Here is a 144,179-nt window from a genome sequence, read left to right as displayed (position 1 = left end):
TTGTTTATATCTTTCACATGGATTTTGTTTGAATTTCCATTCTTCCTTAAATACATTTCTTTTAGTTTAATAACTAAACTCAAGTGCTGTGAGTATCACTGGAGCAAAGTATAAGGCACAACTGACAAACTAGTACATACTCTTCTTTTGAGAACAGAGGATCTGGTATTTCTGTGGGTATCTCGTGAGCAGGAGCTCACGAGATACCCACAGAAGATACTGTAAGGAGACCATAAAGAGACCCTTTTTGAAGGTACATCTATTGTTAAACATGCAAGTCAAAAACAGGGCTGATGTAGCCCAGAGGAGGTGAAACAAAAAACAGGACTATGCAGCACTTTAAAGACTAACAAGATGGTTTATAGGATAATGAGCTTTCGTGGTCCAGACCCACTCCCTCAGATCCAATTGTGGAAGAAAATTGGCATGACCATATATACCAAAGGGATACAATCAAAAAAAGTGAACACAGATAAAAGAGACAAATCAGATTTTAGAACAGAGGGGGAATGAAGAGGGGAAGGTTAATGTATGAGATAATTATATTAGAGGTGATAATTGGGGAAGCTATCTTTGTAATGGGTAAGATAATTAGCATCTTTGTTAAGGTGTCAAAATTAAGCCATTTGTAAAGTGTCAAATTTAAGCATGAATGACAGTTCAGAGGTTTCTCTTTGAAGTCTTGTGTAAAAATCTCTTGGAAGAAGGCTGCAGGTAATCAGGTCGTTGAGACAATGCCCATTCTGGTTGAAATGGCAAGAAACTGTTTTTTCTTTGTGAAACTGTCTGATGTTTGTTTTGTGTGCATTGATTCTTTGGCCAAGTGTCTGAGAAGTTTGTCCAATATACATAGCAGACGGACACTGTTGGCACATGATGGCATAAATTATATTTCTGGATGAGCAGGAATATGTGTTCTTGATCTTATAACTAAAATGGGTAGGTCCAATAATGGTGTCAGCAGAGTAAATATGTGGACAAAGCTGGCAACGGGATTTGTTGCAAGGGAAAGTTCCAGAGTTGGTATTAGTGTGGTATGTCCTGTGGTTGTTGGTAAGAATCATCCTGAGGTTAGGTGGTTGTCTATAGGAGGTGTCCGACTGCATGACAGGCTGGCTGTGTTAGGGTATGTTTACACTAGCCCCCTAGATCGATCTAGGCAGGCTAATGAGTGCGACCAGAATTGCAAATCAAGCCCGGGATTTAAATACAGGCAGTCCCCGAGTTACGCGGATCCGACTTATGTCGGATCCGCAGTTACGAACGGGGCCGTTCCTCTCCCTGGTCTCCAGCAGACCAGGGAGAGGAAGCAAAGCGGCGGAACACGTGGGCAGCGGACAGGGCTGTCCGCTGCCCACGCGCTCCGAGGCTTGGCTCTGCTTTGCCCTCCCCCCCCCCCCGTCCCCCTGGTCTACAGACCAGGGGGACGGGGGGGAGGGCAAAGCAGAGCCAAGCAGAGCCAAGCCGCGGAGCGTGTGGTCAGCTGACAGCTGTCTGCAGACCAGGGGGACGGGGAGCAAAGCAGAGCAAAGCCACGGAGCCCGAGGGCAGCAGGACAGCCACGGCGCGTCTGGGCTGTCCCGCTGCCCCCGTGCTCTGTGGCTTTGCTCCGGACACCTGTGGTACAGCAGCTGGGGTGCTGCCAGTTGGTCCCGTAGCGCCGCTCTGGGCGCTACTGGACCAACCCAGCAGCACCCCAGCTGCTCTGCCCCAGGCGTCCCCAAGTCAGCCGCTGCTGAAACTGACCAGTGGATGACTACAGGAAGCCCCTGCCCCGGGATTCCTGGAATCAGCCGCTGATCAGTTTCAGCAGCAGCTGACTTGGGGATGCCTGGGGTTCTTAAGTTGAATCTGTATGTAAGTCAGAACTGGCGTCCAGATTCAGCTGCTGTTGAAACTGATCAGTTTCAGCAGCGGCTGAATCTGGACACCAGTTCCGACTTACATACAGATTCAACTTAAGAACAAACCTACAGTCCCTATCTTGTACGTAACACATTTCAAGAAAGATGTGGAGATATTGGAAAGGGTACAGAGAAGAGCGACAAGAATGATTAAAGGTTTAGAGAACATGACCTATGAAGCCAGGCTTCATGAACTGGGCTTGTTTAGTTTGGAAAAAAGAAGATTAAGGGGGGACATGATAGTGGTTTTCAAATATCTAAAAGGGTGTCACAAGGAGGAAGGAGAAAATTTGTTCCTCTTGGTTTCTGAGGACAGGACAAGGAGTAATGGGCTTAAAGTGCAGCAGGGGAGGTTTAGATTGGACATTAGGAAAAAATTCCTAACTGTCAGGGTGGTCAAATATTGGAATAAATTGCCAAGGGAGGTGGTGGAATCTCCCTCTCTGGAGATATTTAAGAACAGGTTAGATAGACATCTGTCAGGGATGGTGTAGGTGGAGCTTGGTCCTGCCTTGAGGGCGGGGGGCTGGACTCGATGACCTCTCGAGGTCCCTTCCAGTCCTATGATTCTATGATTCTATGAACCCGGGGACTGCCTGTATCCCGTGCTTGATTTGCATGTTCCCGGCCGGTTGCCATTTTAGAAATTGACTAGCCCGAGAAACGTGATGATAAAGTGACTCATGATTGTGAGTACTTCTAAAGGTAGTAACACTTGAAACTTGCCCCCCACCCTGCTAACACACACTACTCCATCATGCTCCCTTTAGGGAACTGAGAGCTGTCACTTCTAAACAACCATCCTTTGTATCTAGGGAGCACAAGCAAGCATCTTGAAGCTGTTCCCTCTGCAGCAGGCTAAGTGAAATGGGATCTGGGGGTGTTCCTGTCCCCATCCTCAGTGAATCTCCCCAACCATGAGCTGGCCTCGCAAGCTCCTCAGCACTGGGATTTTGCTTTCTTCTCTTTTCTTCTCTTCAGCATACTGTCTGCACTCAGTAAATAATAAATAATAGCTATTCTGCCCTCTCTCTTTAATGAGCTGACCCCTTAGTCCTAACACAGTTCAGTTGTGTATGCCTGTTTTCATAGGCACTGTTAATAGCTTGCATTATACAACAGTGTGATTTTTTTTTGGAGGAATGAGTCAATGGCATTTTGGCTATGTAAGGAGGGAAGAAATACAGACTTCAGGATTTGACCTTGGATGGATATAAGTAAATTGATATATAATGGATCTGTCATTTTTCCTTGGCTCGTAAATTTGCTCAGTCATTAATAACCAGAGACAGAATTCAGGTAACATGTGTCATGCTCCTTTTTTTATAACGCATTTTCTTGTTCACTACTTAAACATGAGCCGAAGGCAAACAACCTTTACTGTGTTTAATACAATCAAATGCTATTCTAAAAAAGCCCAGAATGACAGGGTCTCAATGTGAGCTTCCACTCCCAGCCAGAACAGTACTAGCAATACAGCACAGAACAGGGCAACTGCTTGTATGCACATCACTGGATTCTCCCTACCCCAGCTAACATCGGGAGCCAAAAGGTACCGTGCACTTCTGGGAACCAGACTGTGGAGGCTTTACCCATCCACTGGAATTTGTTTTTCTGATGTTGCTTGGCAGTGACTGGGTGACTAATTTATTCAGTGCTATGCCTTTCACATCCTTTAGTCCCTAACTCAGCAAGAAGTATGCAGAATTGGAGTACAGGATGTAGGCAGATCATAAAGGAAAAGAACCAGCGGACATGTTTCTTTTTCTTATTAATGCTCTAAACTGGAGAGGGTGCAAAGACAGATCTGAGAAACATGGAAGAGTGAGAGAGGAGGTAAGGTGCAGGGAGAGATACATGGAGAAGCAGAATAAGGCAAAAGAGAGAACACGGTTTTGTGGCACAATGGATAGTGCTTTGGCCATCTATCAGGTGAAGGGATTCACAAGTTCCAGGTTTGAGTCCTGATAGAGTCATGATTTTTTCCAGAGGATGTTGTGAAGACCATGACTTTAACAGGGTTCAAAAAAGAACTAGATACATTCATGGAGGTTAGGGTTATCAATACTTATTAGCCAGGATATGTAGGAATGGTGTCCCTAGCCTCTGTTTGTCAGAGGCTGGAAATGGATGACAGGAGAGGGATCATTTGATGGTTCCCTGTTCTGTTCACTCCCTTTGGGGCATCTGGCATTGGCCACTGTTGGAAAACAGGATACTGGACTAGATGGGTCTTTGGTCTGACCCATATGGCCATTCTTATGTTTTTATGGGAAGAACAAAAGAGAATTGATGCATAGGATAATGGGGGATGGAGGGAAGCAACAAAACATGGGAGAAAGCAAGGGAGGAAAGAAAGGAACACAAGACAACAATGGGGAATGAGACAATGAGGCTATGTCTACACTCGCAGCTTCTTGCACAAGTAATATGCAAATGAAGCTAAGCGTGGAATATCGCTGAGCCTCATTTGCATACCTGATGAGCCACCATTTTTTTCAGAAGAGGCTCTTGAGCAAGAAGAAGCGTCTACACTGCCCCTTCTTGCGCAAGAAAAACCATCTTGCGTAACGCTGTTACACCTATTACTTTTCAGGAAGAACGGCGTTGCGCAAGAGGGTTTTTCTTGCACAAGAAGGGGCAGTGTAGACGCTTCTTCTTGTGCAAGAGCCTCTTCTGAAAAAAATGGTGGCTCAATAGGTATGCAAATGAGGCTTGGCGATATTCCATGCTTAGCCTCATTTGCATATCACTTGCGCAAGAAGCCCCGAGTGTAGACATAGCCTGAGTGAGCAAAGAAGAGCAAGAGGCACAAGGAGAACTATAGAAGGTGATGATAGGAGGTTAAAAAAGGATAATGAAAACAACAGGGACAGGAGACAATGGAAAAAGAGGAGAGTAAACAGTCTGAAAGACCAATGCCAGGTGTGTGTGTGGGAGAGATAAAAAGAGAAATGAGAATGAAGATATATTTTCAAGGCAGATTCCCTGAGCCCTTTTTAGTACAAGCCTGTGCTGCATATGAGCGAGTTTTAATTCCTAGCCTTCCTGCCACAAATCCTGACTATTATTTGGTTGTATCCTTTGAGTTCTTTTTAAGGTAAGGAAGGATGGCATTTCTTTTTCTGGTAGTTCTCAATAGCTGTTTTGCATCTGACCTTCCCCTCTTCAGGAAGCTCCTATAAACCCGGACAGGCCAGAAAAGTTGGAAGATGGACCCTGTTCAGAGTCAGCAAAAATTGGGCTTGACCCATCAAGAGGCATAGCAACTGCAACTTCCAAGGAAATGAATGGGAGATACTGAGCATCTTATAAGTTCAGATTGTATTTTGTCAGACTCAAGTGCTTAAGCATGGAATTTTAGCAAAGTGTTTAAGCATGGAATTTAAGTCCACCGCTATTTAGAAAAGCACTTATGTATGCACTAAACTTTAAGCATGTGCTGAAATTGCATTGCTATCAATAGGACTATAATACAGGGTTATGTGATTTGCTGAACAGAGATGGATTACTAGGACTGCTCAGAACACAGACTTGTAAAGATTTAACTAAATTGATTGTAGATGTAAATAGACACGATCTTATTCTGGAATAAACATGGCTGCATTAAATTTAGCACAGGCCAGTAACAAGCCAACCTTACTGAAGTAAACTTGAATCAATTTTATTCCAGAATTCACATCTACACACTGAGTGCACTGAAATAATGAAATAAGATATCATTCACACTTTTTATTATTTTGTCATATGTAAACCAGTTTGCATTCAGTCTGGTGCAAGCAAACAGTTCTTTCCAATGTCAATATTTCCACTAAGTTCTCAGAATATATCAGGGCAACTTTTTGTTCCAGAAAGTGAAGAAATAAGCAGGCAGACAACCATTTTTTATACTTGATTCTGACCAACTAGGAAGAATTGAAAGTGAATAAAAAGGTGAAAGGCAGTTTGGGTGACAGTGATCAGGAAGGAGTCATGAATCTCAAGAAAAGAAGGCATGATAGCAGCAGTATAAAGATAATGGATTTTTAAAAAGAATACTTTACACTCAGAACTGCTAGACAACGTCCTATGGGAACGAAAATCTAAGGCTTTGTCTACACTATGGTTTTTTCCGGAAAAGGCGATGCAAATGAAGCGTTGATTAGCATATTGTTGCACTTTATTTGCATAATCTATTCCGAGTCTTTTTTGCTCAAGGGGTTTTTGCAAGAGAGGGATCTTGGGCAAAAAGGAAACGTCTACATTGCTTGTCTCTGCGCAAAAACCCCTTGCACAAAAATGGCTCGGAATGGATTATGCTAATAAAGTGAGACAAAATGCTAATCAGCACTTCATTTGCATTGCGTCTTCCGGCAAAGTGCGTAGTGTAGACAAAGCCTAAGGCTATGTCTACACTGCAAGGCTTTTGTGCAAGAAGTCTTTTGTGGAAAAGTTCTTGCACAAAAACACGTCCACACCTCAACGCGCATTGCAAAAGTGATGTGCTTTTGCACAAGAGAGCATCCACACTGCATGAATGCTCTTGCGCAAGAAAGCTGTGATAGCCATTCACAGAACATCCATCAGAGCACCTGTGCTTTTTCCTCCATGCACAAGAAACCTCTCTGGAGCATCCACACTTGCCTTTTTGGTCAATAGCTTTAGCGCAAAAGGGAGTTAGGTCTCATAGAAGGAGGTTTATCTACACCAGCAAAAGCCCTCTGTTCTGCCGTTTTACTGCTGATTTACTTGTGCAAAAGTGCATTTGAGGTGTGGACGCTCCACAGATTTTTGGGCAAAAATTGTCATTTTTGCACAAAAACCTTGCGGTGTAGATGTAGCCTAAGGTAAAAAGGAGTTCAGGAGAGCCTGCAGTTCCTCAAGGAGACAAGATTAAAGACACAACTACAACCTATTCTGATGCAAAGGGAAGTTAGGAAGAATAGTAAAAGACCAATAGGTCTCCATCAGGAGCTCTTTAATGACCTGAAAATAAAAAAGGAATCCTACAAAAAGTGGAAATATGGTCAGATTGGTAAAGAGGAATAGAACAAACCACAAGTGTGTAAGGACAAAATCAGAAAGGTTAAGGCACAAAATGAGTTACAATTTTCAAAGGACATTAAAGGCAATACAAAGAGGCTCTAAATACACTTGGAGTGAGAGAAAGATGAAGGAAGTGGCAGGGAATGCAAGCCAAAATAAGGCAACAACAGGTTAAAGTCTGTATAGGTAAGTTAGAGATATTCAAGTTGACAGATCCTGATGAGATTCATGCTACACTATTTAAGGAGCTACCTTAAGCAATCTCAGGGAGATTAGGAATTGCCTTAAGGACAGGAGAGGTCCCATAAAACTGAAGAAGGACAAATATAGTACCTATCTTAAAAAGAGGAAAAAGAAGTACCCAGAGAATGATAGACCAGTTAGTGTAACTTCAATACTAGAAAGATACTGGAACAAATTATTAAACAATCAGTTTAGCACCTGGAAACTAATAGAGTTATAAGAAATAGCCAGCATGGATTTGTCAAGAACAAATCATGCCAAACCAACTTAATGTTCTTCTTTGATAAGGTTATTAACCTACTGAATGGAGGTGGGAAGCAGATGTGATATTACCTGAGGTTTTTGACACAGTTCCACATGTCATTCTCCTGAGCAAACTAGGGAAATGTGGTCTAGATGAAATTACCATTAGATGGTTAAAATAATTTTCTGAAATGGGGTCCCACAAGGGTGGGGGAGTCCTGGGTCCATTACTATTCAATGTTTTCATTAATAAATAGGATAATGGAGTAGAGAATATGCTTATGCATTTTGTGGGTGACACCAAACTGGAAAGTGTTGCAAGCTCCTTGGAGGACAGATTTAAAAGGACCTTGACAAATGGGAGATTTGGTCTGAGTTGAGCAAGATGAAATTTAATAAATACAAGTGCAAAGTACTTCAGATTGGATGGAAAAAATCAAATTCATTACTATAAAATGGGCAATAACTGTCTAGGTAGTTATACTGCTGAAAAGAATCTGGAGGTGATAGTAGATCACAAACTGAATATAAGCCATCAGTGTGCGCAACTGCAAAAAAGGCTAATACGATTCTGTAGTGTACTGTACAGTAAATTTCTTCCTCCTTACTCAGCACTAGTAGGGCTCTGGTTGGAGTGCTGTGAACAATTCTGGGCACCACAATTTAGAAAAGATGTGGACAAATTGAAAGGAGTCCAGAGGAGAGCCATAAAATTATAAAAAGCCTTTTATAATTTAACCTCTGAGGAAAGGTTAAAAAAACTGGGCATGGGTAGTGTCAGGGAAAGCAGGCTGATGTGGGTGGAGGAATCTGATAACAGTCTCCCAGTATGTTAAGGACTGTTACAAAGAGGACCATGTTCTGTGTGTGTCCACTGAAGGTAGGACAAGAAGTAATCGGATTAATCTGTACTCAGGGAGGATTAGGTTAGAGATTAGAAAAATCTTTCTAACTATAAAAGTAGCTAAACTCTGGATTAGGCTTCCAAGGGAAGTCATGGAGTTATCATGATTGAAAGCTTTTAAAAACAGGTTGAACAAACACCTGTCAAGAATGGTCGAGATTCACTTGGTCCTGCATGGTGCAGAACGCTGGACTCAATGACTTCCCAAAGTCCCATCTAACCTTAGATTTCTATGATTCTAAGCTTCTTTAATTCTTCCTGGATGCACACAATGTGCTTTACTTCCTTCACAGGAGAACATGATTTCAAACAGCAGGCATCAGACTCGGAGAAGCTACGCAGTTTTACCATGTTTCATATTAGTCGAGGTAAGGAAAAATTTAAGATAAATTGAAAAGTTACCTGCGATATTTTCCAAAGGAAGAGCTCTCACCAGAGGAACATACTTACATTTATCAAAGTACTCTGCCAGCTAATACAGGATATTCAATAATGTGTATCAGTAACATTTAGCACCATCACTGCGATTTTTTGTTTCATTTTTAGAATGAAAGTGAAACAATGGTGTCCTGCACATTGGCACTTTCCATTTGAAGTTGATCACATATCTTGGAAACTAAAATACCTCTCAATAAGACCAGCACACCACTGATGATGGAAGCTTCCCCTGGCTAATGTAATAATACCCAGTACTTCTATAGCTCTCTTCATCCATTGATCTCAAAGCACCGTACAAATGGAATGGTAGATATCATCCCCACTTTAAAGATGGGAAACTGAGGTGCTGAAAGGTTAAGTTGACTTGTTCAAAATCATACAGTGTATCAGTGGCAGAGATAGGAATTAGGGCCATCACAGAATAAATTCATAATGAATCCATTTGTTCTAGAACTCCTCCTAAACACTAAGGCTGTGTCTACATTGGCATCCCTTTCCGGAAAAGGGATGTTAATGAGACACTTCGGAATTACAAATCCGCGGGGGATTTAAATATCCCCTGCGGCATTTGCATTTACATGGCTGCCGCTTTTTTCCGGCTTGGGGATAAGCCGGAGAAAAGCACCAGTCTAGACGCGATTCTCCGGAAAATAAGCCCTTGAAAGTAGGAATAAGAAATCCTCCAGAAAAGGGCTTATTTTCCAGAGAATCGCGTCTAGACTGGCACTTTTCTCCAGCTTATCCCCAAGCCAGAAAAAAGCGGCAGCCATGTAAATGCAAATGCCGCGGGGGATATTTAAATCCCCCGGGGATTTGCAATTCCGAAGTGTCTCATTAGCATCCCTTTTCCGGAAAGGGATGCCAATGTAGACACAGTCTAAGGCTACGTCTAGACTGCAGGCTTCTTTTGGAAGAAGTTCTTCGGCGATCTCTTCCGAAAGAGAGCGTCCACACTGCAAAAGTGCATTGAAAAAGTGATCTGCTTTTTCGAAAGAGAGCGTCCAGACTGAATGGATGCTCTCTCACATGTAAGCTGTGATTGCTATGGACGAAGTGGCCACCAGGGCACCTGTGCTTTTTTTCCGAAAGAAATCCCTCTTTCCCATCCATACACACCTTTTTGGAAAAGAGCTCTTTCGCAAAAAGGCTTCTTCCTCATAGAATGAGGATTATTACCAGTGCCAGAAAAACCCCTTTCTTTCGATTTTCTTGTGGAAGAATGCAATTGCAGTGTGGATGTTCCTCAAGTTTTGTCAGAAAAATGGCCTTTTTTCCGACAAAACTCTGTAGTGTAGATATACCTTAAGAGCTAAGGAGTTGGTATGCAACTTCCTCTTATCCTAATGTAAAGCAAGGTCAGGGTTTGTTGTGCCAGGAAAATGGGATGTGTCTGGAATTCAATTATTTTCCATAATATAGAAAAGGACGGGGCTGATAGGAGGGACAGTTATGCTGCAGAGTGACCACAGGGGTTGGTTGCACCAAGAAGAGAGTGTCCAGCTGGGGCCAGGGCTCTCCATGTTTCCAGCCACTAGCTCAGGTGCCCCAAACCCCTCCCCCTCCCAACCTTCAGAAACAGCACTGAACAGGGGTGGGGAAAAGAGGACTCCACCAGCCAGCAGCCCTGCTGCCCGAGAGGAATTGCAAACCAGGGCCAAGCAATGGAGTCATTCCCCCATGAGAAGCTGCAGGCCAGGGACAAGTAGGGGAGCCCCATCTCCCTCCTCCCCCAAAGCTGGAGGCTGACTTCGGCCAGCACCACCCTGGCCTGCCACCCTCCCCTGAGAAGCACTGACGGGGCACTGTAGCCCTAGTTCCCCTCGAGGAGCCAGTGGCTGGGGCTGGGCACCACAGTCTCCTCCCCCCATCCCCAGGAGAATCCACCATGGCTGGCCCTGTGGAGACACTCCAGATTTCCCAGCCCTTTACCCCATCCTGAATCCTGTATCCCCTTGCCCTGGGCCCCCCACACCTTCCAACCCCCTGGCCGGAGCCCCTCACCCACTGTGCCCTGACTCCTGCACTCCTACCACCTGCCCTGATCCTCCTCACACCCGACCTCCTGACCTGAGCCCCCCCCATACCTCCTAGCCTCCTGCCCTGTCTCCTGCAACCCTGTTCCCTGTCCTGAACCCCCCACTACCCAACCCTCTGACCTGACTCCTGCACCATCCACACCAACAGCCTCCTGCTCTGAAGAACCTGAACCATGTCAGGTAAGTCTTCTAATATATATGTAATAATTATGTCAATATTTAAGGCATTTCACATTTATTCTCCTGGGCAGTCAGAGACTGTCTTCACAGCAAATCATGCAATGTTGGAGCACCAGATTACTACAAAGTAACACCTCATCCATTTTGAAATGTTGGCTTAGTCTCACCTCTATGGTCTAGCCCATCTTATATGACTTATATTTATAATATGGAAATCAGAAAATGTTGCTGTTTAGAAGATCCCAAAGTCTTTAGGGGACAAATTACCTGCTAGTAGAAATGATTAAAGCTATATCAAGACCACCTGAGCTATGTCCATTTACACTAGCAGAGAATTTGCTCCCATATTTTTTACAGAGTCCTTTTTAAGCCCATGCCATAGCTAAATCTCCTTAACAAGGACATGGCAAGAAAATGTTTTTTCTTTTGTTTTCTCTCTTCTGTTTCCCTTATTAAATCAAGTTGTCCTATTGAAATTCACAATTTCTCTCCATGTTTCTCTGAAGAGCAAATGAGCAGGGCTGCTCATTCCTAGTGCAGTTCCATGCCTGTAGAGCAATGATCTGGTGTACTTTGAATAGTACACTCTGTCTCTGCTCATGCACCCTGCAATTTCATCTCTGTGTCATTAGCTAGAGATGGCTTTTAGTCTGTTTGTCCCTCAGAGTGTACTTATGTAAGCATCACCATCAGCCAAGCATTTCAGTTGGGAAAAATCTTTACCTGCTCGGATGCTATAATGTCTGTGAGAGCTATGACAGGGTAAAACAGCAAACACTGGTATAAAAAGACAAAATTCTAGCCTGATTAACATATACACACTGCAATCATTGGGGCTCAGGAAATGTAAATTGAGATAGAATGTGTTCTGATTAATATGAATATTGTTACAATGAATATTGTACATTCTTACATCCAAGAGAGGGCCACAGGCTAAGGTCCTTGTTTGGGATTCAGCCACTTGGGTTCAATTCCCTGGTCCATTGCAAACTTCTCATGTGATCTTGGGCAAGTCACCTAGTTTCTCTGTGACTCAGTTTCCCATCTGCAAAAGGGGGATAATACTACCTCCCTCCCTCACAGTGGTGTTGTGAGGATGAATGCATGGATGATTGCCAGGTGCTCTGATAGGCCCATAGAAGTACCACAGATAAATAGTGCACAACATCATCTGTTGGAGGGAGACTGTAGCAATACACCAAACATATAAGTATTTCTGAAATGAAAGCTCTAATTTAAACAGCCTTCCCTGTACAAGTTTCTAAGTCCCTCTTTTCTTCTCCCAGCTATATTCCTTTTCTCTTTTATCAGCACATTTTATGTTACTTCTGTTTGGACAGGAAATGACTTCATTGTTTGTATCATTTCTGTCATAATTTCAATGAGTTTTGTAACCTGGCAATTTACATACACTGCTTTCAGGTACTATTTATGCTCTGCGGTGACACACATCCTTACAGATCCATTGGCTTTCCTTTGTTGTGTTATGTTGCAAGACTTCCAGACTGTCCAATCTCAAAGGCTATGTCTACACTGCAGGCTTCTTGCACAAGAATGACCATTCTTGCACGAAAACTTGTGGAGCGTCCACACTACAAGCCCATTCTTGCGCAAGAAAGTTTACAGTAAATCATCAGAAGAGAGGGCTTTTTGTGCAAGAGTATTCCTCTCCCCACGAGGAATAAGCCTTTTTTGCTCAGGAGCTCTTGCACAGAAAGGCCAGTGTGGATGGGAAGAGAGGTTTCTTGCGCAAGAACCCCTATGGCTAAAATGGCCATCAGAACTTTCTTGTGCAAGAGAGCGTCCACACTGCCATAGACAATCTTGTGCAAAGCACATCTTTTACTCAAAAGCACATGGCAATGTGGACGCACTCTTGCGCAAGAACTTTTGCACAAGAATATTTGCATAAAAAGTTCTTGAGCAAGAAGCCTGCAGTGTAGACATAGCCAAAGTGTTTGGAGATCCAAAAACTGGGTTAATATCCTGATACTATTTGTTCAGTTTGCAATCTAGAATCTACAACATGGAATCAGCATGGTCCAGTAGTTAGAGCTGTAGAAAAAGGGTCAGGAGACCTTGAGCTTGTTTTAGATTCTCTGTGTGGGAAATGGGAGGAAAGCACCTAATCTTTCTGTCTCGCCTCTGTCTCCTCATATGTAAAATGTGGCTACTGCAGATGACCTACTTTTGCTATGGTCTTTGAGATGCTTGAATAAAAAGCACTATTATAAATATCTATACTGTATAAATACTGTTTTATTATTGTTATTACTATTAATTATCAAAGGCCTATGCACATGTTGAACAGATGCAACTTTTTCTTAAGTAACAGATAGGAGAAATATGTAATCTTTGAGTTCCTAATGTAGAACTGAGTGGGCTGATGAAAAGGTTTGCTAACTGCTTCAACCTTCATTCTGAAACCCCATTTTGCTTGCCTCATTTTTACAGGGGAGGAAATTTATTCAATCACAGTCACAGAAGACATGATAGGGCATAATGATATATTTACTCAGACTGCAGAGGTGCTTAGGAAACTAGTGGTTGCAGATCAACCAGCCAAACTCCAGCAAAGCAGGAGGGCAGAGAAATCATGGGGGCTGCTACATGAAGCTTTTCACAAAATAGCACCTTGTTCCTCTGATCTCTGAAGTCCTAACTCTGTGCAAAGCTCATTTGCCTGGGATGCATAGTAAGGGGAAGTTTTGTCCCCAAGAGCACACTAACAACTAATTGACTTGGATGAAGCTTCATCCAGTTTTATTTCAACAGTTTATTCTGCAATGAACCTAATCAGTGTATAAATCTGTCAGAAAATCTCCTTCCCTGAAAGGTGATGAGCCAGTGATTTCTTGGCTGCTAAAATACACATATCATTAGAGACAAATATACATCACCTTATGTGATTACATGTCTTTTAGTGCCCCCTGTGAGAGCTGGGAAACCTAATGCCCTGCCACATTCCATCCCAGGAATTTCCTACAAGCAAATCTTACTCATTTCATCAGTATCTGAGGTTTGCAGGGTTAATTCACAGCTAGAGGACACAAGCAGGGGATAGAGTCTCTCCCAGCTGGTTTTCAAGTAGGTTCAGCTGAGCCTGTTTAAGTCCAGCTGAGCTTATATAAAGACCTGCTTCCTAAAGCCAGAGAAGAAAAAGCTGCAGGATCAGTCATATCAGGATGTTCTGGAGATTAATAATCACTACTCTATTTAGTTTCTATTGAGTTGACTCTAGGTAAAGTTGCCTGGAAGGAAAGGAGCTAGCACTCTTGTCACCATTTCACTAACCTGTGATTTTTTTTTTCATGGGGAGCAGCTAGAATCAGGAAGAAAAGAAAGACAGGTGCTTATAAAGCTTTAAATTTAAGGCATAACTTGAGAGAGTTGCAGGTGGTGCTACAAAATGGAGTAAGATCTCTCTTTCTGAAAGTCTGATCCCAAACCAAACTTTCTGATAGGGCAACACTCCACTCTGTCTTTCTAGTATTTTATATACTTGGTTATTTGCAAACTAAGAGGGAAAAATTTAAAAAATGCCTGAAGGTTCTCTGGAAAGGGATACTAAATCATGTCTAGTCAATACTTGCAGTTTACAAATAAAATATCAACAGTATTTAATACTCTCTCCTCTGGAAGACAAGCAGGGTTATGGTCTATTCTTCTACCAGAAAAAATGTTAATGCAAGTATGAATCTGAGAACTCAAACATAGACCTGCAATTCCAAGAAGTTAAGGTTTCTCCTGCAATGCTAACTCAATCATTTTCATCATAGGGCTATTGATGTCTTAATAATCCAAGTAAGAACCCTTCTCAAGGAAAACATGAAAAGGAAATTCTGAATTAAGACTCTGCTGAATTTGTGGAAAAAAAATAACTTAAGGATCTTCCTGTGCCTGGTTATCCTCCAGACAAACAGGTGTAAATCAGGAAATTAGTGGGGTTGCAAAGCTAACAAATCAGAGCAGTCAGAGGAGAATCAGGCATTGACTTTGAGGTGCTTGATTTCTCAATATTAAGGTTATATTGATAAATTATTCAGTATAACTTTCCTGGGGCCTGTTGTTTTTTTTCCCCCCTTAGGGAAAAATCCCAAACTGCATGTCTTTTGGAGCTTACAGGCTCTTCTGACTTTGCTGATAAAGTTCAAAAATACTTTGGACCAGAACGGTTAGGGTTATAGAATATACAAGCTCCACTAATTTAACAAATAGAACTCAACAGTTCCCTGAATGGCCCTGAAGCTGCAGTATTTTTGATAGCTTAGATGCTCTGCAGAATCGGCAACAATCCTACAGAATTTATGGGAGCTCTGACCCTATTTGACTTTTGGAGGTAACAAATGCATCTTTATGAGTTTGTAAGTGAAGCTTGCTTATCTCTGTCATTGTCACTGGAGTCTGCTTTAACTTAGCATTTAATGAAGTATGCATCCTTACAACACATATCCTTAAATTAACAGTCCATATCTGAGAGATCCTTAAATATTCCTCCTTAATCTAAATGTCCTTAAATAGGGTCTTGTGCCACAGCTGTCCAAAGTGCCTTCTGGAAACACTATTCTAACTATTCCAAAGCACGTGCATAAAATTACCAGATTTAAAGCCCTAATACTTTCAGAGATTTGGGGCTTATGTGTTCATGCCATTAAAAATACTGAACAGGTACCAAACAAGCCAAATGTGAGGTTTCTAGCTTTCATCTGTTTTTGAGAGGTAACAGTGCAAAATATCTGGAGATAGATAAATTACTTTTCCACCTTGCACTCATACCTTCAAAAGTTGCTAAACTTTTTTTCTTTAATGTATATAATCTAGTCTAGAATCTACATTCTGTAACTTCCTATCCAAATTTCATTAAAATCTTATTTTCTGTGCACTTCAAAAATAGATTTCTCAGAATAGAACCCTATGCTCTATTTCATCATGTTGATGGGATTACTCATTTGATCTTCTGGATATTGTTGTGTAGCCAGAAAGTCTTTTTTTAATGTTCTTCAAGACACCTTGACATGATATATATTTGTTCATTGGTTCTGTACTCTGCAGAGCTCTTTATGCAATCATTTCCCAAGGAATCATAAGTTTCCTCAAAGATGAGCAACAAAATGGCTAGAATAAGTTACAGCTGACTCAACAGTATAAAGTCAATCTTATTCTTTACCCTTTGGACTTTTCAATATTTATTTTCTGTCTAGGAAAGGTATTTAAAATTTACTGCTCAAAAACTCTCTCAAGTTTCTTTCCCCCCCCCCCCATGAGTACCTACATAGCTGCTATCAGTATCCCATCACAGTGAGTGAGGAGCAGCACTTTATTAGTGACATTGGTAAACAAAGAAGCTTATTAGTATGAAGCTCTTTTATAAATACACATCACTGACATGCACTGGTTGCCTTTAGACAAATTACAACATTACTGAGCAGGACTGGGAAAAATGAGGATTAGTTTATCTGCTTGAAAATACAGGAATTAGAATTTAGGGGAAATCTTACTTATTACACAGACACAGATAGACAAACACAATTTTTAACTGATGAGCGTCTTCATTTCATATGAACGGTAACACCTCTAATGCCCCTTATCACCGTGCTGGATTATTGAATCTCCAACAACGCTTTCTGTAGCAGCTGAGTATTTCTTAAACATCTTTGCATCCAAATACTAACTTGACCCAACCTTATCTGGCTGATGAGTTCTGATGGGATCACAGAAGCAATGATGAACAGCTCAGGCAGATCACATGACTGATCTAATTGAAAAACTGTTCACCAAAGGAATTTTATTACTGGGCCTTCAAACATCCTATTTGCAACTGCTATGTGGAACATTTAATAAGGACAACTCAGAGAAATGCATTTTTAGGAATTGACTATTGCTCCTACATGGTAATAATTCCTCCTTTCTTGAGATGAAAGCAATAGCCCATAGCCAGTTTTATTTTAACCCAAGTCTTTTGTACAACAGTGCCATATGCTGATGCTGCACTAATTGCCTAGATTGATTTGCAATCTGCATTATTTAAAGTTATTGCTGGATAGTGTTTGTTTAAAAGGGAAGAGGGGAAAGTAAAATGATTCACTATGAATTTCAATAAATTATTTCAGTACAGATTCTGCATTTAAAAAGTTGTAGAAGGCAATAAATCTTCTGTTTGTATTGTTCTTATCCAACTATGACTTTATTAGAAAACATAGCCATATATAATGACGTTTTAGGTTTCAATGTTAGAAGTATCAACAAATTATTTTTGGCAATGAACTGAAAAATTAAGCTTCCAAATGCATCTAATATGGAGATAAATATCCAAAAATTTCAGCACTAATTATTTAATGAGAACAATGCACCTGAAACAGGAAAAGAACTGATGCTGATGAAAAATGGCAGTTGTGCTAATCACTTTTCTAATGTCTTTGGATAAGAAAAGCACTGGGATGCTGCCATTGGTTTGAAAATGGAAAAGAGCAATAAAGCAAAATCATTCCATAAATGTGTTTTTATTTTTAGAGCAATTGTCCTAAGTAACTCTCCTGTTTGTGTTTAAAATTAATTAATTTTAATTAATTGCTTTAAAAATAAGGATTTGACAGAGAACATGCTATGTATAACTGATGAGACTTAGGAGAAGGGCAGTCATCTCTCAAACATGGCCAGCAGTGAGCTAACTGCCATTGGATTTCTTCTGAACTACTGGTGGATGTCCAAGAGGAAAACAATTCTTAATACTAATGGAACCAGCATTTGGTCTCCCCTCCCCCCACCTTTTCCCAAGGTACTTGGGCATATTAAAAGGAGAAACCAATAAGAGTATGACCAATAAGAGTAAGTCTCCCTTGGTGGCTGTATTTCTGGGGAAGCAGAAATCCAGGGGTCAACTCCTTCTTAATGCCCCTGAGTTCTAGAGGGTAGAGCCAGTTTTCCAGGTTTTGAACCTTCCCAACCCTTCCCCCCACTATTACTTTTCAAACATTTTGCACTGAGAGGAACTTAATGAAGAAACTTCATGATAAAGAGAACCTGAGTAGTAGTTTACTTTAACTCAGCTGGTCGTTCTCCCTGGAGGGAGAAAGAACTCCAACTTTCCTCTCTGTGAGCTACACACTCTTGAAGTAACTTCTTAATATTTCTAGTCAAGTAAAGATGGAAGATTTTATCCTGGAAACTGTAGGAGTGGCATATAAATCTGGTTACTTTGTATTTCTTTAAAATACCCCTGTTGTCAATATTTCTCTTGAACACAAAGAAACCATTTGACAGGTTTAGCTGGAAGCACCTATTCAAGACATTATATAAATCTGGCATTCAATAGAAACTAGTGACAGTGGTTTAAATTGATATATAGGAACAATCATAAACATTTATCATTCTAAGCCTCTCTTTGCCTTTAAGGGAATGGTATATGACAAGAGTTTCCCAATGTCCCCATTATCATTACTGTTGTCCCTGGAGCTGTAAGCTGCAAAGTCAAAGGTGCAAAGTTATTAAGTGTAAGTGCATGAATAGGATGAGATCTCACACACAGATGTATGCATTTATTAGAGATCCACAGCTAATACCAGACGGCTCATGTCTGTTTCTCCTGGTATCACTCTTTACTAACCGAAATTTTAAATATTGCTGTATATAAATTCATTCCTCAATAGATCAAATTAACAAAGCTTTATCAGTAATGCAAAATACCCAGTTACTCACAAGTGGGAAGCATATTTTGTAAGAGTCTGGTGTCATCCCAGGCAGTTCACAGCTTCCCCAATTTTTTGTTCTAGTGGCTATATATAACTTTTTGTGTTCTTTTTTATGCATATGTATTAGCCTTTAATTTCCTTATAAAATCTCTTTTCCTGTCAGTACAGGTTTTCTGCTAGCTCAAACCAGTCTTTTCTAGCCTTCTGGTTACATTATCTTCTGTTTTCCTCACAAACAGGATTATTCTGCATTTTCTTCCATATGCACAATTCTGCTTATGCTAAGCTGATAGACCATTAGATCAGAGAGCATGCTGTGTCAGACCTGAATGTGCCTTTCCAGTGAAATTAAATAACTGGCCATTAGGATATCTAACAAGCTAAATAATTTGGTTAAATCCAATTTGGTTCTTTCCTACTTGATATCAAGAAACTCCTCAGCATGCTGAAAACCAACACTGACTTTATGAAATAAGGTTAACACCATGACAATATACGGCCTCCCAAGACACTCATATCTTTTAGCAACTGCTAAACTTTATTTTCCAAAGGTCATTTCATGAGGGCTTAATAAGGAGAATATGGTTCTGTAGTCTTTATGTATGATAGTCAGCTCTCCCATTTTATTTTCATGTGTAAGTAGTTAACAGAGTTCTTATGGGACAAACCCCCCAAAATAAGCATGTTGTATTTTAAAATGCTTCTACCTGTGAGAGTATATGTATTTAAGATGTACAAGTCTCCTATACCACATTCATTTTGACATAAGCAATTCATTGGGTAGAAGGTTAAAAATGATATTTGTTGTTGGGTTAATGTAGGCAAAATAGTGCTTGGTGCTACTGTTCCTTCCAAAGTCAACAGAAGACCATACGAGCAAGTTGTATCAGTACCTTTTGGGCACACTGGCAAAAAAGTTTTGGCTGTGACTGTCAAAAATAAATAGCCATAGTTCCTTTCATCACCAAAGTGCTATATCTCTATGATATATTAGTGTTTAGTAAGGAAAAATAAGCATTCTCTAGTTCAATACTTTAAGATAAGAATATAAGAAAAGAAAGCACAAGAATGGCCATACTGGAACAGACCAGTCATCCACCTAGCCAAGTATTCTGTCTTCCAACTATGGCCAATGCCAGGTGCTTCAGAGGGAATGAACAGAACAGGTAATCATCAATTGATCCTCCTCTGTCATCCACTTCCAGTTTCTGTCAAAAAGAGATTGTTCAATCCCACCACATCTCAGCTAATAGCCATTGATGGACCTATCCTGCATGAACTTTTTTTAGTTCTTTTTTTAACTCTGTCAGATTTTTGGATTTCACAATATTCCCTGTCAAGGATTTGCACATGTTACTTGTCCTTTGTGTGAAGAAATGCTTCCTTTTCTTTGTTTAAACCTGCTGCTTATTAATTTTATTGGGTGACCTCTAGTTCTTGTTGTGTGAAAAAGTAAATAACATTTCCCTACTCACATTCTTCACACCATCAAGATTTTATAGACTGCTATTGTATCCGTTAGTCATCTCTTTTGCAAGATTAGAAGTCCCAGTCTTTTTAATTTCTCTCCACGTGGAAGCTGTTCCATATCCCCTAATCATGTTGTCCTTTTCTGTACCTTTCCCAATTCCAATGTCTCTCTTTTGAGATGTGCAACCAGATCTGTGTGCAGTATTCAAGATGCGGGTATACCATGAGATTATGATATTTTCTGTGATATTATCTTTCCCTTTCCTGATGCTTTCTAGCATTCCGATAGGGGTTTTGTTTTAGTTTGTTTTGTTTTGACTGCTGCTGCATAATGAGTGGACGTTTTCAGAAAACTGTCCAAAATGACTCCAAGATCTATTTCTTAAATTGTAACAGGTTGAATTGTAACAGCTGTAACCATCATGTGTTATGTATATTTGGGATTGTTTTTCCAATTTGCATTACTCTGCATTTATCAGTATTGAATTTCACCTATCATTTTGTTGCCCAGTCAGCCAGTTTTTAGATCTCTCTGGGACTCTTCTCATTCTACAGTAACTAGCCAATTAGCCCGTCATAAGATGGGATTTTCAGGTCTCTCCTCCACGTCGGTCTTCTCTCCAGAGCCTCTGGTCTCTCGCTCCTCTCTCTCTCTCTCTCTCTCTCTTCTTCCTACTGCCTCCCCCTCTCTCTTTCAGCTCTCCTCCACCTCCTGCCTCTCTCTCTGTCTCTCTCTTTCTCTTCTCCTCCCCCTCCTGCCTCTCAATCAGGGGACCGTGGAGCCCAAATGGCCGTTTGGGTGCCGCACTCCCCGTGCTGCGTGAGGGGTGTGGAGCCCAAACGGTCACTTGCGCCACTTGCCCCCACGCGGCGGCCTGGCTGAGGAGCGCAGAATTCAGCCGAGCGCCACGGCAGGAGGTGAAGGGGGGCGGGGCGGTGACATTCACAGCCAGGGGGCAGGGCCTGGAGACGCTGTCATGCCGCACGTCACTGCCTCTCCCCCCTTCGCCTCCCACTGTGGCACTCGGCTGACTTCTGCACCGCTCAGCTGGGCCGCCGCAGGGGAGCAAGTGGCACAAGCGGCCGTTTGGCCTCCGCACTTCCCATGCAGCACGGACCACCTAGAAGGAACAGCCAGCATTTCAGCAACACCGCCCCGCAGCGGGAACAGCCAGCATTTTGGCGTTACAGACTCACAGACATTGGGCTACTATATATATGATTTTGTGTAATCTACAGATACCAGGATTCCCCTTCAATTGTCTTTCTGCACTTCCCCATCAACCAACCATCATCATTTCAACTTCTAACCTTTTTCTTCATTCTGTAACCTCAACTAATTCAAGGTTTTATATCACACACACACATGCAAGTACAATTTCTTGTGAGAGCATTTACACAAATGGGTTAATAGTTATTTCTTTTGACATTAAATTTAACTTCAGGTAACAAAATTGGGTACCATCATGCAGAGGGCATTCCAAGGGAAGTAGCCATTCAGAACGGAGAGATTTATAATAACCAAGCAAAGGCACATTTCTGTATATAATCATTTGAAAATGGGGACTATTAATTCAATTATTATGACATCCTAATCTAATAAACTCCTTTCCCTTCAGCATCAGAATTTATTTAGCACAGAATTTGGTTAAATGAAAAACACTCTCTAATATAGGTTGATCATATGGCATTGGAGGCCGTGAAAATTAGTAGTAGTTCAAGATACCTGTTATACTGAGTTACCATGAAGTATCCTCAAGTTATTAATATTTATTCATTTTATCATATTATCATCTGTCTCTTACTGCTTTCTTATCCCATGCTGAATTTAACTTCCAGCTTCTCCTTATGCTTGTCTTGAAAAGAGTGGAGCATTTGGTTCTGAAAGTGTGATCATTCAAAAATTCTTTCCCCTGCACTGATAGTTTTAGCCTGGATTTCCTTATAATGCATTCTCTCCTTAGTTACAGCACACTGGGCCAAAGTTGTTTATTTTCATCTCTCTTTTCACAAGACTAGAGATTACAAAATCTTAGACCCAAGAGTTCATCAGGGCTGTGTCTACATTGGCACTCTTTTCCGGAAAAGGGATGCTAATGAGACAAGTTGGAATTGCAAATGCTGCAGGGGATTTAAATATCTCCCGTGGCATTTGCATGAACATGGCTGCTGCTTTTTTCTGGCTCAGGGCTTTGCCCGAGAAAAGCGCCAGTCTAGACGGGATCTTTCGGAAAATAAAGCCTTTTCCGTAAGATCCCTTATTCCTGATTTTAAGAGGAAAAATTGTGAAGCATGTAGAAGAACATAATTTGTTGGACAAAAGTCAACATGGTTTCTGTAAAGGGAAATCCTGTCTTACTAATCTGTTAGAGTTCTTTGAAGGGGTTAACAAACATGCGGACAAGGAGGATCCAGTAGATATAGTATACTTGGATTTTCAGAAAGCCTTTGACAAGGTCCCTTACCAAAGGCTCTTGTGTAAATTACATGGCCATGGGATAAAAGGGAAGGTCCTTTCTTGGATTGAGAACTGATTAAAAGACAGGAAACAAAGGGTAGGAATAAATGGTAAATTTTCAGATTGGAGAGGGGTAACTAGTGGTGTACCCCAAGGGTCAGTCCTGGGACCAATCCTTTTCAACTTATTCATAAATGATCTGGAGAAAGGGGTAAGCAGTGAGGTAGTAAAGTTTGCAGATGATACCAAACTGTTTAGGATAGTCAAGACAGAAGCAGACTGTGAGGGACTCCAAGAAGATCTCACCAAACTGAGTGATTGGGCAACAAAGTGGCAAATGAAATTTAATGTGGATAAGTGTAAAGTAATGCACATGGGGAAAAATAACCCCAACTATACATACAGTATGATGGGGGCTAATTTGGCTACGACAAATCAGGAAAGAGATCTTGGAGTTATCGTGGACAGTTCTCTGAAAACTTCCACACAGAGTGCAGCGGCGGTCAAAAAGGCAAATAGGATGCTAGGAATTATTAGGAAAGGGATAGAAAATAAGACCCAGAATATCTTACTGCCCCTGTATAAAACTATGGTACGCCCACATCTTGAATACTGTGTACAGATGTGGTCTCCTCACCTCAAAAAAGATATTTTGGCCTTGGAAAGGGTTCAGAAAAGGGCAACTAAAATGATTAGGGGTTTGGAACGGGTCTCATATGAGGAGAGGTTAAAGCGACTGGGACTTTTCAGTTTAGAAAAGAGGAGACTGAGGGGGGATATGATAGAGGTCTATAAAATCATGAATGTTGTGGAGAGGGCTGATAAAGAAAAGTTATTTATTAGTTCCCATAATAGAAGAACTAGAGGACACCAAATGAAATTAATGGGTAGCAGGTTTAAAACTAATAAAAGAAAGTTCTTCTTCACACAGCGTGTTGTCAACCTGTGGAACTCCTTGCCAGAGGATGCTGTGAAGGCTAGGACTATAATAGAGTTTAAAGAGAAGCTGGATAAATTCATGGAGGTTAGGTCCATAAAAGGCTATTAGCCAGGGGATAAAGTGTCTCATTAGTATCCCTTTTCCAGAAAAGGGTGCCAATGTAGACACAGCCCATATGTACAGAGGTGCTGGGAACTGAGTTAATAAGTTCCTACGATTGACTAACCACTAAGGGTATGTCTACACTACTAAGTTAGTTCAAACTAACGGACGTTAGTTCGAACTAACTTTCATAGGCGCTACACTAGCGCTCCGTTAGTTCGAATTTAATTCGAACTAACGGAGCGCTTAGTTCGAACTAGGTAATCCTCATTCCACGAGGATTAAGCCTAGTTCGAACTAGCTAGTTCGAATTAAGGGGTGTGTAGACCCTTAATTCGAACTAGTGGGAGGCTAGCCCTCCCCAGGTTTCCCTGGTGGCCACTCTGGCCAACACCAGGGAAACTCTAATGCCCCCCTCCCGGCCCCGGACCCCTTAAAGGGGCACAGGATGGCTACGGTGCCCGTGCCAGGTGCAAGCCTGCCAGCACCCAGCCAGCAGACCCTGCACCTGGCACGGATCGAGCCACCCACCCGATGCCCCCCAGCCCTCCCCCTCTTCCCGGGACCAGGCTGGCGGCTCCCGGGAGCTTGCCCGGGACCACAAGAGGCGGGCACCCACCTGGGCTAGTGCAGACATCATGGACCTCGTCCACGATCTCCGCACTAGGCACAGGAAAGTGGACGGCTTGGGTAGGAGAGCTGCCAGCCTGGCCACTCAGGAGCAGGTGTGCATGAAAATCAAGGGGGTCCACTGAGACTCCCGACCCTGAGCCCTGAGCTTACAATGGCCGTCCTGGGTCAGACCAAAGGTCCATCTAGCCCAGTAGCCTGTCTGCTGACAGCGGCCAACCCTAGGGACCCTGGAGGGGATGGACCGAAGACAGTGACCAAGCCATTTGTCTCGTGCCATCCTTCTCCAGCCTTCCACAAACCTTGGGCAGGGACACCACTCCTACCCCCTAGCTAATACCACTCCATGGACCCAACCTCCATGACTTGATCTCACTTCCCTTTAAACTCTGTTCTAGTTCTAGCCTTCACAGCCTCCTGCAGCAAGGAGTTGCACAGGTTGACTCTTTGAGAAGAACAACTTTCTGTTACTAGTTTGAAGCCTGCTACCTATTCCTTTCCTTTGGTGTCCTCTAGTCCTTCTTTATGGGAACCAATGAAGAACTTTTCTGTATGCACCCTCTCCACCCAACTCCTGCTTTTAGAGACCTCTATCCTGTCCCCCTTTCGTCTCCTCTTTTCTAAGCTGAAAATTTCCAGTCTCTTTAGCCTCTCTTCATATGGGACCTGTTCCCAACCCCTGATCATTGTAGTTGCCCTCCCCTCTCCCAGCCTCTCTCTTCCCCTCTCCCACCTCCTTTTCCCAGTCTCCCCCAGTTTTGTTCAATAAAGACAGAGTCCATTTTTCTACACAATTGTCCTTTATTTTGTACATCAAGAAGAGGGGCTAGGGAAGGGTAAGTGGAAGGAGGTGAGGGAGGAATGGGGTACGCGCCCCCGATGGGGAGGACTGGGCTGGCTCTGCGGGCTTCTGGGGGTGGAAGCTCTCCTGCAGCCCCCCAATTGCCCCCTCTCCCCAGATGACAGCCTGCGGCAAGTGCAGCTGGTCTGATGGCCGAGTGTTGTGATGTGCCCTGTGTGAGTACTCCGGGCAATCCAAGCCAGGACTGCTTTGCAAGCGGGACACCCCTGAGAACTGTCTGTCCGGGGTGGGGGTTGGGACCCTTTAAGCACAGCCCTCGGCTAGCCTGAGACAGCATCTCCACGCTCTAAGTCCTCCTCTGATGCCCTACCGGCACTGCTTCCGGCCATCCTTAACCCCGCTTCAGGGTCCACTTAATATGGACGCTCTAGTTTGAATTAGCAAAACGCTAATTCGAACTAGTTTTTAGTTCTAGATGCGTTAGTTCGAATTAGCTTAGTTCGAATTAACTAATTCGAACAAAGTTAGTTCAAATTAACGCTGTAGTGTAGACATACCCTAAGTAAAAAGATAATCATCACATTGAGGTGACTAGATGAATTGAATACTTACTCCATTAACATCAGCATAGATTTTCAATTTGATAAAAATCTAAGCTTATAACCTTGATGTTATGACAGATACAGTAAATTTATGATCACTGTTATAATAAAAGATGCTTAAATAGTCAGTGTATTATTATTATTATCACTATTTATTATGAATGATCTGCAAATAAAACTCTTTAGGAGTCTTTAGATAAATATCAACATTACCAGATCCAAATTGGTATACTGTAATTGGAGTTTCATGGATTTGAACATATGACCATTATACATTCTGCAAATGTCTGAACTAATTCAGGAATGTGTTATAAATCCTAAGCATTTAGGCATTTAGACATATATCATGTAATATATATATAGTGCAGTTCAGAGTAATTTTTCAGTTACATGTTGCACTATTAATAAAGCAGAACTCTGATGGTATTAGCTATTGATTCAGCAGTGTTCAGTGCTACTACTAATGTTCCCTGGCCATTTGTTCCTTTGCTTAAGGAAATGCTATTTCAGGGAAATTACCATATATTCTAGGGTGATGAGACTTGGAAGCTTGTTCTTAATTATTGAGGTTGCACATGTAATTTTTATCTAAATAGTTGTGCCAAAAAGTGAGCTAAAGTTTGCCAAATACAATGTAATTTGCAATCTTAAACTCAGTTACATTTTTGTGATAGTAATAGAATGCCAATCCGCCAATGATGACAATGATTTTACAGAGTGGCAATAATTTTCTAATTAATTTTCTAATTTATAGTTCTTACATCAGATAACATTACCATTATGACACTCAAATATCCAAGATATATAACTACAGTATTCTGATTTCTGGGAAGTAGCTTAAACTGTTAGACATAATGCTGGCTTACACATTGACTAATAGAATCCTGTTTTTTATTTTTATGGTAGGAGTTTAAGAGTGGGTATGCAAGTACGGGCTGTAATTTTTTGGAATATGTATAGCCCCTATTTTATAAAGGTCTTTCTGCTTTTCCAAATGTATTATTCCATCCTACTGTGAACTTGCACACACTAATACTTTTCACTTCCACTTCCATCTGAGGATAGCAAATCGTTTTACAAAAATTAATCACTTTTGCCATGTGCACCATGGCTAAGTACTTGATGTGCTGTGACTGCTACACGTTATATCAAACTCAAGCACTTCTCTGTTACCCTGTCCTCCCTCCCATTTGTTTTACTTCCAACTGCTGTCTGTCCTCATATGCTTAGATTATAAAACCCCTTAAGCTTTTTAGGGCAGAGTGTATCTTGTTAAGTCTAGCACAATGGGACCTCTAAGAGCTAATGCAATACCAATTATTATTAGCCTCATAATCACTAAGGGTATGTCTACACAGCAAAGTTATTTTGAAATAACTTTGCTAGTGTCTACACAACCAAACTCCTATTTTGAAATTATTTTGAAATAGTGGAGGGATTATTTCTAAATACGTAAACATCATTCAATGAGGAACAGCGCCTATTCTGAAATAGCTATTTCATAATAGGCACTGCGTAGACGGGGAATAGGGGCTATTTCAAAATAGGGGGCCTCCAACCCTTCCCAGGGTGCCCTGCTGGCCACTCTGGCATACACCAGGAAAACTCTTCTCTCTCCCCCCCAGAGCTCTTAAAGGTCTAGAGTCTGCCCAGAGCTTTTGCAGCTAGCACCAGGCCTGCCTGTCCTAAGCCATTCTGTTGCTGCGCTGACACAGTGGCCCCAAAATGCGTCGGCCAGCCGGTACCCGCCAGCCCTCCACCACTCCCTGGGAGCAGTCCTCCAGCTCCCAAGAGCCTGCCATGGGCTGGAAGAGACGGGCACCTTCCTGGTGTAGTGCGGAGGTCATGGACCTTATTGAGGTTTGGGGGGATGACACCAACCTCCAAGATCTCCACATTAGACACAGGAATGTACTTGTCTATGGCCGTATGGCTGCCAGCATGGCTGAAAGAAGCCACATCCGCACCCAGGAACAGGTGCAGATGAAACTTAAAGAACTGTGACAGGCCTATGCCAGAGGGCAGCTCCTGACCCGGGGCAGAATCAGACAGCTGCCCCTACTTCGATGCCCTGGACCACATCATGGGGACTGGGACAGTCTGTTCCCCCATGTGGCCATCGACTCCGGGGCAGAGCCAGATGATGTTGTCCTCGGTGGGGGCCTTGATGACAGCACGGAGAAGAAGGAGGGCCAGGAGCCAGAGGAGGCCAGCATCATCCCTATGGCTTGTCCCAGGTGTCATCCAAAGCCAGGAAGGGAACATTATGTGAGTGCCATCACTGTCCCCTTATGCAGGGGGGTGGATGGAGGGTGGGGGACCAGAGACTGCGCACCTGGGCCTTGCTGGCCACGCAGCAACTTATGCACATGCAAGCATGTGCTGTGCCACTCCTGGGCACATGGCCCCAGCTGGCTGCCACACAGGGGCCTTGGCCTGTTAGCCACAAGGCTGTGTGGAGAGACACGACATACTCCTGACCCTGGGGTGGGACACAGCAGGATGGCCTCCCTCCACAAGCCCCCTCTACAAAGAGGCAGAGGATATCTCCCCTTCACACACACCCACACTGATATACAGCACAGGAGCATGGGTGCAGTTTCGGGGCAGCTCCCGCTCCTGGGGATAGCAGGATATCCCATGGCCTCTGTTCAAGCACATTGGCTCTGATCATAGAATCATAGAGCTGGAAGAGACCTCAGGAGGTCATCAAGTTCAGCCCTCTGCCCAAGGCAGGACCAATCCCAACTAAATCAACCCAGCCAGGGCTTTGTCAAGCCAAGACTTAAACACCTCTAGAGATGGAGATTCCACCACCTCCCTAGGTAACCCATTCCAGTGCTTCACCACCCTCCTAGTAAAATAGCTTTTCCTAATATCCAATCTAGACCTCTCCCACTGTAACTTGAGACCATTGCTCCTTGTTCTGCCATCTGTCACTACTGTGAACAGCCTCTCTCCATTCTCTTTGGAATCTCCCTTCAGGAAGTTGAAGGCTGCTATCAAATCCCCCCTCATTCTTCTCTTTTGCAGACTAAACAAACCCAAATCCCTCAGTCTTGATAGGTCATGCGCTCCAGCCCCTTAACCATTTTGGTCACCCTCTGCTAGACACTCTCTAATGCGTCCACATCCTTTCTATAGCGGGGGGGGGGGGGGGGGGGGGCAGAAATGGACACAATATTCTCGATGTGGCCTCACCAGAGCCGAGGAATAATCACTTCTCTGGATCTGCTGGCAATGCTCCTCCTAATGCACCCTAATATTCCATTAGCCTTCTTTGCTGCAAGGGCACACTGTTGACTCATATCCAGCTACTGTAATCCCCAGGTCCTTTTCTGCAGAACTGCTACTTAGCCATTCGGTCCCCAGCTTGTAACAATGCTTGGGATTCTTCTGTCCCAAGTTCAGGACTCTACACTTGTCCTTGTTGGGAACCTCATTAGATTTCTTTTGGCCCAATCCTCTAATCTGTCCGGATCACTCTGGATCCTATCCCTGATGGTGCGGAGAACTGTCATCCTTGCCTTGCAGAAGGAGGCTGGGCTTCACGCACTGTGTCCCCAGGGATAACTGACCACTTCTCTTGGTTCTCCACAGCCATACCAGCTGTGAGTGGAGGGTGCACCACACTGGCTGGGACATCCTCCCGCACCTGAGGGCTCTGCAGGCATGCCTGTCCTCTGGAGGAATACCAGTGGCAGCACCTCGGGGCACTACGAGCCCTGCACCGCACCCTTGACCACTGGGTGGAGGAAGACCTGCAGCTCAGTGGGAGACCTGGCAGGAGCAGCTTGCCCAGGGCCATGCCATCTGTGCCCATCTGCAGACTCTGGTGCAGAGCTTGCTTCCTCCTCCCACTCCAGCTTCCGCTGCCTCCCCAGTGATCACTCCTCCTCCCACTCCTTCCCCTCCTGCTTCTCCCTCCACATCCTCCACCCTTTCCCCACCCCCCACCCAGGGATGCCGAGGCCCCTGGGTCACAATGCCAGTGGGACCAGCACCACTCCAACCCTGAGCCCTGAGCCTCTCCTCACCCTTCCAGCTCCCTTCTCCCATGTTTCTCCCTCCCCTCTCCCACCTTCTTTCCCCAGTCTCCCCCCAAGTTTCATTCCCCCCGGCCCGCAGTTTTGTTGAATAAACAGAGTTTGGTTTAATCAAAACACGTCTTTATTTTCCATCAGGAAGCGAGGTTAGGAAGAGGTAAGCGGAGGGACGCGAGGGAGGAATGAGGCGCAAGCCCCCACCGGGGCAGATCAGGGAGCACTGTTAGGGCTCCTTCGGGTAGAAGCTCTCCTGAGGGCCTCCCGGATGTGGACAGCTCCCTGATGGGCCTCCCGGATGGCAGCTGTGTGGGGCTGTGCGTACAGGCTGGCCATGCACTCTGCCTCCACCACCCAGCCTGTCAGGAAGGCCTCTCCCTTCCGCTCACACACATTGTGCAGCACACAGCATGCTGCCACCACATGCGGAACAGTCCATTGTGCAAGGTCCAGGCAGGTGAGGAGGCACCTAAACCTTACCTTCAGCTGCCAGAAGGCACCCTCAACCATGATGTGGACCCTGCTGAGCCTGGCATGAAGGCATATCAGGAAGGGTTGAGGTGTCCTGTGTAGAGCTTCATGAGCCAGGGCTGGAGAAGATAGGCTGCATCCCCCACCAGGCAGGCTGGCATGGTCACATCCCTGACCCTGCAGTGGTGGTTGGGAAAGAAGGTCCCATGTGCAGCCTCAGGCACATGGAGGAGTTGCGGTACACACGTGCGTCATGTGCTTTGCCTGACCAGCCAAAATTAATGTCCCCAAAGTGGCCCTGGTGGTTAGTCACAGCCTGTAGGATGACCAAGAAGTATCCCTTATGGTTTATAAACATGGAGGCCTGGTGGTCTGGGGCATGGATCGTGTGTCCCGTCGATGGCTCCCCTCGCAGTTGGGGAAGCCCATGGTACCAAACCCCTTGATGACTGCGTCGACATCAGTGAGGTGGATGATTCTGTGGAGCAGGACTCTGTTGATGGCCCTGACCATCTGCACAGGGACACATAAAACTGAGAGTCACTGGGGTGCCAGGGCACCTGAGAGTGTCCCCTCCCTGCCACTGCCCCACTCCCCAGGAGCAACTCCCCCTGCAATCCTGGCCACCACAGGCAGTCCTTAGTGTAGGCAGTACAGAACAAAACCTCCCGGGGAAGGACTTGAACCACTGAGGACTTGAACCCCCCTTTCCCTAGGGCATCCCATTCCCTCCTTCCACCCCCGCCCCTCCTGGCACAGGCGCCGGATATTGCCATACCTGCATGAGCATGGCACCGATAGTGGATCTCCCCACGCCGAACTGGTTCCCCACAGATCAGTAGCTGTTCGGCATGGAGAGCTTCCAGAGGGCAATGGCAACATGCTTGTGGAGGGGGAATGGCAGGCCTCATATGCGTGTCTTGTCGCCTCAGAGTCAGGGTGAGCCATTCCAGTGCTCCAGGACTATGTGGTCCCACCAGTTGGTACTGGTGTCCAGATGCCAGATGCGACGGGGCACGCCAGTGTCCAGGTCCTGCAGCCGCTCCGCCACATACCACAGGAGGATCTGGAAGATGGCCTCGGGGTTGGGATGTTGCAGAGCCTATGAGGAAGCCTGCAGAAAGTGCTGCAAGACTGGCAGCAACATGTCCATGAGCTGCAGAGTGCCCAGGGGTAGCTTCGGCTCCATGTTGGAGAGTGCTTTTGAGTGAGGGCAACCAGAGCACGCAGAGAAAAAACACTTTGCTGTCCTTCAGCAAGGTAGGCAGGCAAGCAGGGAAACCTGAGAACCGGCTGTCCAGGGAGGTCCCTTTAAGCACGAGCCTCAGATAGCCTCAGGCAGCAGCCACACAAGCTAACTCCTGACCTGATGCCCTGCCAGAACCTGTTCTGGCTGGCCTTAAATGGAATTCAACGTCCAATCAGTGTGGACGTGCTATTTCAAAATAGCAAAACACTATTTCGAAATGCATTTTGTGTGTAGACGCATTATTTCGAAATATTTTATTCTCCTTCGAGAAGCATCCCTGGGGGTGCTCTACATCAGGTGTAGAGCGCCTCTGGATGAAGTTTCTTCAGCAGTGCCTCAGCAGGGGTTGTGCATGCGCAAAGCGCACAGGCTCCCTCACTAGCTATGTGCAGGCGTGGCCCCCATCTCCCTTCAGTTCCTTTCTACCGGCCCCGGCTGTGGCTGGAACACAGCAGTGCTCTCCTCTCCTCAGCATACCTTGTTCGTTAAAATAGTTAGTTTTAGTCATAGTTAGTAGTTCTTGTTAAGGTTTTTACTGTTTGTTAGTTAGAATACAATAGTAGTAGTATTTAAAAAAAACAACGCGGGGTTTGAACTGCCACTACAGCCTACAAGTTGGTATGAGCTCTCATGGCTTCAAACACTGTGCGCTCTGCAAGGGCGCGATGTCTGCCTCAGATGGGCATGACTCCTGCCTGAAATGTTTGGGGAGCTGTCACGCTCACAAAGCTTACCCCCACTGTGTCAAAATTAAACCCAGGTCTCACAGAGAGAAGGAGCTTAATCTGAAAATGCTCCACAATGATAACAGCAAACGAAATGCCTCTGGGCAGAGCTCAAAACCTAACAAGGATAATTCTAAGCCCTCTAAAAGAAGGGCAAGCTTACTACCTCGGCAACCCACCAAGAGGCATTCTGAGGTAAAAAAGTCAGACCACTCAGACAAGAACCATCTGAGCACATTTGACCGCCCAGGTACTTTGGGCGAACAGCATAATAAGCCTGAAAGCGCTTCAAACACTGCACATACAGAGGCAAGGTGCCATTGTGTGCCAGCCTCAGCAAATCCGGTAACTCTGACACAATGACAGATACACCGGTACCTCAGCCTCTCATGATGGCACCCAAAGAGGGGATAGAGCATTCTGTGAATACTGCCCCCTCCTTTCAACAATAAGGGGCTACAGCTCTCCCTCTCACCTCTGAGGTAAATACGGGATCCTCTCAGTTAGCGCAGCCCTCCACCTCAGAAACTCCCGTGACCACTTACAGGGACAGTAAAGACTCAACTCTTCACTCCCCTATATTGAGTGAAAATAGATATATTCAGTCACTACTCTCTGACAACTCACATCCGCAATCCCCCCCTCTCAAACAAAGAGGGGGATGAATTTGAAGTGTTCTCACCACAGCTGTCCCCTCAATCACAAGGGGCACTGGGGACACACAGTTACATGCAACCAGACATTCTCATAGCACAAATGGCCCCATGGGCATACGCCCCACAGTGGCACATGTGGAACCATCCACCACATCAGCACAGAAAGAGATTATGCAAGATTAAACATATAGGCTGTGTCTACACTGCACCCCTTTTCTGGAAAAGGGATGCAGATTAGACCAGTCGGAATTGCAAATCCACGAGGGGTTTAAATATCCCCCGCGGCATTTGCATTTACATGGCTGCCGCTTTTTTCCGGCTTGGGGATAAGCCGGAGAAAAGCGCCAGTCTAGACGCGATTCTCCAGAAAATAAGCCCTTTTCCGGAGGATTTCTTATTCCTACTTTCAAAGTAAGAAAGAATAAGAAATCCTCCGGAAAAGGGCTTATTTTCCGGAGAATCGCGTCTAGACTGGCTCTTTTCTCCAGCTTATCCCCAAGCCGGAAAAAAGCGGCAGCCATGTAAATGCAAATGCCGCGGGGGATATTTAAACCCCCCGCAGATTTGCAATTCTGACTGGTCTAATCTGCATCCCTTTTCCGGAAAAGGGGTGCAGTGTAGACACAGCTATAGAGAAGCCTCTCTCACGCTCCACTGAATCTCCTCACAGAGAAACGAGGAGTGATAATGACAGCCAATACTCCCCCAGGTCAGCCACGGCTCACATATCATCACTAGCGGATATAGGAGAAGCAATGTTACCTCCCTCCAGTAATAATTCAGAGGACGTCTCCTCTTTTCAAGATTTATTCAAATGGGTAGCACAAGACCTAAACATTCCTGTGGAGGAGGTACAAGATGCTCCCCATGAGCTCACAAACATCTTACAGTCCAGTTCATTCTCTAAAATTGCTCTCCCTATCAACCCAGCCATTCTCCAACCTGCAAAAACCTTATGGCAAACACCTGCGTCGATTCCCCCTACTAGCAGGAAGGCAGACCGGAAGTATTTTGTGCCACCCAAAGGATATGACTTTCTCTTCACATATTCTCCCCCCCCCCCAATTCCCTTGTGGTGGATGCTGCACAGAAGAGAAACAAGCAACAAAATCGCTCAACCCCATCTGACAAGGAGAACAAAAGATTAGATGCATTTGGCAAAAGAGTATACGCTTCAGCCACACTCCAGCTGAGGGTAGCAAACTATTCAGCCCTACTTAGTAAATACAACTACAACAATTGTATGAAAATGAACACATTTATTGATGATCTGCCAGAGAGCAAAAACGGACATGTTAAGGCCATTGTCTCTGAAGGACAGACAATTTCACGTATAGTGCTACAAGCGGCGCTCGACGCAGCAGACACAGCCACAAGATCGATGGCTACAGCTGTTACTATGCGGTGGGCCTCTTGGTGCAACTCCTCAGCCTCTTGGTTTACTCCCCTTCCTTCACCAATGGGAATTAATTACCTCAGATAAATGGATTATTTAAACTATCTCCCAGGGGTACATCATCCCCTTTCTTCCCCCCCCCCCCAACCTCCTATCCCATCCCTCTTTTGGGGCCCATATCACAAGATCATCTTACAAGAGATAGATCACCTGTTACAACTAGGAGCCATAGAACCTGTTCCACCACAATTCCACAGAACAGGATTATATTCTCATTATTTTCTAATAGAAAAGAAGACTAGCTGGTGGAGACCTATCCTAGACCTCAGATACCTAAATAGCTTCATAAAGATGCAGAGGTTTCAGATGGTTACCCTAAATATAATCATTCCAGCTCTGGAGACAGGTGATTAGTTTTCCTCTCTCGACTTACAAAATGCCTTTTTTCATATTTCTATCAGACCATCTCATAGTCGTTTTCTCTGTTTTACTTCAGATTCAAACCATTTTCAATACACGGTCCTACCCTTCAGATTCTCTACAGCTCTGAAAGTATTTTCCAAAATCCTAGCGGCAGTCACTGCTGACCTAAGGAGACAAGGAATTACCATACACCCCTACCTGGATGACAGCCTAGTAAAAGCAAGGTCCAGACGAGTGCCACCAGCATACTCACATGGTGCTAGACTGTTTTCACTCTCTAGGACTTCTAGTGAACCACCCCAAATCAATGCTTACACCCTTGCAGACCATCCAATTTATTGGGGCACACCTCAACTCTGAGACAGCCAAAGCCTCCCTCCCTCCTGACAGAGCTACTCACATCAGGCACCTGGCATTATCCCTCCAGGACATGCCTACAGCCACCGCACTCGCCTGCCTCCAACTTCTAGGCCATATGGCTTTCTGCAACCCGGTGGTACCCAACACAAGACTATTTATGAGGTGTCTCCAAGGCTGGTTCCTAACCCAATACAAAACAAACATTCATTCACTGACAAAGAGGCTAACTATGCCTCCATCAGTCAAGTCATCATTAAAATGGTGGACAGAGATGTCCAACCTAACTATAGGCATGCCCTCCCAATCCACAGAGCCCATAGTGGTCATCACCACGGATTCCTCACTCACAGGCTGGGACGCTCACATGGAAGGAAGAACAGTTCAAGGACTGCGGTCTTCTGTGGAGCAAGATCTGCATATAAATATCTTAGAACTCATAGCTGTCCACCTAGTGTGTCAAAAACTGCTCCCTCAAGCGAAAGGGATACACATGTGTATCTTCACTGAAAACACAGCATGCATGTTCTATGTAAACTGACAAGGCGGAGCACGGTCACAGCCCCAGTGCAAGAAGCCATAGCCCTTTGGAACTGGGCAAGAGTATGGAATATCCAATTATCTGCATGCCATATACCTGGGGCTCTCAATACAACAGCTGATGCCCTAAGCAGAGCCCTCCCTCAGGAACACAAATGGGAGATGGACCATACAATCTTACGAGAAATATTCAGCCAATGGGGCCACACCTGAATAGATCTGTTTGCCACCAGATCCAACAGAAAATGCACCATGTATTGCTCCAGAGCGGGCATGGGCAAACACTCCCTAGGAGATGCTCTGATTCTGACATGGAATGCACCCCTGCTATATGCATTCCCTCCCTTTCCCCTCAACAGAGTCATCATAAAGATACGGAGGGACAAAGCAAAGATCATCTTCATAGCTCCACGACAACCTTGGTTTCCCCTACTACTCAGATGACACAGAATCATCCAATCACATTACCGCAAGTACCTCACATCCTCTATCACTTGCAAATCAGGTCATCTCACCCTCAACTCCTGATGCTCTATCTAAAAGCGTGGCACCTCAATAGTTCACTGGCATAGAACTCCAATGCTCCCAACAAGTCCGGGAAGTTCTCTTTCACAGCAGAGCTCCTGCAATAAGGAAAACATATATTAGTAAATGGATGCGTTTTACACACTGGGCCAGTGAGCGCAACATACTGCCGCAAATAGCCCCACTCCTGGTAATTCTGGAATACTTTCTGCACCTAAAGCTGTCTCATCTCTCCTTAGCCTCAGTCAGAGTGCACCTAGCAGCTATGCGCCACTGGATGATACCACTTTATTTGCACACCTCACAATTAAATGGTTTCTGAAGGGTCTGCAAGCTCTATACCTTGACATGTCACCCCCCACAAGAACCATGGGATCTCCACCTGGTCCTGATAACATTAACAAAACCACCCTTTGAACCTGTGGCCACATGCTCCTTACTCCACTTAAAAGAGCATTCCTAGTGGCTATCACCTCAGCATGCAGAGTAAGCAAACTGGCTGCTCTCATGTCCGGTCCACCATTCACTATTTTTCTTAAAGACAGAGTGTCCGTGGGGCCACACCCCAAATTTTTACCTAAGGGCCGCACAGCCTTTCATATCAATCAAACAATACACCTGCCTGTGTTTTTCCCAAAGCCCCATTTCAACACCTTTGAAGCACAGATGCACACTCTCGACGTCAAAAGAGCTCTCTCTTTCTATATTGACAGAACAAAATCATTCAGATTCTCCCCACACCTGTTTGTTCCTATCGCAAACCATAACATGGGGACAAAATATCATCTCAAAGACTATCCCATTGGATCGCAGAGTGCATTAATACCTGCTACTCACTTGTTGACTTACTTCCACCTGCTACAATCTGAGCACACTCTACGAGGGCAGTGGAAATCTTGATCACATACCCCAGGAAAGTTCCACTGGAGGACATTTGTGCAGCAGCAACGTGGTCCACTAATCACACTTTTGCAAAACACTACTCTCTTGCCTTGGGCCCCTTTTGCCACACTAAATTAGCAAAAGCTGTCCTGCAGACAGCATACTTACCTGATCCAAAGTCCCTAGCTCCATAGGTTAGACTGCTTGTAGTCACCTGATGCTGAGCACCCCTAGAGATGCCTCTTGAAGGAGAAAAGGAGGTAACTCACCTCCTGTAACTGATGTTCTTCCAGATGAGCGTCCCTGGGGGTGCTCCACTACCCTTTGCATGCTGCGCACGTGCAGCCCTTGCTGAGGCACTGCTGAAGAAACTCCGTCCAGAGGCACTGGGATGCTCTACACCTGATGTGGAGCACCTCCAGGGACACTCATCTCGAAGAACGTCAGTTACAGGAGGTGAGTAACCTCCTCTTTTGAAATAATGCAGTAGTGTAGACATACCCTAAGGGAGCAGGGCTTATCTCAAAATAAGCTATGCAAATTAAGCTACTTCAATTGCATAGCTTATTTTGAAAAAGCTTATTTCAAGTTTTGGTGCTGTCTACCCAGCACTTATTTTGAAATGAAGCACTCTTCTTCTGACTTCCCTTACTCCTCATCAAATTAGGTTTACAGGAGTCTGAGTAAGAAGTCCTCCAGCTTGACAGTATTTTGACCTTATGTCTAAATAACTGCTGGCTGTGTAGATGCGGACTATGTTATTATAAAATAATATATGGAATATATTAAACATATGAAATAACTAGCATTAGTTTGAAATAATATTGCTTTATAGCCTGTGTGATTCATAAATTCTGTTATTCCCATTTCACAGATGAACTGATGGAGGGTGGGAAATGTAGTGATTTGTCTAAAACTATACATTGCTCTGGGAACTGAACCACAAACAGTTGATCCCATCATATGTTCCAATTCTTAAAAAATATTCTTCCTTATATCTTCCTCATTAAGAATATGATTTCTCAAGTACATGATTTCATAACTAAGAGCCAATCCAGCTCCCAATGAAAACAGCAATAATTTTTGGGGTGTTTTTTTTCATGGACATAAACAAGGTTTAAATTAAACTGGAGCTGTCCTAAGGTAAATATTTTCAGACCTTGACTCCAGCCTCTGGTGAGCCACAAGCCAGTTTCAGGGAGCCTATGGGGCCAATTACTGAAGTCCTGAGCTCCTGGCACCCCTTCAGGAGGCCAAAGTCTTGAGCTCCAATATGGAGATGAAACCCTGAGAACTGGTGCCACCTGGGGATGGGCGGGGGCATGGTAGGTTTCAGGAAATATTCTATGAGAATTTGACTCCTGGATATAAGTGGGAGTTGATTTGGGTTGTAGGTCAATGGAACTACTCATGTGAGTGTATTTATTCATCTTGTGTTTACTGGACCAACACTTAAATCAGGCCTGGATCAGATCTACCAACTTACCTCATTGAACAATTCAAATTACTCTGTTGGTTAACAGTTAAAGGTATCTCTTATCAAACACTATGAACTTCTTGGTGAGTAGAGACAGGAGATTGGGCTGTGTGAGGGAAATGCTTGCACAATGTTTGCCTGCATAATGCCAGGGTTTCTGTCAAAGCTACTTCTTCCTCAATTTGATTTACATCAAATTCACTCACCACGTTTAAAAGAAAATAACAGGACCCAGAATCATTATTTTCTTCTTATTCCACTACAGCTAAAATAGTTGTACATCATGATTCAAACAGGATAGAGCCTTTGTTTTCAGATGACTGTCAGGATTGTTCCTCCTTAATTTCTAATGTAATCCCCATGAGAATCACACCGTGACCCAAGGCCCATCAAGATTTGTCTAAAAATAAACATTAATTCTGCTTATTTGCAGGAATTCCTGACTCAATAACACTGGATAAATTATGAGCTTTTATCAGGTTTTTTTTTCATCTCCTGCCAAAGGAAAGGAGCCTCTGCAGTTTGTGTGCTTTGCCTTCTTTCCTGTACTGTACTCCAAGAAATGTTCCCTAGAAAAGGATTGGCTTAGCATAGAATGGAAATATGGCACTGGAACAGGAATAAGGTTGGCAGGTTCTGTCTCTCTGGCATATAAAGTGCTAAACAGGAGTATATATTTAGAATGAGGGGAAATTATTCTTTCATGCACGCATGCATAGTTCTAATAGCAGTTGAGGGAGCCTGTGAGCAAAATTAACCCCTCTGCATGGGTCCTGAGAGGCCTATTCCAACTCAAGGCTTAAGCAGTATGTGGATTTGAAAATCCTCTGTACAAGGGTGTAAACCACCTTGTGTGAGCATCACTATGTTTAAAATTGGGCCCTGAAATTTATTTTTAGCAGAAATGGGGTGGAAGACAAAAAAATCGCCTACAGCAAGATATTTTGATATCAATTCCCACTATCCTCCCCATCCTGATCAGGTCCCTACACTCTGCCCTGAATATTTTTAGTACCGATGTCAGTGGAGTGAGTTCAAATGTACATTTCTGAGGAAGGAATTTGGACTAGTGGATTTATTTACAACTAGCCAATTAGCCCATCATAAGACAGGATTTTCAGGTCTCTCCTCCACGCTGGTCTCCTCTCCTGAGCCTCTGGTCTCTCGCTCCGTGTCTCTCTCTCTTTCCTCCTCCTACTGCCTCCCCCCACATCTCTCTCAGCTCTCCTCTGCCTCCTGCCTCTCTTTCTGTCTCTCTCTTTCCCTTCTCCTCCCCCTCCTGCCTCTCACTCAGGGGACCGCAGAATCCAAATGGCTATTTGGGCTCTGTGCTCCCCATGCTGCATAGGGAGTGCAGATCCCAAACCATTGCTTGCGCCACTTGCTCCCCCACGGCGGCCCGGCTGAGTGGCGCAGGAGTCAGCCAAGTGCCATGGCGGGAGATGAAGGAGGGTGGGGTGGTGATGTTCACGGACAGGGGGCGGGGCCTGGAGCCACTGTCACGCCACATGTCACCGCCCCACCCCTGTTTGCCTCCCACTGTGGGGCTTGGCTGACTTCTGCACTGCTCAGCCGGGCCGCCACAGGGCAACAAGTGGAGCAAGTGGCCATTTGAGCTCCCCCATGGCAGCCCGGCTGAGCGGCGCAGAAGTCAGCCGAGTGCCATGGTGGGAGGTGAAGGGGGGTCAGGGTGGTGACGTACACGGCCAGTCCCCACCCCCTGGCCATATACATCACTGCCCCGCCCCCTTCCCCTCCTGCCATAGCATTTGGCTGACTTCTGCGCCACTCAGCCATGCTGCCGTGGGGCAGCAAGCAGCACAAACAGCCGTTTGGGCCCCATGCTCCCCATGCAGCACCCTCATGCTACATGGGGACTGCAGTGCCCAAATGGTCGCTTGCGCCACTTGCTCCCCCACGGCGGCCCCACTGAGTGGCGCAGAAGTCAGCCGAGCACCATGGCGGGAGGCGGAGGACATGACTCAGGCAACAGCACTGCCCAGAGGGAACAGCCAGGGAGGCAACAGCGCCGCTCAGAGGGAATAGCCAGCATTTCAGCATTACAGAGTCACAGACATTGGGCTACTATATATATGATGTAGCAGTAAATATGAGTAAGGACACCACTCAATGTCCTATCAGGGATACTAGGGTGGATGTAGTTACAATAGCTTGTTCATCCTTTCTGACTCACCACAGTTCATGTTAATAAGTTATTGGCTTTATTTCTTTACCATCTTTTGTAGCATTAATGGCAGTTAGGAAACATTTTGCAGTTAGGAAACATTTTCAGAAGCTTTGAGGCACTGAATGAATTTAAGTCTTCAATTGAAGCAATATCCCAGTCTGATGATCACTATTTCAAAATATTACAAGACTGTGCAGCTTCAGTTCTATTTATGGAAACAAACAAGAATCAATAAGGCTCTTTAATTGAACTACTATATTTCATTTAAATTAATGAGACTATTCTTGAATAAGATATTATCTGACACAGGTTTTGACACCCACATTTTATCTATAGTTAGATGGGCAATTGGACCAATTTACTTTTTATGCCATTTGCAGCACTTGGTGAAACTATTGATCCTTTCTCTGCCAACTTGCCACTGCATATTACTAGTATAAATCAAAGGAATGCTGTAAGTGAAGAATATAGCAGATTGCATTAATCATTGGGGATTGTGTTTGATTGTGTTTGTTTGATTTAATAAATGTTTGCATATTTAATGGCCTACCCAATAATGTTACACCCATAATTTAATGCGTAGCTGTGGTTTTATTTGATAAGTCAACAGAATAAAACTACTGCTGTATGAGATTTGTGTGTACAGTATGCATGCATAAATGGAAGTGTGTGAATGAATATGAAAAACCAAACATTTGGCATTATTTGATTCTTGTGGAGCCTGACATTCATTCCAAAAATAATCCCCAAGCATTTTTTAACTTTATTGCTGTATCTGTTTCAAGCTACATTGTAACATCCCTAGTTCTAGAGGTAAATCATAGCTAATACTCTTTTAGAATTGTGGGTTAAATTTCAGATATTACCGTATTTTCCGGCGTATAGGGCGACTGGGCGTATAAGACGACCCCCTATCTTTAATTAAAAGATAGGGTTTCATCTTATACCCCAGCACCCCTCCGCCTCCTTTGCTCCCGGTGTCCCTGGTCTGCTGGAGATGGTCCCCAGCAGACCAGAGGCACCGGGAGCAAAGCCGCAGCAGCTTTGAAAGCCTCGGGGGAAGCCGGCGGGGGGGCATCCCAGGCGCGCCTGGGCTACTCCCCCGCCGGAGCCCCTCTGCGGTTTGAAAGCCTCGGGGGAAGCCGGCGGCTGGGCATCCCAGGCGCGCCTGGGATGCCCCCCCGCTGGCTTCCCCCGAGGCTTTCAAAGCCGCGGAGGGGCTCCGGCGGCGGGGCATCCCAGGCGCGCCTGGGATGTATACCCGGCGTACAAGACGACCCCCGATTTTTGGGGGATGTTTTTTAACATCAGAGGTCGTCTTGTACGCCGGAATATACGGTACATTAAATCATTGGGCCTTTACTCATGTAAGCAATCCTTGCTTCTTCAGGTAATTTAATTGACAACACTATAACTTCCATGTGGACTAAGGTGGCACTGTGCCTGGGTTTACAACAACTGAAAGAGCATACAAGTAACCTGTACCATACAGGGTCTAATGAGAGGAAGAGACAGCAATTAATGGGAGATCTTATTACACTAAGATTCTAGAATCCTTTCTTGAATTTAATTGAAAAAAAAGTCATTATATATTTGTGTCTAAGTACAACACTAGATTTGTTAATTAAACTCAAAGATATTTAAAAATATACCTAATACCTTGGACTGTCCAAGCAATCATTTCACAATATGCAAATAAATCAACATGCTTCTTAAAAAAAGTAGCTTGTACAATATCTTTTGAAACAATGGAATTGTGGAGTCCAAACATCAAACGTAAAAATCCCCAACTCCAGTATGATTTCAATGGAAATTGAGTACTTATTCAGCCAGAGGAATATCCCTGTATATTGATATTGAACTCCTGTACTCTTCCAGAAACATGCAGCAGTAGCCACGCCACTGCTGGGGTATTCTGCTTTTCCAGATTATGCTGAATGATAAGAAGCAAGACTTTTGACATTAAAATAAGTAGCCTGAGTGATTTTAATCAGAAATGTATTTCACTCATTTTTAAGATGCTTCCGGTTTAGCAGGAGAACACACTCAACAAGCATGAGTATCTATAGTTCTGCACACTTGCTGTGGCGTTTTCATTATGTTTGTTCTGCCATAGTTTAGGTTGTTTGTCACCATTTCTATTATAAATCATGTTTTCAGAATTTTATAACAGTGATAAATATTCATTCAGGTCTGAAATTTTGCTTTCAGAATCTTTGCCTAGAAGTTATTTTATGTTTTACACTTTTGTGCATAAAATATTTTAAAGGTGGCTATTTTTAAATTAGGTTCTGGATGCTTGCTTATCCTCTTGTAATTTAAAAAATTCATGCCTTTGAAATTGATTTGGGGCTTGTCAAAGAGGTTGGATTGATAATCCCACAGAACCAAATTCTCTATGAATCCTTAAAATAGCTATAGCAAGGGCAGCAGTAACACAAACCTTGTTACACTTTTTGCAAAATATTATTCTATAAAGGATCTCATCCTACATGAGGATTTCAATATTAAGATCTACAGGCATATGTGGTTATTACTATTCCATTTAAACATTTATGATTTTCTACTGGCATTGATTTAATTAATAAAACTTTCTTAGATCACAAACAATTATTCTCAATTAAAAAATCTAGATTTTTCTACATAATTTCTTCATTTTTTAGAATCACAACCCCCATAGAAGAGTTATCATAGTGACAATTATGTTAAACTCCAGTTTGACTTTTTAAGGGTACAGGATCAGACCCTTGCTCTGTAAACCTATTAATACATTACTAATTCATTTGATAAGATTTCCATTAAAATCCAGGTTTGCTTGATTGGGTCAGATAGATCATTCTCCATTTCCATAGGGGCAAGTTTGGACCTGGTTTTTCTGGTGAGCTAACCAATATGACACTAATTATGTAATGATGTTTTTGTGTGCGTGATGTACTGGGGACTAGATTGAGACAACCAAACTCAAATGAAAAAAATTATAGGATTTAATATGGTGAATCAGATATATTTCAGTCTGCTGTACAATATATTTAAATATGCCTGGAAACCTCCTACTTTAGAGTGCCCAGCTAAGTTTTGACTGCATTATAGAGCGAAAGAGAAACAGTAAAGTCTCTTCACTATAAGTTTTTCTTTAAATGGTCCTATGTTGCACTTAAAAACAGCAGATCTCTCATATCAACAATGAAGACACAGCAACTGCTTGGTGTTTAAACATGCATCACTCTTTTGCTATTGATGACTACCTTCAAACAGCATTTATTTTATCAGCACAAGAAAGACCATTTCCTGCTCCTTAATGAATATGTATAATGGCACTTCTTTTTGCACAGGAAAAGAATTTGCTGCACAGCAAGTATTCCAGAATGTAGGATGTTCACCGATGCTGTAATAACTAGAAACCACAAAATAAAATTTTCTTTAACAATAGTAGATTTGTAAAGAAACATTTTATATTAGTAAAAGCCCAAACTCTTTTTACAGAGAACTACATTATATGCTCATACATTAAACATCAAATGTTGCCACCTTTCTTATGGCACTCCCAGTGAAATACAGGTATCAGATGGGTAGCCATGTGAGTTGGCATCTGCAAAAACATTCCTGTGGCATCTTAAAGACTAACAGATTTATTTGGGCATAAGCTTTTTCAGGCAAAGACCCACAGTGGCCTTAGCCCACAAGAGTTTATGCCCAAATGAATCTGTTAGTCTTTAAGATGCCATAGGACTCCTCGTTGTTTTTTGAGTGAAATATAGTGGAAACTAGGGGCTGGAGGCAATGTCTATCAATCAGCAGGAGTCTTTCCACTGATTTTAAAGGGCATTGATCAGGCCCTGTTACAATAGTTATGTATATTTTTAGTGAACTAACACCACCCTTAACATTGAGAGATTTTGATACAGATAGGTCACTTTTAGTGACTGCTAGCAGAAGCACTAAGGAAAGTAAAACTATCTGGGCAGAGCAGAGTTGACCACTAGATGTCTCATTACATATTAACATGAGTTTTCGTGGGCACAGCCCACTTCTTCAGATGACCGGAGTTTTGAGTTTAGAATGTGCAGATCCTAAACTCAAAACTCTAGTCATCCTAAACTCAAAACTCCTGTCATCTGAATAAGTGTGCCCATGAAAGCTCATGATACCATCTGTATGTTTTGTTAGTCTATAAAGTACTACCAGACCATTTGTTGTTTTTTAAATTTATCCTGTACAGACTAACTTGCCTACCCCCTGAAGCTTCTGTACACATTAACGGTTTATCTAGCAAGCTAATAAAATCTGTAACAACATATGAATTATTTTAAGGCGTCTTTTGGAGAATAAGTTCAAAATGAACAAAAACAGATTTCGTTTCATCTACAGAGATAAAAGAAAATATTTCATGCAGTGGTTAAAAATGAGTGCATATAGACCAATATCATCTTGCAAGGCCATGATAACACTAAGTAAATGCTCCTGAACCCAGGAAGTAAATCAATTTTTCAAGACTCAAGTACAGCGAGCAGGAAAAGATCAATAAGCCCAAGTTAACAGAGAAATGAAATAAGTGAGTCCAGACTACAGGGTTTTGTCGACAGAAGTTTTGTTGACAGATACTGTCGACAAAGCTTCTGTCAACAAAGAGCGTCTAGACTACATTCAGTTCTGTCGACAAAGCAAGCTGCTTTGTCGACATAACAGTGTGGATGCAAAGGACAGTTTAGATGCAATAATGCATCTGTCGACAGAACTGTCGACAAAAGGCGTTATTCCTCGTAAAATTAGGTTTACCAGCGTCAACAAAACTGCTGAGTTCTGTCGATGTTATGTCGACAGAACTCAGCGGTAGTGTAGACGCAGGTTTAGTTTTGTCGACAAAAGTCCACTTTTGTCGACAAAATGCTGTAGTCTAGACACACCCTAATTGATTGCAGTAGCAAAGCCAAGTAGAGTTTAAAATGAATTTAAAGTAAACCATATGGGCTTGTAAAAGACCATTTTAGCTTTTTGACTACAGTCTTTGGCTTTTATCCTTTTGTGGCTCAACCTTAAAGCTACTTCTCTGTATTTATTTTTGGGGGGTTTTAATATCAAAGCATAAATTTTTGAAGAATATATTGAAGCATAAAAGTATTCACCATTTGTTGTTTAATCTTGCATTTTTAATTAGAAGACTCCTTTTTCCATTTTTATCTTAGAAGTGATTTCTCAAAAGGATGAATTATTTGTTTTTTTCTTCAGTTTATCAAATTAAATACACATTGTCCTCTTTCAGCTAAGATCCTATTTGCATACTCAAGCAAGTTATATGAAGTAAACATATAAAGCATTTAAAGAACAGAAGAAAATCATTTCACCACTGCTCTGCTGTAAAATAATATTATTATTGTAGGGTTGCCAAATATATTGTAGTTGTCTGAGAATTTATAAAAAAAACAAATTCTTAATGCTCACCTCACTAAATATTTATCCTAGGAATTAAATTTTCACATAGAAAGGAGAGTAATAAAAGTGTGAGCTTAGGATGTGACCAGAGTCTCACTAAACACAATTGAAAGAGGATGCTGACTTCAGTGGATTTGGGATCAGCCTTGTAGGGCATGTCTACACAGCAGGGCAAAAGTTGAATTAAGATATGTAACTTCAGCTGCATCAATTACTTAGCTGAAGTCGAAATAGCTTAATTTGGCTTTTGGTGCTGTCCACACAGTGGGAAGTGGAAAGAAGAGCATTCTTCCTTCCACTTTCCTTACTCTTTGTGAAATGAGGGTTATAGGAGTTGGAGTAAAAAGTCCTCCATCTGGACATTATCTTGAAATAACAGCTTGCTGTGTAGCTGTGCACTATATTATTTTGAAGTAACTGCTGTGTAGACTACCCTTAGAATCCAACCTTGTTAACTAAATTAAAATTCGATGAGCCTAGTGGTGAAAATAAGCTCTTTGGGGAACTTTGGGTCCGTTCTGCCTTTCTCATTACCCCCTGGAGTGCTGCAGGTGGGGCTGCCTGGAGGGAGCTCTAGGGAGGTGCCCACTGCCTGCTTATCGCGAGCTGCACCCACTGCGTTGGCACAGGGGAGACAGCATCAGTGTGTCCGAGGCGCAAACAACCTGCAGTAGGGCAAAGTTTGGGGCAGGGGCTTGGGGGGGCGCCGCTGGTTGCTCAAGTCCTCGGAACCCTCGCGCAGCATTTTGGAAAGCGAGGTGGAAGCAGCCGCCGAGCAAGAGGAGTCTGGCAGCGCGCGCGTTTCCACTGGCTGGCAAGGCTGGCTTGGAGGAGAGCTCCGCACCGCCAAGTCTAGCAAGCAGCTAGCGTGGAGGCGGCGGAGGCGGCACGGGCTGTGCACGAGGCAGCTCAGCAGCGGGAATTATGGCTCCAGCTGTTTGGACAAAGAACCCGAATCCTAAAGCTGGGGGAGTTGCGCTGGCGGATTTGGCAGCCCGGAACCGGGCTCGTGCGGACTGAGCTCAGAGTGACTGTGGGATTCCCGCCCCCCTGGCGGGGGAGGCTGGCGCTGGGCAGAGGCGTCAGGCACCTGCCCGGGGGCGGGCTTGGCTCCGACGCTGCGGCCCTCCCGCCACTGGAGAGGGGGGACTCTCGGATCCGCTTCCCAGCCGGGCTTCCCCCGCTTCGGCGGCCGGGGCTGCTCCCGGGAGGAGCCCCGCCGCCCCCCCTGCACGTTCCCGAGCGGAGCTGGCGCTGCTGCCCGGGCGTCGCTGCCGCCTGCTCCCGCGGCGCACGAGCCTGTGTCCGGACTGAGCCGCCTGGCAGCGGCAGCCCCTGGGCATGGGCTTGTGCCCGGGCCGGGCTGGTGCAGCTGCCCGGCTCTAGCCGCCGCCGCCTGCCCATGGGCCGAGCCGGTGCCCGGAACTAACCAACCTGCGCCCGGGCGCCGCCGCTGGCTGGGACTAGCCGCCTCCTCCCCCGGTGGATGCCGCCGGGGAGCGGGCGGAGCGCGCAGCCGGGGAAGGGGGGCTGCCGCGGCCGCCGGAGCCGGAGCGCCTGCCAGTGCCCTGCGCGCTCACCAGCATGCTTTACTTCCAGATGGTGATCATGGCAGGGACCGTGATGCTGGCGTATTACTTCGAGTACACGGACACCTTCTCGGTCAACGTGCAGGGCTTCTTCTGCTACGAGGGCGCCTACCGCAAGCCCTACCCGGGCCCGGAGGACAGCAGCGCCGTGCCCCCGGCGCTCCTCTACGCGCTGGCCGCGGGGGTCCCGGTGCTGGTGGTAAGCACGAGCCGCTTCTCCCCGCGCTCCGGCGCCCGGCCCTGGGGCTGCGCTGCCCAGCCGGAGCTCGCCAGTGAATGAACTTCGTGGCAGGGCATCCCCGAGGGCACCGCTGAGGGACGGCTGCGGGCTTGGCGCAGCTCGGGGGCTTTACCGAGATCAGGGTAACGGGGCATTTCCTTGGCTGGAAGGGATCCGCGGCCACCATTTCCCGCGGCTGGGCGCCGGAGAGAGCCGATTTCTTGGGGAGGAGCGACCGGGGATCTTTACCTTTTGCTCCCTTCTAGGAAGGAGCCTGCTGCTTCCCGAATGCCCGTGTGTTGGGGCTGCAAGTCTCCCCAGCAGGCCCTCTAAACCCGGGGCCCCCGAGCCCCAGCGCCCCGGGGCCATTTCCCAATGTCTGCCTCCGAAGTTCATTGATGCACGGGTTTCTTAACCTGCCTCTTTCTCCCCTGAAGGCTTAAATCCATTTATTAGCTAGTGTATGTGCTTAGTTATTTTCCCAAAGCCTGTGGGTTAGTCACCCATCCCTGGGATGCATCCTGACGGCCAATGCTGCTAACGTCCACATGCTAATCTACTAGTAATAAAAAGATGTATTTCTATGTATTTTATTTTCTGAAAGTTGACATGCAAACTAGGCTAGATGGTTTTCCCTTTACTGAAAAATAAACCCAAGCACTTGTTACTTTGGTGTGGTTTTCTCAATATAAGATTATTTTCTCAATATAAGATTATTTTCAGGGGTGTTCTTTGTTTAGAAGCATATAAATGAACACATAATAAAACACCGGCCTTTAAGTGGCTGAAGGTACAAGCTGCACACTGTCAGATGATAGGGACATTGGCATCATTTTAATAATCCCTGATCATATTGAGCAGGGAAGATTGAGAGGATCAGCCAGGGGAGTATTTAACCATTTGCGATTGTGGGGCACGCTGGCACTTGCTGCTGTTGTTTCCACAACACGAGCTGAAGAAGCTTGTCAAACAAGAAAAAGAGCTCTGGAGATTAAAATTGTTTATTTTACAAATGTATTCCCCTTCAGCAAATTATCTTTAAAACACATTTGAGAATAAATTGCTTTCTCATCTAGAAGTTCTGTCAGTAATCCCTAAAATCTAATTTCATTTTACCACCGTATCACCATGATGCTTCTGTTTCTGTCAAATCCTCCAATTCAAACCCTTTGGGACAAATTCTGCTCTCATATTGAAGTCAATGGGGTTGGATGAGTGTCATTCTGATGTATCTGGTCCTTTGTTTTCTAGGGATTGAAATGCATCCTGTGGTAAAATATATTGCATAGGTTTTTGTTCCAGAATTAATTTTGATTTTAACAACTGTTACTAAAGGAACCAATTATATTATTTTTAAGTTGGGGGGGAGGGGAGTTTTGTATGTTTGGATTATTCTTTTGCTGTTTTCAATGCCCAAATGTGTGTGTTGTTGTGTTATGTTTTAAACTCTAACTTTCACAGCAGTTTGATGGTTCCAAAGTTTGTACAGTAGTAGGATTGGCTATTGTCCAAGGTGGTAGTGAGCAAAAATTATTAAGGTCTGACAGCCTAGGTGGTTTCCATTTTCTAATTGTTATATGTCTACATCACGCACACAAAAATCATCACAATTTTTATCAGTTGGCACCCATGTCAATGACTGTCTCAGCACAGTAAGTTTCGGATTTAATTGGTAGAGTTTTGGAGGTTAAACACATAAATAGAGTTTACCCACTTCTCATTTGGGTAATATGGAGTTTAATTTATGTTGATTTAGACACTTCTTTATTTAGCACTACAGGCTGAACCTCTCTAGTGCAGCACCCTCAGGACCTGGTCAGTGACAAACCAGAGAATTTTCAGGTCAATATTGCCTAGCAGCATTACCAGCACTTCCACTGCTTACTGGGCTCTTAGAAGACATTTGGGATAAATTAGATGTGAACACCAAGAGCCAGGATTGGTGGCTGTAAACAAACTTTTTCACCGTGGAAAACTTGGCTACACCCATTATAAGTGGACATTTGGCTAACTAAAATCATGCTGAACCACAGCTGTTGCCTGACCAGAGAGTGCCAGGCTAGAGAGGTTCAACCTATTCACCACTACACTCTTTCTCTCCCCTCTCCCTCCCCATCCCGCGCCCCAGTACAGTCACTGCTAGAAAAGGGTTGAGACATGTTGGCAGGTTAGGGCAAGGAAGCTTGCATTGCAGTTGCCTATGCTGTACCCTTTCCCTTGGATAAACAGAAGACTTCAGCCTTTAGGGATGCCATGATGGCATCTTCAGCAAACACTAAATGAATTTAATAAAGAAAATATATTGGGCAAGCCATTGGTTAAATTCTGCTTTGCTACAGCTTGCATGATCCTATTGAACTCACTGGATTTTCGTGGGATGTGTTTTAGTACACACTACCAGCCTCATTGTGCATATTATTGATGAAGCTCTTTAATTTACTTGGTTGATGTAACTTGTTTCTTTGTGGTGGAAGAAGTAAAGCTGTTTATTCTTTCCAAATCCAAACCTGTTGACCAGAGTCAAAAGTGGAACTCCACTGACTGAATTCTCCTAAGGATGAGTTTGAGTCTGCTACTATACTAAGCATTGCTTTCTGCCTTTGTCGTTCATCTGCATACTGATGTGCAAACAAACTAGTCTGTCTTTAAAAATGAAATGCAGGGAAGATCTAAAAAATCTGTCGCTTGGCTAAGTCTCTTCATACCTAGCTGAAAATGTAGGCTGAAGAGCAAGATCTATTTCCACAAACAAAGATATTAACTTTTTAAAAATGTTTGTTTGATATGAAAAAATGATTTGCATAGGGAAGTGTTTTTTAAAAAAAATCTTGTTACTTGCAAAGTTATAAATGGGAAACAAAATCCAAACAATATTCTCATTCATGCTAAATATTGGAGCTGGTTAGAAACTTGACAAAAACAGTAATTTGATGAAAATTGTGTGTGTGTGCAGGAGGGGAAAGGGTACCAATCCTTGCAATGTTTTTGCTCCCATTTTCCAATCAGCTTTGATAAGCATATTTTTCCTCCTTAAATTTTCATTATTTTTACTCAAGCTGATCAAGAATTATAGCCTAGACTGATGGAAGTACATCAGGAAAAGCTCTCTGACCCACTGTGGTACCAGATGAGCTGGAGAACTCTGTGGAACCAACAGAGGGAAAATTAAGGTATTTCTGGGTAGAAGGTTGTTCTTGTTATGGGAGAACATTTCAGACTGAAGTCAGGGAAGTGCACTTTAAGGAGTGTTGGGGAGGAGCTACTGTGTCTCTGATTTAGTGGGCAGGATGGCTGCTTTTGACGGAGGAGGCCTTAGGCTTTTGTGTGTTAGGCTGGCAGAGCTTCTCTTAATAGATGAGGGTGAAAGTCTCTGTGTATCAAACTTGGGGCAATTGCACTAAGTGGAGATTCAGTGAGCTTCCCTGGGATTTTTCTCTTTCCAAATTCCTGCAGACTCTGTGTAGTGGAAAGAGACAGTTCAGGGAGGAGCATGTAATGTATATTTGTTTTGAACCGGATGAGTTGTGATGCAAACGATCATAGTAGATACTGTAATTTGCATAATATTTTATACAGACCACGTTGCTGCTGATGAGAACTTCCACGAAAGACCAGTTAAATTAAATAAAAAGCTATTAATCACCCACCTGTACACACATCAAGTGACTAGAAAGCTCTATGGAGAGAAAGGGGTTGTGACTGCTATTGCTTCCCATTGAACAGAGCAGCACTCGTGTAGGACCTGGGGTATAGTTTAACACCCTGATTGTGGGTTAGAGAAAATAGCATTGCCAGTGAGACTTCCATACTATGCCTGTTTCATGTGGATTTCTTGCAGGGAGGCATGAATTTCATCTTCTCAGGATATATTATAAGAAAGCAAAGTGTGTGAGGTGCTATATTGAGATCAGGATCCATTCTATTAATTGTAGATTGCAATATTATTTGTGAGCTTTTCCCACTTCTGGTTTTTCCTTATAGATATAAAGTCATGACCTATACAAGAAAACCTTGTACAAGCAGGTATACTGTTTATACTGGGAAATATTAAGGCATTTCTTTTTAGAACACACTAACACATTTCAGCAGAAGAATTTAAATGGCTTTGATGACATGTCAAGTTCAAAGGATCTGCGACTCCAATATGCTGTCAGTAGAATTCATAGGTTTGGCTTATCCTCCTGACCTTTAATGTGAGTTGAGTATGAAGTAGCAGCTTTAGCTGAGACTCCTTATTTTTGCTGGTTTAAGAAAATAACATCCAGAATGATACTTCTGTCCTAAGGAATTATTAAATCCTTCTTTATAACTTGAAGTCAAAAGTAAAGTGAAAATAAATATGGTCTCAATTGAGTCTATTTAATAGTATGAAAAAAGAAGCATAGAAATGATAAGTTTTGTGTTCAGTGCTATTTAAACCTTTTCCCAAATTGCCATTTTTTGCTCAGCAGGCTGGTGACTTTTTTAGACTTGTTATGACAGATGCCGTTTGAGAAATATACGTCAGTCTACTCCTTTAGCTTCCAGTGGAAATGATTTGTAGAATTCTCTGCTAGTTGCTCATGTGTTTTCAAAAGCTACAAAATGATCTGTTCTGCTCCATTTCTTTCCGGTAGACCTTAATAGTAGTTTGCAAAGGTCAAAATGATGAAATGAACAAAAGTATGATTTTAGTGGAGCCACATACTAGTGTGTATGATTGAACTTGACAAAATTATTTAAGCATATAATCAGTGTAAAGGAATGGATGATCAGGACTATAATGTATACTGACTGCTTTACATAAGACAGAAGGAGATGACACATTTTCATTAATACATTGTGTAAACACTAAGTTACATCATGCTAATATTGGTTGTTTTTATATCCAAGTAATAAGGAGATGATTATAGTACTTAAAACATTCACGGTTTTGTTTGTTTAGGCAGATTCATAGCATATTCATATTTTCTCTGTAAATCAATTAGTTAGTAATTTGTATTTTAGCATTATCCTCTTAATATCATTGAAAAATGCGATCCATTTAGAGATAATTTATTGTTGGTTTTTGTTTTGGTAGCCTGCATGAACTTTTTCATTGGTGCAATCTAAAGAAGTAACTGATGTCCAAGTCAGATAGTTTTAAGGCTAATCTATAGATGCACGAACTCCCATCTCACTGCTATTTTGGAGCAAGGACTTCTGCATCATATGTACTGCATATTAGAAACCATAATCCCAAGCATATATACAAAAAGATGCTCTCTAAATTAACTGTTAGCCCTCAAGAAAGAGAGAGTTCTTTGTGGATAGTTCTCTGAATATATACACTCAGCATACAGCATCAGTCAAAACATGCTAACAGAAGGGCAAAAAAGGCAATTGAGGTGAAAGGTGAAGTATCCATATAAGGTTATTTAGATGGGACAAGAGATGACAAGGGGGAGACATGATAGAGATCTATAAAATCATGAATGGTGTGGAGAAAGTTAATAAGAAATTGTTACTCCTTCAAATAATACAAGAACACTGGGTCACCCAATGGCATTAATAGGCAGCAGATTTAAAACAAAACAAAAAAAATCCCAAGTACTTCATAAAATGCTCAGTCAACCTGTGGAATTCCTTGTTAGGGGATGTTGTGAAGTTAAAAAAAATACAGCCTATAACAAGGTTCAAAAAAAGAACTAGATCACTTCATGAAGGATAGGTCCATTAATGACTATTAGCTAAGATTGTCAGGGTTGCATCTCTATGTCCTTGGTTTGTCTAACCTCTGACTACCCGAAGCTTGGAATGAATGATGGGGGAGTGTAGCCAGCCAGAGTAAGTCTCAGGTCCAACACTGGGTTCCCAAGGTACAAAATATGCCACACAGGTATCTGTCAAACACAAGTAGTTTATTATTTCTTGACAGCTAACAGCTATGCCTCATGAATGGAAGAACAATATAACAAAGAAGCGGCATAGCTTATGTCCCTTCCTGCAAGCCTGGAACCTCGGGTAGGCTGCAGACGAAGTGGGAGGTTGTCTCAGCTTGCGAGGCACTGGTACCCAAAGCCCATCGGTGAGGTTTGATTTGCTAGGCTCTGAGGGAGCCTTAAATACAGTTTTCCTGCCTTGTTTGGCAGTTTGGAAATTTCCAGGGGTTACTCATTATGTGCTGATGTAGGGCTTAGCTGTTAGTTATCAATCTGGTTCTGATCTGGATCTACTTGTTCTTTGGTCCTGTTTACATGATCAGTACGTTAGGGTAAACAGAATTGTTTTGTTCCCGCCCTTATCTACAATTCATTCTTGCTACAATGGCGTATGTACCTAAAGGCTTGCTTCTGGCTCATCAGTAGTAGGGAAAAGGGGGGGGAAATGGGAAAAGGGGGAAAGAATGCAGGCCTCACCACCCCTAAACTAGTACGTACAAAGTTCTTCCGCAACTGACCAATGTTAGAATATAAAAACAGCCATTCTGGGTCAGACCAAAGGTCCATCTAGCCCAGTATCCACAGAGACCAGTGCCACATGCCCTAGAGGGAGAGAACAGAACAGGGAATCATCAAGCAATCCCTCTCCCATCACCCAGTCCCAGCCTCTTACAGAGGGTAGGAACACCATTCCTACCCTTCCTGGCTAATGTCCTTTGATGGACCTAACCTCCATGAATTTATCTGGTTCTTTCTTGAACCCTGTTAATGTCATGGTCTTCACAACCTCCTGTGGCTAGGAGTTCCATGGGCCATTTGTCCGCCATGTGAGGAAAAACTTCCTTTTGTTTGTTTTTAACCTTGCTATCTATTAATTTCATTTGGTGACTCCTAGTTCTTATGTTATGGGAATAAGTAAATAATTTTTCCTTATTCACTCTTTCACACCAGGCGTGATTTTATAGACCTCATATCCCCCCTTAGTCACCTCTTTTCTAAGCTGAAAAGTCCTAGTCTTTTTAAGCTCTCTTCATATGGGGCCTGTTCCAAACTCCTAATCATTTTTGTTGCGCTTTTCTGAACCTTTTCCAATGCCAATCTATCTTTTTTGAGATGAGGCGACCACATCTGTAGGCAGTATTCAAGATGTGGGCATAACATGGTTTTTTATAGAGGTAATAAGATATTTTCTGTCTTATTCTGTATCCTTTTTTAATTATTCCTAACACTCTGTTGGCTTTTTTGACTGCCGCTACACACTGAGTGGATATTTTCAGAGAATTATCCACAATGACTCCAGGATCTCTTTCTTGAGTAGTTGTAGCTAAATTAGTCCCCATCATATTGTACGTATAGTTGGGATTATTTTTTTCAATGTGCATTACTTTACATTTGTCAACATTAAATTTCATTTGCCATTTTGTTTCCCAATTACTTAATTTTGTGAGATCTTTTTGAAGCTCTTCACAGTCTGCTTTGGTCTTAACTGTTTTGAGCAGCTTAGTATCATCTGCAAATTTTGCCACCTCACTCTTTATGCCTTTCTCCAGACCATTTATAAATAGGTTGAATAGGATCGGTCCCTTGGGGGACAACACTAGTTACCTCTTTCCATTTTGAAAATTTACCATTTATTCCTACTTTTTATTTCCTGTCTTTTAACCAGTTATCAGTCCATGAGAGGACCTTCCCTCTTATCCCATGAAAACTTACTTTACTTAAGAGCCTTTGGTGAGGGACCTCATCAAAGGCTTTCTGGAAATCTAAGTACGCTATATCTATCGGATCCCCCTTGTCCACATGTGTGTTGACTCCCTCAATGTGTCTGACAATTTTATTCTTTACTATAGTTTTAAACTAATTTGCTTAGTACTGATGTTACACTTACTGGTCTGTAATTGCCAGGATTACCTCTAGAGCCCTTTTTAAATATTGGCATCACATTAGCTATCTTCCAGTCATTAGATACAGAAGCTAAAGAATAGATTACAAACCACAGTTAATAATTCTACAATTTCACATTTCAGTTCTTTCAGAACTCTTGAGTGAATGCCATCTGGTCCCGGTAACTTGTTACTCTTAAGTTCATCAATTTGTTTCAGAACCACCTCTAATGATACCTCAATCTGGTACAATTTCTCAGATTTGTCACCTAAAAAGAATGGGCCAGGTTTGGAAATCTCCCTGGCATTCTCAGCTGTGAAGACCGAAGCAAAGAATTCATTTAGCTTTTCTGCAATGACTTTATCATCTTTGAGTGCTCTTTTAGCATCTCAATCATACAGGGGCCCCACTGATTGTTTAGCAGGCTTTGTGCTTCTGATGAACTTTTAAAAAACCTTTTGCTATTACTTTTTAAATTTTTAGCTAGCTGCTCTTTAAACTCCTTTTTGGCTTTTCTTATTATATTTTTACACTTAATTTTACAGAATTTATGTTCCTTTCTATTTTCCTCACTAGGATTTAACTTCCTCTTTTTAAACTATGCCTTTTTATCTCTCACTGCTTCTTTTTCTTGATTAAACCACAGTGGCACTTTTTTTGTTCTCTTACTGTGTTTTTTATTTGGGGTATACACTGAAGTTGTGTCTCTATTATGGTGTCTTTGAAAAGTTTCCGTACAGCTTGCAGGGATTTTACTTTTGTCACAGTACCTTTTAATTCCTGTTTAACTAAACTCATCTTTTTTGTGTTTCCCCTTTCTGAAATTAATGCCATTGTGTTGGGCTGTTGATGTGTTTTTCCCATGATAGAGTTGTTAAATTTTATTTACATTATGATCACTATTTCTAAGCCGTCCAATTATATCTGCCCCGGGACCAGATCCTGTGCTCCACTTAGGACTAAATCAAGAATTGCCTCTCCCCTTGTGGGTTCCAGAACCAGCTGCTCCAAGAAGCAGTCATTTAAGGAATTAAGAAATTTTATCTCTACAACCTGTACTGAGGTGACATGTACTCAGTCAATAGGGGGATAGTTGAAATCACCCATTATTATTGGGTTTTTTATTTTGATAGACTCTCTAATTTCCCTTAGCATTTCATATTCACTATCACTAACCTGGTCAGGTTGTCAATAATATATCCCTACTGCTATATTATTATTATTAGGGCATGAATTTACTACCATATAGATTCTATGGAAAATTTTGCTTTATTTAAAATTTTTACTTCATCAGATTCTATATTTTCTTTCACATATAGTGCCACTCCCCCACCAGCACGACTTATTCTGTCCTTCTGATGTATTTTGTACCATGGTATGACTGTGTCCCATTGATTGTCCTCATTCCACCAAGTTTCTGTGATGCCTATTATATCAATATCCTTCTTTAATACAAGGCACTCTAGTTCACCCATCTTATTATTTAGACTTCTGTCATTTGTGTATAAACACTTTAAAAATTTCTCACTATTTATCTGTCTGCCATGTCCTGAAGTGTTATACTCTATTTCATTTGATTGTTTCACATCTGATCTTAGCCATACTTTATCATCTTCTATCTTCTCCTCTTTACTTGATCATAGAGTATCTCTATTAATAGACCTTTCCCTAAAAGATGTCTCTGCCTGATCCTTGTGTTCCTCCGCACCCGTTGGCTTTCCTCCAGCCCTTCGTTTAAAACTTCTCTACCACCTTTTTAATATTTAGTGCCAGCAATCTTGTTCCATTTTGGTCTAGGTGGAGCCCATCCTTCCTGTATATGCTCTCTCTTTCCCAAAAGTTTCCCTAATTGTTTGCCTATGTGGGGAAGTTAATATATGCTTGTGGTTTACCAAGGCCTGAACTGAGAACACGTTCTCAAGGAGAGAGAGAAAGGAGAACAATGTGTTCTTGGTTCAGGTCTTGGTAAACCAATAAGTGTATATTAACTTTCCTGCATGGGAAGGATGTATCACCACAGCTTTCATAGATCTCTGGTCTTTCCGTGGCACATTTGCCCCTAGAGTTTGCCTGAGTTGATCAGACCTGTGACTACGAATTTAGTTAAGATGGGTTGAAAGCTATGGGTCAATGCATGGGCGCTGTACAGTGCTAAGACTGTTTCTGTAAAAAGCCATATGCGCATCTGTGATTCCAGAGGCACAACTACTGTGTGGATATGAGAGTCATACGCATACAGTTGTACTCATCCTGTTGATGCCTCTTTTGAAACTGCTCCAGTCTCCTACAGTCTCCTCCTTACACTTAAGATTGATTCCTCAGGCTATTGCTCTTGGGACTGCTCTTGTGTCACCTGCAAGTGTTCAACATATTCTTGTTACTTTAGTACGCTAGTCACCTAATTGTTGGTTTAGTTCCCCTGTCCAGCGGGGGGTCTGAGCTCCTGGACCCAGCATGAACTGGAACTGAGCTGGGCTGCCTGCCTACCTGACTCTTAATACACTTTAAATGCAGAGCCACAGCAGAGGTATGTCTCAGACCCAGTGCAAGCTGGGACTGAGCCAGGCTGCTGGCCAGCCTACAAAAAAATTATTGGCAGGCAGTGAGGGGGAAATGAGAGTAGTCTGATGCCTTAACTGATAAGCTTTCACTTATTGGGTAATCAGATAATCGACTACACTATTACATCCCTATCCAGCTATCCACCTTAGTATTCAATAAGTTGGTCAGAATGGAGAGAATCAGATCTTTTTCAATTCTTGAAAACATACAGAAGCCTCATTTGATGTCATCTTTTTGTGCAGACACAGTGACCTTCTATTAGGATTCATATTCACCATTCTGTTATGTATGTAGTTGCCTCCTTTGAGTCTTTCTGCTATATAAGTGCTACCTGCTTCATTCTGAGGTGCAATTAATCTTCCTTGGATCCTTTCCAGGATTAGACTTGACCCATGTGAACTTCCTCCTCCATAGATCTTTTTAAAAGCACTGGTGAAATATTCTTCAGACCTGCTTCACCATGATTCCAAAGCAGATGTCTAAGGGTATGCTGCACTGCAACTAGATACCCCCAGTTGACCCATGCCCGCTGATTCAGGCTCACGGAGCTTGGGTTGCAATATTAATTAATTACCATGTAGTCTAGTGAGCTTTAGCTGGAGCCCAAGCTCTTGGATCCTCCCATCACAAGATCCTAGGACTAAGGTGTCAGTCCCATCCCAGGAGTCTACACAGCAATGAAACATCCCACAATTCGATCCCCATAAGCCTGAGTTGTTTGACATAGGGCAGTGCCAGATGTCAAGTTGCTGTGTAACATACCTTTAATGATTCCTATGCGGTCCCAATACTTCTTTCATTTGATCTCTCCTGACAAGAAATCAAGGAAATTGGATAATTGAAGCAGGAAGGCATAGATCCTTCTAGCAGGGTGAGAAGTTACCAATTTCTGATGCCCTGAAAGGATAATCTTTTGTGTGGCAAGATGTTCATTACTGAGAGTCCTCCAAATAGTCTTTTGAAGGTATCATGCCAGAAAGTTTGGAAAAATCTGACTGTTCTGTTGAATGGATTTTACACTTGGCAGTCATCACCCATCACTATAATATGTGAACACATCTGAGTGCTGTTCCACAAATAAATAGTCATATAACACATTGGAGTTGGATACCCAGTTCCTAAATAAACCCTGAATTTGAAATCTCCACTTTCATATCAAATGGAAATGTATTTTCACACGTACAATGAGCAAAATCAACTTTCCTGATGTGTGACCTATCTAGCAGTTTTTAAACATCTTTTATTGGCTAAAGCTGATTTACAGGTATGACTTAGATGGTACTTTTGACAGTTGTTAATAATACTTGATATGAAAAGCTAGCCAATAAAGCTCTCTTTTCTCACCAGCTAATCGAATCACTCCCGAAAGGCCCCAGCATCTTTATACCCTGTTTAATACCAAAATCTAATCTTGGGATATGAATTTAATTTCCATATGCTAAATTTAATACTTAAACAAATGCAATGAATGACTGCTCTATTTAATTTGCTGAAATTGTCTTTTCTATTTACAAATGTTTCATCCAGTCATCGCCAAACCCTTATGTTTCCACAGTACTTTCACCTTTATAGTGTTCTGTAAGGGAAAAACATGTTTCCATTTTCACACTAATTTTCTCCAAAGTGCTTTCAGGATTCCATTTGAACCAGCCATCTTGGTTTTAATTTCTTTTGTGTAATTTTTCCCCCTTCATCATTCTTTCCCTTTCACAAGAAGCTAATTTCCACAAATTATACATATAACATGTTATCTCACTATTTGTGCGAAAAGTAGCTTTAGAAAGTCTCTTTTTTTTCTTTTTGGCACCTGATGATAAAGCAAAGAGGAAACGTATACCACATCAGTTTGTGTGAAGGAAAAGTTGCATTACAAATTTGTTTTTGTTTGTTTACAATTCTGTAGCATAAAGTCTTTCTAACTAGATCTAAGTTAAGTTGGTACTTATTTATTAACCAGACAGTGTTATACCTTTTGGACTGTCAGCACAGATACCAGGGCAAATACATTGTTTTAGAGTCTCATTCTGCTCTCACATAGTAAAACAAAAGGCCAGTGGCATTGTAATCTGTACATCCAGGATACAAATGTGAACCTTAACCTTTCTTGTTGGGAGCCATTCAGTGGTATTTGTTTTCTCCTCCTGTTGCCATTTTGTTGGAATGTAAATCACCATTACACCACAAAAGATAAGTAAGTATATCAAAATGGAATTCACAATACCTACTATGCTTACTGAATGCAGCACTAAGGCACGTGAGCCACCTTTGGGTCATGTATTTTAATCCATGCATTGGCTCCAGAATCTGTTTTCAACAGCTGAATGCTTGTTTGTCCTTAAATGATTCACTTATGGTTAAGAGACAATGTTGTGAGTTCAAATAATCCTGTGTATAAATCCCTAAATCACATGGCACATTATTTTAAATCTATAATGGAGAATGAAAACTACTTACCATGCTAAATAACTGTTATTCATTGCACATAATACAGGATTGAGGATTTATATGGCCATATGATATGCAATAAATGACAGCCAAAACTAATAGCAAAAGCTACTTATAATTCTGTTTTTTTGCACTGAAAACTATGATATGTTTGAAATTTTGACATATGTCGCCGACGTTGATTTCATAGGAATATCTGTTTAGGATGTATATAAAGTGTAGCTGAGGCTAATAGGCCATTTCCCCAGAAGTTCCATGGGATATCTTGTTCTAAAAATGAATAAACTCTGTGAACATTTTTTGTAACCCAGCCTTTAATATTTAGTTATGTAGATGCAGCCTGGTCTGGTATGTAAGACGTCAGATGGGGAGTCAGTAGATCAGAACTCTGTTCCTGGCTATCAGTAACTCTCTGCGTTACTTTAAAAAAGTCACTTCATCCTTTTTGTGGCTGAGTTTCCATGTCTGTAACACAGGAATAAGACTGATTTTCCTTTGAAAAGTACTCTGAGATCTACAGTTGAAAATGACTATGAAATTTGATTATTTTAATTTCATTTAGTCTATTTATCTGATAAGTGAGTACATTTAAAAATGTAGGTCCTGGTCCCATATATACATGCTGTTTCATATGATTTCATGGTCATATGAATTTCACTTGCCATAAGCAATGTATAGTATAATTTTAAATTGGTTCTATTTTGAGCGTCTTCCTCCATTATAAATTACAGTAGTTGATCTTTATTAGTGTCTTGGGATTTTTTGTTGTTTGGGGAGTTTGGTTGATTGAAAGTAAACCTTGTTAACAAAGGTTTAATTCGGAGTTTTGATAGAGATTATAACATACTAGCTTTCAAAAACTGAAACCAGTCCATTAATGTGCTTTGCTGATTATTTTTCCTTCTCTATGTAACATTCTCAAACACCATTTTGGTGGTGTTAGGCATGTGGGTGGCATGCAGTTACTAAAGGAATCTGACTCATGATTTCATTGTCACTCAAACTCTGAATAATATTCTGAACATTTTCTTTAATCAGCTAGTTGCCTGTCACTTTTTATTCAAGAATGATGTTGGAATCAATACGTGGAACTTCATTTCCATATATAGTTGTCTTGTATTGTAATAAGGATTTGTATTACACATCTATAGCAACTAAGGCCCCGGTACAGGAAAATACACAGGCGTGTATGCTTATTACTCTCTTTATTACTTAATTATGTGCAATTAAAGAGCTGTTTCTTTGTATATATAATTAAAAATAAAACCATCAAAGTTTTTGATCTTTAGTGCCATCGTTTGGATGATATTGAAGTCTTTCACATTCTGAATAAGACAGGATTATCTCTTGTGGAATCAATTCCTCAAACCATCTTCTTGGAGGTGAGAGGAAAATAACTATATTTATGTGAAACCATAACAAATAAATAGAATGCAGTAAATGCCATTGATGGATTGTATGCTGTGTTGTAGTTGTGTTGATCCCAGGATACTAGAGAGACAAGGTGGGTGAGGTAATATCATGTATTGGGCCAGCTGCTGTTGGCAAGAAAGATGAGCTTTCTAGCTTACACAGAGCTCAAAGACCAAAAGCTCTGTGTTAACTTGAAAAATTGTCTCTCACCAGCTGAAGTTGGTCCAATAATTTATGGATTGCAATATCATAGGATAAGTCTTAGGAACTAGGAAAATGAGTATATATTCTAATTTTCAAAACAGCATTTTTGTATAGAAATATATAGGTTGTGTCATTTCCTTGACAGCAAGCAGCACCCTCCTGTGCTTATAGCATGGAAATATTTGGTTCATTTATCTCCTCTGTAGCTTCACTCAAGTCAGAAGAAATGGAGCAGGGAGGAATTTGGATGGTTTTGCAATTAGAATAATATTTCACATATCTCCCTAAAAGGTAAAATGTGGTTTTGTTTGAGCCCTAACCTAGGAAAAAAAGAGTAATGGTGGCTTTTCCTTGAGCTCAAAATAAAGGGCATCTAGTAGCTTTGCTCTTCTTGGAGCTAACCAGATTGAGAGTCACAATTTGGTTGCTGGTTCCCTGTTCCCATCTGGCACAGATACTTCCTCTGATGCATTGGCTCAGCTGTGTTGATTAGGGATTTGTGTGGGAAGGAAGCGGGGAGCCAAGACTCTGTCCACTTTCCTGCCCTCCTACATCTTATATTTGCAGAAAGGAAAGAAGTGGGCTTGTGGATGCTTTCCCTTCCATACCCCTCTTTCTCAATTCCCTGGGCAGCTGCATAGTTCGTCACAGTTTGCTAAATATGTTTATAATTCTAGCTAAATGTATTTGTAATTCTTTGAGAGGGTGAGGGAAGTTTTCTCATCTCTTGTTTGTAATATTAGACTGTGATGCACAAGATGACTAGAAGAGGAGAAGATTCAGGTTGTGCATCAGGAAATGTAGCAAAAAAACTCGAGAAACAGGTAGAACGTGATAGAATCTGTCCTGTGGAAACAGTGAAAACCAAGGACAATGAAAGAGCCATATAGTCACCCAGATGGAAAAGACTGACAAAGCTTTAATACCAACAAAGAAGTAAATCTTTGGTAATTTGTGCTATTCAAAGTGTCAGGCATATGACAATACCACTCCTGAACAGCTAAGCATCTGAAAAAATCCTAATACAGGTTCACCTCCCTAGTCTGGCACCTTTGGGACCTGGCCAGTCCTGAACCAGAGAATTTGCTGGACCAGGGGAGGTCAATGCAGCCCTACTCCCAGCTGCTGGGCTCCCCTGCTGGCCACTGGACCTAGTCATCAGTCTCTGCTCCTGGCCCAAGCCAAGTTCCCTACCACCAGGCTCCTGGCTGCCGGCCCAGCCTCACTTCTGGCCCCAGCCAGTCCCACTGTTGTTGGGCTCCCTGCTGCCATAGCTCTCTGCTCTGGCAACATGCATGGTACTGCCGCCATGGTTTTTCCCCTGAGTGCTCCAACCCTGAAGCACCCACAGGGTCCCTGAGGATGCCGGACCACGGATGTTGCCAGACCAGAAAGTCCTGGACTAGAGAAGTTCAAACAGCATTGCTAAACTTGTATAAATACCCAGCACCACAACTCTGCATTCCCACCACACCTGGAACTCCTGTTTCCAAAGAGAGCTCTGGCTGACTAAAGTATGAGATATTGGCCCAAATACTGATTTTAAATTTAATGAGTGTAAACTCACATAGCAATTACATATTTTAACTACATACTGTTTATTATCTTCACAGAGAGGAATAACAAAAAGCCACAGTAAAGTCGGCATTGAAGCCTATCAGTTTCACAATTTTTCAATCCCTAATATTTTAATACAGATATAGTCCGGTCTTCATTAAAATATGTGCCTCAGTTCAACTCTTGTTTTTCCCAAGACATGTGACACATCCAATTATGTCTAGTTACATTAGGCATTTAGTTATAAAATAATGGTATGTTCCTTGTAAAAGAAATGCCACGTTCATCTGGAGCCCAGTCTAATCTACCTTTCTTGCCATTCCTACCATCCAGTACAGCTAACAACACTATAATTTTGGGGGTGGGAGGGGGGAAGGGTTGGCTAAAAAAAGCCTAGTGTAGATACACCATTTTGGTTTCTTGGTTCTATGAACAAAAAATCCTATGTTGAGCCATGCTGTTTTCATGTACTCCTAAATACCAAAGGAATTTATGCTGCTGGCATGTACTATACTATGAAAAGACTTGTATGGATTAGTTAACTACATAGTAGCCATTAAAACCTCTAATGATTAAGTTATATAAATAACTATTTGCTCCCATTTCTAAACCTTCATTAAAATTTTATCTCTAATAAACATCACTTCAGTAAACTCATTTATTGTAGCAACATTCTCAGTGAGAAGTAATTGGACACAGTGAAATTAGAGCCCTTCAAGTGTGGAGGGGAGTAAAGGACTTCAGGACATAGTCTTACACTGTTGTCTCTGTGCTTATCAATAGCTACCACTACTACTTAATCTGTTATTTTTGGGCTGCCTAAATAAGGGGAACCCTCCTGAACCAAAGAATTTTCTGGATCACAGGAAGTCAATATTGTATAGCAGCATTACCAACACTTCCACTATTTGCTGGGTTGTTAGTGTACATTAGGCTATCTCTGCACTTCATAATTCCAAACAATTTTGGAAAAGCAGACGCGTTTTATTGGCATCCCTATAAACCTCATTCTATGAGGAAGAAGGGATGTTCTGAAAGAGAGGAGTTTTTTTTTCTGACTTTTGGCCCTGAGTAGATGGGCCAAATGTCGGAAAAGCCTATTTCGGAAGAAAAGCAGCTATTTGCGTATCTTTTTCTGACTTTTCTTTGTAATGTAGACATATGCTTAGAGATAAATTAGAGCTAAATAACAGCATAGAACACTGAGAGCCAGGAATGGTGGTTGTAAACAAACTTTATGGGACCACAGAAAACTTGGCCACATCCATGAAAAGTGGACACCTGGCTAACTAAAACAATTACAGATTACGGATGTTTCTAGACCAGAGAATTCTGGATGAGAGAGGTTCAACCTGTAGTTTGTTGTTTTCTAGCTCTGTCCCTGCTTATTAATACATACTTATAGCATCTCTTCTAGGCCTCAGATTTGGTTACTGATGATTTCTAAGGTAAAATCTTAACCTAATTTAAGTCAATGAAAGATCTGCTCTTGACTTCTGTGTGGCCAGGATTTTTACCTCGGCTCCTTCTATATGTGTCAAACATTCAATAAAGATTGATATCTCATTCCCTCATCAGGATACTCTTCTGTCTTTTGCACACATTAGAAATAATAAAAGTAATCTGTATTTCAGTGTTTGGTTATTCAGAATTTTACTGTTGGTTTTGTGCTCGAGATATAATCTTAAATTGGGTCAGGATTTTACTTCTGAAATCATCAGTAACCAAATCGGAGGCCCAGAAGACATGCTATACGTATGCTCAAAGTACAGAAGATAAAATTAAGTTGAATTTAGTTTAATAATTCCATGCCATCGGGTATTTCTCCATTAGGGAAATTAGTGTGTCTTTAATTCATCTCTAGCTATATTTCATCCTTATACAGTAATTACTTAGAATTTTGAGGGCCATAAGTAAATACTGTAAGATAATTACAATGATAATGAGCAAATCTCTCATTTTTGTCAGGTCTCTTCTATTTGATTTATGTGAACATTGTACTCCTTCCCCGTAAGTTGACACTTAGCCCTTTATCAACTTTACTGGCGTTAGTTCAGGTAGTTCTAGGGCAGCATTCACTTTTAGAGTTCATGGTTCAACCCCACATTTATTTGATCTCATTCCTAATTGCAAAAGGATTTAGGTGCCAATCCTCCTCCAGTTGAACTCATTGGGAGCTTTATCACTAACTTAAACAGGAAAAAGTTAGAGCGATTGGGCTGGTAGTTAGTAGTCTAAAGATACATGTGAAGGGGTAGAGTTTTGTACAGGGTCCCTAATAATTAGTCTAGTGCTACAGGTGTGGCATCAAAGGAAGCAGTTACATTGTTTAGAAGATAAAGAAAAAGTTTTGCAAAATGGAGACTATTTGTTGTTGTTAGTTTTATTTCAGTTTCTTTGGAATCATGGCTCAAATAATGATTAATGGTGACCGATAGGAGCCAAGAGGAAGTACTAATATTGACTTCTCAAATCCATTTGTCTGGCATGAAAAGCCAAAGCAACGTTAGTGACAAACATCAGTTTCTTGAGCAGTAGCATTTAATTCCAATACTAGACCACCGTGTGTTGATAATGATACATGGTACAGGATGTGATCCTTTAATCTCAATGGCTTGAATAAAAACTATATGATTAGCCCAAAATCTGGGAAATGTATACAAGTTCAGGCAGCAATTCCATCCAGAGATGATCACACCAGAGACTTGCCAGTTCCCACGTAAATCACTAGTGGCACAAGACCCGCTCTATTAAACACTCTAGTGATTGACAATCATGCACACTATAATGATACTCAGAATAAGAGCAACGTCTCCAAACATGAGGGAAATGTTTGGGAATGGGTGTAGAGGGAGAGGATCATCTCTATTTTTTACAATATATTTTAAAGTATGGCAGGTCAGGGGTTTTCAGGAATCTCAGAAATGCTTTTGTTTTTCCTCTGTTCTTGAGAAAATTGGAGGATTAGAAAGAGTGGAAGATAGCCTAAGTCCAAACTTCTGCAGAGTTATTGAAATTAGTTTCTGACATGCTGCAAATCAAGGCACTATGAAGCAGGAAGTACCATTATCCAAAACATTGCACAGAGATTGATTGCACAGAGAGGTACATTTAGGGAGAGGGAAAGTTGTCAATCTACAATTTCTGTTCAGTGTCAGTTGGACTACGGAGAACCTAATTTGAATGAGGACAGGTTGAAAGGTAGGAGAGTCAGACTTTTATCTTCCACCAAACCATAAACACAAAGAGCAGGGTGCAGCAGTCAAGCCACAAACTCCCTAGTTAATTTATGATCAGGACTTTCAGAGACATAGTTATTCTATGTCTTTGTATGATAAGATTGCTTAGGCACAGTGTATACTGAATGTTACCATTTCAGTTTAATTATAAATATGGGGTTACAGATGTGTAGCTCAACTGAGGCTTATGGAAATACAAAGGAATACAGCTATTAGAAATAGCTATGGGGGAAAATAACCTAAATCATATGCTTTATGATTAATACATCATGTGCAAGAGACATAAGGAGACAAACTATTGTCATGTGATACAAAAGCTGATGGCTGTTCTGCACAGCCAAATCAGCATAAAGGGGGTGTATCAGGGGCCAAGATCTGGCCCAATAGGTAAAGGGGAAGATCCTGCATCAGTTACTTTACTGAATGCTTTGCCGTTGACTTCAGTGGGCTGAGGATAAGACCCAAAGTGTGCTCCAGCAATGCTGCATGGCATTTACCTTCTCCTGAGAAAAATAATGGTGGGACCTTACACAAACTGACCTTGCTTTACAAATATTAGGAACCTTTTTAAAAGCCTAAGCTACTAATCCAATGTATTTACTGATATTTTACATCCAGGATGAGGTGTGTTCACACTTGATTGAATGTGGACAACTCTGAGACATCTGTGAGCCCGGAGGAGAAATTAGCCCTTCAGTTGCCAATTGCTAAACAGCGTTTTAGCCTGCAGCTTGCTAATATTACATGGCTGATCGGTTTGCATAGTTAAGCATGTCTAGAACAATGTCACCAATGCACTTTATTAGGCACAAACAACTGTTTGCTTCTGCTTTCAATCACCATGTTTCCCAATGTCCTCATGTTAACTTGGTGTAGCAATATATTTCATGCCTTTCTCTGAGTCCCACTTGCACTAAGTGGTAATGACCACTGGCCATCATTGCCACTGTTCACCTTCTTCACCAGCTATTTATAGAGAGAATTGTGTTTGAAATCTACTGCCTCTTCTGTCTGTAATGTGACATTCCAGAATGTTCCCCTTGTCCCAGCAACATGCAATGGTACCAGTGACATAATTTTAAAGGAGCAGCCTGTTGGGTCCCCAAAATAGCAATGCTAAGAGCATCTCCATAGTGATTCCAGTGTTTTATCCATTTCCTATTCATCCAAGGAGTTTCCATGTATAACAGACTGTTGGATGCTGCCTTTCTGTGACACAACAATCCAGAGGACTAGACTTTGCCTTTTAACTCAGAGCCTTGAGTAGGGGGGATAGTGCAAAACTATAGAGTTGGAGGAGGTGGCGCTAAGAGATTATTGTGCACCTCCCCCTATGCATGATCACCTCAAAATCTGTGTACATAGCTGGTCAAGACTGGAGGTACCCTTATGAAAGGAGTTTCTCGTAACTGCTTTAGAAATAGCCTAAATCTAAATTCCTATAATCATATCCAAAACCAGTCTTTTATTTGTCTGAGTGCTGGTCGCAGATGATGCATTTCCTATGTTCGCAACATAGTATGTTATATGGAGAACTCACCTCTGGGGCCATGTAAACATTCAAGAGAGGGTAGAAGGGTTCTCACAGATAAGTACAAAAGCTCAGTACAAGAAAGCTTTTAGCCACAATGCACCTCAAAAAATTCTGTTTTGTACCACTGAAATGTAACAGTATACCAAATTATTGTAATTCAGAGGCTGAGGGATGAGTGACAAAGCTAGTCACTCGTATTCTATAAAGTGCTTTCTCATAGCATTCCCTTGAAGACCTCTGTTTCTAAAGTGTCTGATTAATATGCACTTTTCACCTATGAGCCAGAGTAACATTTATGGAGAGTGAATAACTTTTACTGTTTTTATATAATGATTAACCATACCATATATCAGAAAGTGAAATAAAGAACATTTCTAACCATTAGAAATAGCTAATTTACTGACTGATATACAACCTACATTTTTCTACATTATAAAACTTGTGCTAAAGCTGCTAATATTTATAAATCGAATTGCATATACTAATATTTTTCCCATGGTAACTTTAAGTCCATTGAACTGACACACACACACACACCCTTTCCTAAATCTGGATAAGGAACCACATTGAAAATTAAGGATATTTTCTGAGTTTTTCTTGCTGCTCATTTACGGTGTGTCTACACAGCAATTCCATTATTTTGAAATGAATTTGAAATAATGGATGACTTATTTTGAAATCAGTAAACCTCTCTGCATGAGGAATAACACCTCTTTTGAAATAGCTATTTCAAAATCGTGGTAAGGTGGACGCTCCACTGCTGCTATTTTGAAATAGCTCCTTCCCGGGGCCATTGAAAGTAATACTCCCCAGTGCTTCCTGGGGAGTAATCAAGATAGTGCATCCACATTAGGGCAGCCTGCCTCAGACTAATTTTGAGGCTTCCCTGTAGTGTGCATTTGCTATTTTGAATTAAGCTATTTCTAAACAATTCAAAATAGCTTATTTCAACGTAACTGTGCTGTGCAGACACACTCTTACTGTTAAATTGTTGTCTTTTTTTTTTTTTTTTTGCATCTTCTCACAACTGAGTGGTTACTCGGCGTGATAGCATTTCTACATGCTGAAAGGCAGGAGGGTTATTCTCTGTGTAATGGACAACAGATAACGTTTCCTTCAGAAGAATTTTTTGTTGTTGTTTTCCTCAAAACTTTTGGTCATATTTACAATAGGAAATGTGCTTAGGTGAAACAAACAATGGCTTTCTGAGTCAGTTTAAACAAGCAATAAGAATGAGGAAACCACAAAGAAAATGGCCTAGAGGAAAAGCTCTGCATAATGAACTTGAAATTGCTACTGTTGGTAATATTGCCACTTTTTCTGCCAGGGCTGTCACCTCATAAGCCAATTTTATTTTAAAGGAGATTGTGGAGCTGGTCTGCAAAATCAGTCAGCACCACCGTTTGTGCTGCTAGATTTTGCATGATCTTTAGGATGCTGCTGTCACTTAAAGGTGAATATCGATATCACTGGAAGGTGAATGCTGGCCAAAAATGCAGTGCTATCTTGTTTTTATTTTAAGCTAAAGAAAGAAAAGCAACAGCAAGACAAAACCCCTCAACCCTGCAGCCCTTTCTGAGAGAGAACTCTTATTGAAACCAACAGGGAGAGCCTGCTGGATGAAACCCACATTTTACAGAAGTTTCTTCCACAAAATCTTGCTATAGTGAACATTCCTCTCCATCTTCACTAAGATTTTTTCAACTCACAAATTAATTTCTTCTGGAAGAAAAGCAGGACTTGTTGACTCAGGGCTGTGATTCTTCCGCAGTGGCCTACGGACCATACCAATTTGGGGAACGCGTTCTGTTGGGCAGCTAGCTCTTCACAGACCGTGTGGTGCTGTCTGTCATTAGGTGTGGTCCTATTGAAGTTAATGGAAAGGCTCCTAGTAACTTTAGTATGTTTTGAATCAGGCACATTGTTTCCAGCTGACACAAACAGGACTGGTAGGAGAGAGGAATGAAAAGAGGAGCAAAAGTAGACCGTATCATTGATATGTTCAAGACGGACAAAACATTTATCGAATTAAAGAATGTGTCACTTATATAAATATTTTTCTAGAATTATTTTTTCACATGAGCAATTGCTGTAATTGAAACATCATATATATAGTAGACCAGTGTCTGAGAGTCTGTAACGCCGAAATGCTGGCTGTTCCCTCTGGGCGGTGCTGTTGCCTGAAATGCTGGCTGTTCCCTCTGGGCGGCGCTGTTGCCTGAGTCACGTTCTTCACCTCCTACCTTGGTGCTTGGCTGACTTCTGCGCTGCTCAGCAGGGCTGCCACGGGGGAGCAAGCAGCGCAAGTGGATGTTTGGGTGCTGTGGTCCCCATGCAGCACCCCCATGCTTCGTGGGGAGCGTGGGGCCCAAATGGCCACTTGCGCTGCTTGCTCCCCTGCGGCGGCCCGGCTGAGAGGCACAGGAGTCATGGCGGGAGGGGAAGGGGGCGGGGCCTGGGCGTCTATGTCACCACCCTGCCCCCCCCCCATTCACATCCCCCTTCGCCTCCTGCCATGGCGCTCGGCTGACTTCTGCGCCGTCCAGCTGGGCCACCGTGGGGGAGCCCAAACGGTCGCTTGCTCTGCTTGCTCCCCTGCAAAAGCCTGGCTGAGCGGCGTAAAAGTCAGCCGAGTGCTAAGGCGGGAGGTGAAGGGGGACGGGGTGGTGACGTACACGGCCAGGGGGCGGGGCCTGGACGAGTGTGCATCCCCGACGAAGACAGAGGAGAGCGGAGAGAGAGTGAGAGCAGAAGGGGGAGAAGAGAAAGAGAGAGACGGAGAGATAGGCAGAAGGCGGAGAAGAGCTGAGAGAGAGGGGGGAGGCAGGAGGAGGAGAGAGAGAGAAAGAGACACGGAGCGAGAGACTGGAGGCTCAGGAGAAAAGACTGACATGGAGGAGAGACCTGAAAATCCCATCTTATGACAGGCTAATTGTCTAGTAAACATAAGAAATGACATAGTGAATTGAAACAGTGGTCAGTATAGTCTAGTATCCTCTCACATACAGTGGCTACTATCTGATACTTTATCGAAAGGTTCAGTAAATTCTAAAGTGGGCAGTAACAGGAGAATCTGTTCTTAAAATGGTTTCCTTCTGATCTCTTAGTATTGTAATTAGATATTCTTATCTGCATAAATGTCTTGACACACCCTCAGATAAAAAAGATTAGACAACAGGTTTTTTTTTTTTGAAAAAAGCAGCCTTTTTTGAAAAAAAAATTCCCTTGCGTCTAGCTGCCGCTGCGTTCTTTCAAAATTAAATCGAAAGAACTCGGCGTTTTTTTTGACAGTGATAAACCTCATTTTACAAGGAAGAATGCCTTTTTTCGAAAGTGCTTTTTTGAAAAAAAGCATTCTTGATGCAATCAGGGCTTTTTCGAAAGAGCATCCAGACTGCCTGGGCGCTCTCTTTCAAAAAAGCGGCTTGCTTTTTCGAAAGAAGTGATTGCATCTAGACGCTCTCTTTTGAAAGAATCTTTCAAAAATCCTCTTTCGAAAGAGGCTTGTAGTCTAGACTTACCCTGAAATACTATTAAATCGTGAATGAAAGAACCAACTGTGAATAAGAGGTGAGGTCCATGAAAAATCTTTTCTAGAATACATGGATCTAACCTATATGGATATTTTCAGCTTCCAACTGTTCACAGCAGACAAAGGGTGCATGTTTATGTAATTAGAAGAAGGGTACTTCTTTATCCTGTACTTTGACAAACTACTGAGGTCACAGCTATTCTAGATCAAAGGTGTATAGTGATATTTCAAATTGGAAAAGGGTTCAGACTTTAGGGTGTCTGTTGTTTGGAATATACCATATAAATGGTTAGGTGATATACAAAATAGATCTCTAAGGTTACATCTAGACTACATCCCGCTGTCGGCAGAGGGATGTAAAATAAGCACTTTGAAAGTGCAAATGAAGCTGGGATTTAAATATCCTGTGCTTCATTTGCATAATCACGTAATGGTGCTTTTTCGAAAAAATGTGAATTCAAAATGGAAACCGCAGTCTAGATGCGGTTCTTTCGAAAACAGGGTTCTTTTTTGAATGATCCTGAGGTTTAGAGGATCTTTTAAAAAAGTGCCCCATTTTTGAAAGACCCACGTCTAGACTACGGTTTCAATTTTGAAATCGTGTTTTTTTTGAAAGAGTGCCATTACGTGATTATGCAAATGAAGCACGGGATATTTCAAAGTGCTTCATTTATATCCCTCTGCCGACAGAGGGATGTAGTCTAGACATAACCAAAATGTATACATGATGCTAAAACTGAAAGAAGATAAGCACTAGTGCAACCCTATTAGAGAAGATTTGGATTGTTCAGGAGGTAGTATCATACGATGACTAATGCAGAAAAAACTGAAATGATTTTGGCAATGAGAGCCAATCTAGGAAATATGTGCTAAATGCTACAGTCACCCTGAAAAATTAACAGAAAAAGGGCTTACATTGTAAAATGCTGTTGAATCTGTGGAACCAGTGCATAATAGCCATGAAAACAAACAAGGTATTAAGGTATATTTTTAGAATAGTAATACTGTTAGACTTCCCTCCTCTCAATTTTAAGAACTGGGTGTAGCATGGATCAAACTATAGGAAAGATATTTGCCATGGAGAGGGTTAAGTGTAGGGCAGACAACTTTGCCTATAGTTTAGCATTTTGTGCTCTATTTTGTGTGTGTCTGATTCTGTATGTCTGACTCTGCTTCTCTGTGGAGATTTTAGTACTCATAATGAAGTTTGCAACGTAAAATGTAATGTGCATATCCTCTGCATTCTATCTTAATGACTGTCATGATAGTATCTGAGCATGTCACAATCCTTTAATTACAGTACTCCTGTGAGGAAGGAAGTGATCACAATCCCAGTTTTACAAATAGGAAACTAAGGCACAGAGTCCAGGTGACTTGCCCAAGATCATAGAGAGAGGCTGTGATAGAGAAGTGGCTGACACATGGGTGCCACAAGTTCTAGACTTGTTCCCTAACCACTTACACCATCTTTCTCCTGCTAACCTTACTATAAATCACATGGTAAATTACAACTTAAAGATTTTTAAAGACCTATATATAGTCAGTATTTTATTTAATGTGAGGAATGTTAGAAAGGTAGTAATTCATTTTCTTCAAATAAGAAAGTTACTGCAACTCATACAGTGTAAAATTACTTCTGTTTGGAAAATTCATATCTTGCTTTCCTGAGACCTTATATATTGTAATTCCATCTCAACAGTCTCTTAAATCTGGCATTCATTCTCAACAAAACTATAATAATTGCAGACTCCATCCATGCCCTTTGAATTCTTGTGTGTGCTCTTTACTTTAGTGGTCCCAGCTAACAAGCATAGTGCACACTAATGAATACTGCTCCTATCTGTCATTTTTTCATGATTATCAGTATGTTTGTATTCCTATAAGTGTATCAATGCTACCATGGATAACCGATTAATTGTTTACTAATTTATCTAACGGAATTTTTCATTTTGGGCTTTGAATAATATTAAGGAAAATAATTGTTTGGGGATTTATTGAAATAAGTGCAGAGGAAATCACATTTAATTCAATAAATTTGAAATAAAATTTCCCTCCCATTGCAACATCTCCCAAATGCAAACCTGGTTACTGTAGCAGCCTCTGTTCTGGACAGATTGCAGTGGTTGCTCCTGCTTAGTCCATACTGGGTGGTCAAACCATAGCAAAGGGGCAGGGTAGAGGAGAGGTGATGGGCCCTATGCCCTGTAGAGATGACTATCCATGGAGGTGTAGGGGTGAGGGATATGTGCTGGAATAGGAAACAGAATCTGGCTCAGGATCTGCTGTGAGACTCAGGGGTAATTCACCTTCTAGCAACAATGGAGGCTGAATTCTGAGCAGAGTTGTGCCCATGAAAAAGGCTGTGGGGAGAGAAGAACAATTTATCAGAGCTGACTGAAGAGCTAAATCATCAAACTCTGGGAGAAATGCATCAACACTCGAGTCTTGCAGGAATACTAATGATTGCATGTTGTGCACAATGCCTTATTCCACTCATTGTTCATTATAGCTAAGGCACATCAACAGCTCTGCTTACAGCAGCATTCCCAAACATCCTGGCCATTCAACACCAGCATAACTTATTTCACCTCAGAGGCAGAACACTATTGTATAAATATACTGTGAGTGGCACTTGTGTTTGCCTGGCCTACTACAGAGCTAGGAGGTGCAGAAGACCTGTCACTGCTGCCTGTCAGGACTCTGATACAACCATTGCAGATGAGCTGAAAAGTCATGGACAAGGGCTCCTCTCCTACCTGGAAATGGGAGTTACTTGGAAAGCCTGATTGTCCCATTGAAAGCCCCAGCTTCTCTGTAAACCAAGAAGGGAAACTCATAGGAGAGAGAAATATGGATCAGCAGATTCAGAGATGCTAAGCTGCTTTGAGTTTGCAAGCACCAGCGCTCTGTATTATGGCATGTACATGTACGGAATTCATATTAAGGGGGCCAGATTCTTCTTTTAATTACAATGTGGATATTTTGAGAAATTCCACTGAGACACTTTAGAGTGGTATAGGTGTAATGGGAAGAATCTGGTCCAAAATGTCTAATATTAAATCCTAATTTTTTTTATTCTCCATGTGGGTGGGGAGAAATCTGTGAAGCATATAACAAATCTTAAGAGGTTTCAGCCGTTGCATCACATATTTAAAGCTTTTTATCATGAAAGCTGTAGGAGTTGTTAAGCTGAGCTCTTGTTACCGTTACCATTGTTTTGATGAACTCAGATTCAAGGTTGAGTTAAACTTCACACATGTACTTAACTGTTTCTGAATCATAACTTGATAAAAGGAGTATAGAAAGAGGAAAGAAAGTGGAGAGGAAGGAAGTTTGGTAGTTTGTGTACTGGATTTGCTGTGTTTAATTTTAAAAGTATGCAGTTAGACTGGCTTATGACTACAGTCAGAGAAATCAACGTTCCGTGTCTCTGAGCCCTCCATTCCAACCAGATAACCTCCCTGAGTTTTTGTTGTTTGTTATTTGGACTACACTATTACTGACAAGCCATTTTCTCCACAGTGTGGGTGAGTAGTCCATCTCCCAATGTAGCAAAACATTTTCTGCTGGAATCTAAATAATAACTGAGTCAGATAACATGACCTTTAGTCTGATGTCTGCAACTTGCTCATTGCATTTACCTGCCGTTTCTTATGTATCGTGGTATGATGCCGTTGTGAAAATTATAGCTCATAAAGCACACACACTTTGTGGTTTTAAAAAGGTTAATTATTTCCTGTTATGTGAATATTTTACAACATTTGGGACACAATACAGCATTGTTTATTTGCATAAGATTTGCTCTCTGGCCAGAATTTAATAGCAAGGTACTCAGTATACCACTTTACATCTAGAGTTCTCAAAGTGCTGTGTAAATGGGCATGATAGTCTCTTCATGTAGATGGGTTAACTGAGGGCAAACAGGCAAAATGGTTTGTCTAAGATCACATAGTGAACTGAACCCTGGCAAGTTAATATACAGTGCCTTAACCCTATACTTCATTCACTAGATCACCTTTACCACACAACACTGTACATGCTGTTAAACTTCAGTACTCTGTATACAAAAATTCAGTTCTGTATACACATTTGTTTTAGCTGAGCTTTATACTATGTGACAGGGTCAGGCCGGAGGGCTACAGGAGAGCAATATAAGGGAACTATATCAGCCTTAAATTAAATAGCTTCCTGCTCCCAGGGTAAACTAACAGGGGCTGATCCAGAACCAGCAGGAAGCTGTCTTGGGGAATAGTAGATCCATTTCTTAATAAGTGGGGGAGGCAGCTTGCAGGCCTTGATCAGTTCCAGGAAGACTCTCACAGGGAATCCCACATTCCCATGAGGGTTCAGTTCAGGCAACCACTTCAAGTCTGCTTCCCCCACTTACTAAGAAACTGCAGATACGATTCCCCAAGACAGGTTACTTCAGGTTCTGGATCAGCCCTTGTTAGTTTACCCTGGGAACAAGGACCTATTTAATCTAGGGCTAATATATTTCCCTTCTATCATTCTCTGGTAGCCCTCTGGCCTGACCCTGTCACAACTATCATGCATTGGCACATGCAATTCAAGGGCAGTGTGTAACCATATGTTAAAATGATGTACACTCTAACGGTTACTTGAAATTTCAGATTGGCATTTGCTTAGTGTTTCCAAATGATTCCATTCTTACAGAGCTGAAAAGCGCGAGGTCTAAAAGCATTTCAAATATGAATCCACTTTGATGTAAAGAATGTACAGTGTGAAACAGAATCCAGCGAGTGTTCAGATCTCAGCAAGGGCATTTTGTTGAAGTGTGATGAACAAAGCTAATATTGAACTTGACAATCTCACTTAGCAATATATGCTAGCGTAGTCCCAGAAGTACCTATGGTGGCCAAACAGTCCCTGATGTGGACAGAAGTTTTAGAGTGAGTATCTCCTCTGTGATCAAATGGTTTAGGGCCCACTGCTGTAAGGTGCTGAGTGCCCTTTGCAATCAATAGGATTTGAGCATTCTGCACCTCACAGCATCAGCCCTTCACCCCTGATGCTTTTATGCACCTTTCAGGTATTATGTAGTCAATGACTTTTGACTAAACATATTTTTCCCCTGCAAAGTGGGTTGTGGGTATAAGTTCCAAGTCTTATAAAAAGTTATCCTCTTTTTATGCAAATAAACTTAAGCGAGCTATACAATCTATTTCCTTCACAAGCGATGAACTGTGCAGGACTTGACTCACTTATGTGGGTTTCTGTTGTTTGTCTTGACCTGTCTGAACTCTCCCTCCAAACAAACAATCATCTCCACATCATTAGTATTTATATTTGCTGAACTCTGATGTGCCATGCCTTTCCCTTTTGTTTCCCTCCTTAGATAATCGTTGGAGAAACTGCAGTGTTTTGCCTACAGTTAGCAACAAGGGATTTTGAAAACCAGGAAAAAACCATATTAACTGGAGACTGTTGTTATATAAATCCGCTGGTGCGCAGAACCATCCGATTCCTTGGTATGAGCAAAGTTAATGCTTTCATGGTTTAATGAATGCAAATAGTATCATAAGTTTTCAAAGGAGGAAAAACTTTATGTAACATCAAATGTTTCACATATAGCACTTACATATATCTTGGGTTTCTTCCCTGTGTATGGACTCCTCTGTAGGCTTAGCACTGCTCTTTTGTGCAGTAAGTGGGAGTGTTGGGTGATTAGCCATTATTAGCAGCAGCACAGATAGCAAGAATTGGGTGCAGGCTGTCCTTGATTTATGCTGAGCTCTGTCACTTCGAGGGTTGGCAGTTCATAGCGCCAGCACCTCTGGGCTTGCTGCATCAGTTATGAATATAAAAAAAATTGCTTGAGCCCTGGCACCTCCTTAATTAAAAATTACACTCTGGCCTAGTGAAAGTAGAGACATGGTCAGCAGACCTGCAGCAGGGTAGATTGGCTGACCAGGCCCACTACCAACAGGGAATACAGAGGTAGCTTGGCTCTTAGGGTCTTTGGCTTGGCTACCAGCACATCATGTACATGTGTCCAACTTGACATCACTGAGACTTAATTATATTGTTTAAAGCGAAGCACGTGCTTAGGAGCTTTGCTGAGTCAAAGCCTGTATTGCCATTGTACACATGTACGCTGGAGCTCTGGCTTCACTGATGTCAATGCCAGCTCTCCCACAGACTTCAGTAGGGCCAGGTCTCACTGTTACCACTCTGTGCAGCATAAACTTTCACTGGGGAAAATACCACTTACAACATCCATAAAATCGTTTCCAAACGTCACTTCTTGTAACCTTTGGATAAATGCGGCGATGCCATAGCAAGGCTCAGTGGAGACTCTCAGACGCAGTCCAGAGCAGGAGGTGAAGCCTTAGGGATGCTCAAGCCCTCCCTTATGGCTCTATTGTGTAAGAGGAGCACATAGCTGTGCCATACTTTACAGCCTGAACATTTCTGTGGCATTGCTATCTTTCATTAGAGACTCATTCCAGCCAGTTCACAGGTTTGGACTGTAGGTTGGACCTCCCTAGTCCGGCACCCTTGGCCCCTGACTGGCCTCTGCCATCGCACCTCCCTGCCTTGGGGCTGCTGCTGGCTCCAGCCCCACTGCCATCAGCCCTGCAGGGCTCCCCCCTGTCATTGAGCTCCTGACCCGGGAGCTGTCTGGTCCTAGTTTATGCAGGTGCAACCTGCAGCAATACTATTGGGCTTGTGGAAATCATTAAGGACAAAACTATGCTGGGGCTTTGTGTGGATCTAGGAGGATGAGAAGAGATAGGGCAAGGAGCTACCACCACTTGGTTACTTTGTGTAGGGATGTGTGTAGCCTGTGAGTGCACTCCTGCTCATTCAATGAACCCTCAAGTGTGCAGAAGCAAGGAGCAATAAGACAGAGAAGGAAGGAGAAAACTGTTCTTTGGTCCCACCCTCTCACTGGCCCTAAAGCCATGTGTCCTTTCTGCCCATTTGGGAGCTGTGTGCTTCTGGGGCCTGAGGGAGTCTTCCCATGCAGACCCAGGAATAATCTACATTTCAGTGATTTCTAGAAATCCAAATGAATGTTATATGTGTTCAGTAACAGCCACCTCATAAATCATTTTGGTTCTAAGCTTTGCTGCAATGTCTAAAAGAAGAGCAACTGTTAGTAGTGTAGGTACTTCTGCAGCTCCCTCCATCCAGGTGCTCACCGTCATTAACACATTTATTGTCAAAACACTCTGACAGATTAAGAGGTAATATTGTCCCCATCTGTACATGGGGAACAAATGGGGCATAGAGTGGTTTAGACTTGCTTAGGAAATCTGTGGCTGGGCTAGAAATGGAACCTACATATGCTACGTCTTTGGCTGGTGTTCTAGTTTCTAGACTGTCCTTGCTAGTGCTAGCTACTGTTCCCAGCAGGAATGGTAAGAAATGTAACATGTATGTTAAATAGTAGCAAATCTGCTTTTCCTTTGAATAATCAGATACATGTATTTCCACACTAATAAAACAAGGCTGATACTTTCCTGATGTCTGTTTCATGTTAAATCCTTCAGCATAAATAATTTCTTAAATATAGATCTTTACCATACTAAGCTGATGTTCTGGTAAACATGCCACACACAGAAATGATAGATAGCAAAGCTGGCTTGTGCACAGTTATATCAAATAATTCACCATTTCAGCTAGTTTAAGCAGTTGAGGGGGGAAAGGAAAAGCTTGTTCAAAATATGTGTGGCTAGAAAGCTGAAAGCACCTGTCCACAGTCCCTTGCACTGCTGCTTATGGACCAGACAAATTACAGACCTTGTGCTTGAGGCGCAAGTCCTGCTAGTTACCCCACTACATGCTTTATGCCACCATTTGACACTTAATAGGGGTGAGGTGCTTTGAGGTGTATTGAATGGCAGGAGCTATTAAGGATATGCAACAGCTACCATGTGAGCAGAGATTCAAAAGACTGTGGAATTGTTAAGCTCAGAAACGAGCTAATGGTGGGGGATGGGGGAGGGGGTTGATAGAGCTCTATAAAATCATGAAGAATATGGAAAAAGTGATTAAGAAAATGTTATTTTACCCTTCACGTGACATCAGAATCTAATGAAATTAATAGGCAGGAAGTTTAAAACAAACAGAAGTACTTCTTCACACTGCACAAAACTGTCCCATGGAATTAATTTCTAGGGGATGTGGTAAAGGCCAAAAATCTGAGTGGATCTGAAAAAGAATTAGATAAGTTCATGAACGATAGGCCCAGCCATGGCTATTAGCTAAAATGGTCCAGATGGAACTTCATGCTTTGGGTGTCCATAAGCTCATGGCTTCCTAATTCTGGGACTGCCTGATAGGATGGATCACTTGATAATTGCCCTGTTTTGTTCACTCCCTCAGGGTATGTCTACACTACCCCCCTAGTTCGAACTAGGGGGGGTAATGTAGTCATACGGAGTTGCAAATGAAGCCCAGGATTTGAATTTCCCGGGCTTCATTTGCATAAAGCCGGCCGGCGCCATTTTTAAATGCCGGCTAGGTCGGACCCTGTGCTAATCCGAACTAGCTGTACACCTCGTTCCCCATGTACGTTCCACGAGGCGTACAGCTAGTTCGGATAGGAAGCCTAATCCGAACTAGCTAGTCCGTGCTGCGTGTAGCCGCGCAGCACGGGGTCCGACCTAGCCGGCATTTAAAAATGGCGCCGGCTGGCTTTATGCAAATGAAGCCCGGGAAATTCAAATCCCGGGCTTCATTTGCAACTCCGTATGACTACATTACCCCCCCCCCCCCAGTTCAAACTAGGGGGGTAGTGTAGACATACCCTCAGAAACATCTGATGAAATATTACTCCAGATGGACCACTGGTCTGATCCTGTATGGCCATTCTTATGTTAAATATAATAATAAATAATAGAGCTACAATATATTGTACTGGAGCAGGAAATTAACTTTGTTTTCCTGTTTAGGAATCTATGCATTTGGACTGTTTGCTACAGATATCTTTGTAAATGCTGGACAAGTAGTAACGGGGAATCTTGCACCACATTTTCTTGCACTTTGTAAACCCAATTATACAGCACTTGGATGTCAGCAGTTCACACAGTTCGTCAGTGGTGCACATGCCTGTACTGGAAATCCAGATCTTATTATGAAAGCCAGAAAAACGTTTCCATCCAAAGAAGCAGCTCTAAGTGTATATGCAGCTACATATCTCGCCGTAAGTACATTGTGCCATTTAATTTCATTGTATCTTGAATACAGTCTGTATATAAGCAGTCTGAGATATTTTATTACTTTTTTGAATGTAAAATAAATAATAACAAGTAATATATCTGAGACTTTTCATCCATTAAAATTTAGACTTGAAATATTTTGTAAAGTATTGAGATTCCTTTGAGAACTTGAATAATTACATGAGGCCAAATTCTGCTGTCAGTTACATGAATACTACTTTTGTGGGCTCTAGATGTAGGGATAATATGAGGGAAAATTGAGGAGAGATCAGGTTTATGAGTGTGTTTGTTTTAAAAAGGCATTTCTGTTCACCCTTAAGTAATGGATTAGAACAAAAGTCATCAAAGAGAACCTCATTGGCCCAAAATTTGCATTCGTATTGATGTAAATCATGACTAACTCCTTTGAATTCAGTGGACACACTATGGATTTGTGTGTGCACATCTAATCTAGTGATGGCCAGCCTGAAGGCCAGATATCTTTCAGAAAGACAAAGCAGCCATAGTCATCACTTTGGAGTATATTTAATCTCCTGTCCTGCTCCTTTTATGCCACACAGGTGGTAATGCAAAGGGAAGGCATCTGTAAATTCCTTGCTGGGGATTCCCATGGAATCACCATAGCCATCTCCTGTGCCTCCTCCCGACACCCCCCTGGCTGCAGGGGTGCATTGGGAGGGTGAGAGTGGGATGGCAGCTCATTGTGCTCTGGCTGTCCCTCTCTGGTTAGCAGCCTATTGGAGACACATGTCAGCTAGTGGAAATTAGAGCAGCCAATGGCTCTTCTCACCTGTCCAGGGGATGGCGTAGCATGTCAGGTATTTGCAAATGCTGCTTTCTCATCTCATCTTTTCCTCTTTACACCTCTCCTGAGCCTCCCTGGGTGGCTGACTGAGGGTGAGGAGACATCCTTTGCCAGGAGTTCCACTAGCTTCAGGAGAAGCCAGATGAGTCCTTCTCTTCCTCTCTTGGCCAGGGAAGCAGGGAATGAAAGAGCCAGAACTATTCTTTCCTCCCTTTCCTGTGACAGCAGGGGAACTGGGACAGGAGCTGCTCCCAGTCAATCTGGATCACACCAGAGCTGCTCCAGGGGCTGTAGAAGTGGTGGCAGAAGGGGAGTGGAGGAGGAAGTAGCAATGGGGCTGATTCCAACATTGCAGTTTAAAATTATAGGGAGCAGCGTACAGAGCACACTTCCCATTCAGAGCCAAATCCACAGTTTTCTTCTTAATATAGTCACCCTCAGGGCCTTAATTTACAACCTCCTGGTCTCATCTAAGTTGAGAACCAAGGCAAATGTATAGATAGCTCTGTGGTCCTCATCATTTGATAAACTATTACCTTCAAATGAAGCAATTTTTGCTTCAGAGATGTTTGTTTTTCAAGCTTATTTATATTTAGAAAACCTTGAGTGAGTTGACAATTGATATTTATCAACTAAATTCCTACTGGCTGGCAGTCCTTTATGTCCACTGATCCCAGAACACTGAAAACATTGTTCCTAGAGTACCTTCTTGTATTCCTAGAAACTGTTAGGGGCCTACAGACAACACATTTGTGTTTCTGGCACTAAATGAGCATTTACAGAAAGTTCCTTCCTTGAGTATTCTAGGAGCATTGATCAGCATCCCCACAAAGAGAGTGCTATCTGCAAATAAGTAGGGAGGCAAATAATAAAACAGCCTCCATCATGCCTGTGGGTAAGAGCAACACTCCTCTTCAGCTCTCTCTCCTGTTTTGGGGATGTACTTGAAGCATCTTTTCATTCTTTGAAACTTATTTCTGTATTTGCTTCAAGATATTTTATAAAATAATTGGACTTTTTCATTTTAATTGCTCTGATATGTCTTAGCCATCTGTAAAACTGGATTTCCACTTTAACCATGAGTCATGGCAACTAAAGAAAACTAGCTGCTACAGCCACTGCAGAGCAAAAGGAAAAAATAACACTAATGTATTTAAAAGCCAAACAATTCTAAACCGTTTTCTTAAAAGTCAAGATTTCAAGGTCCAATATCTAGTGAGTCATCAGAAGAAAGTACAAATACCTTATTCCATTTATTATAATGCTTTCAGATTTCTAAGTGTATAGATCATTTTGTTGTTGCTCTGAGAGTTTGCAAACCCTCAGTGGCCATGACATGAATAATTCAAGTCTTGGTCCTTAGACCTATGTCATTTTCAATTCCTATGCTTTTGATTGGAGAAAGAAGAAAACATTTGTTGTTGTAGGGTTTATTAAGAAGAAAAACTGGTGGTTGTGAAGGAAAACTGATTAACGATTGGAGTGCTTCAGATATTTCTAGTACAGTTGGTGTGCAAGGGTGCATGTGACAAGGTCAGAAAACTAAATAAATGGGGGTTTATTTCATGTTGTGAGTTCTCTCTATAGCTGCAGAAATGAATGCATCCCATAGGTATCATGTACTTTGCATAATACAGTGTTTCTCAACTTTTTAAAATAAAGTACAGGCAGTCCCCGGGTTACATGGATCTGACTTACATCGGATCCCTACTTACAAACGGGGTGAGGCAACCCCGCACTAGCTGCTTCCCCCCAGCAGACTAGGGAGACGCGAAGCTAGCGCCCCCGCCCCCCCCAGCAGACCAGGGAGACGTGGAGCGGCTTTTCTCAGCAGACACCTCAGCTTGAGAATAAAGGACTGAGGGAAGTGAGGTGTGGGAGAATAAAACTGAGCTCTGGAGAAATGTTTGGCTAGAGTTTCCCCTACAATATGAACCAGTTCCGACTTACATACAAATTCAACTTAAGAACAAACCTACAGTCCCTATCTTGTACGTAACCCGGGGACTGCCTGTACTCCTTTTTTAAAAGAAGTACCCCCTTTTAAAAAAAATTGAGTACTCCCAGTACCTAGTTTTCAGACACCCACAATTTTTTTCTACCATTGTAACACATTTGTTTAAACAACTTAATCATAGCCTGGTGGGCGATGAAATTTTTGGGTGTAAAAAGTACAAAAATAATAAAGCATTTGTTGCCGGCAAGAGTAATTCTCAGGTACGACATTGGGTTCTTTAAGTACAAAACACGCTGCACAAGTATCTGTCAAACACCAGCAGTTTATTTCCTGATAGATTTCAACTGTACCCCTTAACTAAGGGTATGTCTAGAAAGCCTTTTTCGACAGATCCTGTAAACCTCCTTGCAGGAGGCAGAAGGGATCTGGCGAAAAAGGCTTTTTCAACAGATTCCCTTCTAGACTGCTGCTTTTTGCCGACAAAGTGCTGATTCAGCAAAATGTGGTGGCCATTTTTATGCAAATTAGACATGGGATATTTAAATCTGCTGACAGAGGGATGCAGTCTAGATATACCCTAAAAGAACAACATGATAGGAAAAATGGCATCTTATGTCCCTTCTGCAAGCTGGGGACCCCGTTTCAGCTGTGGACGAGTGGGAAGTCATCTAGGCTTCCGAGGCACCGGTACCAGAGTCCATCAGTGAAGTCCAAATTGCTATACTGTGGTGCAGCTTTACATACAATGTCTCTACCTTATTTTGCAGTTTGGAAATTTACAGGGGTTTCATATTACTTGTTAATGTATGTTCAGCTGTTAACTATCGATCTGGTACTACTTGTCCTTTGACCTTGTTTACATGATCAGTACATCTGGGTAAACAAGATTGTGATGTGTTCCTGCTCTTTTCCCTACCCTTATCTATAACTTGTTTTTGCTACAATGGCACCACCGCTTATCTTAAATGTATGTGTTTCTAGAGGCTTGCTTCTGGCTCATCAGATATAGCGGAAGGGGGGAAATACATGCCTCACCACCCCTATTTGTCACATGTACAAAGTTCTTCCACAATTACTGTAAAACTTAAAACAAAAATTCAGTTTTCTCCCAATTTCAGTTGTGTTGATGAAACTCCCCCTCCCACCCCACTCCACCCCACCCCACCCCACCCCACCCCAGACTTCTCTCAAGTACCACTGAGGGTACTCATACCACTGGTTGAGAAACACTGACATAGTATACATCAATATAGTTAAGTATACATCAATATAGTTAATTATACTACAATGCTATAAAATAATGACATGAATTGAATTCTGAATTAGTATCCACTGAATGATCATGATGCAGTTCACTCCCTAAGTCATGGGTGGGCATTCATTTTCATGGGGTGGGCATTTCATGAATTTTGGTATGTGGTCACATGCCAGCTTCAGCCCCCCCCCCCCCAGAAGGGGCGGAGCTTCAGGCAAAAGTGGTGGATCTGGAAGCTACAGAGAGAGAGAAAGTGTGTGTGTGTGTGTGTGTGTGAGAGAGAGAGAGAGAGAGAGAGAGAGAGAGACAGACTTTGTGACACAGCTTGAGTGTACGTGGCACAGAGACTGGAAGAGTGTGTGTGGCTGTGTGTGTGTGTGTGGCTGTGTGTGTGTGTGTGTGTGTGTGTGTGTGACAGTGACTGTGTGTTTGTGCCACAGGGACAATGTGGCACAAAGTGGGTGTGTATCACAGTGCCACAGAGAATGTGTGTACTTGCTGCTGCTGGGTAAGCTGTCCTGCTCTGTTATCTCCACTCTCCTGCACCCTGCAGAGATGGAGTATTGGGGGGAAATGTGTGTATGAGAGAGCAGGAGTACTGAAATCTTAGAAAAAATACACTACGTCTTAAGACAGGAACTCCTCTGAATCACGTACTTCATTTTTTGAGTCACCATGCTTCAGACTGGAGCAGCTCTGCTGTGTGTCTCCCTCTCCCCAACCTCTACTGTGCACAGATAGGGTACAGGGACGGGGAACACCTTGACTTCCACACTTCCCTTTCCCCTCCCCTCTGCACAGCTAACAGGAGAATCCTGGGAGCAACTGGGCTGCAGGACTGAGCAAGATAGTGAAGGGGCAGCTAAACGTACACTGCTAGCTGTAAGTGTGCATGCCCTGCTAATCAGCTGGGCTGGCCAGAGAGAAATGCTTGGTGGGTTGGACCCGGCTTGATTTTACCCACTTCTGCTCTAATTCATGACACATTTATAAGTACATTGTACAGAATAGGGAGAAAGTTGTCCCTTAAAATGTATATTTCCTGCTTTCATCATTCATTTTCTACAAGTTTTGTGGTGTGCACTGGTACCGCTAGAAAGCCCAGTTTAGTACATGTAAAGGTAAGAAGTGCAGTGTCCCATTATTTCGGATGCCTGTTCCTCAGATTTATATGTACCCACTCAGCTGACCTTCCACAGAATTATTCAACAGGGAAGAAGTTTTAATTTGTCTGGGACTCCATTAGAACTTGGGTACCAGGGTGAGTCCAAGGATGCACAGACTGCAGGCCTCACCCAGGCTGACGTGCGCATTAGCATTACTGGAGTACTGAGTGCAACTCTTCCCTTTCTGGGGCAAACATGCTCCTTGACTGTTACAGGACGTATTGTTTGGAAGTTGTTGCAGAATCCCAGTTGTCACTCCCTTTGCATGTCAGCCTACTATGCACTAAATACATTTTAGGAAATAAGCAGGGAAGGAACTATGCCAGTGATTTCACCTTAAGCAGGATTGGTGTGATTTTTACCACGCAGTGTTTTTACACCTGAACTCAGGAGCCCTGTTTGTGCTATCTTCTGTATTGGTCTATTGACAAACATCTATGGCCTCTGTCACCATAATATCTGAGCAGATTGGCTTGTTAACAATAGGTTCTTTTTTTGGCTAACTCCTTTGCAGTGTGGGGCTTTTTTTGTTTTGTTTTTGCATGTGGGTGGATGCTATGGCAACTCTGAATTTCCCTTCTGCTGAAAGCTCAGCCTTCTCAAACTATTTTGTTTCTGATATTTGAACCTTTTCTTTACTAGGGACTTCTCCAGAAGGCCTTAGCAACTGAAATGTTGGTGACTAGCAACATGAACTGTCTTCCTCACACTACTCCAAGCACAGATGACTGCAGTGATTCAGCTTACCTTTTCCTAGCATTTTCCCCTCCCCCATACCAAAACCCTAAATGAACACAAAATCCAGTCCAAACCTTTTACCCATGCATGGTTACTCCTGGGGACTCCTCTTTAAAGATTGCTCAGCCCACAGTCTTCTCCAGAGTCATTCCCCAACCTTAATAGCCAGTTGTGATGAGTCATCTGGCTCAGTAGAGTAGAACTTCAGAGTTGTGAAGACCAGAGTTATGAACTGAGCAGTCAATCACACACCACATTTACAATCGGAAGTATGCAATCAGGCAGCACCAGAGGGAAGGGGGGCAAAGGCAAATACAATACTCTGTTAAATATAACCTCTAAAAATAAAGGAAAAGAAGCATTTTCCTTCCTCATAGTAAAGTTCCATTACTGAGATGTTTGTAATACTGAGGTTCTACTGAAAATCATTAGAACCAATTCCGAACAGGAAATGTTCCCTACTAACACAATGGGATGTGTCAGGTAACCATTGTCTGCTTGTTAAACAGAATAAAGTATCAACAGAATTTTGACATGCAAACAAATACAACATAGTAGAATAAGCTAAAACTTAACCTGGTCTCATTAAGTTGGGAGTATATTAAAATACATCAGTTATGAAAAAAACATGAATATATTGATAACTGAATACACAAAAAAGAATCCATGAGTCTTTTGGGTACAAATTCAAAGCAGTAGATTAGGATCATTCTTAGGCTTTCATGAGTATTGTGGCTAACAATTGTTACTCTACTTTGAAAATGTGGGCACTGATCTTTGCAAGTTATACCTTGAAAGAGATTTTAATTCCATTTGTGAGATTAAAAGATTTTGGATTTACATGTCTGAAAAATATTCAGATCATTTTTGGTTTTGTTCTGTTTATTATTATTAATGAATAAATGCAGGTTGGGATTACAGTGCAGTAAATCTGGCAATATCAAGAGTGCTAAAGATCTCCTAGATCCATTTCTAACTGGATATGGTAAGGAGCCATCTATGGACATTTTATTTGCCTTCCAAATGCTAGACAAAACTTTTTGATCTGTTGATTGCATTTGATACCATTGAGTATGAAATTTAGGCATGGCTGTGATCTAGGCAAGGATAGAATTTGGTATAATGAAGGAACTCCATTTTTTTTCTCTGGAACCCTAATGTTGGGCATTTTATGCTCTGTCCTGTGAGATTATCATCCTTGCATGTAATACGCCATAGGAGGAGACCATGGGACAGTTTGGGTTCTATTGCCATCAGGATGATGATGATGACACTCACCTCAGTATATCTCTTAAGAGATCCAGAGGGCATAGTCTCTTAGTGTTCCCTCTGTCTACTTAATGGTATCTGGATAATAGCTACTTGGCTGAAACTCAGTCCAGACAAGACAGAGCAATGATGATAGTCTGTGGGAAATATGTGATGGTATTCCCAGTACATAGCGAAAGAGAGATGGGGCTGCCCATCTTTTGTTAGTAAGGTGTACAACACAAGGGGCCTTTGGAATCATTGTCTTTGGCTGCTCTTAGAAGTCAAGGAGCAGCAATATTCACCCACGGAATTTATTTCCAACAATGAGCATTGATTAAAATCTTTCCCCTTTAATACTGATCTTGTCTCATCTATTAGATGCCTCTGTCACCTTCAGGCTGAATGACTTCAATGGTACTTCAGCTGAGGTTCAGACTGTACCTGAAGACCACTTGGTGTCTTTATTGAATGCACAATGTGTCTGCCAACTAAACTATTGGTGTGTCTCCCACTGAATAGATATCACCTGTGCTCCATTGTCTGAATTACCTTTCAGTTTCTTTTGGGTGGACTTCAAGTTGTTAGTTTTAATATACAAAGGCAGTGTTCCTGGTTATATTAGGGATGTCCCTCTCCTTGTGTTATTACCCTCCTGTTGAGAACAGATGAGGCGCACCAGCCCTCAGATTTACATGTCTCAGGGCTCATAGCAGAGCATTTCTGTCAAGGACCCACTGCTCTGGAACTCACTCTCCTCTATGGCCAAGAGCCCAGTTTGTTGGGTATTTAAAGAATGTGGGAAGGCCCACCTCCTAGCACTGTGATCACCAACCCATTGATCGCGATCGACTGGTCGATGGCAAGGCCTTGACCAGTCAATCACGAGGCATTCGGGCATCTCCACCCCCCATTTTGCCCCCACCCCCGAGAAACCCCACTACCTACCTCTAATGTACTGCCGGCTTCCCCCGGGGTGGACAGAAGGCCTGTCTGAAGCCCGCGTCACTTCCGCAGGTTCCGGAAGTGCGCAGGCTACTCCCCTCCCACGGCTCTATTGCGTGCTGGGGGAGGAGGCATCAGCCCTGGAGGAGGAGTGCGGCGGCTTCCCTGCGCTGCCGGCGCTGGAGGGGTGAGTTGAGCGCAGGGATTTCCCTGCGCCGTGGGAGCGGGGGTCAGCCTTGGGGTTTAGCCTGGGGCAGGCGCCTGCAAGGGTTGGCTGCGCTGTCAGGGGAGGAGGTGGGGTTGGCCAAGCCAGGACACAGGAGGGGTGTGTGGCCCTGGGGCAGGCGCCCGGGGGGGTTGACCATGCTGCAGTGGGGGGGGGGGACTGACTGTGCCACACTGTGCTGCAGGAGAGGGGGTTTGGCCCCGGGGCAGGTGCCCGCGGGGATTTCGCCCCGCCGCAGGGGGGTGGGATTGGCCACGCCGCGCCGTAGGAGAGAGGGTTTGGCCCTGCCAGGAGCGGATGAAAGTTTTGCGGGGCCCAGGGCAGCACAATTTTGCAGGGCCCCCCTTTGGAGAAAAAATAGAAAAAAGACGTCAAATGCTCAAATTGACGGCTATTTTCATATTAAATGTGAATTGGGTAAATTCGATAGAAACTTAATTTAGTTGGAAAATTTTTATTTGAATTATATTATAAGTCATTCTTAAACAAAATTCTGCATTAATAATTAAATATTTTCATTTGTATTTTAGTCTATTATAGCTGTCTAGCTCTTTTGGCAGTGCATGCTTCAATTATGTCATTAAAGTCCATTTCTTTACACAGGTCGTTTTCAATCGATATAATCAAAAGACCTACAAAACACTCCTGGCTCATAGTAGATCTTAAGTAATTCTTTATTAGTTTCAATTTAGAGAAACTTCTCTCTGCCGAAGCTACTGTCACTGGACTAGTTAGAAGTATCCTAAGAGTGATATAAATATTAGGATATATGTCTTCCATATTGTTCGAACAAATTATTTTCAAACAATCATGAACTGTAATACAACTGTCTGGAATAATTCTACAAAAGTTCTGCAACTCTTCATAAAGATCTAAACCTTCAATGTCACAGGAGTCACCATCTTGTAGATTGACATGAAGATCCATACAATGTTTTTTAGTGTGTCCTTATCCATTTCTTTGATGCTTTTCATATCATGTAGAAAACCAAATACATTTTTGTGATTTTCGTACCACTCGAATTATTTCTTCATAGAAACAAGAGCAGAATCAACAATTATCAAAAAGTAGTTTATTTGGTATGATTCCTCTGCATTTTCAATAGGTTCATCATTTCCCTTGTATGAAAACTATTCGTTTTATTTTTTAGACGTTTTTCCTGAAATGTTGGATTGATGTTCAATTCATCACACATCTCTTTGGCTGTAGTTAATGCACTTTGGAATTCTGAAGATCTGCATTCCTCCAAATATGATACAAAATACTTCAAATGATTTAAAGCAATATCCATTTCTATATTTGTTTTCTGCAGAATTTTTCTGGTAGTATTTACTTTAAGTAATACATCATACCAAATAACAAGGCTGGTTAAAAATTCATATGTTCTTAGATGCTTTCTGACAGCAAGTACTTCACATTTAAGTTTGTGATCCATTACCGTATTTAAAAGTGCACTTAAAGCATTGTCCAATCAAGTTGTTTGAAATCGAATTGCTTTAATGCTTCCAATACGGCACTCCCATCTAGTTTCTGAAAGTGGTTTTGGTGAAAGTAGAGGAGCATGTCTTTTAAATACATCCCATCTTGCTGTTGACACCGCAAAAATTGTGTAAATCCTTTGTAGTATCTCGAAAAATGTCACCACTTGCGTGGACGATTTTGCAATATCTCCCAACACTAAATTCAAATTGTGACAAGCATAGGGTACATAGAAGGCTCTTCGATTTTCTTATAAAATTAAAGCCTGCACTCCTACATTTTTACCCTTCATATTAGCCCCGTTGTCATAAACTTGTCCTCGACAGTCCTTTAAATCTAATCCTAGATCTTGGAGTTCATTTTTTAATCTTTCTGCTAACCCTCTTCTTGTTGTATCATCAACAACTAAAAAATTGATAAACTTTTCATCTATTTTAAAATCTTGATTTTCTATATTCACAAATCTGATTATCATCGATAATTGTTCTTGGTGACTGACTTCAGGAGTACAATCTAATATTATAGAATAACATTTTGCCCGTTTTACTTCATCAATTACGTGTTTCTTAACTTTTTCAGATATTGATATAATTAATTCATTTTGAATTAAGTGACTCAAAAAATGGTTTCAAGTATCCTTTTCTGTTAAATGGTATACATGTTCTGCCATCACTGGGTCAAATTTAGCTAATAATTCAATTATTCCCCAAAAATTTCCATTATGGGATTGAAAAAGTTTTTTGGTTTTTCCTCTGAATGATACATTTCGACTCGCCATAAATATAATTATTTCAACTATACGTTTGAAAACTGCAATAAGTCTTTGTTTCTCTTTTTCTATCATGTTTTGCGTCATCTTATCGATAGTTACTTTATTCTTCAAACGTTTTTGTAGATCTGTCCATTTAATCATTCCTTCACGATGATTCTATGAATTTTCATGTTCTTTTAATCTTTCAGCCAAATGTTTCCAGTCATTGAAACCGCCAGTAACAAGGGCAATTGGAATTGGCGCAAACAATTTTCAGCTAAAGCAGTACACAGTATCTTGAAGTAAAGAATAAACTAACCACATTCTTTCCATCATTTCTCCATTGTTTAATAATCTGGAGTAATGATTTGCTGAAAAAGATCTGTTTTGTTCATCTCTAGGAAATTTAAAACTTTTTATTTACGGTTCCTTGCTCAGCAATCAACAACCTGACTTTATCAGTTAGAATAGTTGGCCATTTTGCAGGGTCGGTTAAACTTCTTTTCGGGGCATATTCTAACTCACCATTATCATCTTCTGATGAAAGCTCTTCTGAATACTTGGAATCAATTTCGGCAAGATCTTTGCTACTAATGTTGACTTCAGCTATTGCGGATTCTTCTAAAAAAAGCAGATGATTTTGCTTTAGTTTGTCTAATAACCTTGATGTTATTGCAGTTAATGGGTCATCTGGCAGATCTGGTGCCATTGAAGACGAAGTGAATGTTGATGTTAATGGCAGATTTTGTTCTGTTGTCGCAATTGAAGTTGGAGTAAGTGGATAATTCCACAGAATCTACTTCTACTGCATCTGAATGTGATGACAGTGACAATGATTAGGACTGTTGTGGTTCTTCATCTAATTTTTTTGTCTTTTGAACAAATTTTTGCATAGTACTTTTAGACTGAGATTACATTCTTCAAGTTTTCTTTTCTTCTTTAATTTTTGGCTTCCTGACAAATATTTTCTACCTGCGTCTCTCGCTCTGCTAGTCATTTTATAATTTGGGGTTGTTGGCAAATTTACCCTTATAAAATTTTTATTTATCTGTAAAAAATGGAGTTTTTTTACTAACAGGTAGTAGCACGTGCGCAAATCAGTTTCAATCTGTCACCCATTGCGTATTCACATTACTTCATTACACGTTTCACATATCAATGTTAAGTGTTCATTATTTAAAAAACTAGCGAATAGTGCTTTTCAGGTCTCTCCTCCACATCTGTCTCTCTCTCTCCTCCTCCTCCTGCCTCACTCTCCTTTTTGTCTTCTCCTCCTCCTGCCTCACTTTCTCTCTTCTTCTCCTCCTCCTGCCTCACTCTCCTTTTCTCTTCTTCTTCTCCTCCTGCCTCTCACTGACGGAGCCCAAATGGCGGTTTGCACCGGCTGAGCGGTGCAGAGCCGAGTGCCATGGCGGGAGGCGAAGGGGGCGGGGCAGTGACTTACACAGCTAGGGGGCAGGACCTGGGGCTTCTATCACGCCCTTTGCCTCCCACCATGGCCCTCAGCTGTGTTCTGTGCTGCACAGCTGGGACGTCGTGCGGGAGCAAGCGGTGCCAGTGCAAACCGCTGTTTGGGCTCCGCTGGAGCAAGTGGCTCTAGCGGCCGTTGCGGCCCCACGCAGCAGCTCGGCGAGGGTACGTCTAGACTGCAGGAGTTTTTCAGGATTCCGGAGATACCGCAGAAAAACTTTTCTGCATCCAGGGATGCATTTGTTCTTCCACTTCTTTTAGTGGAAGAGCAAGCATGATCTTTCGGTCACCCCTATATTCCTCTTTCCGCGAGGAATAAGGGGGCTTCCAAAAGAAGGTTTTTTTCTGACATTTGGTCAAGTCTAGACAGGCCAAATGTTGGAAAAACTTCTTCCTACAGAAGAATTGGGGGGAGGGAAACAGCAGTGTAAGGATGGGAGGTAGCAAATGATGGAGAGGAGGAGAACAGAGGGGGGGGGGGCTTCAAAGAAGGGGCGGGGCGGTAGATCTTGGCTTGTTCTGTCATTTAAAAAGTGATCTTGGGTGTAAAAAGGTTGGAGACCGCTATCCTAGCACAAGTTTTTGCCTGAATGGAGGATTAGAGGAAGCTCCGGTGGTTTGTTGGGACTGTGAAGTTAGAGTCATGTCAAGGTTGGTGTATTTATCTAATGGATTTCAGCATTGCTTGTATTCTTAGAGAAGTCATGATTCAGTAATTAAAACATAGGAGACTAAATTGAGAATTGAGAATTTAGTACTGCTGTATGTGTCAGAAAGTCCTGAGCTCTGAATAATTGATTAGTACAAGTTCTAGGAAATTGTACTTTGTATTATGCAGCACCTTCCACAGAAAAGTGCCCAGAATTCTCTCTTTACTCTGAGCACTAGTAATGTGGAGAAATAACATTTCTACTAAAACTAGGGACGTTAAATTTTGAATAATCAACTAATCGACTAGTCAGTAAGGAGGGTGCTCGCTATCCCACTGCACCTCTGCCTTTGAAATGTACACTAGCTGCCTGCGGTTCTTGTACATTTCAAAGGAAGAGGTGCAGTGGGGAACCCGCGCACGGGGGACCGAAGCAGTCCCAGCTCATGCAGGTTCTTATCTGCTGCACCTCTCCCTTTGAAATGTACAAGAGCCACCTGCGCAGCTGAGAGGATGCAGTTGTTGGGACGGCATGAGCGAGGACTGCTTCATTCCCTGCTCATGCCGTTTCCCCGCTGTGCCTCTGCCACCACTGCCCCCCGCCATGGAGATAGTGTTGAGGGGAACCAGCTTTTAAGCCAGTTCCCCCCAGCACTGGCTCCTTCCCCCTCCTTTCTGCCTCTCTCTGATAGAGGCAGTAGGAGAGGAGAGGGGAGGAGGAAGCGACTAGTTGAGTCCCTATGGCTGTGTCCAGACTCAGGGTTTTTTTCGAAAAAAGTAGCCTTTTTTCGGAAAAACTTCACCTGCATCTAGACTACTGCCGCGTTCTTTCGAAATTAAATCGAAAGAATGCAGCTTTTCTTTCGACGGCGGTAAACCTCATTTCACGAGAAAGAATGCCTTTTTTCGAAAGTGCTCTTTCGAAAAAAGGCGTTCTTGAATGCCAACAGGGCTTTTTAGAAAGCGAGCATCCAGACTCACTCGCTGCTTTCTTTCGAAAAAGCGGCTTGCTTTTTCGAAAGTATCTTTTGAAAAAGCCTCTTTCGAAAGAGGCTTGCAGTCTAGACATAGCCTATTTGACTACCTGATAAGCATATGCTTATCAGCTAGTAGTCAATAGTTCATTGGTCATTTACATCCCTAACTAAAATCTGGTATTTGCAATGCTATGGAAGAAGTATAAGATTGGGTGTGGTAACAGAAGAACCGAGGAATTTTCTATAGGTCTCACGTAAGAACGGCCATACTGAGTCAGACTAAAAGGTCCATCTAGCTCAGTCTTTCAACAGTGGCCCCAGAGGGAATGAACAGAACAGGTAATCATCAAGTGATCCCTATCCTGTCACCCATTCCCAGCTTCTGACAAACAAAGGCCAGGGATACCGTCCCTACCCATCCTGTCTAATAGTCATTGATGGATCTAACTTCCATTAATTTATCTAGTTCTTTTTTGCAATTCTTTCTTGAAATTCTTTTGTTTATGGTAAGGCTCAGTAGAGTGGAAAACAGATATATTTTCTATTTTCCCTAAGGACACAGTTACGGTATGTCTACACTATTCCTATTTCGGAATAGGAATGCTAATGTAGGCATTCAGAATTGCAAATCAAGCCCAGGATTTAAATATCCCGCGCTTGATTTGCATCTTCCTGGCCGGTCGCCATTTTTGAAATTTACAAGTCCGGACTAACTGCCCGCGTCTACACGCAGCAGGGACCCGATATTTCGAATTAAAGCCCTATTCCGAACTACCAGTTATTCCTCCTGCAAGGAGGTTTACCAGGTAGTTCAGAATAGGGCTGTAATTCGAAATACCAGGTCCCTGCCGCGTGTAAACGCGGGCAGTTAGTCTGGATTTGTAAATTTCAAAAATGGTGACTGGCTGGGAAGATTCAAATCAAGCGTGGGATATTTAAATCCCAGGCCTGATTTGCAATTCCGAATGCCTACATTAGCTTTCCTATTCCAAAACAGGGGGCTAGTGTATATCCTTAGATTTACTCCAGGATTGAATTTGGCCCAATGACTATTGGATAGACCAGTGTTTCTCAAAATGATCCATGGATCCACATGTTTTTTAAAATTTATTCATATGTTTCTAGATTGTTTCATTTACCCCATCATGTGTATGTACAGAATATATAAAACCTATATTTTGTTTCATCTTGGATAGTGTTGTCACACTCTTACCTGGAAATTTTCCTGTTAAAATCTTAACCAATATGTGTGGTCATTTTTCTGCTTAAGTCTTTAAAGACATAGTCGTAAAGAGGATTCCATTTAATAGTTTTCTTTGTGTAAGGCATAGCAAAGAAGATGATGATCATTCTGACCTCTAGTGGCAGTAGGTATGAATTGTGGTATGGATGGTTACAATCAATTTTTGAACATATCAAATGTATAATATGTTTGGGGAAAAATAATATATACAAAGGTCTTTTCTTTTAAAAAAGATGCATATTAATCACAATTTGGCTACAGAAAGGCATTATGGTTTTGTAAGAGGTAGGTTATCTTTTTATAACTTGCCACAGTGTCTCAAAACCATCACACCATGTGAGAAGTCACCTTCTTACTGATCTTATGCCCCTATGTGCATAACAGCTTCTTATCCCAACACTGGTAGCTACATGTCCAGGAAAACAAGATTAGCAATAGCAAGAGTACTACTGATCAGGATTTAACAAGGAACTGATTCAGCGAGAGAGAGAGAGAGAGAGAGAGAGAACAGTGCTATCTATAATAGTTCTCTGATGGATCATTACAGGACACGTACCTTGATATTACATGCATAATCTGATTTGGTTATTGGCCTTTTTGCTATGTTAATTACTTTACAAATTATTTTTGATTTCTGCACATTTTTGTCCTTGAAATAAAATTAAATACTTTTTCAGTAAGCAACTTTATTCATCCAACATCCTTCAGCCTCACTAATAAAAGCACAGGTTTAATACACTGAGCTGTTTTTCCTTTGTGGAGATGAATTTAATATTTATTAAAATTAACATTTTTATAAACCATAGCAAAAAAAATCTGTACTCTTTCAGTGTGTATTGTTTTGTTTAACTTATTTGTTTAATGTCACTTTGCTTCAGGAAAAAGAATAGAAAGTGTATTTTATTATGTTGTGTATGTACACTGCCAGGCTAATCTTTGATTGAGTTAAATATTAAAACGTATTCCTCCAAAAGTTCAGGAAATCCGTGTTAGAGATGGATGGCTGTAATTCTTTGTTTCTAGTGTCTACTGAGAACACTATACATTTGAAATGCCCCACTGCAGAGGAGAGAGTCTAGAGACAGGGCCCATTTCCCCTGATTCATTATCTGTAAAATCAGCCTGTGTGATAAAGACAAGGTCAAATGGGGACCATATTGGGAGAACTCTTAAGTTACCCTTGTGAAGAATGTGAGGGTGCATTACCATTTTGATTGAGGCTCTCAGTAGGCTCAGTAGCGGGAACTTATTGTTAATTAGCCAAGGAGGACAAGGACATATACAGAGCCTGATCCTGCAGTGCTTTCTGACTCAAGCCACACTCCTATTTTGTTCAAGAGGGTGTTCTGCCTGACTAAAGAGTTGAGGAGTTCTAAGCACCACTGAATGCCGCTCACAGAGTGCTCAATCTGGAATGGATTTAAGGGGACTTGGCTGAATTGTCTCCTTAGACTATAATATTTTGGCTCCTGAGTTAGAGTTAAGATTATGTACTGAAGCAATAAGCATAGATCACAGGCAGTTGGTATGCATCACCATCACGTGCCTTTGGAAAAGCCATTTATTTAGTTCATATTTGCTTAGTAGTCATTTTGACGTGATACCCTATGGTGCAGAGTTGAATCAGGGTAGCCTCCTTCCATTCTTGTCAAATCTGTCTAAGCTAACGATGGGCAACCAGATTAGTGGTGGGCTGCATATGTGGCCTTCCTTCATCTCAGTGGGTCACAGCAGTCTGCAGCCACCTGCAGCCCAGAGACTTTCTGTCTGCTCTCTTCCCCCATGCACCTTTTGTGCACTGGGACACTGGAGCCCTGCACTTTCTACTTCTTCCCCTCCCTCTCAGACCTGTTAGAATGCCGCAAATCACCTGATTCGCACTCCATGCCCACTCCTCCTCTGCCCTCCCTCCCAGAGCTTGAACAGCCACAAACAGCTGATTCATGGCATTCCAGCTCTGGGAGGGAGGGGAAGGAGCAGAGACAGAGCACAAATCAGTGGATTTGGTGTGCTCCAGAAGTGCAGGGATGGAGAGGGAGGAGTAGGAAGTGTGGGGCTCCAGTTCCCCAGTGCACAAGAGGCATATGGGGGAGGGGAGCCAGACAGAGGGTTCGTGGGCTCCAGGTGCAGTTCCAGTGGGCTGAGTTGCCTACCACTGGTCTAAGCTATGCTTGAATTCTTGTTGCACTTAAGATATTGCTCTCTTCCTTGATCCCAGGGGGAAGGCGACCTGTGTTACATGGTATGAATTGCAATGATTGCACAGTGCTAAAATACCCAGTAAGTCTAAAAGAGAGAGTCACTGGATAACTCAAACCACATTGTGTTTGAATCAGGTTTGCAACACAATGCTTGCAAATAGCAGCTTCCGCAGCAAGGCAAGTGTCTGCATTTGCAAAGGGTGACCACAGTGGCATGGCAGCAGGGCAGGGAGGGGCTCCCAGAGTGACTGTGTGTTCGTCACCTCCTCTTCCCCATTTGTCAGGAGAGTGCAATGTTCCCTTCCCAGAGGACTCTGTGGGCAGGAAAGGGCATGGGAGCATTGGAAGGGCAGGGTTTCATGCAGACACTGAGGAACCTGCAGGTGGGAGGGGAAGGGATTCTGAGCATGGCAGCAGAGCAGGGGCTCAAACTATCTTTCATTGGGAATGAGCAAATGGAGGCATGCTGCCAGTGGTATCAGTTACATATTTCACTTCCCCTGCTTCATCCAGGTTGCCATATGTGCTACCAGTCTTCTCTGAATCACACACAGTGACAGGGAGCAAACACTGAGTTAATGTGGCCATACACCTGGAACTTATGCTACAATGCTTTGTGTTGCAATGATGTCAGACCACTTGCTGCTGGCTTGGCACAAGGGTGCCATTTTGGGAGTGCAGGAGGGAGGCAGAAGCTGTGCATAGAGGGCCATGGCTTGCTTTCCTTCCCATTCCCCTATCTAGGAGCAAGGAGAAAGTACATGGATTTTGTGAATTACTCCTCTCTTCACTAGCCAGGAGTGATAGGCATGCCCAGAAGCCGTGGATTATCCCCTCGCTCCCTGATAGTCAGGGGAATAAGGAGAAAAGCAAACAGCATCCCGGTACTCATGACTTCTGCCTCTCCTTGCCTCCTGAAATGATGCCCTTAGCTTGGCGTGGAAAGGTATCCTACTAAGGAGAACAGAATAAGGCAGGCCTCCCCGGAAACTCTCTAAGAAGGATGAAAGAATACCTCTGTGAGAGAATTCCCACTCTGCCTCTGCCTTAACCCACTTGTAGCATGATTAAAAATGTGAACTCACCAGAAGTGTCCTCCCCATCATCAGGGCCCAGCAGCGAGACATCCTGGGAGCAGGCAATTGGTTGCAAAGTTATAAAAAGGTCCTGGCTGTTGGTGTGATCAGATGCTCTGCTCGCTTGCTGACCAGTCTCGTACTCCTCATCCACACTGTCCTCCCCGCTGTTGCCCGAGGCTACTACCTGAAGAGTCTCTTGGGGGGAATCAACAGACTGGGCTGGGAAACTGGTCAGTTCCCCCCTAGAATCCCGTACAGCTGCTCGTAGAAGCGACATATTTGCAGCACTGACCCTGATCATCCGTTTGCCTCCTTCGTCTTCTGGTATGGCTGACTGAGCTCCTTTATTTTTGTGTGGCACTGCTGGGCATCCCTTGCGTATCTTTTTTCTACCATGCTCTGTGCGACCTTGTCGGGAATATCAGCGAGTTTTTTGGGTTTTTTTTTTTTACTGATTCATAGATCTGCCTAAACAGTTTCCTCTCCCTACACAGCAATGAGGTCTAGGATCTCCTGCACACTCAATGCTGGAGCTCTTTGTACCCAGGCCATTCATGGCTAGGTGTCATTAGCCACTGGCCTAGACTGGCTGTATCCTAACAATCACCGTTCATACCATTGCAGTGTGACTCTGTAATCCGTATATCTGCTGGATGTGGTATACTGTCCCATGTAGAGGCACTTGACTACTTAGCAAGAGAAAGAATGAATATACTCTACAGCCTTAGCTGAGAGCCAACTGGCTTTTAGCTCGTCCACTAAGCTCCACAGGTCCCAGGCTTGGTTCCAGCTGTTGGCATTACAACTGCACTTGGTGTGTACACTGACAATGTCACTTAGGGTATGTCTACACTACAAAGTTAGTTCAAACTAACGTCCATTAGTTCGAACTAACTTTCATAGGTGCTACACTAGTGCTCCGTTAGTTCGAATTTAATTTGAACTAACGGAGTGCTTAGTTCGAACTAGGTAATCCTCATTCCATCAGGATTAAGCTTAGTTCGAATTTACTAATTCGAATTAAGGGCTGTGTAGACCCTTAATTCAAACTAGTGGGAGGCTAGCCCTCCCCAGGTTTCCCTGGTGGCCACTCTGGCCAACACCAGGGAAACTTGTATGCCCCCCTCCCAGCCCCGGAGACCTTAAAGAGGCACGGGCTGGCTACGGTGCCCATGCCAGGTGCAAGCCTGCCAGCACCCAGCCAGGAGACCCTGCACCTGACACGGATCGAGCCACCCACCCGATGCCCCCCAGCCCTCCCCCTCTTCCTGGGACCAGGCTGGCGGCTCCCGGGACTTTTCCCGGGACCCCAAGAGGCAGGCACCCGCCTGGGCTAGTGCAGACATCGTGGACCTCGTCCACGATCTCCGCACTAGGCACAGGAAAGTGGCCAGCTAGGGCAGGAGAGCTGCCAGCCTGGCCACCCAGGAGCAAGTGTGCATGAAAATCAAGGGGGTCCATTGAGACCCCTGACCCTGAGCTCTGAGCTTACAATGGCCGTCTTGGGTCAGACCAAAGGTCCATCTAGCCCAGTAGCCTGTCTGCCGACAGCGGCCAACCCTAGGGACCCTGGAGGGGATGGACCGAAGACAGTGACCAAGCCATTTGTCTTGTGCCATCCCTCTCCAGCCTTCCACAAACCTTGGCCAGGGACAACACTCCTACCCCCTGGCTAATACCACTCCATGGACCCAGCCTCCTTGACTTGATCTCACTTCCCTTTAAACTCTGTTCTAGTTCTAGCCTTCACAGCCTCCTGCAGCAAGGAGTTCCACAGGTTGACTCTTTGCTTTGTGAAGAACAACTTTCTGTTACTAGTTTGAAGCCTGCTACCCATTCCTTTCCTTTGGTGTCCTCTAGTCCTTCTTTATGGGAACCAATGAAGAACTTTTCTGTATGCACCCTCTCCACCCAACTCCTGCTTTTAGAGACCTCTATCCTGTCCCCCCTCCATCTCCTCTTTTCTAAGCTGAAAAGTCCCAGTTTCTTTAGCCTCTCTTCATATGGGACCTGTTCCCAACCTCTGATCATTTTAGTTGCCCTCCCCACTCCCAGCCTCTCTCTTCCCCTCTCCCACCTCCTTTTCCCAGTCTCCCCCAGTTTTGTTCAATAAAGACAGATTCCATTTTTGAACACAATTGTCCTTTATTTTGTACATCAAGAAAAGGGGCTAGGGAAGGGTAAGTGGAAGGAGGTGAGGGAGGAATGGGGTACGCGCCCCCGATGGGGAGGACTGGGCTGGCTCTGTGGGCTTCTGGGGGTGGAAGCTCTCCTGCAGCCCCCCAATTGCCCCCTCTCCACAGATGGCAGCCTGCGGCAAGTGCAGCTGGGCTGATGGCCAAGTGCTGTGATGTGCCCAGTGTGGGTACTCCGGGCACTCCAAGCCAGGACTGCTTTGCAAGCGGGGCACCCCTGAGAACTGTCTGTCCGGGGTGGGGGTCGTGACCCTTTAAGCGCAGCCCTCGGCTAGCCTGAGACAGCATCTCCACGCTCTAAGTCCTCCTCTGATGCCCTGCCGGCACTACTTCCGGCCATCCTTAAGCCCGGTTCAGGGTCCACTTAATGTGGACATGCTAGTTCGAATTAGCAAAATGCTAATTCGAACTAGTTTTTAGTTCTAGACGCGTTAGTTCGAATTAGCTTAGTTCGAATTAGTGCTGTAGTGTAGACATACCCTTAGAGATAAGTAGGTGATGGGAGGTGTTTGGCATGCAAAGTTGCTGTTGAATATAAATGCTTCAACTTTCAGATGGTCTAGTCACACTATAGGATTTATTGTCACTAATTGTCCGCAGTCTGCTTCTAAGAAGTGTAGGTAAACTATCCATCCAGGATTACAGAAACTTCCTGCTGTCTTTTTATTTTCAAAAATTAGTCCTCACTGTAGTGGTGGTGATTGTGATATGGTATAAATCTCAATGTTATGGGTAAATCCCCATGGACCTTCAGATTATGCAATGAGCAAATGGACAAATCTCCCTCTTTAAAATTGCTAACAGGTATGTGAGATACAGGCAATTGCATTGAGAGGTCAGGAACTTACAGGACAAGCATCCTCCCGGTATTGGGAGCACCAGGCATTCAAATATCATGAGTCAGCTACTTAAAATATGAGATGATCTTAAAAAATGTGAGATTTTAAAAATGATACACTTGGGGTTTTTTCCTATTTGCCTCCTGTTTTTTGAGTGTTTAAATATTCATATTTTCAAGATTGTTTTCACCATCATGAGGGGTAAATACTTTCCATTATTTTTAATGGATGTTGAGAATCTATCCTAATCCCATGACTCCACAAATACCAAGTATCACATGATTTGCAATAAAATTACATGATTTGGGGTATGTCTACACTACCACCCTAGTTCGAACTAGGGTGGTTAATGTAGGCAACCGAAGTTGCAAATGAAGCCCGGGATTTAAATATCCCGGGCTTCATTTGCATCTTGCTGGGCGCTGCCATTTTTAAAGCCCCGGTAGTTCGGACTCCGTGCCCGCGGCTACACGTGGCACGGAGTAGGTAGTTCGAATTAGGCTTTCTAATTCGAACTACCGTTACTCCTCCACGGTAAGAGAGCCTAATTCAAACTACCTACTCCGTGCCGCGTGTAGCCGCGGGCACGGAGTCCGAACTACAGGGGCTTTAAAAATGGCGGCGCCCGGCAAGATGCAAATGAAGCCCGGGATATTTAAATCCCAGGCTTCATTTGCAACTTCGGTTGCCTACATTAACCACCCTAGTTCGAACTAGGGTGGTAGTGTAGACATACCCTCGGCTACCTTGACACCTAACATGTTTGAGAGACTGGTTTTCCTCTGCATGCCTTGGAAATTTCACTAGAATAAGGCTAGAGCTATCTCAGGGGCAGTGTTCCTCTAAGATTTCCCATCCCTGAGCAGAGTGAGTTTTGTCTTGTGCACCCACATTGACATCATGTGCACTTATTTGGACCTGCACCACTGAGGCACCGGCCAGGTACTAACATACACACAAAATTGTTATACAAGGAAAAATATTAAACCAAGGGATAATTAACAAGGTGCATGAACCTGTGGTACAGGAATCAGGGCAGGAGGTGGGAGATAAGGGGTTGGGCTCAGGACAGGGGTTGCAGGATTCAGGGGCAAGGAGGAGCACAGGATGGGGGCTTGGGGAGGTGGATCCAGCCCCAGCCAAGGCTGCCCAAGCAACTGCCCCCAGCCACACGGCCCCACCAGCAAGGCCATAGCGTCCTGCCTGCCATAGATGGAACCGTAGCCGGTGAGGAACAGCCTCAACGCACCCTGACTCCAACCACAGCAAACAGGAGCAGGGCAGCCTGCCCACCATCAAGTGGCCCTGCCAGAGAGCCACTGCCACCACTCACCTTCCCTCCAGCAGGAAAGTGAGTGGTGGTGAGTGCTGCTGTGTGGTTCTGCAGGTGAGGAGCGCAGGCCTAAAATGTGGTGTGCATGGCCGCACAGGTGCACAGATTAGAGGGAAACCTGCTCTGGGGGTGAGTCAGCCAGGTCCTCCTTGTATGGTACTGGAGCACAGCATGGAGATGTGAGTGACCTGTGAAATCCCTTAAATCTCATTTGCTCAGCTTTAGTTTTAACAGCCTTGCAGTCAGAAATTCATTCCCAGGCCAGATTTATAGAAGACTCTCTCTTCCTCCTCACTATTGTTATGCACAGAGTTGAGCCAGTTGATGCCAGCAGTTAGAAGAGGATTTCTTTTCTGTGCTAGGCCAAACTGTGAACAGCAGGTGTCTTGTGGGTAGGATTTTGTATTCATTCTGGGACTTCAGTCATAATCCTGGGAAGGAGGGGGGAGGTCGCTTTATTGTAGAGATAATATGCTGTATTGTATGGAAAGGGACCTTGCTTATTGTTAAAATGCTGCCGCCCTATTTCACAATGTGAAATCTGAAGATTATGTTATAACACTGCAAGAATTTTCTTTTTGGTTTTTAAATTAACTGGAGATTAATTTGTTTCCATTTAACTTTATTTTTAGAGTTAGCAACAAAAAAAGAGAGAGAGAGAGAGAATGTAAAGCAAAACAGGCAAACTAAAAAGGGAAATGAACATTTGACTGCATTATATAAGGTTTTTAATAAGCATGTCTTGTGCCACTCTTATTTTTAATTTCTGTAGTTCTGAATCCCAAGTAAAGGTTGTACCCATCTAATCCCTGGAAAAGAAGAATATGAAATTGGTTTGTACTGCATAATGAGCCCTCGGTTTTTTTCTATACAAAAAACAAAGTATGCATAGTTGTCTTTTTCAAACCAAATTAAAGATTTCCCTTTGAGGTTATAGTCTTATGTTTCATTTTTTCTAATTTTCAGATGTACATTACCAACACAATAAAAGCCAGAGGAACAAGGCTTGCAAAACCTGTTCTGTGCTTAGGCTTAATGTGTTTGGCATTTCTTACTGGTATCAACAGAGTAGCCGAGTATCGAAATCACTGGTCAGATGTGATAGCAGGATTTATAATTGGAATATCAATAGCAGTGTTTTTGGTAAGTGCACATAATATGTGTGTGTGTGTGTTTGGATGTTGGTGACAGAGACACAAAAGGTAAAATGTTAACCCCATTAAGTCAATGTCAAAATTCTCCTCTACCTCGCTGCATCCTAGATTTCTTAGTTTAGTGATGTAGCAGTTTAGGTGTCTATTTTGTATATTGCATAGAACAAAATGCCTTTTTTCTTCTGAAATTGTATGCCCCTATGTTTTGACACCAAGATCTGTAGCCTCAGGATACGTCTAGACTACAGGCTTTTGTCGACAGAAGTTTTGTCGACAGTATCTGTCGACAAAACTTCTGTCGACAAAGAGCGTCTACAGTACATTCAGTTCTGTCGACAAAGCAAGCTGCTTTGTCGACATGGTAGTGTAGACGCAAAGGACAGTTTACATGCAATAACACCTTCTGCCGACAGAAACTCTGTTGACAGAAGGCGTTATGCCTCGTAAAATGAGGTTTACCAGCGTCCACAAAACTGCTGAGTTCTGTTGACATTATGTCGACAGAACTCAGCGGTAGTGTAGACGCAGGTATAGTTTTGTCGACAAAAGTCCACTTTTGTCGACAAAACTCTGTAGTCTAGACACACCCTCAGTTCATGTGGACAAATGTCTACATCAGATTAAATAATTCCATGTGTAATTTTATGTTAATTGGAGTACCAATACTTCAGATTCTTTTACAGGAAACTAAAATGCCAGACTTTTGAGGCAGGCCTCAGCTTTATAATTAAAATATCAGTTTTCCTAGATGGATAGAATTTTTAGAACAGAGAGCATAGAATTTCATGCCATAGTTCATATATCAAGCCCCTAACTTGTTGAACTAAGATATTTCTTTTAGAAAGACATCCAATTTTCATTTTCACTGTGTAATATTAAAGTTCTGCATTAGTATAATATATCAGTTGCTCTTTGTGGTAAAATGAAACCAAACAACCTGGTAAATTTACATTGTACTCATATTTAATTGAAATTTATGTGATTTACAAGAATAAATAAATTCATTTAACTTTAAATCCTATAGAAACCAACAAAGGATGATTTAGTGTACAGTTTTCTGACATTGCAAGTATAGCCATTAGTGATGCTGCAAATGGTACCTGGTTTGTTTACTTCATGTAAAAAGGTTCATTTTTGCTTTTGGAGAGAATTTTGGAATTGATGCAACTTTATTATGGTATCCAGATCTGCAGTCTCAGTTCATGTGGACCTGTGTCGACATCATAAAACCTCCACCATCCTTTAACACTTTTATTGACAATCTCGAGAGAGTTGAAAGTTGTGAAAAGACACAGGTGCTGATCAATATTGAAACTCCCTATAGCTCTGTCTCTCTGACACCATTCACTAATACTTAATTCACAATCCCAAAAGTTTATATTTATTTTCCCCTAAGAAATATTTTGGGTATGATCCTTGGGATTCTGGGGAGGCACATTTGAGAGCATCCTTAAGGCTTCTTTAAATTATGCTCTCTCCCCACTCAAATCCTTCCAGGTTTGGTCCTGTTGCTCACAACAAAGGGAGGGAATGTTAGATACTTAGCCACATAGACCTCCTACCCGATAGAGCTAGGAACAGGTGGGTTTTGCACTAAACAGTTTACTGTAGGAGAATTCCTCACATGCTGTTTAAGCTAGCTTTCTATCCTGCTGACACCTCAAGAGTTTTACAAAGAAACAAGTACTAGCTTCTCATACTTCCAGGAGTTGATATAAAATTGGTAGGGACATCATATTTAATTAGATTTTGGAGACGGTACATTGGTAAACCCCCCAGTTCTATAATGAGTTCTTAGTAGAAACAATCAAAATCATGGTGTTTAAATATGTGATTATTCATTAGCTGTTTCTGGGGAAGGGAAAATGAGGCATGCAGACTTCTGTAAGTATCATTCTTATATTCGGATATTAATTGTAGAAATACCTCAATTTGACTAAGTATTTGTTTAAAGAAATTATATTCTGCCATAAATGTTATGTGAAAAAAATGCATGGCATTACATAAATAAATTGTTATCAAGACATTTAATTTAAACTCAAGTAACTTGAAGAAACATTATTTAACATTTTGAAAAATGTATTTCAAACGAGTCAGTTGTCACTAAAATCAGTTTCTACTCTGTACAAGTCCAGCAATACATTTTGAAAAGCCAAGTGAATAAACATGTTGAGAATAAGCTATACAAGCAATTAATAAAATAAAACTCAACTAATTTGTATAGTCATTGCTTGAGAAAGTGTTTGTGAATGTTCATGGTGGTGCTTGATAGTGCCAGATGATAAGCATTTAAATTATGCTCTGTTAGAAACACTATCATGATCTTCAGTATTTGCTAATTGTTATAGTTCAGTGTTATTGCTGTACTTTTTGTGCATTTATTTGATAAAACTTGATTTGAACATGTACTTAGTTTGAAATTTAAATTACTATAATTGACTATTTATTATTCCACATCATGGAATAATAGTTGTACTTGTACTATGATCATGTATGTAACAATATATTGTTTAAAACTATATCATCTTGGAAATATTAAGGATTTCGTATTAGCATAAGTTTGACTAACACACTCCCATGATTCTTTCAGTCAGTCTGGTTAATTTAGTCAAATTTGTAATGTAAACTTTGCTAGAGTTACTATGCCATTGCTTCTGGTGTAAAGGGCCCACTCCTGACTTTTATTACTTCAGTAAAATGTCCATTAAACTCAGGCTAGTTTGCAAATAATTAGTATTTAGAGGGTGAGATATGGTAGGACAAACTGGGTATCTTTAGTAACAGCTTATGGTAGGAACACAGAAACATCTGTGAACTAAATTAAAGTCAGTAGGAATGTTGTCTGAGTAAGGAGTTCAATCTCAGTCTCATATAAGTAAAATGTTTGTTCATTATTCTAACTACCTTCTGACCTTTTTAGGTTGTATGTGTGGTAAATAATTTTAGAGGAAGACAACCAGAACATGACAATTCTCATATGGATAATCTGGCCCAGATGCCAATGATCAGCATCCCACGAGTAGAAAGTCCGTTAGAAAAGGTAATGTCCATCCAGGTGGTTTTATTTTAAAAACCGAAATGTGGTGGTGACTTGACTAACTTTTCTAGATTGGCTGAACATTGATGCTTGTATCCTGTACCTCAGACTGCCTCAATAGAGTGCGAGGCAGGAAATGCTGTTATTAAGGTGTGTTTATGTTCTGGAAGAAGGGGAAAGACATATTATGAGACACATGAGGCTTCCCTGTGAGGCCCTTCTAGCAATTGTGTTTTGGGAAATGTGTGAAGTCAGCCAAGCTCTAGACTGGATTATGGCCATTTGCCCTTCTTGCAGCCATGACTAGTGGTGCTGCAGACACATCAGGTCATGTACAATGTGACTATGAAATGACCTGGAGTAAATGGGAAGAGGGGAAGCATGTGCTACTTTCATCTACCATTTATGTCCTTTATGGTTTGACTACATTGGAAACTAGTCCACTTCTCAGGTTCCATCCCACAGATTTAGGGCTGAGTGCTGGTGTTAGGGTGCTGGCAGTGAAGAGCTTTGAGATGAGGATCTTTTAATTGACTGGGTATTCAGTCTGAGAGTGGGTAGAAGGAGGAGCAGTTGGAGCAGAGTGCGTACAGAGTTGCTATGCAGCTGCATCAAGGGCTTACATACACAAAAGCAGTTCAACCAATGGGTTGATACCTGTGTAGAGCTAAAGAGGTTCCCGGGTGTAGTGCTGGTCTTGTATTCCCATACAACTTTTACCATATGTACAGAATCTCCATTTAAGTAAATGAAAATTCTGGGTATGTTACCTTTGCAAGACCAGGTTAAAAAATAATATCTTTGCTTCTGTAAAGACTGGAAGATCAGATCTAACTTCTGAATGAGAGTGATGATCACGTAGGATAAAATGGTTCAAACACCAGTGGTACAGTAACTGGAAAAAAGTTGTGATCTCTTGCCAAAATAAATAAGCCTTTAGATTGGCATTAATTAATGACAAAATCCTGGGATAAATCAAAAAGCTTGGCATGAGTAACTATTGTATTGTATTTAAAGTTCATTTAATCTTGCACTTTTTAAAGTTCTAAAAATCTCTTTAATTTTTAAAGTTCTAAAATTTTTGCAAATATGCTGTTATATAAATGTTAGGCTCGGCTATATCAGAGCAGTAACTAAGTTCATTAATACTTCAGACCTTTTACCTAAAGGAAAGTTTGAACTACTAATGCAAATTTTAAAGTAAATCTAATTTTTAGAATGAGCTTTCCTGTCATTACTTATTAAAATCTCTTCTCATTTGAAGATGGTAAACAAGTTCACTTTAGTACAAACTAGTATTATGTGCTTTGTATTAAGGCATAAGAAAAAGATGCGTTTTTAATCAATTCATATCCTATGCCCATTATTTGAGAATGGGATTTTTCCACCACTAAAGATTATTGCATGAGACTTCAGTTTCTTGTTCATTTCCTTGGAAGAGAAAGCAGATTGCTTCTCAGAATTATGTAATATGCCTTTTATAACCACATGTGTCTAAGTCAGTTACGTTGAGCTTTTGTCATAAGGAGGTCACAGTCTCATTTGCCTTAACAAGCATTTTAGTTGATGAATGGATCATTTTGATTGTATTTATTCAGTAAACAAAATAAGATATTGGCTGGCCTAGAACAGACTGTATTATTAAAAGAAAACATCCCTTATTTATGTGCTCTCCTGGGCTGAAAGCCAGAGAGACAGGGCAGGAGCCTTCATAGGTCATGCATTTTGAATCTGTGCAGAGCTGACCTATTGACTAGAAATCCAGCTTAGCAACTGAAGCCTTTCTCTCCATCCCACCCATTCTGGAGTGAAGATTTCATGGAAGCAAGCGAGTATTTTCTTCTTCATTCCCTCCCATCTCCTGAAGGATAATAATATCTGTCTGAGTCTTAATGCAGACAAGATTGATTTGATGATGATAGATTGAGTGAAGTCAGTGGATATGTCTGCCTGCATAGTGGCTTCGTCCTGCCTGATAGAATGTGTCCACTATTTGTGAGTGATTTGGGATGGACCCTGTAACATGAGAGACTGCCTTTGGCTCCTACTTATACTCTCTCAACTGAGATCAATGATTCACTCTGAGTTTAATCAGGGGGGATACCAGCAGGTGTTTTCCATTAGTCTTCTCAGCACTTAGGCATATTAGGTGTCCCAAGGTAGAGAGGCTGATGACTGAAAGATGATTTTGGCAGTGGGAAAAGCATTTATCTTTTTTTCAGAAGATTTGTAATTAGAAAATAATTGATGAACTAAAGTCTTGTATTTGCACTGTTTGGATTTTCAGTGGTGTGATAAAGATTTTTTGAGCAACCCACACTTCTGGATAGGATCCAGAGAAACAATCAAATAGTAATTCACAATTAATTATAAATAGTAGGGATATGTGTAAAATTAATTTAGTTTAAACCCCAGTCTCTAGCTATTTATTTTTATCATTCTTTGTTTTCTACCTAACCTCTTATAATATTGTCTTCTCTGGAGACAAGGGCAAGCTCGAAAGCTGGCATGAATGATGCTTTTTTTCTTCCCTGTGCTATTGATGAGCATATACCAAATTTGACTATCATGAATCTAAATCCTGACTTTGCATTTATTGGAATGTGGCTTATTTAAATCTCTTTTCCTTATTATCAGTTTATATGCTTCTATTGAAATAGTTAGGATAACTTAATGATAGCAAATCACTACTTGCCTGACTAGAACTCTGAGAGGATCATGTTTCCATGGACCAAGGCATTTCAACTATTCTGTTTCTCTTAAATTAAAAAACAAACAAACTAAAATGCAGTCACTCTTTTGCTGAAACCTGACTTCATTTTTTGCCCCAGCAGAATGGGTGTTTACTTATCCATCCTAGAATTGTATCTTAATCTCTTTCCATAAATGAAGAAAATATACTGTCACTGCCTATGCCTGGGAGTGCCCCGATCAGTACTTATAGCTGTGATGCAATACTCTTTGCATACAGTTAGATGGCACCAAGGACATTGCTGGGTGGCCAAAGGAGGTGGACACTCAGGTCCTTCTCCACTGCAACCACTTCTGCTAGGACAAGTACAGTTCTAGCTCATGCACTCATGTGCACGGTGAATGCTCCTTGTTATCACCAACATGGGCACAAAAAGGGGAATGGGAGAAAGGACTGACATATTTCATCCTCTCCCCATGAGCTCCCATAGGGCTGTGTTGCATTCCATCGTCTCCCAATGGGGGCCAAATACTAGAGAACATAAGGTGCACTTAAATCTGGACTGCATTGGAGACAACTTTCTGTTTCAGAAGGTTGAAAAAGCTACCAGAGGAGAAGCTGTTCTGGGTTTGATTTTAACAAATAGGGAGGAACTAGTTGAGAACTTGAAAGTGGAAGACAGTATGGGGGACAGTGATCATGAAATAATAGAGTTCATGATCTTAAGGAAAGGTAGAAGGGAGACCAGCACAATTGAGGTAATGGATTTCAGGAAGGCAGATTTTGATAAGCTCAGAGAACTTGTAGGTAAGGTCCCATGGGAAGCAAGACTGAAGGGAAAAACAACTGAGGAGAGTTGGGAGTATTTCAAAGGGACGTTGTTAAGGGCCCAAAAGCAAACAATTCCGCTGTGTAGGAAAGATAGAAAATATGGCAAAAGACCAGCTTGGCTTAACAAGGAGATCTTGCATGATCTCAAAATAAAAAAGGAGTCATATAAAAAATGGAAACTAGGACAAATAACAAAGGATGAATATAGGCAAGCAACACGGGAATGCAGGGGCAAGATTAGAAAGGCAAAGGCACAAAATGAGATCAAACTAGCTACAGGCATAAAGGCAAACAAGAATACCTTTGATAAATACATTAAAAGCAAGAGGAAGACCAAGGACAGGGCAGGCCCACTGCTCAGTGAGGAGGGAGAAGCAGTAACAGGAAACTTGGAAATGACGGAGATGCTCAATGACTTCTTTGTTTCGGTCTTCACCGAGAAGTCTGGAGGTGTGCCTAACGTAGTGAATACAAGCAGAGAGAGGGTAAGTTTAGAAGATAGCATACACAAAGAACAAGTTAAAGGAAAGTTAGATGTCAGCAAGTCACCAGGTCCTGATGAAATGCATCCCAGGATACTCAAGGAGCTGATAGAGGAGGTATCTGAGCCTTTAGCTATGATCTTTGAAAAATCATGGAAGACAGGGGAGATACCAAAAGACTGGAAAAGGGCAAATATTGTGCCCATCTATAAAAAGGGGAATAAGAACAACCCAGGAAACTACAGACCGGTCAGTTTAACGTCTGTCCCAGGGAAGATAATGGAGCAGGTAATTAAGGAAATCATATGCAAACACTTAGAAGGTAATAAAGTGATAGGGAATAGCCAGCATGGGTTTGTGAAGAACAAGTTATGCCAAACTAATCTGATAGCTTTCTTTGATAGGATAACGAGCCTTGTGGATAAGGGAGAAGCAGTGGATGTCATATACCTAGACTTTAGTAAGGCATTTGATACGGTCTCGCATGATATTCTTATTGATAAACTAGGCAAATATAACTTAGATAGGGCCATGATAAGGTGGGTGCATAATTGGCTGGATAACCGTAGTCGGAGAGTTGTTGTTAACGGTGCTAAATCCTGCTGGAAAGGGATAACAAGTGGAGTTCCACAAGGGTCTGTTTTGGGACCCGTACTGTTCAATATCTTCAGCAATGATGTAGATATTGGGATAGAGAGTACGCTTATTAAGTTTGCAGATGATACCAAACTGGGTGGGGTTGCGACTTCTTTGGAGGATAGGGACATAATTCAAAATGACCTTAGCAAGTTAGAGAAATGGTCAGAGGTAAACAGGATGAAGTTTAATAAAGAGAAATGCAAAGTGCTCCACTTAGGAAGGAACAATCAGTTCCATACATACAAGATGGGAAGCGACTGTCTAGGAAGGAGCATGGTGGAAAGGGATCTGGGGGTCATAGTGGACCACAAATTGAATATGAGTCAACAGTGTGATGCTGTTGCAAAAAAAGCAAATATGATTCTAGGTTGTATCAACAGGTGTGTTGTAAGCAAAAATCATGAAGTCATTCTGCCGCTCTACTCTGCACTAGTTAGGCCTCAGCTGCAGTACTGTGTCCAGTTCTGGGTGCCACATTTCAAGAAAGATGTGGAGAAATTGGAAAGGGTACAGAGAAAAGCAACAAGAATGATTAAAGGTCTAGAGAACATTACCTATGAAGCCAGGCTTCATGAACTGGGCTTGTTTAGTTTGGAAAAAAGAAGATTAAGGGGGGACATGATAGCGGTTTTCAAATATCTAAAAGGGTGTCACAAGGAGGAAGGAGAAAATTTGTTCCTCTTGGTTTCTGAGGACAGGACAAGGAGTAATGGGCTTAAAGTGCAGCAAGGGAGGTTTAGATTGGACATTAGGAAAAAATTCCTAACTGTCAGGGTGGTCAAATATTGGAATAAATTGCCAAGGGAGGTGGTGGAATCTCCCTCTCTGGAGATATTTAAGAACAGGTTAGATAGACATCTGTCAGGGATGGTGTAGACGGAGCTTGGTCCTGCCTTGAGGGCGGGGGGCTGGACTCGATGACCTCTCGAGGTCCCTTCCAGTCCTATGATTCTATGATTCTATACACTTAACTGGAATATTTCTTAGCAAGCTGAATTGAGTCTAATGCCACTTAATGGTAAGGACTGGCTATTAATGGTCTGGCAAGTCTGTGGATGCATGGAGGTAACTGTAGTACTGAAATAAAGATATCTGGTCTTTTTGATGCTCAGATGCTATGGGTACTGTCTCCCCTGGAAGGGTCATTGCATTCCTGCTCCAGCACGGGCAACACAGCTGTTTTAACATTAGGGCAGAACACATTGCTCCTTAGAATGCTAGTGTGAAGTGTTTATATTATTTAATTGGAAGATGCTCAAATGCTGTGGCGATGAGGTCCATGTGGGTAGCCATACATGCAATGCGTATTTGAACACATGGACAGATCTGTGCTCACTTGCGTGCTATCCAAACAGAATGCATGGGTTTACTTTTTGTATGAGAAATTTTGCTGATTTGTTGTAGCCATCTGGCTATATCTTAAACACTCAGTATGTCAACAATATGTATAGTAAACGCAGAAGAGAGTGCTCAAAAAAACAGTTAAGCTCCCAATTTTACTGAAATCAAGTATCTGGATAGCTGGTCCCAACAGACCTTTTCTCCTATTAAATAAACATCTATTTCCAGGCAATGTCAATGTATATAAAATAGTTTTATTTCAAATGCAAACTATATTATCAGAGTATTCAAGTTTTAGTAAGTAGTACAAGTGAGAGAGCAGTTGAACAAAAGAAATGTGAAAATATGTTTAATGTGATTTCTGTAAAAATACATATTGTAGGTATTACAGAATTCTGCTATTGATAACAGTCAAGAAGACCCTTTACAACAAAACTCCTTCAAAGCACACCTCGTTAGGTTCTTCTCCTGGATAACACGAATGAACCGCTTCGAACATCTTCACATAAGGCAATAAACGTATGGGTGCAAAAGCGCGCTAGTGTTATGGAGTGTCTAGTTAAGGCAAAAGCAGATCTAACGTATGCTAGCCTTCTGTGCAGGTTTAGAACTTTGGAAAAAATAGCATTTCATTAAAGGAACACTTCCTTCATTCTCTAAAAATGTCTCTCTTTCCTATAGAACCAGGAGACATTCTTTTGTGTTGGAACTTAAATATAGAAGAACTAAATTTCTGCAACTACAGAATTTTTTCTGAATCACTCCTTAAATTTTTCTGTTAGCTTTAATCTAAACTTCACCCTGCTAGCAATATATGAATGATTTTTAAAATGTCTTGGACAAAAAGTTGTTGCATAAATGGCTATGGTTATGGTTCACAGGCACAGCTATAGTAATAATTGTTTTTATACAACAGGGAAGATTATATCCTACTCTAAAATGTGAAATCTGTAAAGGAAAGTACAAAATATAAGTAAGAGGATACTAAATTTTTCATGTACAACATGCACTTTATACATCAAAATTAAATAAATACAAACATGTTACAAAACATGGACTTTTTCCCCAAAAAAAACCTGCACTCAAGGTGTAGCTTTTAGCATTTCACTTCTCTAATTTTTATTGATTTGAAGGAATTACTACAAAGCACAACGTGTTTGTAGAAGCAGAAAGAAACGATTTTAAACTTCATACTGTCAATTAAAAATACCAGAAAACAGTGTACTGAAAGCTGCTGAAATTTAACAGAACCCAACTGTATTCTAGTTCTTTTGAGCACTGAATGGTATAACTGTTTAATGGAGTTTGAGATTTGAGCTTTCATGCATGGATTTTTGCTTGTCTACTGCATCCGTGTGCCTTTATTGGCTGGCATTGTTGCAAATTTCATACCCTGAATTATGTCTTTCTCTATATAAAAAGTTTTTCCTGTCAGGTGACAGAATGATGTCATCACACTCTCACACGCTCTGGCTGTGAAAGCTGCCAGAGAGAGGGGGACTGGTGAGCATAGAGCGCAATGGGCTCAGTCCTCTAGTCTTTAATAATAAAACTAAACTGAAGTACAGGGGCATAGTAAAGCAACTGAAGAGTCACTTACTTTAGAGGGAGATTGTTCTTTCTCTAAATACCATCCTTCCTCAGAATCTGTCTGAGAAGACTATATGGAACCATGAACTGTGCCACACTTATATGCATCAGTTCCAATCAGGCACTGCATAGCAAATGATTAATTTTAATCCATTTAAAATGTCATCTTGTGAACTCCACTGAAAATAACTGGGCATGTTTTAAGGATGTTCACAAGGTCAACCTTTCCCTAATTGGAGGGAATCCTAAGTTAGCAGACCTTGCTGAGGATCTTGTGCAGGAATTCCTCTGTAGTAGGATACCCTTTTGCCATAAGACCACACAGATTCTCCTCAGGGAATGATCTAAGAATTTGGTGACCTGCTGGATTTTAGAGGTAGGAGGATGAAACCACTGTCAATGGCATTCTCTCTTTCTTACGTAGTAGGTTTCCATTCAGAACTACTACCATTGAAACAGTATTAAACCTGGACTCCGCATTCTCTATCTTGCTCTCTCATGCACACACATCCCTCAGAAAGGGGGATTATGCACAGTATCCAAACTAGCAGAGGAGTGGTAAAGGTGGATCAGTTATCTACAGGACTGTGTGTTCCCTTTCTTGGAGATCCCAAGTATCTATGGCTTTGGAAAGCCATAACTTCTGCTTCCTCCATTACCCCCAGGAAAAACTCCATGTTGACTACCAATCTGGATCCACTAATCCCTTCACTGGATACTTCTGTGGACAAGCACTGAGACAATAAATCCAATTTCAAAACAATGATCTTAGCTCTTTCCCTGCAGTGCCTCTGCCAGAATGTGTTCTTTACAATGTTTCCTTTTCTCTGTTGCTTTTTGAAAAATCCATATAAACAACAGGAGAAACTGAATATTAAAGGGTCAAGTACACTAACAGTAAAATGTTTAAACGTTCCTATGTCCCATTTTCTCGAAATGTTACCTAATGTAAAAAGAGCAAATATTTCTTTCTCTAAGCTCTTTCAATTAAGTGTTTTGTATAACAATAGATAAACAATTTTTAGACAGCAATCAGATTTACATTGACAGTATCATTTTTCAGGTCCTAATAGGTGTCAAATACAAATGCAGTGGGCAAAATTTCATAATCCCCTGGAACTGCTTTGGGTTCAGTGCGGTGCCACAAACATAATTGAAAGCAGAATTTGGCTAAGTAAATAATTCCCTTTGCTTCATCTGAATATGTTATTCTCCATTTAGGAAATCTAATTTTATATTGCTTTTGTTGAATACAGTGTAGAAATCTCTCTGAAGTATTAATTCTGTTAAACTCTGAAAACCTCTTCACTTCAAGTTCTGAAATAATCAAAATGATCATTAGAGAAAGTAGTTTGCTAGCAGACATTTAATCAATTTTCATTTTTAAAGCCCTTGTGTTATGTTTTGGAGACTTTATAGAAACCCACAGTTGTGCTAATACAAAAGCTTTTTTTTAATTCCAATATGTTTTTAAATCGATACTAGGTAAAACTCTCTCTCTCCGCTCCCTCCCCCCCCAAATAAAAAATAGTTATGTCCCTTTGCTGTGCTCTGGGGCCAGGAACAAACATACCAGAATGATTAGGGTTAAAGACATAGGGGAATAGGGTGTAATGGGGTAGGATGTTCCATCTCTCCATCCCTGATGGGTAACTACTGCATTCTCTTCTGTAAAATACTCTTATTCCCATAGGAGAGTTGTCTAAAGGAAGAGCTAAGAAATCTGCACTTTAAGTAGCACCTTTCCTCTCCTGCACTGATTAAATTCCTTGTAATAAATAATGATGGCATGGTCCAATATGAATTACCTGAATGTAAGCTCTGAACGTATCATATGAGTCACAAAACTACCTTACAACCAGAGAGCAATTGGGAAGACAGGAATGTTACTGGCAAAGGGAGATGACACTTGAAGGAGCACTGAGAAAAGTGAGACTAAGTGGCAGAAGGGCAAGGACTATACAGAGTCATTCATATCCTTTACCTATTTTCCTTACCTTGGCCTGACTCCACATTACATGTGGTCCTATGGCTGGGGATTTGAGCAAGTGGCAAAGGAGAGATGTGATCCTACAGCAATACACCAAAATCTGCAGTGCTTCTACATTAATTTTTTCTTGGTGTATTTTCACATGGGAGGAGATACATAGGGCCCTTTATCAACAGGACTACTTCATTTTGTGTGTTTAAAACATATTTCACAGGGGTGGCTTTAAAAATTCCATAGAAAAGAGATTGTTTATTGAATACAATAGGAGTTGAGAACACTTGGTACTACAGAGAGAGATTTCAATGCTTTGCAGAATCCCACCACTCAGGCCAAATGCACACACTTTAGAAGGTGTGTGAATGAGGATATGTCTAGACTGCAGGCTTCTTTCAGAATAAGTCTTTCCAGAAGAGATCTTCCAAAAAACCTTATTCTGAAAGAGAGCATCCACACTGCCAAAAAGCATCAGAAAAGAGATCTGCTTTTTCGAAAGATAGCGTCCACACTGAATGGAAACTATCTCGCATTTACACTGTGATTACTATGAACGGAGTGGGCACCTGTGCTTTTTCCTCTTTCCTCTTCTTTCAAAAGAACTCCTTCTTCCCCGTCCACACACTCCTTTTTCTGAAAGAGCTCTTTCAGAAAAAGGCTTCTTCCTCGTAGAAAGAGGTTTACCAGTATCAGAACCCTCGCGTCCCCCCCCCCCCCCCGCCCCTCCCCCTCCCCCGTTCTTTTGATTGTTTTTGGAGAGAACGCAATTGCAGTGTGGACGTAAGTGAAGATGTTTTGGAAGAATGGCTGTTTTTCTGAAAAAAACTCTGTAGTGTAGACATATAGCCTGAGACTCACATGTATCAAGTTGTCCACCTGCATAAGTATTTGACTGAACAGTCTCCAACTGGAGCATAACAATGAATTATTTTGGACACCTGTATAGTGTTTTAAGAAAAAGTGAAGTCAAATCTGTTACAAATACACACACGTCTAGGTTACGTCTACACTTCAGGCTTCTTATGCAAGAACTGTTTTGCGCAAGAGTTCTTGAGCAAAAGTTCTTGCGCATGAGCGCGTCCACACTGCCATGTGCTTTGGCGCAAGAGTGCCCATGGCAATGTGGACTCTATCTTGCACAAGAAAGCTCTGATGGCCATTTTAGCCATAGGGGTTTCTTGCGCAAGAAACCCCTGTTGCCTGTCCACACTGTCTTCTTGTGCAAGAGGGCTTATTCCTCATGGAGAGAGGAATAACTCTTGCCAAAAAGCCCTCTGTTCCAACACTTTACTGTAAATTCACTGCGCGTGCACTGTAGATGCTCCACGTTTTTGCACAAGAATGACTGTTCTTGTGCAAGAAGCCTGCTGTGTAGATATAGCCCTAAAGAATACACTTGTTGAAGGAACCAACAGAGCATTGCAAATGATGCTGCAGTGGTTCTGAATTAGTAGTTTTTAATATGTTCGATCAACTAGTGAATTCTAGCATTTCACTACTTCATTCCATGCCATCTGGCTCACAGGGAGCAATTAAACTTAAAAAGAAATGCAGCATTAAAATTGCATTAACAGTAAAGCAGAATACTATCAGCCGTCAGGTTTTCATTCTCAGACATTTAGCTTTTAATTATAAATAAGACAGTAATAAAACTACAACTAATTTAATTATTCACATTGTTATTAAATGAAAAATACATTAAAAGCTAAAATGTGGTAGAACTATAACGCTGAGGTACTTTATTCACTGTACTTATGCATATAATTTTTGCAATATTTAAATAAAGATTTGCTATGGGACGGAATGGACAGCACAGCAATTAGAAACACTTACATTTACATTATTCTACAAAACTTCCCAAGCACAAGTTTGTTTCAGACCCCAAAATAGGAATAATTTTAGTCACGATGATTAATGCTATCTAACTGTGTTTTTTATTTTTTTTTAAACTTATAGAACCACATCACGGCCTTTGCAGAAATCACATGATGATGAAGCTGAGGTATATTCACTACATTGGACATCATCTCTTTTCACAGTCCACTCATAATAACTGAAGTGTGTTGAAAATAAGAGAGTAAAAATTGTCTGATGTATAACTTGATTTTTACAACATTAAAACTACATCAACATTTGAAGAATGCTTCTTAAATATAACAGTTCACTTTACTTTTGAACAAAAGCATTGCACCATTATTTATGTATTTATTTAAGGGAGGCTGGGAAGGGGAGGAATTTGAACACTAGTCATGTTTGTATGACAATGCCCTCTGTAGCCTTTTTGGCTAGTTATTTTGATTATTCATGTATTCGTTCAGCAGTACATCATATTCTGATTTGTTTGGATTTTTAAAATCTGAGTTTTTAATTCAGCATGACATTGTTTTCCATCTGAGCAGATTTCAGTGTGTAAATTTTTTTTTAAATTATATTCTGTACTAAAATGCTGTTTGCTCATTGTATTATGCTGTATTTCACTTAAGACATAATTCATACCATATGTTACATGTAAGACTGGTGCTTCTGCTTTTGAAAAGAAAAAATGCCAATTTTTACTGTAATAAGTATTGTATCATAATTAAAAGTTTATTTGGATATTTTCCTGACTTATGTGGAATCTAGTGGTTGATATGAAGTTCTTGAATGTCTTGAGAGATTTACAATGTATCTAGGATAAAGGAAATGACAAAATATAGAAATTCTGGTCACTGGTATATATCCATACTGCAGAGCACTGAAACCAAGCAGAGTCTATATCCTGCTCCCAAACATTCCTTGTGCATCGCCAGACATGGAGATAGTATGCTGGAAGAGTACATATCAAGATGAATCCGGCAGAGGTGCTGGGACAGTTTTTATACTGAGGGTGCTGTGAGTAATTTAAACCAAACAATAAATCTTGAATATATGGGAAACCTGTGCAACACCACTTCCAGCACCTATGGAATGAGGAATAAAGAAGAAGGGGGGACTAGCCTAACAAGCAATGTACATATTTTTCTACTTTACGATTTTATTTGGGGAAACTTGTGGAAAAATGTAAGCTGTATTATAGACATCTTGATCCAAATTTTTAAAGGTATTTATACATTGATAAGCTTATGGTTGTCAATGAGCTTTTGGCTTGTAAGTGCCTAAATATATTTTAAAAATGAAATTTAGGCTCCTAAATCATTTAGGTATCACAACCGTGGGTGCAGCACCTGAATACCTGTATAGATTTCAGCCTTTTAGCTTACATGACCAGAATTCATATAATCAAGTTAGCTAACTGCCCTTGGTCGCATAACGGGACATATTTCAGATGAATGAATTTTCCAACAATTTCTCTAGTGTGTAATCGAGAACCTGACTTGTCTTTAACACCATGCACTCAATCTTCTTTTTCCACTTATCGCTTTTCACAATCATATCAAACCTCCCCATTGTAAAGGCAATCTAGCTTTCCGTTAATGCTGATCTTCACCTCTATAGAGTTCTTTTATAGTGGTGGCGATCCCAAAAGTGTTTTCAACTGAAGACTGAGTTTTGGCAAATAATGCTAGTTACATATCCAGAATAGCAGTGTTGGTAGATCTGTTACAACAAGCAAAACATGCAAAGCCTTGCATTTTCGTGCTTCCATGTAGTGCCTATACACTAACAATGGTGTAGGCTGCCCAACTTATTCAAAAAATCCCTGTAATGTTATCTGTATATTATGTTTAACCCTATACTTTCCCTTTATTTGGTCAATAAACTGAAGGTCCATTTAATCTCTTACTTTAAATAAAGCATAGTAATCTTAACACTGCTTAAGGAACAGTGGCAGAGAGAACTGTTCGAGTAAAACAGAGAACAGATCATATAATTATTCAGATAAACTGAGAATCTAGAAAAAAGACACATGTAAGTGAAAACAGACTTAGTCGCCACAATGCAACTTACACTATTGACAATAATCTTAATTAAAACATCAGTTGTTTTAACTGTAGCATCTCAAATGTGTGCACCATCCTGTTACGTGCATTGCCCTTCTTACTTTAACTGTTTAGGACCCATCCTCTAAAATTGCTCTATGTGCAGTTTTAAGTGAAAGCATCACTGTTTATATTTTTGCATGGTAGTGAGCCTGCAGATTTTATATAAGATTACTATGAGACTCTTATGTTGAGATTTTTTTCCCTGAATATTATGTATCAGCTTGTAACCGGTCTCTTACTCTCTCCCTCCTCAGGATTTATTCCAGTCACATATTCAGGTTAAATGTATCAGGTGTTTTCATTGTAAACTGACACTGGATAAACAAACGAAGTGGCATATTTTGTACTGTATTTGTTCTGTACTGTATTTTTAAATATTGTTTTTCATTTATAGGCACAAAATTTTTAGATAAGGGATGTGGGACAGTAGTTATTCATAGTCTATAAGTAAATAAGCTATATTGAGTAATTTAAAAGTTGACATTGATAGACTGTCTCCATTATTATAGGATGCACTAGTATTCCATGATGTACTGCCACAATATTTAATTCATCCTCATCCACAATGTGCAGTAGGAAGGGCTGGCCTTACTGCACTAGCAGGTCAGTAAACACACCCACTAATGGCTTTCTACCACCTCATTTATCTACTTCTCTATCCTACGGTTTTTTGGTTTGTTTTTTTTTTAAAGAATTGTATGGTACCATGTTGGCTTGAGGTTTCCATACCTAACCATCAATCATGACCCTCCTTGAAAATATATTAGTTAGACCAGTAGTGTTCCCAGTAAAACACATTCGATGACTGTAAAATTTCAATTATTTTCAAATGCAATTTCATGAACTCTTGATGAGCCTGTTTTGATCATAGCACAGAACACTTCAGTGCAGCAAATCTGACTTGTATAGTTTAAAGATAAGATGCCTAAGATGTAGAAACCAGTTCTGCTGCTCTACTTAAGACATTTATTGATAACAATTGAATCTGTAAACATTGATTTCACCACACACACTAATAAATGGATAAAGCTCTCCATTTATAATAATAATTTACAGTTAGGCAAAGTAAGAAGAACACTGCTTGAGAACTTAGGGTTTGATTTAAGGATTTCTATTTGCATGTTTTTACATGTGGTGATGACAATGCTGGCGTTAATGGTCATGAGGCTTAGCTTTTTGAATCTCAACATCTATCATTAAATTATAGTCTTAGATTTAAATATCTGAAACTGAAATTTAAGATTTCAAAAAGAAAGCTAAGGTTTCATGGTGGTGTAACTGTGATGGTCCTGACATTAAAAAAAGAGTGGGGGGAAGCGGTTTTACTGTACGGAGGTCATAGTATTAGAACCCTGACCTCTGTACTGCTGGTGGTGGCGACACTGCAGCTGTAGAATGTTGGCTGTGGTTGGGAGCCCAGCTCTAAAAGCAGCAAAACCATGAGCCTGTTATAGTATTGCCACCCTTAGCTTCTGTGCTTCCACCAGAGGTAGGTCTGAGTGGCCCATCCCTTTGCAGTCCAGTCACAGCTAGCAGCTAGAGCCTGTTACATGGCCATGGCCAGCATACCCCAAGCCTTCCTTCTCCCAAGCACTTTGGTATTAAAACATCCTGTGACTGGCTGTGGGGGGGGATGGGGGGGGGTGACTGCAGTGCCATCCCTGACCAAGCTGCCCACCCATTATGCCATCCCTGCCCTCCCTCAAAAAGTGCACAGCACCTTCACTTCTGAGCTGCTGCTTGTGGCAGTGCTGCCTTCAAAGCTGGGTGCCCAACCAGCAGCCACTGCTCTGAAGGCACTACAGAAGGGTGACCATACCATGACCCTCCTACAATTGCCAGATTTTACTGGGGAGACCAGATTTGTGATGTATTTTTCTGGGCTGGAAATTTGGTAGGGTTCTAATGATAGTGGAGGTTTCATTGGAAGAGGAAGCCATATACGTACTTACATCATTGAATTTGGAATTTCAGCCCATGTGTCTCTGTCATTTTGATAATGGCTCTTCATGTCTTCAGTTTTTCTTTTATAATAAATCACAGAAATGTTTGCCTTCGTTTTCAGGATATCTTTTATCTAAGGGTGCCTGGCAGTTGGGTATCTCAGTAGAAACAGGGTTATGTTAAAAGTAACCAACCATGACCTAGGTATTGCCCTTCCTCTTCCCTCTCGGGAGGTGAAGGAGGGCAGGATGGTGACATACACACCCAGGGGGTGGGGCCTTGATGAGCGTGCATCTCCGACAGAGACAGAGGAGAGCGAAAAGAGAGTGAGAGGCAAGAGGGGAAGGAGAAGAGAAAGAGAGAGACGGAGAGAGAGGCAGAAGGCGGAGGAGAGCTGAGAGACAGAGGGGGAGGCAGGAGGAGGAGGGGAGAGAGAGAGAGAGAAGGAGCGAGAGACCGGAGGCTCAGGAGAGAAGACTGAGATAGAAAGGGAAGAGGACGTGGAGGAGAGACCTGAAAATCCCGTCTTATGGCGGGCTAATTGGCTAGTTACTAAAGAAGAGCTGAAGAATCACACGATCTGAGAAACAAAAGACAGGACTATGCAGCACTTTAAAGACTAACAAGATGGTTTATTAGGTGATGAGCTTTCGAGGGCCAGACCAACTTCATCAGATCAAATTGTGGAAGAAAATTGGCATGACCATATATACCAAAGGGATACAATACAAAAAAAAAAGTGAACACATATAAAATTGACAAATCAGATTTTAGAACAGAAGGGGGGTGAGAGGGAGAGGTTAGTGTCTATGAGATAATGATATTAGGGGTGATAATTGGGGAAGCTATCTTTGTAATGGGTTAACTAGAACTGTTTGGCTAAAACATTTGCATAATTAAAACAGAAGAAGTTTTTTTCCCTCCTAGTTTTCTCTTGCTATAATTAACATTGACAGTGTTCCCTGCTAGAGGGTTAACATCATTGTTACCTGCTGCAACATGCTTCACAGTGAGACACAACAGCCCACTTTTTGCCCCTGGCTCAGCCTCTCCCAGCTCTCACAGACCATAAGGCCCTTAGAAAAGCAGCTGCCCTGCCTGCTTGCTCATGGAGTCTGAGCCCAGCAACAGAGACAGAACCTATTAAAGCAAACGCCCAAAACTACCACATCCAATTCCAGAAGCTTCTGGATGTGTAGTGCTAACTCTGCCTAGCAACACTGACCCAGTAACAACTCACTCTTATCTCCCCTCAAGGGGTCTCTTAGAATCATAGAATACTGGAACTGGAAGGGGCCATGAGAGATCATCAAGTCCAGTCCCCCACTCTCATGGTAGGACCAAGCTAGGTCTATATCATCCCTGATAGACATCTGTCTAACCTGCTCTTAAATATCTCCAGTGATAGAAATTCCACATCCTCCCTAAGCAATTTATTCCAGTGTTTAACCACCCTGATATTTACAAAGTTTTTTTCCTAAAAAACACTATTATGTCTCCTCTCAGTCTTCTCTGAGTGGGACATGTGGTGCCCAGAACTGGATGCAATACTCCAATTGAGGCCTAATCAGTGCAGAGTAGAGTGGAAGAATGACTTCTCGTGTCTTACTCGCAACATTCCTGTTAATGCATCCCAGAATCATGTTTGCTCTTTTTTTTTTGCAACAATATCACGCTGTTGACTCATATTTATTTTGTGATCCACTATGACCCCTTAAAGAGATATCTTCCTATTAGGTACATGGATTACAATGGCATATGTGTTAATGTGCCTAAATCAATCCATTATCTATATCTGTAAGAACAGGCTCTGATTTTCCATCTCCTACATCTTCTCCTTTGCCTCCCACATCATATATGGCAGTACTCTCATTGCTCTTTTTTATGCTAATGGAGGTGGGCATTATCTGTCCGTAACATGTATTGCTTCTGCCTTCTGTTGACATGCTACAGGATTGCCAAAATTAAGTACTTGTTGGAGTGCAGAAAGCTTCCTACTAGCAGAATATGAAAATGGACTGACAAATACACTGCTACAATTCCAAGGATCCTGGAAAGTAGAAGAATTAGGAGGAAGCAACAAATAGCAAAGCAAATTGCAACTGAAAATTTAGTAACATTATTTCCCTTTAATATATATTGTTAAAAATAAACATGTGTACAAGCTGAATAGAAGTGAGTCCAGATGCTGTCACTGTATGTCTTGTGCATTCCATGATTACAAACAAACTACAGAAAACATATCAGGCCAACTAAAATGGTAGGAATATGAGATCAGCTGGTGTCCCCATGTGCCTTGTGAATTTCATCATTTAGGGACTCAACAGAGCATATATAGGCTTGGCAGAATTTGATTTTGTTATTTTGATGAATGCTTATTTTTAAGCATTTTTATATTAATTTATTTAAATTTTCACAGTTGGGAAATCTGAACAGTAAATGCACTAACTGCAGAGAAACTTGCTGTAGTTTAATATAGCACAGAAAGCTGCTGGTTTGGTAGAAAACATTTCTTTAGTCATGAAATTGCATCAGAAGAAGAGAATTGCTTCGATTAGCCAACTGTTCTGCTAAATTGTGTGTTGCTACATCCTATTCTGCTACTGTTGCTTAAAGAAGCAGTGACTGTTGCTTTCTTAGCACTATCTGCACAGTGCCAGCTGACATCTTAAAGATTTCAGGCTCAAACATTCTAAAAATAGGCCTAATGTGATGAGAGTAACATGCTCATTTTAGCAAAACAAAACCCTAAATGCCTTTTGCTCCTGTTTCAGCCAGAAGGCTTGAACATAATCCCAGTGGGAAACAACACTGCATATAAACCAAGGCTTTGCAATTTGTCAATACGCTGTACTGCTGTTAAGTAGGATGTGACATATCTTTTTGGATCTTGTTGGCAACTATCCAATTGTTTTCTGGTAGAATTAGCAAAACCAGAAGTATAAAGACATGGAGGTATGGTATTCCTCTTCTCTTCCAGCAAGTCCTTTTGGATTTCTTTAAAAAACAGATATACAGTTTTATTGACTAAGGAATCTGATGCATAAGAGGGAGAATTTTAAGACTGAAGACTACTAGTGCTCTACCAATGGAGAGGATTTTGTAGGAACTTTCCCATTTTTACCTGCTTTAGGGAAAGAACAAGGGTTGAAGATCTTATATTGGCAGCTGTTGCAAGTACTTTCATATTTGAAAGTTATGTAACTGTCTCTCTGACAACGTCCCTACAGCAAACCTGGGGATGACAGGTTGTTTATTTACAACAAATACATTTCAGGCATTTTACATTTTACTTGGGGGGAAAAAAGATGAACAATATGTTTGATTCTAAAATTCCTCGTCAGCTTGTCAGACACATACAGCATGGATATTGTACATTACTTATCTTCTCTAAAGCCAGAGGTAGCTTTCTCATCCAGGAATCTGGCATTAGTAAAGTGTGCTGTCCTATACCCATTGAAATAACAGGTAAACATGTAACAATAACAGGTAAATATGTAATTTGATAATGTTGGAAGTAATGCTGAAACCAATTTTCCTTTCTTCCTTCCTATTTATCTATCTATGAAATGATGAAAAACATTCTTTTAAGTAAAACTCATTTTAAGGAAACAAAAAACAGGACTATGTAGCATTTTAAAGACTAACAAGATGGTTTATTAGACGATGAGCTTTCGTGGGCCAGACCCACTTCCTCAGATCAAATTGTGGAAGAAAATTGGCATGACCATGTATCCCTTTGGTATATATGGTCATGCCAATTTTCTTCCACAATTTGATCTGAGGAAGTGGGTCTGGCCTATGAAAGCTTATCACCTAATAAACCATCTTGTTAGTCTTTAAAGTGCTACATAGTCCTGTTTTTTGTTTCAGCTAGATTAGACTAACACGGCTACATATCTAATATCATTTTAAGAAATATCACTCAGTTTAAGCTGCATTACCTGTGTTCCCACAACATTTGGGGACCTCTTTCTTTCTCTGTCATATACACTATGGCTATGTCTACACTCGCAGCTTCTTGCATGAGAAATATGCAAATGAGGCTAAGCGTGGAATATTGCTGAGCCTCATTTGCATACCTAATGAGACACCATTTTTGCAAAAGAGATGGCTCTGCGATATTCCATGCTTAGCCTCATTTGCATATTTCTTGTTCAAGAAGCTGCGAGTGTAGACATAGCCTATTTGAATAAAAAGCTGAGATTAAAGTAATAGTTATTTACGTTAGCAGACAGAATCGCATGTCATTTCAAGTCTCCTCAAGGGGATTTTTGTTGTTTGCATTTCCTTCATTTTAAGTCTGTATCACTCATTGTGTCATGTTTGGCAGCTGTGGGAGATCAGTGGGGTGCGATTACCCCCTACCGGGCGGGTAGGGAGGCTCAGCAAACCCCTTCGTCCTCCCCCCTGCCCCGTAGCCAGGATTCCCGGTCATACGTCCCGGATGGTGGGTGTGATCGCCCCTCCCTGCAGGGCCAGAGAGGAGGGTTCAGCAGATCCAGTGCCTATATCCCGCCTTAGCGGAAAAGGAGGGGGCTTGCGCCCCAAGTCTTGCCCCTCAGAGGGGCAATACCCTGGCTGGCCCTGCTGTCCGGCCGCTGCTGTTCGCACGTCTGGGTGCATTCTGGCTCTGAAAGGGGTCGGGTGCTCAAGGGGTTTGAGGGAGGGGGACCCGGGCCTACCCTCTCTCTGGGTCCCAGCCCGGGGCCCTAAGTGCAGGGGCTCGCTGTCGCCCCTGCATGGCAGACAGGGGATGTTTCCTCCTGTAACACGTCTGCCCATGGATGCCAGAAGGCTCCTGCCCGGGGCTGCTTCCTCCCTTCCCCTAGTCTCTTGAGCACCCCTGCTGTTTCCCATGACCTACCGGGATTCTGGGGTCCGGGTTTGGGGTTGTTCCATCCAAGTCCCATGGGGCTGTCTGTCTCCGAGGGTCCGGTCCCGGCCGAGTTGCTCCCTTTGTGAGTGGCGGGGTCTGTCCTGATTGTCCTCCGACCTGGGACTCGCTGACCGCCGTGGTCTTGGACGTGCACCTGGTCCATCCTGGGCCCTGGTTCGTCTCTCCCTCCCCGAGAGGAGGCCGCGCCCTCTCGCTCTGCCGGCGAACTTTTTAAAATGGCCCGCCGGGCTGGAAGTGGTCCGGGAGCCCCCCACTTCTGGCGGTGTGGCGGCTTACCCAGCTGCCTCATGGCTCTCACTCCCCGCAACAGCCCCTCTCTGAGCCCTCCCAGGGGAGGAGCCAGTAGCCTCCCGCCGGCGCAGGCACGGTGACAGGGTCTGGCCCCGCTGCCATTCTCCTGCTGTCCCGCGGCGCAGGGGGGTTTGGCCCGCGACTCCGCTCGCCTCCCGGCGGTTTGGGCCGTTCGGCGTGCGGGCCGCTGACTGCCCATCACAGCAGCACACGTGGAGTCTCTGTGCTGCTTAAACCCAAACACAGATGAAGACCTATTACAATGCTCTCTTTTCATGATCCACTGGAAAGGAAAGCAGCATGGTCACCAGGGGAACTCAAGCTTAATGTGTACTTGTTATGGTCAACGAGTGAAATTGAGCCCACTCCACAAGGACCTGAATAAGGCCCAAAAGCTACTCTTAAAGTTTAATGGAAACTGTACCCATTCTAACCTAGTGTGGCCCTTTGTTGCCTTCTAGTGACCAGGCAATGAATAGAAGTTGAAGAATCTGCTACTGTCTCCAAGGAGCAGAGTCTCATGCTTTTAGAACCAAAGTTCAATCCCAACCATGGACTTCATAACAAGGGGTGCTCTATGTGAGGTTGTGAAATGTTATGTACTTGTAATAATGCAACTGTCCAGATGGTTTGCAAGGACTGAACTTTGAACCTCAAGTTAAAATGTAATGAGCATCTGTATTTTAAGCAAAAAGGGCTCTCTTCATGAGCTCAGAGACTTATTAACTTCTTTGGACAAGCCACTACAAGAAAACAAAGCATGGGAAGTGTTATGTACTCCTTCACATAAGACCCAGGGATCACCCAATGAAATTAATAGGCAGCATATGGAACATACAGAAATAGTTCTTACACAATGCACAAGCAACCTCTGGAACTCATTGCCCAGTATGTTGTGAAGGCCAAAAGTACAACTGGGTTCAAAAAAAGTTGCACAGATCCATCAATGCAATTGGACAAGATGGTCAGGGATGCAACCTCATGTTCTGGATGTCTCTTAACCAGTGACTGCCAGATACTGGGATTAGACAACAGGGGATGGATTGTGTGATAAATTGCCATTGTCTTAATTCTCTTTGAATCTCCTGGCACCACCCAGTGCTGGACAATGGGGTACTTGGGTAGATGGACCATTGGGCTGATCCAGGATGGCAGTTCTCATGGAATTATGCAAGACAAGGTTTCAGTGGTCTTTAAGGCTGTGTACTCACTATCTGAACTGTGAAGAATTTCACCTAATGTGTTCACTGTCAGTTCTGTAGTTTCAATATAAAGAACATTTTTAGTGCAAACCAATACAAAAGAAAATGCCAACAGAATTTTCATTCTCTTCATTCCCCTTTTCATACATCTGAATTTTTGCATAGTGCTTTAGCTTAATGGTTCCCCTCCCTGCAACCTTAGCTTCTGATAGCTGCATCTTTTTCTCATCAGATATTACAAATATGACATTATGTCACAACCAGCACATGGACTTGGAGCTCAGATCTTTGTCAACAGTAAAATGCATTTTCAAAAACATCTATTCTCCAAACAAATATGGAAGGATAAAATTATAAAGATGTTTCTTTTCATTTTTTTAGAGGTGTAAAAGAAAAGAAGGTGGTGTCATTCGAAAGAAGCAATAAGAAGCAAAGCAAATTTTTATAATAAATTCCAACTGGATAATCAAGGCAGAAAGCATAATATAAAGGAAGTTTTAGGGAATATTGTATACCCCAATCAAGATGGGAAAATGTTCTGTACTACTAAAAAGGTTAAAGTATCATGAAAGTATCCTCAGCAGATGCTAGATTTTTAGATCTGACATTTGTGTTATATTTCTGTTTTATACAAACACATGCCTGCATTAGCTGTGACCGTTAGTATGGCTGCACAGAGGAACTAGCTGTAGGCCATTTGGGAAGTCATAAGTCAGTTAAGAGCTACACGGCCACCAGGCAGTTCTATGATCTAGTGCTGTGTGATGTGGCCACAGTCCCACAACTTTCCCGTTTAGTTAAATCAAACCAATGCCAAAAGTTTTAAATATGCAGACTGTTGTTTATGGTCCTAAGCCTTGGAGATGACTTGCATATTCATGTTGCTATGACAGTATTGTCTCTTCTAATAGACCTGATTATGATAAGTGGTTAGAACGGATGCAATATATCATGTAATCAGTGATTCCTGCTACAGCCTGGGTATATTCTTTCACTTAACAAGAGGGCAGAAGAATTATCATGCACACAGAATTTATGCTTTCTGAAAACTTTGGACTATTGCAGGATGTCGTTCACAGTGCAGCATGTTATCAGTGAGTGTATGTGTCTGAGCCTGTTATTTCTAAATCTTGGAGAAGTAGATGGATGTAATTTCCATTCACTCTTTTTAACAGATGCTTTTTTTCTTTCATATGTCTAGTCCTTATTCTTGATTACTTTTCAAACTTACTCATTCTTCCATATTGGCCTTTTATTGCTCTTAGTGCCAGATGGCACAAACAGCCTTGAAGCATTCATTAATCTAGCTTTAAAAAATTTCCATTTCCTTTCAGTGCCATTTTTTTCCATTCCACTCAGTTTATACTTTACATTCTACTTCAGTTAGCATTATCGACGTGTATTGTCTTCTCCCCTTTTCTTTAGCAGCTTGTCAGTTGTCTTAGAATATATTATAAACAAATACCTAATTTACTCAGCACATTTTGGTGTATCCTCTATATGGAAATTTGAGTAATATTGAAAATATCTCACCTTTCCAACACCTTTGAACATTCTCTTGCACTGCAAAATCTATATTGCCATCACCTTTGTTTTCCTTCAATTTCTTCCATAAAACTGGTAAAACCCAGCTTGCTGATGATGGAGGCAGGTGGCAATGTGTTAGTCTTTCTTCCAGAGGAAGACCAAGGACAAGGTAGGCCTGTTGCTCAATGAAGAGGGTGAAACAATAACAGGAAACTTGAAAATGGCAGAGGTGCTTCACGACTTATTTGTTTTGGTTTTCACCAGGAAGCTTGATGGTGATGGGATGCCTAACACAGAGAATGCTAGTGAAAATGGGGTAGGCTTAGAAGTTAAAATAAAAAAGAACAAGTTAAAAATTACTTAGAAAATGTGGACATCTTTAAGTCACCAAGGCCTGATGAAATGCATCCTAGAATATTCAAGGAGCTGATAGAGGAGGTATCTGAGCCTCTAGCTGTCATCTTTTAAAAGTCATGTAAGTTGGGAGAGACTGAAAATGGGAAAATACAGAGCCCATCTATAAAAATGGAAATAAGACCACCTCGGGTAACCACAGACCACTCAGTTTAAGTTCTGGGCCAGGGAAGATAACAGGGAAAATAATTAAGGAATTCAACTGCAAACATCTGGAAGATAATAAGGTGATAGTTAACAGCCAACATGGTCTTGAAGAGAACAAATCATGTCAAACCATAGCTTTCTTTGACAGGCTAACAAATCTTCTGGATCAGGGAGAAGTGGCGTATGCGGCATACCTAGACTTTAATAAGGCATTTGACCCGGTCTTGAATTAGCTTCTTATCAAAAAAATAAGGAAATACAACCTAGATGGGACTACTATAAGGTAGGTGCATAATTAGCTGGATATCCGTTCTCAGAGAGTAGTTATTAATGGTTCAGAGTCATGCTGGAAGGGAATAACAAGTGAGATTCCACAAGGATCTGTTTTGGGACCAGTTCTGTTCAGTATCTTCATCAACAATTTAGATATTGGCAAAGAGAGTACGCTTAATAAGTTTTCAGATGATGCCAAGTTGGGAGAGGTTGCAAGTGCTTTGGAGGATAGGGTCAAAATTTGAAATGATCTGGACAAACCAGAGGTAAACAGGATGAAGTGTAATCAGGACAAATGCAAAGTACTCCAATTAGGAAGGAACAATCAATTTCACACATACGGAACAGGAAGTGACTGTCTAGGAAGGAGTACTGCAGAAAGGGATCTAGGAGTCTTAGTACACGACAAGTTAAATATGAGTAAACAGTGTTGCAAAAAAACCCCCAAATAAGCCTAAAAAAACCAGCCATGATTCTGGGATGCTTTAACAGGCATGTTGTGAGCAAGATACAAGAAGTCATTCTTCCTCTCTACGCTGCACTGATTAGACCTCAGTTGGAGTATTGTGCCCAGTTCTTGGCCACCTCATTTCAAGAAAGATGTGGAGAAATTGGAGAAGACGTTACAATAATTCACATTATTCCAAAAAACATAATCCATGTGTAACTACAAGCAGTTATTTTGACAATGTCAAAATAATGTTGAGCTGGAGGACTTCTTACTCTGACTCCTGCAAACTTTATTTTACGAGGAGTAAGGGAAGCTGTGTAGACAGCACCAAAAACCAAAATAATTTTGACTTAAACTACGCAATTGACATAGCTCTGCTATGACTTTAGCCCTGCTGTGTAGATGTACCCTTATTCTTACCAATTTCTCCAAGCTTGCTACGCCATTCTCTCACCTTCCTTCTATCCAAATGAAAAAAGGGGGAAAAGTAAATAACAAAACAGTATCAATTTATAGCCATATTTGCTTGCATGTTGTTCCCTGTCTGCAAATCTTTCTCTGATTTTATCTTTTAAATTATAAGCTCTGTGGGGCAGAGACTGTCTGTGTTTATGTATGTACAATGTCTAGAACAGTGGAGCTTTCAGATTACTTGAGACCTTTGGACACAATACTGCTATAGTAAAGTACCTTTCTCTGTATTAGCCAAAGTTGGTATCTCATCCCTACGAATATATTTGGCTGCAATTCAGGAGCTGACACTAGCATTCCTTGAGATGTAGCACACAGTCTATAAATACAAAAGTAGTAAGGTAAGATGCATAAGCATCTTTTAAAAACTAATCAACAATCTTGATTATGGCTTTGTAGGGAACTTAATCTAATAAAACAAAAAGACCATTCCCTTGGCACAGGACATCTCCGGCAGAAAGTGAGCAGAGTAAAAATGGAACTTCCTTTCTTTACAGAATAATTCCCTGTGTGTTTAGCATCTGCTCAGTTTTTATTACCCTTTGGCCATGTACAGTAGACAGAGCCAACACAACTATGGAATATTAAACCTCTGTTTTATTCTTTCTTGAGCATTATCACATCCCATGAGTTATACCTGTGCAAGACTAGTGAAATTAACAGGATTTACCTAGGTACCTGATCTAGGTAGCTCAGGGGGATTAGAAATGGGAACACAGCCTTTAGGTCAGCCCAGGTAAGCAGGAATAGCCATCTAATAGCTGTTTGGCAGCCGATGTGTAACATGTACAGCCCTGCCACGGTATGTTTACACCGAACAAGTATTCAAGCTTTCAGCTATTTGTTTGTTTGAAATGAAACAATCAGTGCTAGAAGTGAAAGGACAATTTTAAAGTCCAGTCAATCCTTGGCTTCAACCTCTTTTGAAACAGTCCCAAAAGGGCTACCTGTCTTTTAGGAATTAGACTTAGACCAGCCTTTTAATGTTTTATATGCATTCTAAACAGCTGTAACAGATGGTAACATTTGGTCACTAATAATCTTTATACTATAATTCCAAAACATTTACATGTAAATCACATTTGGCTAAATTATGTCCTTGCTCTGAATTTTTAGATACCATAATTCAGCCTAGAGCAGGTGTGCATGGCTAAGTTTCAAACCAAAGAACTTCCATTTAAAATCCAGTTTTTCAATAAGCTATAAGTATTTATACAAATAATTCTGTAGTAAAAATTATATCTGTGTGCCTATAAACATTCTTCTAATTGATAATGGTTTTTTGGTTATTTTGTCATATTATACCAACATTAACCCAGCATAAGTCTTTACTCCTGCAAAGACTGAGGCATGTACTTAACTTTAAGAACTTGGATATTCCTTTGTGTTCAGGATCAGGGCCTAAATTAATTTTTAAGACTATATTTTGTAGTCCACAACTATTCATTTGTAAATCCTATTGATGTGTCTTATTAATGTCTACTTATTTGACACACTTACCATAAATTATGCCTCACTGTTCAATACATCTGAATTTCACAGTTAGGCTTATTTTAATCTATACCAGCTTTTGCATCATAATTCAAGTGATCTATAAAGGCCTGAATTTTGGAAGGCACAAAACATCCTTCTGGGATTCAATTAAGAGCTCCTCCCCCACCCCCTGAGCTCTCACTGAAATCAGGAATTAGCCCTGTCTTTATGTCACTGCTAGGGCATTTTCATGTAACAAACTTTGATAACAGTTTAAAGCATTTTTTCCACAGCATGTGCACTTGCTTCCATTAGACATGCCAATTGTACAGAATGCCCATTGTACAAAAGTTTAATGCTGAACCTAGTAGCATATACTTATTGCTCTGGAAATATGTGTTCTGACAGTACCAACACTATAAATAATTTGGGGCAACATTCCGAAGTGTACTAGTAGTTCAGATCTCTTAATAAGATAATCTATGATCTGAAGCATTTCTAATGGTGCGTTGTGTGTTTATCAGCTAAGATATCACTTGCAAATAAAAAAGCAGATTTCAAATACTTCTAAGCAGTAAATAAGCAAAGAATGATGTTTATTATGCTCTTTACTGCCAATGCTTTTCCCTTTAGAGGTATTCAGGACACCTCTGGGCCTGCCTAGTGGTTTATAGATGATAATACTCCATTAAATTATATAGTTTTGTTCCACACAACTAACTCCTTGAAACAGCAGGATGGATGGTGAGCCAATTAGAGCATGTGGAACTTTTTGTTTTTACTGATTCAATGTCAAATTCTCTCTTGTACCAAACTGGTGCCAAATGAAGAATTCATCATTTTAGAGAAGTTAGAAAATAAAATTCACTCTCCCCTCTCTGAATCAGGGACTTCATGTGAGAGCAAGATAAATGGGGGAGGGGGGAAATAGCCTCATTTTATCTTCTCACATGAGCGTCACAACTCTTTGCAGCAGATTTCTTGGTATTTATTTTAATGTTTCACTGAGAAAACAATTAGATGAAATTTTTGTTCAGAACTATTTATAGTTGTGGCTGTGGTGCATTTGCTTTGCTCAAAGGTATTGCAGCAGCCTTTGTCCAGTGTTCCAGGAAGGCCATTTTGACAACTGATAGCTATTTTTGTCCTCTATTTGGAAGCAATTCTGAGCTATGACTCAAATTTTCACCCTTTAGATGCTTTCCTGGAACTTCAAGGAAGAGTTGCAGATAGTGCTGAGAATGACAGCCAACTGGCAACTTCTCTGAACTTGGAAGAGTCTTGTCATTGGTGCCTTTGGATGAAATATTTTCTTGGCAGCTTTGTGGTTTCCACGGAGCTCATTAGACTTTCTGATGGAAAGATCTAAAGTACAGTGATGAATTCTGTCATGAAGAGGAGGTTTCAGCTTTTTGATGGTACTGAAAAATTTGGGTGTGTTTTTTTTAACCTCTAAATTCACAAGTAGGTCCTTTTCCCTTACCATATACCAGGGTAAGTACCTTTTCTTTCTTTGGCTTTTATCACCAAAATTGTACTTTGAAGTATAGAACATATTGGGGGACTTGGCACAGCTGTGTATTTTACAATAGCAACATTTCCGTTGGACAGATTGTGTGATCTGTTTAACCAGATTTTTCCTCATGAGAAGCACATCATCTGTGTTCCTGATTTCTGAGAGATGAGCAGTCACATGTCAGACATTTTAGTCTCTAACTCAGCATCATACAGAGTGACTTTGGAACTTTGCCTGCATGGAAATGTAGAAGCACAGTACTTTGTTAGAGTCATGTTTTTAGCTCTTAAACTCACAGACTTTAAAGACAGAAGGGGACCAGTAGGATAATCTAATTCAGTGGGTCTCAACTTATTTATCATTGTGGGCTGCATATGTGGTCCACAATGTGTCACCTGGGTGGGAAAGCAGCCATCCTGGACTTCCCATCCCACAGGGCTGACCAGAAGTCACAGGCCCCTGATTCCTAGCTGCATGTCTGCCCTGAATCTCTCCTCCTGAGTCTGGGTGACAGCTTTGGACCCCGGTGATCGTATGGCCAACCCCTCAGAGTCAGGCAGCCAATAGCACACAGCTATGCTGCCGCTGTGAGCTAATTGGTCTACATTCAGTCCACTGGCAATGGGCTGAAAACTGTTAATCTACTCCGACCTCCTGCACATTGCAGGCCACAGAACCTCACTCACACATTCCTGTAACAGACTTTGTCTATTGGTTTTAAGTTTTGTAATAGACTACTAAAGTCCTCAAATCATGGTTTGTGGACATCAAGTCACAGAGAACCCATCATTTACCTTATTGGGGGACATGCAAGTGACTCATGCAAGTGACGCATGCCCCATGCTCCAGAGGGAGGCAAAACCACACCAAGGTCTCTACCAATCTGATCCCATAGAAAATTCCTTCCTATCTCCAAATATGGCATTCAGTCAAACCCTGGCCTTGTGGGGAAGCCCCATAGGATGCTTATACAGTATGGCTACGTCTACACTGGCATGATTTTCCAGAAATGCTTTTAACGGAAAAGTTTTCCATTAAAAGCATTTTCGGAAAAGCGCGTCTAGATTGGCAGGACGCTTTTCCGGAAAAGCACTTTTTCCGGAAAAGCGTCCATGGCCAATCTAGACACGCTTTTCAGCAAAAAAGCCCCGATCGTCATTTTCGCGATCGGGGCTCTTTTGCGGAAAACACTACTGTGCTGTCTACACTGGCCCTTTTCCGGAACAGTTTTCTGGAAAAAGACTTTTGCCCAAACGGGAGCAGCATAGTTTTTCCGGTAAAGCACTGATGATTTTACATTAGATCGTCAGTGCTTTTCCGGAAATTCAAGCGGACAGTGTAGACAGCTGGCAAGTTTTTCCGGAAAAGCGGCTGATTTTCTGGAAAAACTTGCCAGTGTAGACACAGCCTATGTTTTAGCCATGTTTATCCCAGGATATTAGAAACACAAGCAGGTGAGATAACAACTCTTATTGAACCAATTTTTGTTGATGAGACAGACAAGCTTCTTACACTGAGCTCTTCTTGCTTGAAACTCTGCTTTCTCAACAGAAGTTGGTCCAGTAAAAGGTATTCTCTCACTTGGCTCATCTTTCAGTGTTCTTCGTCAGCCTCAGTGTAAAAGGAAGACATTTAACAAATCTATGGTCTGTTTCATGACTGTGAAATTGCCTTGCTTTTCAATTAATGTGACTTGCTCACCAAATGAGATATGAAAATATCACTTTCGTTAAGATGTTTGCATTTTGCTTTGAGTAAAGGGAAAAGGAATATTTATTTTTGAAAATCAAACACACCTTTATAAAGAAAGGGAAAAATGACAGTGGAAAATAAACAGTGGGGCTGCACTAATACAGAAATCCCTACAGCAATTCTGCTTAATAATAGTACCAATAAACATTTTATATTGAAAAGGTTAAATAAAGTAATGCATCAACATAAAATGAATTATAACATTATAGATTTGAGTGTACAATTTGAAATGAATAATTTGTCCAGTGAATTCAGCCTTATTTATGGATTTATTTGAATGTATTTATTATCTAATTAATTTTTTGGCAAATAGAGGCCTGGGGAAATTTCCTTATGAGAAAAAACTGAAAATATGGAGCTGGTGTAGTTTAGAGAGGAGACAAAGGGAGGACTTGATGCAAGTAGAGAAAATAGTACATTGCATTTGAAAATGTAGACAATCCGTGCCTACATATTTATGGGTATGTCTAGACTACGGGGTTTTGTCGACAGAAGTTTTGTCGACAGATACTGTCGACAAAGAGCGTCTACACTACATTCAGTTCTGTCGACAAAGCAAGCTGCTTTGTCGACATGGCAGTGTAGACGCAAGGACAGTTTACATGCAATAACACCTTCTGTTGACAGAACTCTGTCGACAGAAGGCGTTATGCCTTGTAAAATGAGGTTTACCAGCGTCGACAAAACTGCTGAGTTCTGTTGACGTTATGTCGACAGAACTCAGCGGTAGTGTAGACGCAGGTATAGTTTTGTGACAAAAGTCCACTTTTGTCAACAAATCTCTGTAGTCCAGACACACCCTATGATACAAGAAAAAGGGAACTGTTTTAGAAGGTAAATTTTAAAGAAATTACTTTTCTAATTAACCTGTGGCACCAATTGCCATAAAGTATCATTGGGACTAAGCAATTAGTAGGATTAAAAAAAGGATTAGATTCACGTATGAGAACAGCCACAATTATTTTAGATACCACTTTATAAAGACACTTCAAGGCATAGTCCATCCATTATCCAAGAGGACAAGAAAGATTTCTCCTATGGGAAAATTATTGCATCATTGTCTACTATATACCTTTTTGTGAAGAATATGGCACTGATGGTTTTCATAGGAGAAATAGTGACCAGTGTCCTGATCCAGTTTAGCAATTTTTTTCTAAGGTAAATGTTTTGCTACTTTGAATTAATTGCGAAATGTGAATATTCAATATTCACAGCTAGAACTGTGCTGGTCAGACAAATGACATGATATACTTTCTGCTTTACAACTGGATATGTACACAAACACTTCAGCAAACATGCAGGCACAAAGAATGTTTCACATTCAGTTTCTATGAGTACTTGTACATGTGACTTTGAAATTCACTTTCTACAAATATTCATACCAATAAAAACTGACATTTTTGCAAACAAAAAGGTTTAAGGAACAAAGTCAAATGGCATTTTTTTAAAAAATTCAAGCTAATGCCTACAAATATTTATGTAGTATTCATCCAATTATTTTTGCTCTACTGCCACCATTGCAATTGCTAGAAGTCCTCATTCCTAATGATTATGAAATCTGGTACCCAGCTTGTTCTGTTGACTCTATGGATATACTGCAAAGCCATCTTTTTCTATCAGTTATTTGGGAGCAATTGTGGTTGAGAGTAGATTGAAGGTTTATTGAGATGTATGCAATGCAGGTGATAAATTTTTAATTTATCTTTATCTCTATTTCTTCTGCTTGCTATCCCTGGAAATTAGCATTACATTAGTATACAACAATTGTATTCTTACTTTTATAGAAATACTTGGAAATACCTCTTTCAGGCCTCACATGTCAAAAGTGTAACTTTTTTTCTTTAAAACCAACGTTCTAAAGGGGAGATTATGCCAACTAAAATCTGTCTTATTAGCCTTCTAGTAGGAAAACAAGTTTTCACAGATCTCATTGAAGCTGATCAGAATACACTTATTTTCAGATGAAACCTGATTAATTACCATTATTGAATATCAGTTTTAACGCACATCCTGCATTAGCAGGATTTTTTCATTTAAGTAACAATATATTATTTATTGCAACCGTATATTAATAAGAATGGCTTTAATAGTTTTAAAAAAGAATGGATCAAGACTAAGATATAAAAAACAAAACCTCACTAATTTTAGATTGCAAGTTTTTAGACGTTCAGGCAATGTTGATTTTGTTTGCAATGGTACAACTCCTTTTGTATAATACTCTCACTTCCATTGAAGTAAATGAGGGTATGTCTACACTACCCCGCTAGTTCGAACTAGCGGGGTAATATAGGCATACCACATTTGCAAATGAAGCCCGGGATTTGAATTTCCCGGGCTTCATTTGCATAAGCGGGGAGCCGCCATTTTTAAAATCCCGCTGGTTCGAACCCAGTGCAGCGCGGCTACACGGGGCACAAACTAGGTAGTTCGAACTAGGCTTCCTAGTTCGAACTACCGTTACTCCTCGTGAAATGAGGAGTAACGGTAGTTCGAACTAGGAAGCCTAGTTCGAACTACCTAGTTCGTGCCCCGTGTAGCCGCGCTGCACGGGGTTCGAACCAGCAGGGTTTTAAAAATGGCAGCTCCCCGCTTATGCAAATGAAGCCCGGGAAATTCAAATCCCGGGCTTCATTTGCAAATGCGGTATGCCTACATTACCCTCCTAGTTCGAACTAGGAGGGTAGTGTAGACATACCCAGAGTGTTTTAGGGAACAAGAGTCTATTCTGGTGCTATGATCATCTGTTGATGTACTGCTTTTCCAATAAATCATTCACTGAGTGAAACAGAAAAGTTTAATACAGTTTATTCAATCTGATTTACCAAAAACTTGGTTTAATTGTACTTAGTGAAGTACTTTTAATCCCAGTAAAAGTGTAATATCTTCAGAAAGAGATTACAGTCTTTTGAGTTTATTTGGGAAATTCTGAAAATCTGAATAAATTGAATATGAATTAGAGAGATCTGATTGGCCACTAATTTAGAGTAGTTTGCCATAACAAAATGTGATAATATTTTACACCAAATTAATTACAAAATGTATAGTGGAAAGCATTAGAAAGCATTTTCCCTTCAGAAAGATTTTTCACTGCCTGAAACTGTAAAAAGCATACTTCGTTATCATACAACAGATCTCCTTAATTACCCACTGCATCTCCAAAATCCTCATTGCCTGCATACCATTTTTCAGCAGTCTTTGCTAGATAAACAATGCCATGTTTTCAAAGACTGTTAGTTTGCATTAATATAATTAGAGCTCCAGTATTTCTATTTTGGTAAGGTTTTCTCTGTCAGTTTTTCTTACGTTTTACCAAGTGCACTCATGTAACAAATGCCATAGGCTATAGAATCATTGCTGTTACAATGTTGCTATTATTAAGAGTTAGGCTGCCTGCAAATTAGAACTGCTGAGCCTTAGATATTGATCTGAAACTTTGATTAATCAGTAGCAATAACTATAAATGTCAAATCAAAATATCCACTCCAAACATAGATAAATATTATGTTTTATGCCTAGCTCTTTTGCTATGATCCCTGCTATTTAGTGTAATAATGACTAGGAACCAAAATATGGTCCAGTGGCAGTTTTCTATGAAGGATTATGCAAATTATGTAAGGTTTAAATTTCTTTTAAAATTCAAATACCCTGAATATATAACATAAGCCATGGCACACCTATGGCTACTTATTTAATAGATTTCACATGTAACAATCTGCACTACTTTTAATGTATATCTTATGCTGTATTGAAAGACTCTGGTCTTTTAATGTATTGTTCAATGGTTTTACTGTCTAATCAGCAGAGATCCTAGTTTTACATGATTAAAAAGCCCCCAAAATACTCTAGAAAAAAAACCTTAAAATCCACGTTTTTCCATGTCTAAAATAAAATGATGAACTTTAGTTTTCTCATGATGTTTTTAAGCAAGTTCAAAGCTTACCGCTGCCATCAATCATAAATATAAAATAAAATTAATAGACTTGCAATTTGTATTTCTTACAGGTATGAAATATTTCTATGCCTAGTTATTCACTAAAATTAAGGTTTTTTTAATGCACAGAAATGCTGGAATCATCCAGTCATAGTGCATTGTTTCTTTACTGTTGTTGATGTCCCTGCTGTTTCAGCCTCTTGTTTTCATTTGCTTTCATTCAATTTATATTTAGTCCTTTCCATATGTTCTACAATTGTCTGCCTTCAAACACAATCCATAGTTTTGCTGCATGTCTTACAGAACAGCATATTATCATCAAAGTGAAATTTGTCTTTGCCAAATTCAGTGACATGATCTCTCAGGGTGATTTTAAAAGTTTTCTTCAGCTTTTCACAACTTTAATTACATCTGGAGGCTGAAGTGAAATTTGAGAGAAATTAAAAGATGAATCCCTCTGCACTGTTGTGTAATCTGCGGAAGTAGTTTATTAGCATACATTTTAGCAATGTAAATTTAAAATACATTCAAAAATTTACTATAAGGAGGGAGGTTATATGCACTGGTTATGTGCCACTGGTACTTTCACTCAAGTTTAGCTAGCTGTTAATATATGTTTTGGTCTTTTTCAAAAAAGCAAATTCTGTGTTTTTTCCATAGCAAATGGATTTCTGGGACCACCACTTATCAGCTACAGCTAAAATGAGGGTATATGAGAAATATAATTGCTCTCGTGAATGTCAGGTTCACACACATGGTTGGGCTGAATAGGTGTGTGGCTGAGGAGTTCCTCTGTGACAAGATATCAGGCTCCTATTAGCATGCTGCCTGAGCTATATTGTTGTAAGACATCACAGCAGAGGATGCCCTGAAAGCACAGAATCATTGGGACTAGGGTTCTTAGTTCTCCTCAGTGCACCAATACCACTCCCTATAGCACACTGTTGGTCTCTCTGACATAGTCTCTTCCTCAAATACAGCCTCTTTTCTCCCCAAGGCCCACGCACATCTAACCTGTCTCCTACACCCCACCACTCACCCCACGCCTTTCTCTGGAGATGATTATGCCTACCAAGGGCTGGCTTACCCAATAGGCAGACTAAGTATGTGCTTAGGGTGCCAGCAAAGCAGGAGAATCCCCCAAAATGAGATTTTATGGTATAGTATTTATTTTATTTTGAATTACATATGGGGGGAGCACCATAATCTTTTCAGTGCTTAGGGCCTCTAAAGGTCTTAATCCTGCCCTGCACCTATTTCCATTTGCTCTAAGAGGTACAGCTATATGGTGTTCGGGGGGAAATGAGTGGGCAGAGTGGAGGCTTATGAAGAGGGAGTGGAAAGCAGAAATGTCCTTGAGGACTATGAATGATAAACATGGTGCTCGAAAGACTGGTGCTAAGTAAAAGATGAGAGGCAGGGAAAAGGAGACCAGTTCCTGAACACTGATTTATATTTATTTAATTAATTTTTTACTTTAAGTATTTCTGGTGCTTCTTTCTCAGCTGCCCTTGCCACCTGTGAAACTCAGGCAGTGATGGAGTCTTTCAATGTCCATGCTAGCATGCAACCACCAATCCTTAAAAAAGCTGGGGACAAGCAAGGTAACAAGGGAACTCTTTGCAGACAAACTCATAAGTGTTGGACTGGAAGGGACCTCAAAGGGTCTTCTAGTCCAAGCCCCTGCAGTCAAAGCAGGACCAAGTATTAGCTAGACAGATGTTTGTCTAACCTACTCTTAAAAATCTCCAATTATGAAGATTTCAAAACCTCCCTAGGCAGTTTATTACAGTGCTTCACTATCCTGACAATTAGGAAGTTTTATCTAATGTCCAGCCTAAAACCTCTCTGGCTGCCCTTAAGCCCATTACATCTTATCCTATCCTCAGAGGTTAAGGAGAACAATTGTCTCCCTCTTCCTTGTAACAAACTTTTATGTACTCGAAAGAACATTTTTATCATTTTTGTTGCTCTCCTCTGGACTTTCTCCAAATTATCTGTATCTTCCCTGAAATGTCACACCCAGAATTGGATACAGTACTCCAATTTAGGCTTTATCAGTACAGAGTAAGGCAGAAGAATTACTTCTAATATCTTGCTTGCAACACCTCTGCTAAAACATCCCAGAATATTTGCTTTTTTCTGCAGCAATGTTACACCCCTGACTCATATTTAGCTTGTGATCCACTATGACCCCCAGATCTATTTTTGCAGTATTTCTTCCTAGCCAATAATTTCCCATTGTGTGTGTGTGCACTTGATTTTTCTATCTAAACTGGAATACTTTGCATTTGTCCTTATTTACTTAAGACTTTAATTCTATCC

General features: G+C 41.7%; 1 protein-coding gene across 1 annotated transcript; it reads left to right on the top strand.

Annotated features, from left to right (window-relative positions):
• Positions 1 to 46,690: 46,690 nt before the first annotated feature.
• On the top strand, positions 46,691 to 119,721 carry PLPPR5 (phospholipid phosphatase related 5). Its single transcript, XM_075936596.1, has 6 exons — positions 46,691 to 47,815; positions 77,463 to 77,595; positions 81,028 to 81,278; positions 104,817 to 104,993; positions 107,925 to 108,044; positions 119,557 to 119,721. The coding sequence occupies exons 1-6, from the start codon at positions 47,612 to 47,614 to the stop codon at positions 119,587 to 119,589; spliced, it is 918 nt and encodes a 305-aa protein (XP_075792711.1). The 5' UTR covers positions 46,691 to 47,611; the 3' UTR covers positions 119,590 to 119,721.
• The last annotated feature ends 24,458 nt before the right edge of the window (positions 119,722 to 144,179 follow it).

Source organism: Pelodiscus sinensis, chromosome 9 (genome assembly GCF_049634645.1).
Source record: "Pelodiscus sinensis isolate JC-2024 chromosome 9, ASM4963464v1, whole genome shotgun sequence".
NCBI classification, from domain to species: Eukaryota; Metazoa; Chordata; order Testudines; family Trionychidae; genus Pelodiscus; species Pelodiscus sinensis.
Note: the sequence above shows the minus strand (reverse complement) of the source record. Positions and strands in the feature narration are given on the sequence as shown.

What these genes read in the sequence shown, in the direction of transcription:
- PLPPR5 (XM_075936596.1), top strand. Translation starts at nt 47,612, where the DNA reads ATGCTTTACTTCCAGATGGTGATCATGGCAGGGACCGTGATGCTGGCG. An exon ending in CAGAACCATCCGATTCCTTG is followed by an intron (nt 77,596 to 81,027) that starts GTATGAGCAAAG and finishes TTTCCTGTTTAG; the next exon opens with GAATCTATGCATTTGGACTG. An exon ending in TATCAATAGCAGTGTTTTTG is followed by an intron (nt 104,994 to 107,924) that starts GTAAGTGCACAT and finishes TGACCTTTTTAG; the next exon opens with GTTGTATGTGTGGTAAATAA.